The sequence below is a fragment of the Scyliorhinus torazame genome, chromosome 12, assembly GCF_047496885.1.
Source record: "Scyliorhinus torazame isolate Kashiwa2021f chromosome 12, sScyTor2.1, whole genome shotgun sequence".
In the NCBI taxonomy this organism is placed as follows: Eukaryota; Metazoa; Chordata; class Chondrichthyes; order Carcharhiniformes; family Scyliorhinidae; genus Scyliorhinus; species Scyliorhinus torazame.
This window is the reverse complement of record NC_092718.1, coordinates 180,865,606-181,009,784: the sequence shown is the minus strand read 5'-3', so window position 1 is coordinate 181,009,784 and position 144,179 is coordinate 180,865,606.

Below are 144,179 nucleotides of genomic sequence, written 5' to 3'. Positions count from 1 at the left end.
CACTAGAAGCCAGTCCTCCTGGTCATGTTTCCCGAGCTGATGGCCACTACCACTTCATGCCAGGCGGCACTGGCTGCACTGTGGCTCACACTCCGGGACACTCGAGGAAACAGGAAATCCCTCCTGGCCTCGACCAGTCCAAGTGAATCGGCTGGTGAGCCTTCATTTGCGGCGTAAGCCCGTGAGGCCTCATTAAGTAGACCAATTAACGTATTGCGTTGCCGATCTCACCGGGCTGAGTGCCGGAAAGCTCGCAGCAGTTCCCACTCGCTACCACACTTAGACATCTTTCCAGAGAATCGTACCCCCCCCCCCCCCCAGTCTAGGAGCAGGAGGCCATTCTGCCCCTTGAGACTACTCCACCATTCAGTAAGATCATGGCTGATCTGATTGTGGCTACGACTCTACATTCTGCCTACTCCTGATAACCTTTGACTCCCTTGTTAGTCAAGAATTTGTTGACCTCTGCCTTAAAAATAATTAATAATCTGGCCTCTGCCACTCTCTGGAGGAGTGAGTTCCACAGACTCACGACCCTGAGAGAGAAAACATTTCCCCTCATTTCCATATTAAATGTGAGACCCCCTTATTTTTAAACGGTGTTCCCTCGTTCCAGTCTCTCCCACAAAGGGAGACATCCTATCAGCATTCACCCTGTCAAGCCTCCTCAGTATTTCTTTATTTCAATAAGATCACCTCTCATTAATTTAAACTCCTGCGGAAAGAGGCCCAATCTGTCCAAACTTTCTTCATCAGGTAATCCCCCCCAACCCTCCATCCATGATTCAAAGCGAGCGAACCTTCGCTAAACTGCTTTTAATGCAATTATGTCCATTCTTAAATTAGGAAACTGTACAGATTACTCTAGATGTCGGGTGGGATTTTCCCAGAAATCGGTAACGCTCTAACGCCGTCAACAGCAATAGTGGCCTCCTCCGCCGTATAGTGCAGCACATTGAACAAAATCAAGGATGTATCGTTGGCGAGACAGCCTCTGATTCGCCAGCCCCACCAGCAGCTTAGTCTCTTGAGGATTGGGTTGCCTTTTTTTAAAGGCAGAAAAGTGAAAAGGTGCTCACCCTGGAACCCCCCTCCCCACTGTATGCACCCTCCTGCGCTGCCCTCTCTGCCCCCAGGCACTGCTGAGTGCCAGGGGGCAGTGCAGGGCTTCCTCCTGAGCGATGCACTCACTTGAGCTCGCCCGGGAGAACAGCTCACCAAATGCACGCCTTGGAAGACCATTCGGGTTTCACATCGATCTGCTGTCGTGCCTGCAGTGATATCGTAGTTGTGTTGTAATTCACCGACTGACCACTAGGAGTCTCATTAGTATATAAGTGGATGTTAGAGTCAGCTGATCTCAGACTGACTGGAGAGCTGGAAGCGAGAGATTGCTTGTGCATGTTCATACTGTTATTCATCTGTTTTGTGACTCCAGATCCACTGATAAACCTACACCTCAGGGACTGCAGTGGTTCAAGAAGGCAGCTCACCACCACCTTCTGAAGGGCAACTATGGATGGGCAATAAATGCTGGCCTAACCAGTGACGCCCACATCCCATAAATTATTTTGAAAAAACTCTTGCTCCTATTTCTTATGCCCTTTATGCTTTACTAGGGGATCCTAACTTCTCCACCAACATGCCCCTGGGAAAAGCGACTGGGAGCAGGAGAAATATTGTAAGAGAGAGAAATTCTCAGAACAAGTGTTCGGAAGTTGCAACGCTCAAAGTGCAAATTAATTTCTAGTTAATTGTGCATGATCTGAGAATTTCCTAACTCCTTCGCAACCCAATCAAAAGAATTAATGGGGTAATAAAGGATAAAGTCATTGGCATTCGAAGCAGAAAAGATCCCCTCAGTCATATTGACTCATTGGAGATTTGTGTTTGATTAAGAGTAAGCAAACAGGCTAAAGCTGCTGAGCTGTAATGAGACATTCCAAATCCATGCAAACAGGGTGAATAAGATGTAAAATTGCCTCATTCCTCAAATGAGTGAGAGCAAAGGAAGGAAAGGAACCTGAATCTGGATCAAGGTTGCTGCAAGCACCAGTATTATGATTGAATTTAAAGGAGAAATGGGCAGTAAGTTTGGAGAGGTGGTGGGTTGACCTATGTTTCCAGAGCAATATTCATTCAATGAAACATCCAAGCTGACTTTGCAGAGGCAGCATGACACAAGTGTGACATCAAGCCATGTAAGGAGATATTAGGTCAGATGACCAAAAGCTTGGTCAAAGGGATAAGTTTGAAGAGGTGTACCCAATGATGAAAGCAAGATAAAGAAGCGGAAAGATGGAGGGAGGGAATCCCAGAACTTGGGGCCTAGCCAACAAAAGACACGGACAGCAATGGTGGACCTAAAGTCCTGCAACAGTCAAACTCTCAACAAGCAGAATCTGTCCTTGCGGAAGCACTTGTTGAGTCACGCATCATTTCATTCCACCAGAACTCTGTTTCTACAGCCTTTTATTGAAAAAGCCTCGGTGAATGAGATTGCCAATGTTGTGAAGATAAGAGCAGTTTTTGGCACACACCAGGAAATTGCCACAACTTAAATTTGTTACATAAAGTACCTTCAGAGAATCCGACCTGCATTTCAACCCAATACGTTAATGGGCAGCGTGCTCACCAGAGCAAATTCTGGTTATCGGGCTATCTTTAAGACAGAGACAGATGTGTTCTTGATTAACAAGGGGATCAGGGGTTACGGGGAAAAAGGCAGGAAAATGGGAATGAGAAACATATCAGCCATGATTTGAATGACGGGGCAGACTCGATGGGCCGAATGGCCTAATTCTGCTCCAATGTCTTATGGTCTTATGAAATACTTTTGTACTGCATTCCACTGCGACTAAACGTAGTCTGTTGCAGCAAAAAACGGCAAACAAATTCTTTTTGTTGCCATTTTTCAAGGCGACAATGTTCATTGTTATTTTATCGTCTATTTATGCTTAAAAGCTCAATTTCTTTCCAACATCATGTCGAAAGATGTGACGCCATGTCAAACTCGAGCAACTATGAATCCTCTTATAGTCGATGTACACCGACACTTTGCTTTCATTTCAGTCCTGCTGACGCTCCTTCTTAATAAATAATAAAATCTCCTTAAAATGGGAACTGCAACCGTGGCTCTCCTGAAGAATTGGCTGTTTGTTTGGCAAAAGTTCTGGTGCCCTTGTCAGGGGGCATGGGGGGGGGGGGGGGGGGTACTTTGAAGCTGCTGCCTGAAACGGGCACAAAATTGGTGGAGTGTGCCGCCTGGATGCAGCGAGAGTCAAAAAGCCTGAACTCCTTTGACGGCTGCTGGTGAGCTGTGGATACCAAGGGGATGCCTCGCTGCTCATTAATTTGGTGTTTCTGGCACAGAGGTAAAGGGTGTTTGCATCTTTTACAATGCTTAATTTTCTGTGCCTTAGAGCAAACTGATATGCTAATTGTGCATCTTGAGTTCATAATTTTGTGCATTGTTGTTAATTGAAGCATTAAACCTTGCCCTTGCAAGCAAAGATTGCTGCCGTGCGGAAGCAGAAGGAAACTCATTAATCATGTGACTATCATTGACGATTCTCACTCCTCTCCAACACCAGCAAAGTCTTCGCCAGAATCCACCTCTTTAGCATGTCTTTCTCCACTGTGCTCTCTAGTGCCTTCCATATTGGTGATCCTGGCATCAAAATCAGACATCGCATGAATTGGAAGCTGCTCAACCAGAGACAAGTCTGGGCAAAGACAAGGACATTCTTTGTAATTTCTTGTTTGCCAATGGCAATGCACTATCTGCCAGGTTAGAGCTGGATATGAGACAGACTTATTACTGCAACATCTCGATCAGGATCTGCTGCTACAAAGTCAGCACGGTTTCAGAAAAATTCAAAGAACCATGGATGTGGTATTTGCAGATAGGCAGCTCCGGGAGAAATGCCAAGAACAAAACATAGATTAACATGGAATTTACAATGCAGAAGGAGGCCATTCGGCCCATCGAGACTGCACCGGCTCTTGGAAAGAGTACCCTACCCAAGGTCAACACCTCCACCCGATCCCCATAACCCAGTAACCCCACCCAACACTAAGGGCAATTTTGGACACTAAGGGCAATTTATCATGGCCAATCCACTTAACCTGCACATCTTTTGACTGTGGGAGGAAACCGGAGCACCCGGAGGAAACCCACGCAGACACGGGGAGGATGTGCAGACTAGACATGGACATCGGCACCACATTTGCTGACCTGACCATGACCTTTGACACAGTCAGCCGTGAGGACCTTTGAAAGGCCGTGGAGAAATTCAGCAGCTCTGAGAAATTCATCAAAATGGTCCCGCAGTGCTATGACGGCATGCTCACATGTGTCTGAGATGAAGGGGGGCCTTCTGACCCATTTCCCGCCACTAATGGAGTTCAACAGGCCTGTGTGCTAGCGTCAACCCTCTTCAGCATGTGTTCCTCCACCATGCTCTCCAAGGTGCCTTCCACAGCTTCCGGATCGGAGCTGGATATGAAATGGACTTATTCTGCAATGCATACAAGAAGTTCAGCCTTATGATCAGCAACAAAGAAAACTGAAGTAATAGAACAGCATACTCCAGGAAAACCCCATCTCGAACTCAAGTTTTAGATGACCTTGAGCGGGACCAGTCAGTAGTGTGTAAGTTCTCGTATCTCAGCATCACATTCTCTCTCGCTGCATTTTGAGGAAGATCTCACTTGATTATTTTAAAATAAGTCAAATCATCACCAGCCACAATTTCTTCCTGCTTCTCTGTGTTTCATACAAATTTCTATCTCACACATGCAAGTAATTCATATGCCTTCCTATGTGAGAACTTCTTCAAAGTTCAGTTGTTTCCTTGAAACTAAATTTACAGCTTGTTAGCAAGGATGCACTTCTAACTCTCTCTTTCAAGGTGGACATGGTTTCAAAATTTATGGAAGACAAAATGGTGCTATAACAGATGTGCAATCAACAAATGTTTCCTCATTTACTCTCTTTTTTTAAATTTAGAGGAGCCAATTATTTTTCTTTTCCAATTTTCTTTTCCAATTAAGGGGCAATTTAGCGTGGCCAATCAACCTAAAACATAGGACATAGAACATAGAGTGCAGAAGGAGGCCATTCGGCCCATTGAGTCTGCACCGACCCACTTAAGCCCTCACTTCCACCCTATCCCCGTAACCCAATAACCCCTTCTAACCTTTTTAGTCACGAAGGGCAATTTATCATGGCCAATCTACTTAACCTGCACATCTTTGGACTGTGGGAGGAAACCGGAGCACCTGGAGGAAACCCACGCAGACACGGGGAGAACTTGCAGGCTCCGCACAGACAGTGACCCAGCGGAGAATCGAACCTAGGACCCTGGCGCTGTGAAGCCACAGTGCTATCCACTTGTGCTACCGTGCTGCCCTCAACCTAGCCAGCTCATCTTTGGGGCATGGGGGTGAAACCCATGCAGACATGGGGAGAATGTGGAAACTCCACACGGACAGTGACTCTGGGCTGGGATTCGAACCCGGGACCTCAGCGCCGCAGTCCCAGTGCTAAGCACTGCGCCACATGCCACCCTCTCTCGTTAAGCTGGCCAAATCAATATTAAAAAGACTTTGCTTGAACTCCTCTGTTAATGACAATGCATCAGCTGCTGCCACTTTTAAAACAATGCACCTGAAAAATATACTGATGCACAGCAATGATCTGGGCACCAAATGTCATTCCTACTGACCCCCACCCACCGCCAGCCCGCCCCCACCCCTCCAAGACATACACCTTCCATGATGAAATTCACTCACTTTAAATAAGATCATCTCTGTCATGCTGGGCGCGATCTAACTTTTTTTAAAAAGAGTCCGTTCTGGGCGGGATTAGTGGTGTCGTTCTGGTGCTTGTAGTGCCGGGAATGACCACGCTATCTAAGCAGCACTCTGTTCGTTGTTAGTACCCCTGTAGGGAAGTATCCCCAAGGTGGCATTTGCCATTATTTCCTGCACTGAGCAGCTCCAATGAGTGGAGCTCCTCTGTGTAGGAAGAGATCGAGATGCCATTTTAAAATGGCATCCCGATTTCTAGACCTTCCGACGCAAACGCTGGATTCCCCAACGCCCCAACTCACCTATTGGCCGGTCATTGAGCACCCTCCCCACCCCACCTCACATGGGCAGGGCACCCCCAGGCCCGAACCTGGCATGGACAAAATGCCAGTCTGGTACCTTGGCACTGCTAGTGTGGCACTCTGGCTGTGCCAGGGTGGCATCCAGGTGGCACTGCCAGGGTACCAGGTGACACTGCCAGTATGCCAAGGTGCCTGGGTGTCACAAGCAGTGCCAGGGTGCACCCTACTTGGAGGCCAACCATCCGGACGCCTCCGATGATCTGGGAGACTCCCGTCCCAGGTACCGTTCAACCTGGTCCCCGCTTATTGGGACCAGTACTGAACGGTGCTTGGCTTGGGCCGATAGATGCCGGGTGGTCATTAGATCAAGCACGAGCACAGCTAAGTGGGTTCCAAAACTCACTCAGCCGTGCGAGGCTGGGTCTCGCCCACAGTGGGTTAAAGCTCGCGAGGTGTAACAGCCATTGGGATACCTCTCCCAGGATCTGCCGGCCGCATTGCGTCCCGGTTCTGGCCGGACTCGGCTAATAGCTCGCGCCCGCTATCTATCTCTTTGAAATAATATTGACGAGAAACAAGCCATTTGCACACATCTCACAGGTTTATTAATACGATCTCACTGGGAAAAGGAAAATAAATTGTTTTTTTCTGTGTGAGCGAACCGGTTAAATTTACAAAATATGGCCTGCAATGAAAGTGAGGAATTGGACAAGAGTGCCATTGCAAATGAATTGACGTGATTTATTCCAGATGGTGCTTTTGGTTAAGTCTTGAATTCTGAAGTGAATCACAGTGGTAACCACCACAGCTGGCTTTATGTTCTCAAATCTCCTGTGCAAATCAATTTGATTACCATAACAGTAGCTAATGATCTTCCTACATAAATGAGGGGGCCTTGCCTGTCATTCTGTGACAGGTCTGCCAGTCACAAAGGGTTTCAATGCAGCCGATGGTAACTCCTCTCGACAGCATAAATGCTTCCTTCTGACCTTCTCAGGTCCTCTTCCCCCTTGTGGTTTTGATTCACTTGAAAAGAGAAACATTTCAAAGGAAACTTCAAGGCTCCAGATATAGACTCAGACCGAAGGCAGGAAGCTGATCTTATTTACAACACAGGCACACAGACAGAAAATGTAAGCAGATTAGACTAATGGAAAATATCTATTATTTAATAATACAAACAAGCAAAGTATCGCTGTGATTTTCACAATTGGTGAATTGATGGGTGGCACGATGGCAGAGTGGTTGGCACTGCTGCCTCACAGCGCCAGGGACCCGGGTTCAATTCCGGCCTTGGGTGACTGTCTCTGCGGGGTTTGCACTCTCTCCCCGTGTCTGTGTGGGTTTCCCCCAGGTGCTCCAAAGAAGCACAGGTTAGGTGGGGTTACGGGGATAGGGTGAGGGAATGGGACTGGGTAGGGTGTTCTTTTTGAGGGCTGGCACAACGTCGATGGGCCAAATGGACTCCTTCTGCACCGTAGGGACTCTATGGTTCTGACAGCATTTATTTGATAAATTAAAACACTATCCTGCAGTTCTACTGTGTTTAATCTTCAGGTCCACAATGCTGTGACAGAGTACCTGTATCACGCTGTGGGAAGTAACAGATTTTATTTAGGAACAATTCTAAACAAAATTTATACAATGATACTCAGTGATTAATGGAACTTTTAGCCTCGTAAGCCAACATATTGGGCATCCTTCTTTGGCAGGCCACGTACCTAAGCTTGTTCTGACCCATGACAGAAACAGCAGGCAAATTCGTGACAGGATGGGTCGGGTTCATTTTTCAATCATTTCACCTGCCAAAACCAATGGGAACTCTTCAGTTTGTTCAACAGATTGTGCTGAGGAGTCAGGCAGAACAGGTGTTGCAGAAATGCCTGTTCCGCGACTGGATCCTTCTGTATTGAACTCGAAGTGTGGAACTTGTTCTTAGACATACTGTAGACATACTCTACTATCTGCTTAACACTTGTTCATTAGTACTACTCCTAAACAGGTCACACAGTAGGCACTCAGCATTATTCCAGCTTCTGTCTTGAAGTCTAACACATGATTGACGAGTGACTGTGGTACATCTTCATCAATGTCTTACTCTAACACCGCCAGGGGAGTTGTGTTGTGCTGGGAATTTTGTGCAGGGTGTCTAAGCACACTTTAACATGGGGGTTCAGGTAAGCAGCAAGATGACTGTATATTTATTGTCACAAAGTCTGTTTAAAATAATAAAGGTGCTTCATAATAATAAGGAATTAAACAAAACCTATCCCTTTTGAGAGCTATCTTTGCATTTATTATCTTCCCTATATATTTAGCCGAATAGCTAAGCCATTCGCCGGTGTAATCAAACCAAAACAGAAAGAGAGTCTCGTGTTCAGAAAGTTGAGGTCCTACCAGGGTCGGGTTCTCAGCCAGTCCCAGTTTGTATTCCAATTTCAGGTCACACACCAGCCAAAGTCTAAAGCCTGGTAGTCAAATACATTTTCCCTCCAGTTACTCACCAGCCACCCAACACATCTGTTTATCTTTGCAGGCATTCAGACAAGCCCACACTATTCAAGCCCCCCCTTTTTTTTAATACCCGCCTCTGGGTGGCGCAGTAGTTAGCAGTACTGCCTCACAGCGCCAGGGACCCGGGTTCGATTGCAGCCTTGGGTGATTGTCTGTGAGGTTTTGTTCATTCACCCTGTGTCTGCGTGGGTTTCCTCCGGATGCTCCGGTTTCCTTCCACAATCCAAAAAATGTGCAGATTGGGTGGATTGGCTCTGCTAAATTGCCCCTCCGTGTCCAAATATGTGCAAGTTAGGTGGGGTGGCCATGATCAATGCGCGGAGTTAGGGGGGTAGGGCGGGGGTGTGAGCCTGGGTAGGGTGCTCTTTCGGAGGATTGGTGTAGACGTGATGGGCCAAATGGCCTCGTTCTGCACTGTAGTGATTCTATAGATTCTGCTCGCCTGTGCATGTTCCTGTTTCAGTGTGATGCTTTCAGGGAAATGTGGTGCATGTAACCTGCTGTGTAGTTCTGGCCCAGAGGAAATGAAACATCTGTGCTGAGAGGTAACACCCCTCCACAACTCTGCCCAATGCAGCACATCCCATCTGTTAATGCTTTATACTACATCCCCCCCCCCGTAAGTACGTATTCCTACTTTTTAACAACAGCATGGAACTATGTCTTTAACTATTTACATTGGATTCCTGTACATCCCTGTTTTACAACTACAGACTCTACTTAACTCCAACTCCCACTCTTCCCCTCCCTAAATCACACTGCTGGAGGATTTAATTTCCCTCAGTATTCACAGCCCTTAGAGAAGACAGCTTGAAGATATGAGAACTTTCGTCTGCATTTGGCAGGGCATCATCATTGGCAGAATAGGACAACGCTTTATCGTCATTGCTGTCAGCATAGCCGGGAAACTGAGTTTAGTCTTCAGAATGACTGAACTGAAAGGAGAATGAAGACTTTACAACGAAAGACTGATTCAAAGGAGGAGACTGAAGAGAATCAATCTTTGGACCCCCTTGAACTAGAAGAGAAGAACTCGGGACACTCTGAGGAACTAGGTGCTCCCTCGAAGAATGCAGGGAAGAAACTTCAGAAGAGGAATGAACTTCAACTCCAGGGAAGACTGTCACAGCCGTATCATCAACAATTCTGTCAGAGACTGAAAAAATATTGAAGATCCGAGATTTCAATTAACGTGGGATTTCAGTTAACAAGATAAAAAACAACCGACTTTCCTGTAAGACTGTCAGGAAAAGAAGAAGAGTTGATTTCCTGATGATTTTTCAGGAGGACTGTGGACTTGCTGCAGTGATAAGCGAGCCACACTATTCCCTGTGTGAGATTTCTCCAATGGGAAGAACTGATGAGAATATGAATACAGGACAGCCTCATTTCTGTAATCAGAAGAATTCCTTGGAAACAATCACCTCTGCGGTATAGTTTTCAATTTTTTTTGTTCATGGGACATGGGTGTTGCTGGCTGGGCCAGCATTTATTCCCCATCCTAATCCCCTCTTGAGGCAGCAGTTAAGAGTCAACCGCATTGCGTGGATCTGGATGTCGGCCAGACCAGGTAAGGATGGCAGATTTCCTTTGCATTAGTGAGTCAGCTGGGTTTTTACAACAATCAACAATGGTCATCATTGGACTTTTAATTTCAGATTTTTATTGAGTTTAAATTCCACCACCTGTCTTGGTGGGTATCGAACCTGGGTCCACAGAGCATTACCCTGGTGTTGTGTTGGGTGTTCCGATACACAAACGAACCAACACGGTTGTCGATGGTACAACTCTGTTTTATTATTCTGTACTATAACAACTGTTAACTTCTGGCTGTGGTTCGTACTTCACCAGTTAACCTGTGGACCCAGCCCTAGCACTATCTTAGAGAGGCACTCAGCACATTGTGTATGTCCGAGTGGCACGCTGTGAGCTCTGTGCTCTGAGCTATCTCCTGGTAGAATGAACGGGAACTGTGGTGTTCCCTGTTTTATAGTGCGTGTGCTCTCACTGGTGATTGTCTGTGATGTTCTGTGTGTGTTGATTGGTCCGTCTACCTGTCCATCAGTGTGTGTGTGATTGCACCATGATATGTTAATATGGATTCCATGGCATCCCCCCTTTTCACAAGGATATGTGCCTGCATGGTAATAAATATTTGTGTGTACTGAGTGCGGCTGAGTATGTGTGTGCAATATTTACAACATGTACATGAGGCTAAACTATATACATAGGAAGGTATCAGGTGCAGAGCAACGAGGTTGTACCACAAACAAAACAAGTGCAATCATCAAATACCGAAAGAGAACTCCTGGAACGACAAGAAAGAAACACGTTACTGAATTGTTGTGCAACAATGTTGAGTCCAATGTGCAAACAGGCTCATAAGTCCAGTCTGGTAGGTGGGCGACGAATTCGGGTTGACCGCCTCAAGGGTGGGTCAGGATCCACCGGCTGAGGAATGGGCCTGGCCACGGGCGATAGAGGAATAGGCAGAGTGGCAGGAAGCTCCACGAAGTCGACATCAGGGACAAAAGGAGGGTGTGGCACCGGTGCATGATCACGTAGTGAGCACGGAAGCAGCCGAAGGGCCCGCCGATTACGCCGGCAAATGGAGCCATCAGGCATGCGAACCAGGAACGAGCGGGGAGCCACGCGGCGGACAACCTCGGCAGTTGTCGACCAGCCACCCTCTGGTAGGTGTATGCGGACGTTGTCTTCAGGCGCCAGAGCAGGAAGATCAGTTGCCCGAGTGTCATGTGCCACCTTCTGCTGAGCACGCTGCTGTCGCATCCTTTGCAGTACTGGAGCATGGTCGGGTTTAGGAACATGAATGGACGGCACAGTGGTCCTGAGGGTGCGACCCATCAACAGCTGGGCTGGTGAGAGGCTTGTGGACAGTGGGGCCGAGCGATAGGCCAGCAGGGCTAAACAAAAGTCAGATCCAGCATCAGGAGCCTTGCAGAAGAGCCGCTTCACGATATGGAAGCCCTTTTCCGCCTTGCCATTCGACTGGGGATGCAAAGGGCTGGACGTCATGTGTGTGAAGTCGTACGAAGCGGCAAAAGAAGACCATTCTTGGCTCACAAAACAGGGCCCATTGTCCGACATGACGGTGAGCGGAATCCCATGGCGAGCGAAGGTTTCTTTACATGCTCTGATTACAGCTGATGATGTCAAGTCGTGCAGGCGTATGACCTCCGGATAATTGGAAAAATAGCCAATTGTAATGACGTAGTCCCTGCCGAGCGCATGAAAAAGGTCCACACCCACCTTTACCCAGGGGGACGTCACCAACTCATGGGGCTGAAGCGTCTCAGGGGGTTGCGCCGGCTGAAACCTTTGGCAGGTGGGGCAGTTGAGCACCATGTTGGCAATGTCGTCGCTGATGCCCGGCCAGTACACAGCTTCTCGGGCCCTCCGCCTGCAATTTTCAACCCTGAGATGGCCTTCGTGCAATTGTTGTAGGACAAGCCGGTGCATGCTGTGTGGGATCACAATCCGGTACAACTTTAGGAGGACACCATCAATGATGGCCAAGTCGTCCCGGACATTGTAGAATTGTGGGCACTACCCCTTGAGCCACCCTTCCGTCATGTGGCGCATCACACGTTGTAGAAGGGGGTCAGCCGCAGTCTCACGGCGAATGTGGGCCAGACTTGCATCAGTAGCCGGCAGATTGGCCGATGTGAAGGCTACTTGTGCGTCGACCTGACAAACCAACCCCCCCCCCCGATTCGGGCGGTGTGCTCACTGCTCCTGACAGGGCATCCGTGATGATGAGGTCCTTTCCCAGGGTGTAGACAAGTTGGAAGTCGTACCTCCGGAGCTTGAGCAGAATGCGCTGGAGGCGAAGGGTCATCTCATTGAGGTCCTTTTGTATGATGCTGACCAGGGGGTGATGGTCGGTCTTCACGGTGAACTGCGGAAGACCATACACATAATCTGCGCATAGCGCTGTTCTGTGGGGGTCATGGCCCGCGAGGCATAGGTGACCGGGGCCCATGATGCAGTGTCGTCCCGTTGCAGGAGTACCGCCCCAATGCCGGACTGGCTGACATCAACCGAGATCTTTGTGTCTCGAGTAGTGTCGAAGAACGCCAATACCGGGGCAGTGGTGAGCTTGATCTTGAGCTCCTCCCTTTCCTTCTGGTGTGCGGGCAGCCACTGGAACTCCGTAGTCTTCTTTACCAGGTGCCGAAGAGCCGTTGTGTGGGAGGCAAGGTTGGGAATAAACTTGCCCAGGAAGTTGACCATCCCGAGAAAGCGTAGCACTGCCTTCTTGTCTGCCGGCTGCGGCATGGCTGCAATAGCTGCCACTTTGTCAGCATCTGGATGCATCCCTGACCGGGATATGTGGTCCTCCACATATTTGGCCAAAATAACACTTGGCTCGGTTGAGGCGCAGGCCGTGCTCTCGTATCCGAGTAAAGCCACGCTGGAGACGACTGATGTGCTCCTGTGGTGTGGTGGACCAGATGATGACGTCGTCAACATAGACGCGCACCCCTTCGATGCCCTCCATCATCTGTTCCATGATTCGATGAAACACCTCGGATGCCGAGATGATGCCAAATGGCATCCTATTGTAGCAGTATCTGCCAAAGGGAGTGTTGAAAGTACACAGCTTCCTGCTGGACTGATCCAGCTGAATCTGCCAAAAACCCTTTGAGGCATCAAGCTTGGTAAAAACTTTTGCCTGGGCCATTTCGCTCGTGATTTCTTCCCGTTTGGGTATGGGGTAGTGTTCCCTCATGATGTTATTGTTCAGGTCTCTCGGATCGATGCAGATCCGGAGCTCGCCAGAGGGCTTTTTTACGCACACCATGAAGCTGACCCATGGCATAGGCTCCATGACCCGGGAAAGCACTCCTTGGTCCTGCAGATCCTGCAGCTGATGCTTGAGGCGGTCCTCGAGTGGGGCTGGGACTCTACGAGGTGCGTGAATGACCGGGGTGGCGTCCGGTTTGAGCTGTATTCTGTAAGTGTGGGGCAGTGTGCCCATGCCCCCGAAAACCTCCTGGTTGTGGGTGAGGAGCGAGTGGAGCTGCGCCCTAAAGTCTGCATCCGGGAAATCGGACGTGCCTTCTGGAGACAGAGTGTGTACCCGCTGAACGAGGTGGAGGATCTTGGACACCTGTGCGCCTAGCAGAGAGTCCTTCGAGGATCCAACTATCTCAAAAGACAGGGTGGCTGTGTATGAATTGTGTGCAACCTCGAGCTGGCAGGACCCCATGGCCGGGATAACATTACCATTGTAATCGACCAACTGACAGTGGGCTGGCCAAATCAGTATTTGACCTTCAACGTGTGGAAGGCTGACCATGCAATGAGATTGGCGGAGGCACCAGTGTCTAAGCGGAATGTGATTGGTGATCGGTTGACCGTTAGGGTGGCACACCATTCATCGCCCGGATTAACGCTGTACACTGGCATCGGCTGGTGGGTCCTACTTGGGGACATCCGATTTCTGTCTATTACCGCAACGGGGAAGGGTTCCCAGTCGTCGGTATCACCGGTCTGTACGTCGTCAGGGTACGACTCGGTGTATGGAGGCTGAATGGCCCGCACGTCCCTGCGAGGCTGGAGGAATTGCGGAGCATTGGTAGGTTGAGCTGCTCGACAGCAGGCAGCGTAGTGGCCCATATTGCCACAGCGGAGGCATTGTCGAGTTTTGGCTGGATATTGCCGCTTTAAGTGTGCGGATCTACAGTTGCCGCACGTCGTGACGTCATGACGTTCGTTGCGCCACCGCACATGCGTGGTGCGGTCCTGCGTAGAGCGCGCCTGAGCATCACGTCCCTCTGCGTCGACGTCCCCTCTTTTGGCGCGTACAAGCGCGGGAGGCCTCGGAAAGCGCGCGAAATGGCCGCCTTCGTCTGGGCCGCGGGCCGGGAGGAAGCCGATCGACTGGACCCGTTCAGCCTCGTAGGACCCCTGCCATGCCGATTCGGCCGCCTGGAATTGGGAGTACCGGCTAGTCGCGTTTTCGTGGAGGACGCAGGTTTTGATGGCGGTGGCTAGGGTGAGGCGCTTTATTCTGAGGAGCTGCTGGCGTAGGGTGTCCGAGGTGACCCCAAAAACTATCTGATCCCGAATCATGGAATCGGAGGTGGCCTCATAGCCGCAGGACTGCGCGAGGATGCGGAGGTGTATAAAAAAAGATTGAAAAGGCTCATTCTTACCCTGCTGGCGCTGCTGGAAGAGGTACCTCTCGAAGCTCTCATTCACTTTGACGCTGAAGTGTTGCTCAAGTTTTAGAAGGACCATCTTGTACTTCGTCTTGTCCTCGCCTTCCGCGAATGGCAGGTAGTTGTAGATGTGGATGGCGTGCTGCCCCGCCGTGGAGAGGAGGAGGGCGATCTTCCTGGTGCCCAATGCATTCTCCCTGTCTGTGGCTTCTTGGAAGAGCTGGAAGCGCTGTTTAAACAGCTTCCAGTTGACGCCGAGATTTCCAGCGATCCGGAGCGGCTGCGGCGGGCTGATGGTGTCCATGGCGCAGGATGGCGGATCTCTGAAGAGGTGCAGGTAGGTCTCACAGTCGCTGGCGAGTTTCCAATCCTGGTATCATGTCTTGTTGGGTGTTCCGATACACAAACGAACCAACACGGTTGTATATGGTACAACTCTGTTTTATTATTCTGTACAATAACAACTGTTAACTTCTGGCTGTGGCTCGTACTTCACCAGTTAACCTGTGGACCCAGCGCTAGCACTATCTTAGAGAGGCACTCAGCATATGGTGTATGTCTAAGTGGCACGCTGTGAGCTTTGTGCTCTGAGCTATCTCCTGGTAGAATGAGCGGGAACTGTGGTGTTCCCTGTTTTATAGTGCGTGTGCTCTCACTGGTGATTGGCTGTGATGTTGTGTGTGTTGATTGGTCCGTCTACCTGTCCATCAGTGTGTGTGTGTGATTGCACCATGATATGTTAAAATGGACATCATGACACCTGGGTCTCTGGATTACTAGTCCAGTGACAATACCACTACGTCACAGCCAGCTGCAGGACCAGCTCTCTAATGGTGTGATCCTCCATGGACTCCAACTTGAACACAGGCAAAACATTCTCTGTGAACGACTCTTCATGGAAAACAGGACATAAAGTAGACAATACATTCGTAGATTCAGTGGAACTAAGATCAGATATCTGCTCAGCCACAGTTGATTCTTCTAAAAAGACAACAAAGATGTCATCAGGTGCATCCAACAAAAGGAAATAAAATAATTAATTCCCCAGTACCTCAACCTCCCAGAGGTCACTCAGTATTGCAAGTGATTTTTCTTCATCACTCTCTGGGAAGAGACAGTTGAGGTCCAGCAGATCTTCATGGGTTGGTGACTGTCTACTGCAGTGCCTTCTGTACCCACCACCCCTGGCCTTATTTTGTGAAGAACTGAGAGATTCAGACCTTCCGTGTCTGCCCTGGATCGAGGGGAAAGTGTTTCTATGAAAGAAAGGAGTTTACTGCTGAGCAAATACACTTCCTCAACTTCTGAAGGCTGAACTTCCATTGATTTTAAATTAAAGGTTGAAGGCTCTTACCTGAAAGGCAGTGAATGAGGCGGCACGGTGGCACAGTGGTTAGCCCTATTGTCTCACAGAGTGAGAGACCCGGGTTCGATTCCGACCTCGGTCTGTGTGGAGTTTGCATGTTCTCCCCCCTGTCTGCATGGGTTTCCTCCGGGTGCTCCGGTTTCTTCCTACAGTTCAAAGATGTGCAGGTTAGGTCGTTTGGCCACGCTAAATTGCCACTCAGTGTCCAACGGTTAGGTGGAGTTACGGGGATAGGGCCTGGGTGAGGTGCTCTTTCGGAGGGTCGGTGCAGACTCGATGAGCCGAATGGCCTCCTTCTGTACTGTAGAGATTCTCTGATTCTGTGAGTCACTCAGATGATAAGCATCATCTGTTTTTGCTAAGATTCCTAAAGAATGTCAACATCAACACTCAACCAGGTTGAGAGCGTTGTTAAGAAGGCGTACGGTGTGTCAGCTATTATTGGTAGAGGGATTGAGTTTCGGAGCCATGAGGTCATGTTGCAGCTGTACAAAACGCTAGTGCGGCCGCATTTGGAGTATTGCGTGCAATTCTGGTTGCCGCATTATAGGAAGGATGTGGAAGCATTGGAAAGGGTGCAGAGGAGATTTACCAGAATGTTGCCTGGTATGGAGGGAAGATCTTGGGCGTGATTCTCCCCTACCCGGCGGGGTGGGGGGGTCCCAGTGTAATGGAGTGGCGGGAACCACTCCGGCTATGGGCCGCCCCAAAGGTGCCGAAGTCTCCGCACCTTTAGGGGCCAAGCCCTCACCTTGAGGGGCTAGTCCTGCGCCGGAGCGGTTTCCACTCCGCCGGCTGGCGGGAAAGGTCTTTGGAGCCATGCCAGCCGGCGCCGAAAGGTCTTCACCGGGCGACGCATGCGCGGGAGCGTCAGCGGCTGCTGACGTCATCCCCGCACATGCGCAGGGGAGGGGGTCTCTTCCGCCTCCACCATAGTGAAGACCATGGCGAAGGCGGAAGAAAAAGAGTGCCCCCACGGCACAGGCCCGCCCGCGGATCGGTGGGCCCCCCCCCAGGACCCCGGAGCCTGCCCGCGCCGCCTTGTCCCGGCGTTCAAAAGGTTGTTTAATCCACGCCGGCGGGAGAGGGTTGACAGCGTCGGGACTTCGGCCCATCGCAGGCCGGAGAATCGCCAGGCGCAGCGTGATTCCCGCCCCTGCTGACCAGCACGGCGTGATTCCCGTCCCCGCTGAATCTCTGGTGGCGGAGAATTCGGGACACGGCGGGGGCGGGATTCACGCCAGCCCCCGGCGATTCTCCGACCCGGTAGGGGGTCGGAGAATTACGCCCCTTCTGAGGGAAGGCTGAGGGACTTGAGGCTGTTTTCATTAGAGAGAAGAAGGTTAAGAGGTGGCTTAATTGAGGCATACAAGATGATCAGAGGATTAGATCGGATGGACAGTGAGAGCCTTTTTCCTCGGATGGTGATGTCTAGCACGAGGGGACATAGCTATAAATTGAGGGGAGATAGATATAGGGACAGATGTCAGAGGTAGGTTCTTTACTCAGAGAGTAGTAAGGGCGTGGAATGCCCTGCCTGCAACAGTAGTGGACTCGCCAACACTAAGGGCATTCAAATGGTCATTGGATAGACATATGGATGATAAGGGGATAGTGTAGATGGGCTTTAGAGTGGTTTCACAGGTCGGCGCAACATCGAGGGCCGAAGGGCCTGTACTGCGCTGTAATGTTCTATGAGGATGTGCGTTGATTATGAAAACATAGAGAGTCAGCAATCTGTCCACCCCCCCCCCCCCCCCCCCCCCCCCCACCCACCCCCCCTGTAGCTTGGAGGAGCAATAATCCTGCCTTAAATTGGAACATCAATGCCTCCTGGTCCTTGTTACTTCCTGTCTGATGGATATCGAGACATTGGCTGAAGCCAGTCAGGATCATCTGCTAATATATTAACAGCTGCTCCAGTATAAATTTTTAAATAAGTATCAAAGCTTTGAACTTTGACATTAACTGACCAGTATTCTGGATTCAGACTATCTACTTCCCCTCCTAACTCCGTGGGGTTGTCATTTTCTGGAATTTCCATTTCATGGAAGGAATGTGATTGATAAATATTCCCTGGCCTGCAACTTCAAATAAAATTGCTGGATTTACAGAAACGTTTAAAATGTCCAACTTTTCCACAATGGAAACATTCTGCATCTCAAAATGGCAGCCGCCATTGAGTTTCCTGCCCTCTGGTTTGTTTTGTGGGTTTTCAAATGGGTGCAGCTGTTACCTGTGGGCCTACCCAGTCTACAGAGTCCTGTGAAGCCTTTAAATTTAATTATCTTTATTGTCACAAGTAGGCTTACATTAACACTGCAATGATGTTACTGTGAAAATTCCCTAGTCGCCACACTCCGGTGCCTGTTCGGGTACACAGAGGGAGAATTCAGAATGTCCAAATTACCTAACAGCACGTCTTTCTGGACTTACGGGAGAAAGCAGGAGCACCCGGAGGAAACCCATGGGCAGACATGGGAAGAACGTGCAGACTCCGCACAGACAGTGACCCAAGCCGGGAATCGAACCTTGGACCCTGGCGCGAGGAAGCAACAGTGCTAACCATTGTGCTACCGTGCCACCTTGGTGTCACCACTCATTATAGCCCAATTAAATGCTCTAAGATCAGCCTGCTTTGCATACGGGACCACTTGATGCAATGTAAGATCACCTTTGGTCTGCAGAAAGTCAGAGTTTGCCATCCCCAACACCCATGGCCATGCAATCACAAATTAACTGATCATTCAGGGTCCTGAATCTGCAAAAGCTAGCTATAGGCAATATGGGGAGAGTACGAATAATTCAATCCATTCTCAGGTCGGTGCGAGCGTTGGTTAAAACATGCTCTTTCAATTACTAAATTTTGCTTCCAACTAAAATAAATGTCAAAGGCTTTAATAATGGAGTCAACACCCGCAGTGAACTCCTACACCTTTTGCCTGAGGAGAATGTTGTCTGCTCCTGAATCTGCTGGAAAAAGAAAGGAACTACTTGAAATTTTGGCTCCTTTTCATGAAGACAAGATGTTGTCTTGTACTGGAGAAAATTATGTTTCCATATCTCCCATTAATGGCCGCTCTGTGGGCTTTTGAGGTGATCAAATGGGAAGCGACAGCTCTCTAGATTCGTTCATTGCTGCCTCTCTCCAGCGTGCCTCCATCAACTGCTGAAATTTTTCAAGTTGCTTTACAGTTTTCTACACTCTATGCTTCCTTCAATAACACTGATGCGCCTTTTACATCGACGTCTCCACCATGTTCTGAGATTGGGCTCTGCTGCCTTAGACTCTAAGCTTGGGACTTGGTTCTTAATCAGACTGTAGACATTCTCTGGTATCTGCTTAAACATATTTTTCGTTGTACCTCTTCTAAACAGGTTAGAGTAGGAAAGTAGCTCTTAGGCATGATTCCAACCTAGCTCCTAATAGTAATGCATGACTAACTAGTGTCAGTGCTAAGTCATCATCTACCTCATACATTAGTATATCCCATCTTTAGACTCTTTAGATGTCAATGCCTTGCTGTATGGCGATTTTAAATTAGGCGATTTTCTTGCCTATGTAGTTACAAATCATGTAGCCAGGCATAGGAGGCCCAGGACCAGGAACTATGTTTGGCTTAGGAAAAAGGGAAAGGGATGCTTAGGATTTGGGTGTAGTTGCCTGCTTTCTGTTAATCCTTTAGGATGGTATCCATGGGAGAAGATGAGCTGCCTTTTTTGCAGAGTTTTCCACCTCTCTTGGGGTGCTTCCCACCAGAAAATAGCGCAGAGCTCCAAGACCTCAGGACCAAGCAGCAATCATGATCACATCATCACTGGAAGACACAGAAACAACTTCTACTGCTGAACAGAATAATTATCGAGTATTGTGCTACCATGGTGAGCAGTGGTGTCGCTTCACGTTGATTCAAAATGTTCTCAAATGCACATGGGACCAATATTCCAAACCTAAGTATTACAATAAAGCAAAGCTATTCATACCCAGTCCTGCATATGAACATACCAATTAGGAACAGGAGTCTGCTCTGCCATTCAATTAGATCATGGCTGATCTGATTGGAACCACAACCCCACAGTCCTGCCGAACTTCAATCACCTTTACGCCCTTGCTGATCAAGACTCTGTCGACCTCTGCTTTAGCAGACTGGTTTCTGGGGCACAATCTGATGAGCACCACTCAGTTGGTGATGCACACCAGGTGGAGGCAGGAACATCCAAGGGAGTCAGCAGTCAGAAGTCCGCTGGAACCCAGGACGCAGCTGGGTCCCAGCCAGATGTCGAGCCCCTGGACAAGGTTCTTCCAGAGCTGATGCAGATGATTAGCCAGAACCGTGACATGAAGGGCGGGTGTCAGTGACATTCCAGCAACTGTATTGCCGATTGGAGGAGATCCAAAGCCTGCAGGTGAAAGAGATGGTGGCAACAATGTGCATAGAACATACAGTGCAGAAGGAGGCCATTCAGCCCATCGACTCTGCACCGACTACTTGAGCCCTCACTTCCACCCTATCCCCGTAACCTAATAACACCTCCTATCCTTTTTTGGACATCAAGGGCAATTTTTAGCATGTCCAATTAAACTAACCTGCATGTCTTTGGAGTGTGGGAGGAAACCGGAGCACCTGGAGGAAACCCACGCAGACACGGGGAGAACATGCAGACTCCGCATAGACAGTGACCCAGCGGTGAATCAAAACATGGGACCCAGGCGCTGTGAAGCCACAGTGCTAGCCACTTGTGCTACTGTGCTGCCACCAAGGCCAACACTGTTGGGATGGCGACCTCAGTAGAAACCCTGAGGCACGACATCTATGTCTTGAGTGGTGGCATCAAAGGCATGGCTCAGTCTGCGATGACCATGGCTGAGGGCCTCGACATCATGTCATTATCACTGAGGGACATGCCGCAGTCGCAGCTGGACATTGCCGAGGCACTGCAGATCATGTCCCAGTCACTGAGGAGCATCGCTGAGGGCGTTCACACCATGGCACAGACAATGGGGAGCCTCCAGGACTGGCAGAGCCAGAGGACGCAGAAGCCTCTGGAGCTCACTCTAGCTTCCCCTCCGCCCCATGGAGTCACCCAGGGCCCTCAGGGCGCCGTCAGAGAAGAGGAAGCGCTGGAGGCCAATCCGTGGCCTGCCTTCAAAGAGATAAAGTTCTTCCGAAACTCCCCCTCATTACATTGGCGCATCTCAGGGGCAGCGGGCAGAACAGGGTGGCACGGCAACGCCTGTGACACCAGTAGGTCGGCTGGGGCCATTCAACTCCCGGACGTCCACCAAGGGCATCGAAGTCCACATGGCACGGAAAGCAGCAGCTTGTAATAATAATAATAATCTTCATTGTCACAAGCAGGCTTACATTAACACTGCAATGAAGTTAGTGTGAAAAACCCAAGCCGCCACACTCTGGCGCCTGCTCAGTTACACAGAGGGAGAATTCTAATGTCCAAATTACCTAACAGCACGTCTTTCGGGACTTGTGGGAGGAAACCGGAGCACCCGGAGGAAACCCACGCAGAAACAGGGAGAATGTGCAGATTCCGCACAGACAGTGATCCAAGCTGGGAGTCGAACCTGGGACTGTGGCGCTGTGAAGCAACAGTGCTAACCACTGTGCTCCTGGGGACACACATAGACATAACATTAGACCATGAAAGATCAAGAAGAGTGATGAGCACTGAGTGGGCACTGGTTAGGTCACTATCCATAGCTAGGGAGAATGGAAACGTCAAATGTTCACTATTAAAAACATGTTACACCTGATGTAAGTGAAGCCTCTGTCACGTTAGTCTTCACAGCGGGCCGGCCTGGACCCCCACCCCCCCCGTCGCACTCCACGCCCCCCAACCCATGCTCACCCCGAGCACTATGGTCGAAGATCGAATACCACCGATACAGACCCCATTCAGAGAATGGGTGTGAGCGCGCTCCCTACAGAATGACAAGAGTCAGACTTTTGCGGAACCTGAGGTGCACCACAGCTTTCCTCACAGCGACTGATTATCACTCTTCTGGCTTGCATGGTGACCCACTGACAGTGCCAACACCGACCCATTGGGCGAGGGAGAAAATTGCAGGGGGTTGAGCTGACCGACACATCCTTGTCTTCTGAGAACCTGGTGTAGATGAGGACCTCCTTGGTCCTCTGGTGTTGTCGGACCCTTGCCGCCACCTGTCCTCCATCCTGCGGCTCCCCCCGGGGCTCATCCTCCAACCCCTCCTGGTCCGCCTCCTCCTCCTCAGACCGTTTGTCCCTCCTCCTCCTCCTCTAGCATGTCGACCCGCTGCTGTTCCAGGTTGTGGGGGGCATAGCAGAGCACCACAAAGCGGGAGACTCTCTGAGGGCTGTAATGTAGGGCACCACCAGAGCTTTCCAAGCATTGGAACTGCATTTTGAGCAGACCGATTCGCCATTGAATGACAGCACGGGTGGCAACATGGGCCTCTTAATAACTGGTCTCCGAATCTGTCTCAAGCTTCCGCACTGGCATCATCAGCCAGGAGCTCACCGAGTATCCCTTGTTTCCCCAAGAGCCAATGCATGGGGTCTCCGAGTGCCCCGGGATTTAGCTGTCATGTGCGCTCCCTGTGTAGCGTGCACACACGTGAAAGATACAACGGTAGTGGTCGTACACAATCTGAGCATTCAGGGAGTGGAATCGTTTCCTGATAAGAACAGGCATTCCATGCTGTCCATAATCCCATTGAAAGATGAACGATGGCTGTTCAGCTTGGGTCATCGCTGGCTTCCCCTCCGGGTTCCTCCTCAGCCTTTTGGGCAGCCAGGCCTTCAGGATGCATCGTCGCTGCTGCCTTCTTCAGCAGCACGAGAAAGCCGCTGCAGGGCTGACACCAACAACCATTTTGGTATGTGTAAAGAATTGGAGAAGCAGATGGAATCATAGAATTTACAGTGCAGAAGGAAGCCATTCAGCCCATCGAGAATGCAGCGGCTCTTGGAAAGAACACCCCACTTAAGCCCACCCTATCCCCATTAACCAGTAACCCCACCTAACCTATGGGCAATTTAGCATGGCCAATCCACCTAACCTGCACATCTTTGGGCTGTGGGAGGAAACCGGAGCACCCGGAGGAAACCCACGCAGACACGGGGAGAACGTGCAGACTCCGCACAGACAGTGACCCAAGCCGGGAATCGAACCTGGAGCAACTGGGGTAACCATAGATGGACAATCAGTCAGGGCTTCCGTCCCGGGTCCCTCAAATCCCACAAGCCTCCCCCACCCTTATGTGTCCCACCTTCTGTCAGAGTGCCATCTAGACAGTTGTGCTGGCAAGCCTTGCTCTACACACACACCACCGCCACACCAGGAGCCCCTAGACCCCAGACCCAAGACCTCTGCTGAAAATATTAGAGCGACTGTGCTCAGGTGGTCTCCCCTGATGCACACATTTACCGTTTGGCCTCGAGAATATCCCCAATGCCAAAGCCCTGCTCTTTAATGTTTGGTTGTTGGCAGCTGTCTCTATGGTGCTGACACTTCTAGAGTTCAGGCACACTGTTCAGGCATCAAAGGTTGCTTGAAATGCAATGCACTAATCACCCTCTGAGTCATGGCAAGTGTGCCCTCGAGGGCGCGCACGGGAATATTTTGTTTATTAAATGGTCAACAGTAACAAAGATTTGAATATCAACTACGTAACATTCCACATGTCACACTGATCATTAAACAAGGAATCGTCACCGTTTAATATTGGTACCAATACAGAGCCATATCAGTTCATTTTCAGAAAACAGATCAAACACACTATCGCTCCTCGCAGGTTCCACAACAGAAATGGAGGATAAGCCTGAGTATGTGTTATCATGTCCAGAACGTTTGTTGTAGAAATGATACATCCATCCAGGATACTGTTCCATGTATCAGTGCCATTCTCCAAGCAGGAGCTGCAGCTGTGCAGCCCCACCCACATGGCCCAATCTCACCAGAACCAAACCCTGGCATCCACATATTCCACTGGCGCTCAAGGTGAAGTTGAACATCCTTGACTTTCAGCATGTGTAACCCGCGGTGACATGCCAGTTAAATGCAGTGCTCACCACACCAGCAACAAAAGCATCAGAAATCTGCGAAAGCATTTCTTCAACGGCATCATCAGGTGGCCCATTTGGATCAATGTCGCACACCAGGCCCCGCAACGTCTTCTTGCTTCAAACCGGATTGTCTTCTGAACTCATACATCCTCCTGAACCCGGCGTTCCAGGTCCCAGGTATCGGAGAAAAATTGTCCTTCGTCCCAGCTGCAAAAGAAGGAAATAGCAACAGCAGCCTCCAGGTATTTGCAGCCACAAGCAGCAGCAAGCAGCAAACACAACCAGCAGCTGTGTGATGCTCTCACAACTAACAAGGTTAATTCTTCACTTTCAATATCCTTCAGCTGTGAATACAGAGAGTGCTCACAGTCAAGGGGAGTGAAATTAACTTTCAGCATTGAAGCCACAGCAGGGCTCTATCCTGCAATAGTTTGTTGGGACAGGCAGGCTGCAGCTGTGGGTGCCCCTGTTATGGGTCTGTACAATTTTTAAAGATGGTTTCAAAGTATTTTTTCAAAAAAGAGGAAAAAAAGAAGGCTTTAAGGCCTCACAGACACAAAGTCCCTCATCACCACCCCACCCTCCCCGACCCCGGGCGGCCCCTGCCTGGAACACTTCAGTCCCCTGACAAAACCCAACCCCCTGAGGCGTTCCCCACAACCCCCCAGCACTGAGACAGCAGCTCTGGTACTCTTGTGCTGTATGCCGGAAATGGGAAATGGCTGCTCACCTCCTCATCTCCCCTCAGTAACCATCCATTGCGGTAGCTTCAACTTTTTGAAAAGGAGCACGAAAAGACACCCTCGTGACTTTGGGCAACACGGTAGCACAAGTGGATAGCACTGTGGCTTCACAGCGCCCGGGTCCCAGGTTCGATTCCCTGCTGGGTCACTGGCTGTGCGGAATCTGCACGTTTTCCCCATGTCTGTGTGGGTTTCCTCCAGGTGCTCCGGTTTCCTCCCACAGACCAAAGACGTGCAGGTTAGGTGGATTGGCCATGATAAATTGCCCCTTAGTGACAAAAAAGTTTAGGAGGGGTTACGGGGATAGGGTGGAGGTGAGGGTTTAGTGGGTTGGGGCAGACTCGATGGGCCGAATGGCCTCCTTCTGCACTGTATGTTCTATGTTCCCATTGGGGAGAAGGGTAATTCCCAGGAATGAATGCAAATGAGGATTATGATGTGCTTGCCATTTTGGGTGAGATCCAGAACTCATCATAGGGAACGGGACAGGTGTATTGTAAACTGGTTTGCGCCTGGCGCGAATCTCGATTTTGGCCTTCCCCGCTATTTATCCGGTCTGCCCAGATCCGCGCCAGGCACAATGCGGTGGTTAAAACACACCCAATACTCCAGATGTGGGCCTGGATTCTCTTTTCCAGAGACTAAGTGCTTCCCCAGGGGAAAATCGAGACTGGTCTCCGCTGGTGCCAGGATTGGCATCCAGGTGCAAGTCTCTCTCCTTAATCATGAAAATATTTGCATGCGGGAGAGCCCACCGATTCCATAAAAATCCTGCTATTGGGCAGCTATTTTGAGCATGCATCCCATTCCTGAGGTCTACCTGCAGGTCCCCCTCACCCCCACAGGGCTAATCCTGCCCTGCCCCACTGACAAGGAACAGCATCCTCTCCCCCACCACAGGAAAAATGGGTCACCCCCACCCAGCATGCACCATGAGGGTGACCTGACCCCACCCCTTCACACTTGAATACATCTCAATTATCCTGATCTTATGCTAACCGCAAAGTTTATAAACCTTCTTGCTATGATTGACATCTCCTCACCACATCAAAAGTAGCTAAATTCGTTCTGCTGTGAGCACAAGATCTCGTATAATCTGCTCTGTGTTGGCTCCAGAATGTACTATTCTAAGAAACGATCCTGAAACATTTTATGTACTCATCTGCGCTACCTTTGTTCATCTGAGTTTTCCATTCTATATGTAAATTAAAATCCCCCGTGAGTATTGCGTTACCTTTCTGGCAACTCCCATTATCACGCTGGCCCTGTGGTTGGCACAGCTGCCTCACAGTGCCAGGGATCGGTGTTCAATTCCAACCTTGGGCGACTGTGTGGTGTTTGCACTTTGTCCCCGTGTCACGTGGATTTCCTCCAGGTGCTCTGGTTTCCTCCCACAGTCCAAAGTTGTGCAGGTTAGGTGGATTGGCCATGCTAAATTGCCCCTTAGTGTCCAAAAGATAGGTTGGGTTATGGGGTTACAGGGATAGAGAGGGGGTGTAGGCCTAGTGAGAGTGCTCTTTCTGCGGGTCAACGCAGACTCGATGGGCTGAATGGCCTCCTTCTGCACTGTAGTGATCCTATGACTTCTATCTCTTCTATTATACTCTGTCCTAACATGTAGTTACAATTTGGGGGGCCTGTACACCACTTCCGCAAGTGACGTTTTGACTTTATCATTACTCATCTCAACCCAAACGGCTTCTACATTCTGGTTTCCTGAACTTAGGTCATCCCTCTCTAATGTGCTAACGCCATCATTAATTAACAGAGCCACCCCTCCACCTATTCTCAACCTCCTGTCCTTCCTAAATGTCACGTACCCTTCAGTATTAAGTCCCAGTGTCATCCTATAGTCATGTCTCTGTCATGGCTATCAGATCATACTTATGAATTTCTAGTTGTGTTAAGCTATGCTTCTTAATATATTTCTTTTACTGTTACCAAGGAGTTTGGCTAAGTCAAATTTATACTCTTATTAGTTGTTCAAAAGGCAAATTCACCAAAATTTTAATTAAATTGAAGATATAAAATTTAGTGAAGATAAACCAAGTGCCATTGATTTTTCAATTAATGTTATTCATTTAGAACTTGGTTCAGTAATTTACATTTGACTCTATTAATGGTTGCCGGGTTTTTATTATGACAAAAAGAAAATATTTGCATTCCTGCGATCAATGTTATAATGAATGGAGACCCTGGGGTGTTCTTTCCAATCATAAATTTGGATGACAATTCAGAGTCCATTCAAAACTAGAGTTGTAAAATTTCAGCCGACCGACCTCTCGTTCACATCTGTTGTCACATAAGCAGCATGATTTTCTGTGCAATGATCTTTTATCAAGTTTGACTTCTTTTGCTGATGTTTCTGTTATTTTCTTTCATCTTTTTCTTGTATTCAATGAACTTCTCATGATCTTCTTCTACAGACGGGGCATGGCATCTAAGGTTTCAGATTTGCAGGCAGCTTAATGAGTATTGTCAATGCTACTCTGTGAGCATCCAGCATGAGGCATTCCCACAATATGGTGAGGAATGCTACTAGTCAATGTGGATGTAGTTGAAGATTTTTATCACAGGTTGTGGGATTTGGTGGGACTGTAGGATCTCCCAAATGGATTTGAATTTCTGGAACTGGGTTTTCAATCCCCAATGTCATGGAATGAAGGCCTCTCTTTGTTCCCTGTACTTCGTGAAGTGGATTTGATGATCTCCATCCACCTCCAGGTGATCATTGACCAGACTGCCCCAATTTGGCAATCTCATTTCGAGAGAGCATCCGGAACATTGCACGTTGGTACAATATCAGGTTTTAGGGCTAAGGTAAACTACTGAGGTAGAATTGAGGATCTTTGCTTACGTAGCCCTTGTCTTGGAATGTTTGAAACAGTTGCAATTTTTTTTTTGAAGGAGCGTTTCCACTTCCCAATGGTTACGTCCTGCGATCAATTAATTTAAAATTCACATAAAATTATTTTTTAGCACATTTTGCAGTAGATCGACTGATATTACTTTCTAAAGGTGTTTATGAATTTATTAGGATTAATATCCATCCAATTGGTATGGTTAAATGCTTTTATGGGATGTGTGGCGCTGTCAGACCCAGTTGTCTATTAGCCTAGTTAAAGATGTGGAGGCTAAGTAACGTGCTGACAGCTAAGCTGAGAAAAACATAATGGACGTTCCACGTTCTGAAAGCTGTGACTGGATCTATGAAAGTTCATGCAAGCAGAACTCTACAAATCCAATTAAACCTCAATTATCATTCCTCAGCAATCTGCAGTCAATAGCTCCCCATGGGGCACCAAGCTTTTGCTGAAGCTTCATTCCAGAATTTAAAGGGTCAATTAACATTTTCATCTAGCATATCAATATATTAAAACAGAATTTTATGTATAGAATATAAATGTGTATGTATGTATATATATATTAAATATATATTTGTTATATTATATTTATATAATATTATTATATTTCTATATGTTTATATATAAATATATATTTAATTTCACCTATTTTGGGTTGCATGATATATGATTAAGTTTCCACAGTATTCATAAAAGTGATAAAACTGCCTGGAAAAACATTCTGGAGGGGAAATAGTCCTGTATCCATTTTGTCATGCAAGTGGCATGATCGTTTAGTTCAATACATTTCTCAGGATTGGAGATTAATGGAAAAAGGTTTGGTTAATAATTTTTCATGAAGCCCGTGGCCCTTCAATGAGGCAATGGAAAATAGTGACAAGGAATAGTTGACCAAATACAGTGAACCTAGTGAATGTTAACTCTTTAAGTTCACAATGTTATATACAAAGCCATCGAAGGCTATGATTGTGTCTGAATAAAAGGCTCAGTAATGCATCACTTTGTGAGAAAATTAAAGCCGAACTAAAGGAAGAATATATTTGAAAAGAGGGCTCATTGACTCATTTGCCGGACAAGTACAGTACAAAAATAGGCTTTTCAGCCCATTGAATGCTACAATTCAACTGGGGTCATTCAGTTCAATCCACTGAAATTAATGGGCGAACATCATGTGAACTCTGTGAAAAGTTGTGTGTTGGAGTGTTTAATCATCACATTTATTTCAACATTTAAACATAACTCGACATTTGGTACCTCAAGCACATCCTTCCTTTGGCTAGTCCTAAAATCGATACTCTGTGACTGTCAAAGCTGCTGATTAGCCAGAGTGTTTGATATTGGTACCAATTTAAATTGTAAAAATCCATGACTGGATTTTTCTCTGGGCAGTTTCACCACAGACTAGGACATGATATTAGACTGCGGCCCATTTCCTGGAGTAGACCTCATTCTAGATGCTGGATGCGCTCCCAGTTCTATTGCTACTCTAAAGGTGAAGCCTGCTACTGCCGGCAAGGCAGGTGCAATAATACTGAATCGTAACACTTGCTGAAGCATCTGAAGAGGAAGATAATGAAATTCGACAAATTCTCTTTGACAAACAGTCACCCAGACTCGAAACATTAGCTGCCTACTCTCTCCACAGATGCTGAGATTGTCCAGTATTTTCTATTTCTGAATAAAATTAGAACTGGCTGAAGTTATTTGAAGACATGCAGATAAATTTTAACATTGGGCTCAGAATGAGCCAAGATTTGGATTTTCTTCTGGGTTGGTTTTGCCAACGCAGGTTGTCATTACAGGACATGCGTCTACCTTGCTACCATCGTGACCCGACCCATTTACGAGTTAAACCTGAGGGAGTCAGTCATTGACAGATTGTAACGTTCAGGTGACTTCCTAACTCTTGCCAAATGTCTCAACCTGGCCACTGGTTTTTCCAGACTAGAGGCATCTGAGACCACAGCAAAGGCATGCAAATCAGTAGAGTCCGAAGTGGGGGCAGTACTGACCACCTCTTCAACTCCTTCTGTGGCCCTGATGGTTTCCACTGAGAAGATCTCGGTTCTAACACCACTGACTCGGCAAGTTGTATACTGGTAGCTGGGACTGGGTCTAACAGCCCCTTTACAGGTATAACAGTTTCTCTCCTTTAGCATCACTTTCGCTGATTCTGGCATAGATAGAGCGTGCCAGTATTCTGTTCCTTTCAATATGGTACACTTGATGAAGCTGATGGCACATCATACATCCCAGAGCTTAGTGCAGTGTAGCAGAGGAAAATTCAGGCTAACATCGAGTTAAGGGTTTGGAAGTAATTGTAACATGCTGGGTATAATGTTGGTGGTGGAACTTGCAATAAACTGCAGAGGGCTGCATGCACAAAATGAATAACCCTGCAAAGGTGTAGGTTACATGTTGTGAAAACACTACCTGATTATAATCGCAAGTCATCATGTGAGTACAAAAGCCCTCTGATCCTTCTTCCCTTACAAGTTTAACAGTGTCAACGTTTTCAATTTTGTTCAGCATATTCTGGGATAATGAATACCTCAGAGTAATTAATTACCAGAAAGTAAAATTGAGGGATACAGAGAATGCCATAAATTGTGAGAACTAAGCATGAGTAATTTATAATTGTCTTCATGTTAGAATAATATCGTCAAATTGCTTCAGAGTATTTTTGTTACAATGGATACCATCCACTTTAAGAGGTTTCCCTGAGGTATGCAATTCAATCACATGGAAACGATTAGGCAACCAAGAAAAAAAAAATCACGCTGCTCATAATACATCTCTTAAACAGCTTTCGCTGGTTGACAATGGCTAAAAATAAAGGGGTGAAATTTGAACTTTTCCCAAATGGCAGGAACCTGGGGCGTCATTCTCCGACCCCCCCACCGGGTCGAAGAATCGCCGGGGGCTGCCGTGAATCCCGCCCCTGCCGGTTGCCGAAGTCTCCGGCACCGGATATTCGGCATGGGCGGGCTCCGGGGTCCTGGGGGGGGCACGGGGCGATCTGGCCCCGGGGGTGCCCTCACGGTGGCCTGGCCCGCGATCGGGGCCCACCGATCCGCGGGCGGGCCTGTGCCGTGGGGGTACTCTTTCCCTTCCGCCTCCGCCACGGTCTCCATCATGGCGGAGGCGGAAGAGACTCCCTCCACTGTGCATGTGTGGGAAACGGTCAGCGGCCGCTGACGCTCCCGCGCATGCGCCGCCCGGGGATGTCATTTCCGCGCCAGCTGGTGGGGCAACAAAGACCGTTTCCGCCAGCTGGCGGGGCGGAAATTTCTCCGGCGTCGGCCTAGCCCCTCAATGTTGGGGCTCGGCCCCCAAAGATGCGGAGCATTCCGCACCTTTGGGGCGGCGCGATGCCCGTCTGATTGGCGCCGTTTTGTGCGCCAGTCGGCGGACATCACGCCGTTTCGGGAGAATTTCGCACCAGACTTTGGACAGTTACAAGAGAACATATGGGCATCCAGCAGGAATGCCATTAATAAATGCTGATCAGGATCCTACGATGTGCATATTTTATTATCGCTTATTGCCACAAGTAGGCTTCAAATGAAGTTACTGTGAAAAGCCCCTAGTCGCCACATTCCGGCGTCTGTGCATCATTGGTCCTTTAATCCTCTTCTAGATAACCCTGCTATGTAGCTCTCTGTCTCTTTCTTTCTCTCACTCTCTCTCTCTTTCTTTTTCTTTCTCTCTCTTTCTCGCTCTCTTTTTCCACCCTCCTAGACCACTTATCCCAACTCCTAAGCATTCTGCTTCTGCATCCCCACTCCAGTAGTCACATTGACATCACTCCAGTGTGGGGCCTGGTTTGGCAGTCAGTGACTCACTGGGGCAGCACGGTAGCACAAGTGGCTAGCACTGTGGCTTCACAGCGCCAGGGTCCCAAGTTCGATTCCCCGCTGGGACACTGTGCGGAGTCTGCACGTTCTCCCCGTTTCTGCTTTGGTTTCCTCCGGGTGCTCCGGTTTCCTCCCACAGTCCAAAGACGTGCAGGTTAGGTGGATTGGCCATGCTAAATTGCCCTTGGTGTCCAAAAAAGTTAGGAGGGGTTATTGGGTTACGGGGATAGGGAGGAAGTGAGAGCTTAAGTGGGTCGGTGCAGACTCGATGGGGTGAATGGCCTCCTTCGGCACTGTATGTTCTGTGTTGACACCCGAGGAGAGACACTTTTGAGTGTCACTGTTGTCAACGTGTCACCCTGTTTTGCCCGCTGTCCCTGAGATGTACCGGCATCAGGAAAAGGAGACTGTTAGAGTCTCCTGGGTGGAAGGCCGTGGGATGGGCTCCAGCGCTTCCTCCTCCTTCGGGGTGCTGGTGTCCCTGGGTTACTCCATGGGATGTGGGGCAGTTGGAGTCAGCTCCAGAAGCCTCTGCTTCATCTTACACTACCAGCCCTGGAGACTTGCCATTTCCTGCACCACAGTGTCGAAGCCGTTGGCAATGGTCCTCTACATCTGGACCATGCTCTCGAAGCCCTGAGCTAAGGTTCTCCACTGCCTTGGACTCGGCGACTCATGCCTCGAAGGTCCTGCTCCAGGCTTTCCACGGCGGTCGCCACACTTGCAGTATTGGCCTGGGTGTCATGCAATGCCAGCACCTTCCCCTGCACCTGAACACTTTGGGACTTCTGCAATTGGCCTTGCAGTTGCTGGAATGTCACTGATACCCCCTCCTGGATTTCCAGACTCTGCCTTTGCATCTCCAGCAGCTCAGAGAGAACCTTTTCCAGGAGCACAGCATCTGGTTGGGGGCCACTGTATCCTGGGTTCCTGCAGACTTTTGACTGTCCGATCCCTTGGATGTTCCTGCCTCCACCTGATGTGCATCAGCAGCTGTGCGATGCTCACCAGGTAGTGACCCACAAACCGGTCTGCTAATATCACCCACCGAGGTGTGTGTCTCTGAGCTGGTGAATGGTGCGGGTGATTGCCTGTGACACCTGATTGATATTTTCCTCAGGGCTTTCCACCGGAGTGCTCCCAGGGATCAGAGGGGGCCAGTGATGCCAGATAGCCTGCCCTCATTAGATATCGATCCTGCAAGACAAGAAACGTGGTTCAGTGAAAGGGGGGGAAACAATGGCTCAGGCAGCTTAGAACTCACTTGGAACAGGTCATATGGATGAAAGTCCTGTGGATAAAAGTTCCTGTGGCACAGGCCAACCTCGCAGTCACTCATAGCTCTCTCCTGTGCCTCCCCTGCCATCTCAATCGTTCTACCTTCATGGGGGGTTAGGAAATGCAACTCGGGCGTTTCCCCACCCGTCTTCTCCCTAGAATCATAGAATTTACAGTGCAGAAGGAGGCCATTCGGCCCATCAAGTCTGCACCGACTCTTGGAAAGAGCACCCTACCTAGGCCAAACTTTCCACCCTATCCCCGTAACCCAATAACCCTACCCAACCTTTTTTGGACACTAAGGGCAATTTAGCATAGCCAATCCACCTAACCTGCACATCTTTGGACTGTGGGAGGAAACCGGAGCACCCGGAGGAAACCCACGCAGACACGGGGAGAACGTGCAGACTCCGCACAGACAGTAATTGAAGCCGGGAATCGAACCTGGGACCCTGGAGCAATGAAGCAACTGTGCTAACCTCTGTGCTACTGTGCTGCCCCTCTCCCTATTAGTATGGGCTGTTGTCTCCTGTTCTGTCTTGTGATAGTTTGGTAGAACAAACTGGTTGCTGCTGTGATTGGTCCTGTTATGGGGCTACACAATGATTCTCCCCTACCCGGCAGGGCGGAGGGGTCCTGGAGGGATGGCGTGGCGTGTACCACTCTGGCGTAGGCCCGCCGCAAAGGTGCAGAATCCTCCTCACCTTCATGGGCTAGGCCCGCCCTGGAGTGGTTTGCACCCTGCCGGCCAGCGGAAAAGGGGCTTGGCATCACGCCAACCTGCACCGAAGGGCCTCCGCCAGCCGGCGCAAGTTGGCACATGCGTAGTGCCAGCGCGTGCTGGCGTCATCCCCGCGCATGCACAGAGCTTTGCTTCCGCACTGGGGATGGCGGATCGGTACAGCCTCCGGTGCGGAAGGATAGAGTGCCCCCACGGAACAGACCCACCCACGGATCGGTGGGCCCTGATCTCGGGCCAGGCCCCAGAGGCCACAAGGTCCCGCCAGTAAGGGATCTACTCCAATTTACGCTGGCAGGACTGGCAAAAGATGGGCGGGACTTTGGCCCATCGTGGGCCGGAGAATTCGGGCAGCCCCGGGGCCCATTGAGTTGCGCCAGACCCCGCCATTCTCCGAGGCGAGCGGTGCAACTCACCCAATCAATGATTCTCCCCTACCCAGCAGGGCGGGGCGGGGGTCCTGGAGGGATGGACCGATTTTTGAGGGCCCGGAGAATTTGGAGGACGGCGGGGGCGGGATTCACGCCGACCCCCGGTGATTCTCTGACCCGGTGATTCTCTGAGGAGGTCGGTGCAGGAGTCGGGGCTCAGAAGACAAACATGGGACACAACCGACAGAAGACCCTTCGTCGTCCAGACTTCCCCGGAGCGGAGAAACTACAACATCTTCTTCACAGCCTTCAATGCGTCATTGATGAAGATGAACATCTTGGCAAGGTCATCCCCACACCCCCACTACTTGCCTTCAAACATCCGCGCAACCTCAAACAAACCATTGTTTGCAGCAAACTACCCAGCCTTCAGAACAGTGACCACAACACCACACAACCCTGCCATGGCAATCTCTGCAAGACGTGCCAGATTATCGACATGGATACCACCATTTCACGTGAGAACACCACCCACCAGGTATGCGGTACATACTCGTGCAACTCGGCCAACGTTGTCTACCTCATACGCTGCAGGAAAGGATGTCCCGAAGCGTGGTACATTGGCGAGACCATTCAGACGCTGTGACAACGAATGAACAGACATCGCGCGACAATCACCAGGCAGGAATATTCCCTTCCAGTCAGGGAACACTTCAGCAGTAAAGGGCATTCAGCCTCTGATCTCCGGGTAAGTGTTCTCCAAGGCGGCCTTCAGGACGCGCGACAACGCAGAATCGCCAAGCAGAAACTTATAGCCAGGTGTGCGGCCTCAACCGGGACCTGGGATTCATGTTGCATTACATTCATTCCCCACCATCTGGCCTGCGAAATCCTACCAACTGTCCTGGCTTGGCACAATTCACACCTCTTTAACCTGGGGTTACCCCATCTCTGGATCTGTAAAGATTTAATCACCTGCTAATGGTCACGTTCCAAGCATTTCTGGCAACTTTGAATCTGTCTATGTATATGTTTCTGGAACATACCTCTTCACTCACCTGAGGAAGGAGCAGCGCTCTGAAAGCTAGTGACATCGAAACAAACCTGTTGGACTTTAACTTGGTGTTGTAAGACTTCTTGCTGTGCTCACCCCAGTCCAACGCCGGCATCTCCACATCATCACATAAGCCGAATATACCGACTCATGATTGACCAGGTGTATTCAATAGTTACCATCACTTCTGACTTAAATGACTAGAGGGTTATGCTGATTGGTGTAGATGAAAAGAGGGGAGAGATAGTTTGTGTGAAGCATAAACAATAACATTGACCATTTGGAACAAATTGCCTATTTCAGTGCTGCATATTCCATATAACAGGCCAGGGCTTTAATGACCTGATTGCTACTATTCGATTTGCCATCAAGATAACTCACAATGAGGCATTGCACAGAAGCAGGACAACTGCTGGAATAGCTGTGGATGATGGTGCTGCCTCTCATGGGCCAGGATTTTATAGCCCCGTATCTCCCTCCAGCGGATGCAGCCAGCGATTTAAATCTCCATCTCCACCGTAATATCCTGCATGGCCACAAGATTTCCAACACATTTGAACGCATCGCCAGTCCTGACCGACACCATACGGATACAGAACTAGGCTGTATGGAGAATAAAAGAACTGGTGGAGTCCATACAAATAGCATTTCAGGTTGCATCAAGGGCCACATCTCAGGAGGCTCTTATTGATGTAACAGACAGCTGCACCCTGCTGAAGTAGGTGACACAGAAGATTAGTCACCCTTTCATCAAGAGAAAATAAGCTGGGAGCAAGCACTCACACGCACTGGGTGCATTTGGTATTAAAAATCTAATTGGATCACATGCTTTCCTCCAATCACCTGAAACACTCGTGAGACAAACCAATTGTAAACCCACCGACTGGTACATTCTATTTGTAATAAACGAGTGAACAGAGCACAGTTTTCAGTAACATAAATTGATTTAATCACACACCTCGTACTGTGGAAAATAAAAATGAATGGCACTTCATTCCTGTTAATAGGCTAATCTGATTTTATAAGCTTTCGATCCTTAAACTAATCATTCACTCGTATTTGCTAACCGCTCATACATCTTCATATCTCGACAAACAGCTTCAAATAAATGTCCATGGGAAGAGCAAAACCTTTTTACCCCCTTCCTGCTCCAGCAACTGTTCCCTGCCTCTCAGCCTAATTGGCAGGGAAGAGGTGAATTATGCAGTTCCTGCAGCTGCCCTCATTAAGGAATGTCAACTTGTTGCTTGGGTCCATTCAATGTGAAAGGAAGCAAAGAGTCTTCACAATGTCCACAAAGATGCATGAAGGTTGCAATAGCCGAGCGAGTGAATGCATTTCTGAGTGAAGGATTGACCTCTGCGCCTCAGGAAATAACACTAAAGCAGCGGAAACCTTCCTCCTATAGGTTATACATGAGATATCACCGTGCATTACTTCCATTATTGATACGAGCAAGAATGACCTCTTTATCCCATCAGTAAAGCAAAATCACCAAGATTACTTGTGTACTTTATTTGTCAGTGCTTTAAAAGGGAAAAAATGTTCTTTTATGGGAAAAATATAACTTTAGAATGTAGTAGTTTATGAACCTACCCATCTATCTGTACTTTGCTTTAAAACAAGATATATAGATATAATATTCCTGGTTTGTGTTGAGATGATTTAAGAGAACTCTGTTTTCACCTGGCAGTTCCTGAATTTTTATGAAATTTGCGATGTCAGTTCTGATCTTAAATACAGAATCCCGAAGCAGTGATAGTTTGTAAATCATTGTGCGCAGCAGCAGCGATAAATCCAGCAGAAAGGTTTCTCTAAAGAGTAAAACAAATTTCTGCCAGACAGCTCTTCTATCAGCCTGAGGCTTCTGGGAATCTGAGCATGGAGTCGGTTCACCACATAAAACCAGATTTCAGTTATTTGGTATAATAATTGCCAGGAAAGTCTGAGGCGATATAAATGGCCACTTATTAAAGATTGTTATTCTGTTCCCCTCCTTTCCCCTGGAAACAGATCAGGCATTTACTTAACCCAACAAAATGGAAGTGAGCAGAGTAAGTGTTTCTATTTATGTTGCTACTTGACTACCTCTTCTTCACTGTATATCTGAAACTTTGATCTCCTTTTTAGGCCCATTGTACCCTTGTGCATGCAAGCGTTCATATATTGTGTATACATGAATCACCAATTCAGAATAACCAGCTAGGTATCGTTACCCTGAAATATTCAAAATTTGCTCATGCCATTGTCATGATATTCAGATAAACATCATGGTGCAAACATACATACACACTGATGGATAGATCAACGACTCAATCAATACACACACAACATCACAGCCAATCACAGGCAAGGGCATACACACTATAAAACGGGGAACACGACACTTCCCGCTCATTCCAGCAGGAGACATCTCAGGGCACAGAGCTCACAGCAAGCCACTCAGACATTCGCCATGTGCTGAGTGCTTCTCCAAGATAGTGTTAGGGCTAGGTCCACAGGTTAGAGGGTAATGAACGAACCACAGTAACCAGTTTACAGATGTTGTTATTGTTAGTAATAAAACTGAGTTGTACCACCCGCAACCGTGTTGGTTCGTCTATGTAGCAGAGCACCCAACACGACATAGTACCAGGTTTGGAACCCAGTAACTGTGAGACCTACCTACGCGTCTTAAGGAATCCGCCATCCTGCGCCATGGACATCATCAGCCCGCCGCAGCCGCTCCAAATCGCTGGAAACCTCGGCGTCAACTGGAAGCTGTTTAAACAGCGCTTCCAGTTCTTCCTAGAAGCCACAGAAAGGGACAATGCTTCGGACACCAGGAAAATTGCCATCCTCCTCTCCACGGCAGGGCAACACGCCATCCACATCTACAACTCCCTGGTGTTCGCGGAAGGTGAGGACAAGACGAAGTACAAGACGGTCCTTCTCAAACTCGAGCAACACTTCAGCGTCGAGGTAAATGAGGGTTTCGACAGGTACCTCTTCCAGCAGCGCCTGCAGGGTAAGGATGAGCCTTTTCAATCTTTCCTGACACACCGCCGTATCCTCGCGCAGTCCTGCGGTTAGGAGGCCACCTCCGATTCCGTGATTCGGGACCAGATTGTTTTTGGGGTCACCACGGGCACCATACGCCAGCAGCTCCTCAAAATTAAAAGCCTCATCCTAGCCACCGCCATTGAAGCCTGCGTCCTCCATGAAAACGCGACCAGCCGCTACTCCCAATTCCAGGCGGCCGAATCGGCACGGCATGGGTCCTATGCGGCCGAATCGGCAAGGCAGGGGTCCTACGAGGCCGAGCGGGTCCAGGCGATCGAGTTCCTCCCGGCCCGCGGCCCGGACGAGGGTGGCCATTTCGCGCGCTTTCCGCGGCCTCCCGCGCTTGTACGCGCCAAAAGAGACGTTGACGCAGAGGGACGTGATGCTCAGGCGTGCTCTACGCAGGACCGAACTGCGCATGCGCAATGGCGCAACAAACGCCATGACGTCACGACGTGCGGCAACTGTGGATCCGCACATTTAAAGCAGCAATGTCCGGCAAAGAACCAACAATGCCTCTGCTGTGGCAAGATGGGACACTACGTGCCTGCTGTCGAGCAGCTCAACCTGCCAACGCTGCCCAATTCTGACAGCCTCGCAGGGACGTGCGGACCATTCAGCCTCCGTACTCCGAGTCATACCCAGACGATATACAAACCGGTGATACAGACGACCGGGAAGCCTTCCGTGTTTCGGTCATTGACAGGAACCGGATGTCTCCAAGCAGGACCCACCAGCCGATGCCAGTGAACAGTGTCAATCCGGGTGATGAATGGTGTGCCACCCTAACGGTCAACCCAAATTCGTCGCCCACCTACTAGGCTGGACGTATGAGCCTGTTTGAACATTGAACTCACTGACGTATTATGCCACAATGTTAATATGTTTCTCTTTTTGTCATTACAGGAGTTTGTTTTGATGCTTAATGTTTACACGTGTTTTGTTTATGGTACAACCTCGTTGCTATGTTGCACCTGACACCTGCCTATGTATATAGTTTAGCCGCATGTACATGTTGTAGATATTGCACACACACATTCAGCTGCACTCAGTACACATCTATATTTATTACCACATAGGCACATATTCTTGTAAGAAATGGGGGATGTCATGATATTCAGATAACCATCATGGTGCAAACATACATACACACTGATGGTCAGATCAACGGACCAATCAATACACACACATCACAGCCAATCAAAGGCAAGGGCATACACGCTATAAAACGGGGAACACGACACTTCCCGCTCATTCTAGCAGGAGACAGCTCAGGGCACAGAGCTCACAGCAAGCCACTCAGACATTCACCATGTGCTGAGTGCTTCTCCAAGATAGTGTTAGGGCTAGGTCCACAGGTTAGAGGTTAATGAACAAATCACAATAACCAGTTTACAGATGTTGTTATTGTTAGTAATAAAACTGAGTTGTACCATCCGCAACCGTGTTGGTTCGTCTATGTAGCAGAGCACGCAACACGACAGCCATGAATAAAAATAATTAGAATCAATAATTAGACCCCATGTTCTAGTTCATAGCCAGGTGGTGCATTGTTCCTTTGTGAGAACTTCACCGTCGATGAGAGAGCAATTTGAAGGGAGGGCGGGAGGGGGGGTTGCGATTACATTGTACCCACCTCACTTGCGCAAGATTTGAATATTTGAGTCTTTCCGGATACAAGCATTCCCTCAGGATTGGGGAAATCCTGGAAATGTTCTGGCAAAGAGGGAGGCGCCACAGGATCATGGGTCTTTCACCCTTTTCCATCTGTTTTCCCTCCAGGAGCAGAGTGTTTCCTGGACACATGCGGCCATCTGCAATTTCAGTTTTGTTTGATACGGACAATGCATTCAACCCACATATATTTTGCTTCAAAAAGAAATCCTGTTTTCCTTCCTCTACCCTGAGGGTGATAATTCACATGGGCATAGTTCATCCTGCAGCAATCCTCCAGCACCTTGCTTGAGTGCCATTCTTCAAGTGACGGGTTGCACTGTGAATACCGCCATGCTTCTTGACAAAGAGGAGCATTAGAATCAAGCCTGAAGTTACTCACACTTTCATGCATGCAAAGGTATTTTCCAGCAGTAGCCACCAAATAATAATTTCCCCTCCTCCCGAGCCTAAGGTACTGCAGCCAATAATGGAAACCTTCTGCAACCCTGACCTAGATCAGCTGATTAAAGACTGGAAATTGTTCCTCAGACTCTTTAGTTCTGTCTAAACATTAACGCCGCATTATTACTTGCTCAGCATACCCTCTTTTGCAATTAGCTTGAAGGGTGTGGGTATCACTGGCAAGGCCAGCATTTGTTGCTCATCCAAAATTAACTTTGTGAGCTGTTAAGAGCCAACCACATTGCGGAGGGTCTGGATTCACATGTAGGCCAGACCAGGTAAGGATGACAGATTTCCTTCCCGAAAGAATATTAGTGAACCAGCTGGGGTTTCGTTAATGATAATCAATGATAGTTTCATGGCTGACATTACTGAGACTAGCTTTCAATTCCAGGTTTTCTAAATTAATTGAATTTAAATTCATCAGTTGCCATGGTGGGATTTGAACCCATGCCCCCCGGCCATCCTGGGAAGCCACATCCCCAAGGTCTCCCGTTCCCGCAGAAGGTTACCCCACCCGTGTGGCGGGTTCCCCGATGGCGGGACAGGTGAGCCACGCAAAATGTTGTAGATGTCGGCGGGACTGGAAGATCCCGACTGCAGCCAATGGTAAGCCACCTCTGTCACCAGAAAACACGCTGCGGTGGGCCCGAAGTTCACATTGAATCTTGTTTTCAATGAATGGGAATGAAGTAGCGAGATGCTGGGCGGGATTCTCTGGTCCGCCCGCCGTGTGTTTCTTGGCTGCACGCTGTTCACTGGTGGTGGGTTTCTACCTTCCCACCGCTTGCCAATGGGGTTTCCCATTGAAACCTCCCCACGCCACCGTGTAACCCGCTAATGGAGTACGCTGCTAGCGGGAAAATTGAATAGCAACGATGGGGGAATTCTGGCCGCTGTTTATGGCCATACAGACTGTATTAACATCATTAAACCCAGGCTCTCTGTTCTGCTACCCATCAGCCAACACAGAACCTGGCTACATAAATCCACCAGATTGGTTTTCCTTGGGCGAAATTCTCCGGTATCGGCGCGATGTCCGCCGACTGGCGCCCAAAACGGCGCAAATCAGTCGGACATCGCGCCGCCCCAAAGGTGCGGAATGCTCCGCATCTTTGGGGCCGAGCACCAACCTTAAGGGGCTAGGCCCGCGCCGGACGAATTTCCGCCCCGCCAGCTGGCGGAAAAGGCCTTTGGTGCCCCGCCAGCTGGCACGGAGATGACATCTCCGGGCGGCGCATGCGCGGGAGCGTTAGTGGCCGCTGACGGCATTCCCGCGCATGCGCAGTGGGGATGGTCTCTTCCGCCTCCGCCATGGTGGAGACCGTGGCGAAGGCGGAAGGAAAAGAGTGCCCCCACGGCACAGGCCCGCCCGCGGATCGGTGGGCCCCGATCGCGGGCCAGGCCACTGTGGGGGCACCCCCCGGGGCCAGATCGCCCCGCACCCCCCCCCCCCCCAGGACCCCGGAGCCCGCCCGCGCCGCCTTGTCCCGCCGGTAAGAGAGGTCGTTTAATCCACGCCGGCGGGACAGGCATTTTAGCGGCGGGACTTCGGACCATCCGGGCCGGAGAATCGCGGGGAGGGGCCCGCCAACCGGCGCAGCGCGATTCCCGCCCCCGCCGAATATCCGGGCCGGAGAATCGCGCGGGAAGGCCCGCCAACCGGTGCGGCGCGTTTCCCGCCCCCACCGAATATCCGGTGGCGGAGAATTCGGCAACGGGCGGGGGCGGGATTCACGCCAGCCCCCGGCGATTCTCCGACCCGGCGGGGGGTCGGAGAATCTCGCCCCTTATGTACCAAGAAAGGAGACCACAGCTGACAAAAGAACAAACCAGCAAATGCACATTTTCTCAGTCATGTCCTTGTGGCTGCTGAGACCCACCAAATATGTGAGAAAATTGCTGGCAGATGTTAAACCCAGTGTGCGGCATATGCAAGTTGTCAACTCATTTCTTTATAATTGAGCTTGTTGTTTCCTTACAGAGAATGCACAGAGGAATTGTTTCCTGCAATGAAAAACTGGTCAGATGCCCTAATGCACATGCTTGGCAGTGCTTTCTTCTGGAGACAGGCTTATCTGAATCTTTATAATCCATTAAGGTACTTTGGACCAAATTAGACCACCAACGACTCGATGTTCATTAGATAAAACCTTGACAGAAACATTGAATGAAAATGTATCATTACGGTTTTGCCCTGAATTGCTTGACTAAATCAATCACAATGTACACGGAATGATTTTGATCCAGCTAAGTATCAGTTATGTGAAAGTAATTTTGTGTTGTCTATATTCTGTGGCAGATGGTTGTTAGAGAGCCACTGAGAGATTTTAACTGTGTCGTCTATTAATCTTTACAGATCTGTGTGTATGGCATTGAACTGTTATCATTGTATATATATGTCTCTAGTGAGTACAGACCTTTGGTAGGCCATTAATGTAAAACAGAGACAGTAACGGTCCGAGTTCAGAGCCCTGAGGGACACCATACTCTTATTTATTAAGCATTGTTAGCCAGGGAAAACTCCTTGGAGTTTTATAGCATCTGTACATGGAAACCCTGGAGTGTATGTCACTTAAGATTTATCACATTAGGAAAGATTGTGCATGCATGTATAAAGTATATAATAGGTTAGACTGATATATGCAATATTACACTGGGTTAAAAGATAAAATGAGCTTCCGGATATTAAACTTCATTACTGAGACTGGACACAGCTTTCCATCTCAGATCCAAATCCTGGAATCTTCCTAATCTCAATCGCTTTTCTGTCAGTCACTGATCAATGAAAGGAGACCCTTTCGGGCCACGTTTGCAAAGTACGACTGGAACTATTTTATTTTGTTAAACTCTTCCTTGAGTCTGACAGCACTGTTTTAGCGTGGTCTAATTAAAAATTCAGCAATCTTTGCAGGTGGCTGTTCAATCAATTTTAAAAATGAAGGAGGCTCCTAAATTAGAGAGTAAAATTGGGCAGGGTGTAATCATTACCTATCATACATACACCGATTCTAATCAGAATTTTTTCCTTAAGGCAGTACAATAATTTATGCTTAAATCTAATTGGTCTTGAACCAATTTGGCATTGTTTACCCTGCGTAACGTTAGAGATATACCCTAGCTTGAAACGTGTCTTTTGTTCTGACTTCCCATTGAAAATGCAGTGTAGAGTTTTATATTGAAATCAGCAAATCTTTTACAGGCTAAGCTGTCCAATTATACCTGATCGGAAAACACATTACCACTTTTGTTTCAGCTGAAAGTGGATGGAAACCCGAGCTTATCCAGTAGAGCAGGGCTCAGTTGGCAACATGAGAAGAAATATCTATTTGAATCAAGATGGAGTGGTGGAGGGGTGGTGGTTTTCATATTTCTTGTTCAACAGGGAAAACAGAGATGAGTGGTTAAAATGAACCCGTTCTATTTGCTGCTCCAAACCCTCGATTTCCAATTTTAACACGGTCGGTTTTGCTGGTGTGCTTGGCAGACTCAGACATGTTTCTTGTGTATAAATAACCATTAAGGTCTTATGATGACAATGGGGACCCCAAGTGATATTTTAATCCAACCCTGAGCGGGGCAACCGTTTTGGCCCACATACTCTCCAAAATAATTGAAATACTTTCCTCAGGGGCGGGGGGTTGGAGAGGGAAGCTGAAGTTCTCTTCTTCTGGTCCTCACAAGGCAAGTCGGTGCCTCTGCTGCGCTGGTCTCCCTTCCCCAATTTCCCCCTCTCGGGATTCTCCCGAAACCCAGCCTTTACAATGTCAACCTCCAGGCATTGCCCGCATGTCAGTCTTCCCTTTGTGATGCTGGGTGACCTCACATGGTGACCTCACTGGGTGACCTCACAACCTCACTTCTACCTCGCCCTGCCAGCCAAATGCCGCCACGTTTGGAGCAGGCAGCTTTAAAGGGCCCGCATTTAAAATACCCAAGATTTGAATTTATGCCAAGGACTATGTTCCACCCTTTCATCCCATGACTGTCTGAAACATGCTCTCGGTTATAATGTACCATAAGGTACTTGGGTCATACCTACAATGCTTATTAAAAAACTGCTAATTATGTTTTTTTTAAAGTCCAGACTGAAGGAAGTAAGAAGCTTCAAAGGAAAGAATGAGAGGGTGCAATGAATGGGGGTTTCAACACATTGAGAGTACTGGGAGGAGGAAAAGCTTGAAATACAACATATGAATGGGGCAATTTGTAAACCGCTGTCCAGGTATAAAATTGGCATCACCCTAGATGTCTGTTTAAAACCTGTTTTAGTTTCATTGAAGTGATTGGAAAATGAGAATCCGATATTGGTGCAACCTTAGTTCAGATTCTTGTTCGACAAGTTCAAAATCTCCCCCAATATCTTTTCTTTCTACTTTTTCTTTGTTATGATTTTCGTTTGTGGAGCAATTCTAATGCAATTTTGAATTCTAATATTTATGACGTCCTCCAGCATTTATTACAAATCCCTAATTTCCCTTGAGATGCAATCGAGTAACCTCCTAGGTCAATTCAGTGGGCAATTAAGAGTCAACCACATTGCTGGGGGTTTGAGGTCACGTGTAGGCAAAACCACTTCCGCGCAATGGATTTGCTAGTACAAGGCAAAGGTCCAGGTAGATTTTTGCAACAATCCCGTAGTTTTAATGGATACCATTACGGACACAAGCTTTATATTCCAGGACTTATTTAATAAACTGAAATTAAACTCCCCAGGCGATAGCAGATTTGAATTTATGATTATTAGTCCGAATTTCTAGATTATTTAGTCCAGTCACATAATCACTACACAGGATCTCAAATATCAAAGGAAGACCGAACAAGGGTATTTGAGAATTCAAACATTCTCAGTTCTAATTAGTACAGCTGGGAGAAATTGGATTCAAGTATTACATTGGTAAGAATCCATTTTAATTTCCTGACATCTGCACTCATGCCAAACTGTAACCAAAGTACTCAGCAAGCCTTGAACTACAATATTATTTGGCAACCATTACATACACAAAGCAGTTTCCACCAACAGGATGCCACGTTGCACCATTGAATTCTTAATGGCTTCAATGGCTAAATATTATTCTTAGCCTTGCCTACCTGGAGGCTTGAGAAATCTAGGGTGGGATTCTCCAATCCCGCGGCAGAGTGTCCACGCCGTTGTAAACGCCATCGCATTTTACGATGGCGTGAAAGGGCAGCTCCCACGACTAGTTCTGGCCCCTACAGGGGGCCAGCACGGCACTGGAGCGGTTTGCGCTGCTCCAGCTGCAGATCCCGGCGCGAACTGTGCGCTGCGGGATCCGCGCATGCGCAGTTGCGCCGGCGCCAACGAGGACATGAGCAGTGACACCGGCGCCAACGCGTGCATGCGCAGTGGCCTCCTTCAACGCGTCCGCCCTGACGCAACATGGCGCAGGATTACAGGGGCCGGCGCGTAAGAAAGGAGGCCCCCAGCCACAGAGGCCGGCCCGCTGATCGGTGGGCCCTGATCGCGGGCCAGGCCACATCAGGGGCCTCCCCCCCCCCTCCCCCCCCCCCCCCGGGGTCAGACCCACCCTCCCCCCCTAAAGGCCGCCACCCGACCCTTACACGCCGAGGTCCCGCCGGCCCAGAGCAGGTTAGAATGGTGCCGGCGGGACTCGGCTCTTTTCTTATGGCCGCTCGGCCCATCCGGGCCAGAGAATCACGTGTCGGCATTGAGGCGGCGTGGCCCGTTCGCGGGGATTTTCCGGCCCGGCACAGGGCTGGGAGAATCCCGCCCCTATTACGTTCCATAAGAATGCATGGCACCATTAATTTCCTTTTAGATGTGGAAATGTCGCTGCAAAATGGCTGTGTTTCTGGTTCCTCGTGAAACATGCTCATATTTTGTATTTCTGAGCAGGGACATTTTATATTGAATTTAAATCTATCCTTTATTTGTTCAGTTCTAATCTACTATTAGCTATGGTATTTAATCTTGTGTGTCACACTACACTGATCTAGGAACAAATTTAGGAATTGAGAAGAGGGTAATTAACTTCTGGATGTATGAATTGTAATGCAAATTAAAGTGATTCAGATAAGTGCTCATAAAAATAGCTTATTATTGCAGATGTATGCCCTAATCTACCATCTGCTTAAAATTATAATTTTATAATGATAGACTTCTGTTGCAGAACTGTTGAGACTCTTCCTTGCAGTGACTGCAGCACAAGCCAACGTGTGAATATATCTTTATTTTCGAAGATAGTTTCTGAGCCATTGCCGAAAGAATCACCAACAATGATAACCTGCCTTTCCTTTCACACAGGGCGCGATTAAACCGCCAGTTTGCACCCGGTGTGGATTTGGGCACACCGGTTAAATAGTGGGATAGGCCAAAATCGAGATTCGCGCCGGCCACGAATCAGTTTGAGAATCAGTCTAACCGGCCTTCTCCCGATGGCGAGTTCCAGATCTCATCCAAATATGACAAGCATATCATTCTCCCCAATTTGCATGAATTTCCATCTCACTCGCAAGATTGAAGTCGAATGTAATGGCCTCCTGAGAATTAGCCGGCTCCCCAGCGAGAAATCACATGGGCACCGTTTAGTACTCCTTTTTAAAAATGTGAAGCGGGTGCAATGGCTGCTGAGGGGGTCTGAGGAGGTGAATAGCCATTTTGATTTTTTGCCATACAGCGCAAGTGCACTGGGGCTGCCACCTCAGAGCCTGGGGGCGTGGGGAGTGTGGGGGGGGGGGGATGTGGAGGACCCCTGGGGTTGAAGCTTTTTTGTCAGGGTGGGGAACCCCTGTAGTTGAGGGGATTTTCGTCAGTGAGGCCTTCAAGCCCTCTTTAAATATTGTGGATACCTATTATGGGGGCAACTGCAGCTGCTGCCTGTCTGTCCTACCAAACACTACCAGGATAGAGCCCTGTTCTTGCTTATATGCTGAAGGTCACTTTTACCCCTTTAACTGTGAGCAACCTCTGCCTTCACAACTGAAAGCTATTGCTAATAAGGAAGTGGCCTTGTTGGTTGTAACGGGCGCGATTCTCCGCTCCCGCGCTGGTTGGGAGAATCGCCAGGGTCGCCAAATTTTCCCGCGACGCCGGTCTGACGCCCTCCCGCGATTCTCCCAAGTGGCGAGAACGGCCCCGTCAAGTTCCGCGCGGCGCAGGCCGGAGTATCGCCCGAGATACCCAAAATGGCGATTCTCTGGCACCCCTGCTATTCTCAGGCCCGGATGGGCCGAGCGGCCAGCCCAAAACAGCGGGTTCCCCCTGGCGCCGTCCACATCTGGTCGCTGCCGGCGGGAACAGCGGGGGAACGCTGGGGGGGGGGGGCGGCCTGCGGGGGTGGAGGGGTATCCTGCACCGGGGGGGGGGCCTCAAATGGGGTGTGGCCCGCGATCGGTGCCCACCGATCGTCGGGCAGTCCTCTCTGAAGGAGGACCTCCTTTCTTCCGTAGCCCCGCAAAATCCATTGACATCTTCTTGCGGGGCGGACTCGGAGATGACGGCAACCGCGCATGCGCGGGTTGGCGCCGGCCAGCCCGCGCATGCACGGGTGACGCCAGTTATGCGGCGCCGGCCACGCCATGTATGCGGCGCTGCCTTTACGCGGCACCAAGGCCTGGCGCGTGTAAATGACGCGGCGCCGCTCCTAACCCATTACCGGGCCCTGAATCGGTTGGGGTAGGGGCCGTTTCGCGCCGTCGTGAACCTCGACGGCGTTCACGACGGCGCGAACACTCTGCCTCCATTTCGGAGAATCCCGCCCCACACCTCTCAAGTGAATAGCAATATAGTAGTTAGTAGCTCTTGATAGTTTTCTTATTGTTATCTGACCCAAATTATTGCTCAACAATAAACATTCAAATAGTCATGAACTAGACATTCTGTAGTGCACTAATTCCGTCTGGCCACACACCAGATGTAGTTTTCTTTGCCGGGAGAAGGCAGGAGAATGGGGATGAGAAACATAACAGCCATGATCGAATGGCGGAGGAGACTCAATGGGCCGAATGGCCTATCTCTGCTCCGATATTTTACAGACTTGGTCTTTTGGAGGAATTAATGGAGGCTGCTCCAAGAATAGCTTCCAGTAGAGCGTTCCATCTTCTAACCACCCTCTGTGCTAAGAGTTTTTTTCTTACCTCTTTATTCAATATTCTCGTGAATATTTTGAATCTGTACTTTGCAACTGACCAGTGCACACAATCTATCACTGCTTACTTTATCAGGACCCTTAGTGGCCTTTACAAATTCACCGCTTAATCTTTTCAGCTCTGGGAAGAAGAGCTCCAATGTCCCAAGCCACCTTACATAACTGTTACATCGTGGTGAATGCATTTTAAAATATATTTCCAAGAATGAGATGCATAAAACTGTTCACAATACTCACATTTCAGGTAGATATATTTTACAAGTTAAACATATCTCCTTCCTTTTACATTCTATGCCTCCAGATACAATATTAAGGATTTCTCTACTTTTTATGGCCTTACTTGTGTTACCACATTTAATGATCTTTATTTCTCCACACCGAGATTCCTCTGTTCCTCTCTGCCTCTTAAAATCTGGACCTAAAAGATATATTTACTGTCATAACCTGCGGTTAAGCAGGTTATGGGACACTAATGAAACGTTAAGCAGGTCAGGGAACACTTATGAGACTGGAGGATTGATATTCCCAAAGGAAATGCACACTCCCCCACTGAGGGGTGGAGCACCCCTTCTACATCATAAAACTGGAGGGCCGTGAGCTGGCTCCTGTAGTAGCAGTAACTGTTCTGTTGCATTAAACCTTTTTCCTTTTACTCAACCTGTTCAGCTTGGTGTGGACTCCTTTCCGTACCTTGTAATATTTATCTTTCTATTCGTACTTGCAAAGCTTCATGGCCTGCATTTTTCATCTGTCGTGAGTGTTATGTTCTTGTACAGAGACAATTACTGAGTCCATAAGACCATAAGACCATAAGACATAGGAGCGGAAGTAAGGCCATTCGGCCCATCGAGTCCACACCACCATTCAATCATGGCTGATTTCAACTCCATTTACCCGCTCTCTCTCCATAGCCCATAATTCCTCGAGAAATCAAGAATTTATCAACTTCTGTCTTAAAGACACTCAACGTCCCGGCCTCCACCGCCCTCTGTGGCAATGAATTCCACAGACCCACCACTCTCTGGTTGAAGAAATTTCTCCTCATCTCTGTTCTAAAGTGACTCCCTTTTATTCTAAGGCTGTGCCCCCGGGTCCTAGTCTCCCCTGCTAATGGAAACAACTTCCCTACATCCACCCTATCTAAGCCATTCATTATCTTGTAAGTTTCTATTAGATCTCCCCTCAACCTCCTAAACTCCAATGAATATAATCCCAGGATCCTCAGACGTTCATCGTATGTTAGGCCGACCATTCCTGGGATCGGCGTACTGAAGAACATCTCGTTCAAGACTCGTCAATTTTATTATAGTATAATAAACTGTGGGTAGAAAACTAATGCTATCAAACTGGAGCTAATACAACACGACTGACCACGATGATTTCTCCTCCAGTCTCCCACCAGGCGACAGTGTCACGTGCTATTACTTTCCTGACACCTACTGGTCGGAGGCTATACATATTTACACATACACTTGCTATGCGTATCATTACAGTGGGTGCCCACACTGGGCGATCCTGGAAGTGAGCGTGAAACGGGTTCCCGGCTGCTTTCCACCCCAGAGCGCAATATCATGTTGAACAAACCAATTAACAGGCAACCAGCATGAAATGCGCTTTACAAAAGGCTGTGCACTGCCAGGGATGACTGGAATGTGGCAGGCACCGAGAAAAGGGGTGGTGCGGCCTGCCGTTTCCAATGAGCTCCCTCCGGGGGACAGCCACTGCGGAGCTGTCTCAGAGAACTGCTGACCCGCGAAAAATAGATCACGGCCGAAACTATGCAAAGAGTGCCCAGTCTGCACATTCAAACACAAACCTCAGGCCCCAGGCACATTTTTAAAATTTCATTTCAGTCAGACAGTTCATCCCGCCCTGGATCGAGGCTGAAGATAGAACATAAAGGCCACCCGGCCAATCGGCCCATCCGCCAAGCAGAAAAGCAGACAGGCCAAGTAAAATTGCATTGGATTGGCCCCTAATGCTCAAAATTGCCTGCTTGATTGTTGGCGGGCGCACTTTCGACTCTTGCGCCTGCCCACGCACCAAAATATTGCGCGGGTGCGTGATACGGCACGGCATGCCACCAATGCATATTTGCACGATTTCACCCACGTCCGGTTCAGGCACGTGCCCACTCGAGCAACATAAAATTATGGCCCATATTTTCTCGACTGAACTGCATCTGCCAGTTGTACTATGTGTGTCTCTTCTAATCTTTTACAATCACTGTTGTCAAATATCCCATCAGTAAACTCTGATATTCACTGCTTTTTCTTTAAGCATTTTTTGTCATTGTCTTTCAAAAAATTTGGTAATTGAATGACCTGATCTATAATTTCCTGACTTCTACAGTGAGGGGTGAGACATTGCCACCCTTAAATCCTCTGGCACAACTTTTCTTCTCACATAAATTTGGGAACCTTAGGGCCAGAACTTCCATGGAGTGGCAAATATAATCGGATTGGCACTCTGCTCCTTTTGACTTACTTTAGTGCATCTTCTGGGTTACCAGCCAGAGATCAGAATATCTGAGCCTATATATGTTTTGCAACGCCTTCCACCCACTATTTACTTTTCCACAAATCCCACTCCCATAGCCTTCTGTTCCAATTGTACCTAGGATGGGAGTCAAGTAAGCAACTAACTCTTAGCAGGTTGCTAATGCATCACTGCTACAAGCTCGAGGAGATGAATCATAGAATCATAGAATCCCTACAGTACCGAAAGAGGCCATTCGGCCCATCAAATCTGGGCTGACCCTTTGAAAGACCACCCTACCTAGGCCCAATCCCCCACCATGTAATCTCACTTTAAGGGGCAATTTAGCATGGCCAATCAACCTAACCTGCACAGCTTTGGACTGTGGGAGGATACCCATGCAGACACGAGGAGAAAGTGCAAACTCCACACACACAGTCTCCCTAGGTGGGAATCGAACCCGGGTCTCTGGCACTGTGAAGCAACAGTGCTAACCACTGCACCACCATGCCGCCCAATCTTCCTCCTTGACCAGGAACATGCCATGTGAATGAGTAACCAAAAAGAAAATGCTGGAAAATCTCAGCACGTGTGGCAGCATCTGTAGGGAGAGAAAAGGGCTAACGTTTTGAGTCCAGATGACTCTTTGTCAAAGCTGAATGAGTGAATGAGTGTTGTGCCTCTGATATTGTACTTCGCTGTGTCCACCGATGTTTTTTATTGAACACATGTGCTGAATCATTATCATCAATAACACGGAAATAATGTTGATTGTATTGTTTCCGATTGTAGAAAAGGAAATGTGCAGCCAATATTGTAACGTTTGTTCTGCTGAGTTCCTCTTCCAGCATGGCAAAGGTCTGTTTTATTGTGCATTCCAAAGCTTTGCATGTAAAATAGCACAGAGAATACCAGATGAGTCCCGAGCCTCATTTAATCTAGGATGCAAGTTCTTTGGCCCAGGAGACATTTCTTCCTTCTTAAGCTCCGCACTACTCCTCTCTGCTCACTGACTGTGAATATATCAAGGATGACTAAATACCACAGCCACACAACTTGATTATAGACACTTCATTTAACATCTACCCAACCAATTATGGACACTCACACAGATTCTTCTCCTGGGAGCACGTTCAAGTGGAGTAGTTAGATTTACTAAAAATAAATATCTAAAGCAAAAAACAAATTTCCAAATCTTCGGGTGACAGTTTATGATGTTTATATTTGAACAAGCACAAAAAAAAGCCAGGTGTGTTTCTTTGCCTGTCTGTTAAATTTGCTCTTCTATTAAAGTTAATATAACCAATTTTCTGAGGAGAAAATTAATGTCTTGCCTCATACCATTGCTTCTCTGGATGCCCAGAACTCACTGCCTCATGTCACTCAGGTACAAATGATGGGAAATACAAGTGACATATTCCTGTCACAAATAAGCTCTCTCAATGCAACTGCACATACTTGGGCCGATGTATTCTATTTCATTCATCGTTTTCCTGGGAGGTCTTAGGACATGGAGCAAGAGAGCTGTCAAAGCTGTCCCTGGATTCATTTTCCAGCACTTTCTTCTGCAGTTACACCAGCGGAAAATCCTGTCTGCCCCGGGGGAAAGGTTATCTGCATTTCCTGACAGCAAAACCACTTCAAAAAAGAAATGTGGCAGTGAAAGTCCAGCAGAAATATTGATCTTAAACCTGGAAACCTGGGCAGGCAGACAGTTAAAATGGCCATAGTGGCTTAATCTCACCCACAGATTATAAATTTAACACATTCTTTCCAGCTGGCATGGTGGGCATTCTGCAAAAGGCACGGGTCCTTCTTTAAATATGTTGATCTGGCTCTAAACGGGGCTCAACTGCAATGTCACTTGAGGCCTAAATGGGAGGCTCTTGTGATTTCCTTGCTAACCTTTCCTTGCAAGAGGATGTAGGGCAAAAAGGTACTGACAGGTGAGTTAATCCTTTGTCTTTTTTATGGAGCCGAAGTGACTTTATTGCCCTCTAAAGGCCCTCCCGCCAAATCTAGTGGTGGATGATTCCTTCCAGCCTGTAACCTCGTGCCACTCAAAATGCCCATCACTGAGGCCTTGGTGCCAGGTTTGAACGAGAAACCAATATGACCTACCCAAATGAGGCGTGAGAGTAAGAGCAAAAAGAAAGGGTGGATTTTTCTAGTCCTACCAGAGGCAAGAAACACGGCCACCAGGAACACAGCATTCAGATTGCGCATAAAAGTCAGCTTTCCGCCGGTGGGAAATCAAGTTGGAATTCTTCCCTCAGTACCCTCCATGATGGCTTAATGGTGGGTCCACAATGTTTACAATGGGATCCCGGGTTAATGTGTGAGGCTGGAGAATTCCCCTGCGAGCTTTACCTGCACGTGATGGGGTTCCAGGATAATCAGAGGGATGGGAATGCTACAGGAGGAGGGTTGAAGATGGTCTTGAACCAGGGGCAAAATTCTCTGGTATCAGCGCGATGTCCGCCGACCGGCGGCAAAAGCGGTGCAAATCAGTCAGGCATCGCGCCGCCCCAAAGGTGCGGAATCCTCCGCATCTTGGGGGGCCCAGCCCCAACCTTGAGGGGCTAGGCCCGCGCCGGACTAATTTCCGCCCTGCCAGCTGGCGGAAAAGGCCTTTGGTGCCCCGCCAGCTGGCGCGGAAATGACATCTCCGGGCGGTGCATGCGCGGGAGCGTTGCGGCCACTCACGGCATGCCCGCGCATGCGCAGTGGAGGGAGTCTCTTCCGCCTCCGCCATGGTGGAGACCGTGGCGAAGGCGGAAGGAAAAGAGTGCCCCCACGGCACAGGGCCGCCAGCGAATCGGTGGGCCCCGACCGTGGGCCAGGCCACCGTGGGGGCACCCCCCGTGGCCAGATCGTCCCGTAAGAGAGGTGGTTAAATCCACGCCGGCGGGACAGGCATCCTAGCAGTGGGACTTTGGCCCATCCGGGCCGGAGAATCGCGGGGCGGGGGCCCGCCAACCGGCGTGGCGCGATTCCCGCTCCCGCCGAATCTCCGGTGCAGGAGAATTCGGCAACCGGCGGGGGCGGGATTCACGCCAGCCCCCGGCGATTCTCCGACCCGGCGTGGTGGGGGGGGTCGGAGAATCTCGCCCCAGAAGTGCAACCCCAGCACTTTGACACCCTGAATCAACGACGTGGTTTAAAAATGAAACTGCAGCAAAATCTCCCTGGGAGGGGTCTGAGGCAATGTGGGAGGAGTCCTTGGATGGAACCCGGGGCCCTATCAGGGGATGCCCTCATGCTCATTGGATTTACAACATGGAAATGAAGGATCCGCTGATAGAACTCATGAGAACCTTACTGAGAACTTAGAGTTGGCACCATTAACCAATGCTGTGCTTTGACATGGGACAGCAGAAGTCAAAAGGGTCACATTAGTGGTGGTCTCACTGAACATTCAAAGGAATGTGAGAAGGGAAGAGGCAGACAGCCAGTAGGGGAGCACAGCTGCTGGATATCTGCAAGATGTTCATTCAAACCCCATAAAGTGCATCATCCAATTGACATGGGTCACAGGGCACAAGGCACCCAATCATTCCAAAAGTGCCAGGCAGCAGTAATCTCTAATCCTAATCAGGCAGCTTATGAGCGTCTTTACTGAGGTTCAACTTTTCATGGCAGTGTTGAAACCTTGTCCACCTTCTGTGGGATTGAGATGTCATTTTGTTGGGTTGGCTAATTAGGCAACTATTATCTGTAAGGGAGGGCCTCTGCTAAAAGACTGGAACAGGGAAAGTGCAAACACAGTCAAAGGGCATGCCAACTGCTTTCTGGCTGTGAGTGGGAAGTCTGCAGTAGTTATTCAAGCTACATTCATCTGTTAGATTGATCTGACCGGAAGAAGAAGGAGGATTTCAGAATGGAGATTGTGCACAGTTCTGCCGACTTGTGGGCAGTGCTCAGATTGACGAGGAGAAGAAGGTCCGGGCATCATCTAACACAGGCTGCAGAGGAAACCTGGCTTATGGTCCGAGGTCCAGGAGAGTCCCAACAAGAACCAGAGGCTAAAGAGTTCATACCCATCCGACGGAGACAACTAACAATTGGGATTGGCTGGACGCACTGGGAGTCACATGGACGAATGACCTCAGGGTGTCCAGCCAATCGTTTTCCTGCTTTAGGTACCCGGGGACCACTGCCTGACTCCTTGAGGAGAAGTAGCTCCTGGAGTGAGGTTCAATGGCCCTGTCCCCCTCTCTCCGAGCCATTATCAGTATTATTATTATTAATGGATGCTATCTATGCTTTGAACGTTGGAGTGAAAGTCCAAGTGCATGTTTGGCAGAATCAGGTGGACCAAGGTCTCCATGGTGGCTGTCCCTATTCCCATGAAGACCTTGGAGCCATAACATCAGACATAACATGGACTGACCCCTGCACCCTTCGATCTAGTCTGCTGATTGCCGCTTGCAACTCTACGTGATTTTCTGCCGCCTGTCTTTGCATTTCCAGAGGCTCATAATCTGACTCAGACTCAGTGGGTGCCTGATCTGAGTGCCAGAGACCTAGGCTGTCACTATATCTGACTGAAGAGGAGACGTGTCAGTGACGTGTCCCCCAGAGTAAGGCACTGAGCCTAATGTAGATCCATGAGCCACCAGGGTTTGTGTCTCTGCTCTGGTGGAGGTCCATGTTTGTCTTCATCAAATGCATGCTCAGCATCCTCCTCTGATGTGACCTGGGGGCTGGGGATTACGGTATCTCTGGTGGTCTGCTTGTGCCGATTGCTTGTAAGAGAGAAAAGATAGATTTAGTTCATAAGCAGACAGAATACAACTTTGTCTATCATTCACTAATTATCAGGCTATGATAAATCATGGAGGGCTCATTCAATCAGGTTTGCTGGGAGAGGCCAATCTCACCATTGTCACAGGAGCAGTCCCTGCCGTCCCCATTCAATGTGGCGAACTTACTTAGCTGCTGAATATCAGCCATCCCTCCTCCGATCTGGGATTTCTCCTTCCTGTTGTGGGCAAGCTTGGCATGCATGAATGTGCTGAGAAGATGAGAAGGGAGAGAGCAAAGTTTGTGGAGCATGCTTGCTTCCTATGTGTGCTGAAGATGTTACTTATGTCGGGTGATAGAAGGGATGCCGGTGACGTTGATGTGTCCTTTAGGCATTCGGTGCTGATGTATCCACTCTAATATTGTGTGAGGTCCTTGAGGGGTGTAACTCTCTGAGTGTATGATGTGTGAGATTGGAGTATGCAGAAGATTACTGGCGGAGTGAATGAGATCATTTAACTTCTTCCTGCACTTGCTGGTGGGTGCCTGATGCACAGACCACCTCTGTGACCACCTTCCAGTCTGGTGAGATGAGGTTGGTGAACCTCCTGGAACAGTCAGGAAAAGGACTTCCCGGTATTGGCAGGCACATCGGATCAGAACCTCAAGGACATTGTGGCTGAATCTCGGGGTTACCCACTTCTTTTGCCTGGGGGTAATCTGAGCGTCGCTCAAGAACACAGCTGGGCTTGAAAGACTTAATCTGTGTTTCCGGATGGAGTTTAAATACGGCTCCAGAACCTTTGATCCCATTAGCTAATGGCAAGGCAGATGATTTGGAGAACTGCTCGCTGATGCATAACTAATTAGTCTCTATGTATAAAATCTGCTGCAATATCCGTTCCGTTGCCCAGCTGGAAATGCGGTGTTTATCCCACCTGCCACTCTAATTAGTCCCCAGAACCAGAGGATTCTGCCCAAAGACTTGCATTTTTCAAAACGTTATTTCCAAATAAGGGGCAATTTAGCGTGGCCAATCCACGTATCCTGCATACCTTTGGGTTGTGTGGTTGAGACCCACAGAGACACGGGTAAAATGTACAAACTCCACACGAACAGTGACCCAGGGCCAGGATCGAATCTGGGTCCTCGGCGCCGTGAGGCAGCAATACTAACCACTGCGCCACCCTAAAGACTTGCATTTGAAGAGTCTTTACAGAGAGTCTTTCATGACTGACTATCTCAAAGTGCCTTCCAGCCAATAAATGCTTTTGAAGTGTAGTCACTGTTGCAATGTATTCCAAAAGCCAATTTGTGCACAGCAAGCTCTTACAAACACCAATGCAATCATGTCCAGTCTGTTATTTGCAACGTTGATTGCCAGAGAAAAAGACCGACCAGGGATAACACCCTTGCTCTTCTTCACAATAGTTCCAGAGGGTCTCCCACATCCAGATTGCAAACAGGCCCTCAGTTTAACATCTCATTCAACAATGCTGCACTCCTCCGAGACTGCACTGGAGTGTCAGCCTTGGTTTTTGTGTTCAATTGTACTGATAAAGAGGCGGAACCACAGCTGGCATCCAGGACTCACGCAAGAGATGTTCCAAAAGTCTGCCATCCTCCTCAGACCAGCTAGCGAGGTTAAAATCACCACAAAATTACATTTTACTGTTCTGGATAGAAAAGACTGATTCATTAATTTTCAAATTCTTGATAATCGATCGTAGGCTTTATCCTGGAAAACTGGATGATGTTACGTATCAAGCTGGTCAATAAGAGGGAGCATTCTAAATGTGGCTATTCAAACATGAATACGGTCTTGATTGTCGGCCTGCTCGGCAACTTAAGTTCCCTGTATCAACCAAGCCTTGTTGCTACCTAAATCGCCACGGCGAAAAAAAAACTTACGCTCGACCTTCAAAAGTTGAAAGGATTTAATTACTGAGCGATATGACTTTCTCTCAGTGAGATGAGAGGGAGCTCCCAGCTCTTTATAGATCTGACTGGATTTCAAATGAGTTTACAGTTCATGACTGATGAAAAGCATCCAGCATCCAGGCATTGATGAGCCTGATTCATCTCCTTCAGGAACAGAACTACATGACAGCGGCTAAATCACTTCCTGATAACGAGCTTGTTCATTTACCCAGCATGCCGCCAGACTTAAAGGTCATCGCTAAGATTAGACGGCCAGAATTTTATCCAGGGTTAACCATCTGCTTGTGTTCCTTGTCATTATTCTCCTGTGCGTTAAATTGAGGGGCTCACCGAGTGGCGGCAGTGTTATAAATGAAATGCAGTAATCATCTACAATATTAGCTTGATTAATTAGATAGTAATTCCTGGTACCTTTTCTGTGCTCCATCTATGACATGATGAAATTATTGGTTATCATCACATTTAAATTAACAAGGATCTGTTCCAGTTGAATTTGAGTGGTGGCATTCACACTTTACAGGTATAGCAGCCGGAATCTTCTGATCTGGGGTCTACGTTGGTGTTACGACCACCGCCCTAGGGGCCAAACCCTACACAGTATATGGTTCCCCTCCTACACCTTGGAGTACATGCTCCCCAGGTAATCGGTGGGGTGGGCGGGCAGAGCCTCCCCCAGATTGGAGGAACCCCACAGGATATAAACCCCGATCTGGGAGCAGGTCAGGAAGGGTGACCCTGTGGGGAGAGGAGTAGTGGAATTATTTTATTGTAAGTAGTAAATACTCCAAGTTGTATCCTGCCTACCTGACCTCAAGTCCTTGCCTTCGGTCTTAACAGTCTGGAGGTGGGTTCGGAAGTGGGAATGATTCTTGCTGTGGGGTAGGGTATGGCTGACCAAGTGCGATCATGCGCTGTTGAGGTTATTACACATACGTCCGTGAGGAACTCACCAAATGTCACAGCGGGGGGAGGTCGCCATCCCTGCATGACTTCATGGGGGTCAGAAGACCCATATTCGAAGCGCACCCGGACAGCCTGCCGTATTCCCTTCCACCTCTGCCCAGCCACTGTTCCACCCTTCCCCACTAAACCTTTGTGGGCCCTCCTCCATGTAACTTGCACTGCCACCACCCAGTCTCAAGCATAGGCTTGCATCAACAGACACTCCCCAAAGAGGACAATGTAGTGTAACTCACCAGAAATCATGGAAGACGTCCACTTCTCCTTGTGCAGTTGTGAATGTGAATGTCTAATTTCTTGCTGTTAGGGAGCTTAACTTAGAGGGAGCACTTAAGTCTGACAAGGTGGGTGTGGTGACTCAAGGCAATACTGTGGGGGCTTCTTATATGACGAAAAGGGGTTTATTGGGAACAATGAAAAGGGTAACTATATACACACATGGAGGGATCTGAAACAGGGCTTTCGCGCTACAACTCCCATAAGACCATAACACATAGGAGCAGAATTAGACCATTTGTCCTATTGAGTCTGCTCAATGATGTCCTTGGAAATCTTAAAGTCCACATCCATTCAATTCCCCTCTCCCACCTGCCTTCACATCATTCCAATAGGGTTCGCGAAAGAGTCAGTCTGGAGATATTGGAATGAGACCTGGGGCAGGCCTTTGACTGTCCACACTTGTTTCACAAACCTGTATAAAATTGGCACTGTAGGTAAGGCAGTTAAACAGCTCCCATGGTTCTAGCTATGATGATCTTGAGCACAACATTTGTAAATGTTCAGGTTGACTTACCATTTAAATGTTAATTTCTCTCTGTGTTTCAGGGAACAGAAAGTGGGGAGGGGGCAGTGCTGGTCTCAATCCCACCATTAGCAGAACCAGAGCAATGAGATCAAGGTCACTGCGCAACACTCACTGGCTCACTCCGACAACCATTTGGCCCGTTCTAGCTTTGAAGCGGGCTGGGAAATTACCATCCAGTAGCCTGACCTGACAAAAGATGGCAGTGCCATTAACCTGTGCCAATCAGGCTTCTTCTCATGTACATGGAACCCCGATGCAATTTTAGGGTTTCAAAGTCCAGCAAACGAGTCGTGCAAGTGCTGCCCAGTGCAACTCAACAATCAGCCTTCTAATAGTTCTATAATTTTTATGGAGCTGGGAGGATGATTAAATAGTGCCAGCTTGGCTATGTGAGCGAGCTGCCAGATTTCATGCACTTCACCGTCACCACGCCATTCATCATCACAGCAGCCCTGCCCCACCAACCCCCCGGTCACTCCACCCTGACTAAGACGCTGCCTGTCAGCACTCCAAATATGGGAGCTGTTTCCAAAAAAAACTCTTCAGCAAAAGATTGAGACCTCACTAGGTGAGGTATGAGAGTAATAAGAAAGTGCTGTAGTAGCCATGATTTTGAAACAAATTTTGAACTCAGATCCCGTCTGCTTTCCCAGGTACACATAAAGGAATCTGCAACACTATTCGAAGAAGATCAGAGGAGTTCTCCTATTATGGCTACAAGAGCAGGTCAGACACTTCCTGACTCCCCAAAGCCTGTCCACTATCTCGAAGGCACAAGTCAGGAGTGTGATGGAATACTCTCCAGTTGCCTGGATGAGTGCAGCTCCAAAAACACTGTAAGCAGTCTGTTCGATTGGTAGCCCATCCACCATCTTCAACGCCCACTCCCTGCATCATTGAACACAGTGGCAGCAGTGTGTACCATCTACAAGATGCACTGCAGCAACTTGCCAAGGCTCCTCAGACAGTACTTTCCAAACCCGCAACCTCTGCCACCTAGAAGGATGAGTGCAGCAGACACAGGGGAACATCATCACCTGCAAGTTCCCCTCCGAGCCTCTCATCATCCTCACTTGGAAGCATATTGTCATTCCTTCACTGTCGCTGGGGCAAAATCATGGAGCTCTGTGGGTGTACCTACACCACATGGCCTGCAGAGGTTCAAAAAGGTAGTTTATTGCATCACCTTCTCATGATGATATGCCAAAGGCTCTTGACAACAAATTGAGACCTCAGCAGGTGAGGTTTGGTACATAGGTACATCAGAATTAGGAGCAGAAGTAGGCCATTAAGCCCTTCGAGCCTGCTCCACCATTCAATCAGATCATGGCTGATCTCTTCCTGGTCTCAAATCCACCTCCCTACCTGTTCCCGATATCCCTTTAGCCAGTTTTTAAAAACAGAAATATATCTATCTCCTTCTCGAAACCATCTAATGACTCAGATTCCACCTTACTATGGGGCAGCGAGTTCCACAACTTCACCACCCTCTGCGAGTGTTAGTTCCTCCTTACCTTAGTTTTAAATCTACCACCTCTCAATCTATACCTGTGACCTCTCATTCTATATTGTCCCACAAATAGAAACGTTTGGTCTACTTTCACTGTATCAATCCCACTTAGTATTTTATATACCTCGATCAGATCCCCTCTCATTCTTCTAAACACCAGCGAGGATAAGCCCAAACTGTTCAATCTCTCCTCATACATCAACCCTTTCATCCCTGGAATCAATCTGGTGAACCTCCTCTGAACTGCCTCCAATGCCACCACATCCTTCCTCAAATAAGGAGACCAAAACTGGGCCCAATACTCCAATGTGGTCTCACCAACACCTTATACAATTGCAACAATACTGTTTGTCAGTTACTAAAAACATCAAAGGCTTAATTGGTTAACATCAGAGCTATCAAGAAGAGCACAATGCAATTTAAACAACTTTAAATGTTGAGGCTTCCTCAAGAGATCATGTGGTTATTCATCTTCCTCTAAATAAGCCAGTTTCTAGGACACACCCATACATTTAGGAAGTATAGAGGTGGGGGAACTATCTTACTGAGCAGAGAGATAATCTTGATGCTGAACTTGCCTTGCAATCGTTAATATATCACGTCCCACAGGTTGATTGGGTTAATAGTGTGATATCGAGCCATACGGAGGATATCAATTTATTCAAGACACAGCTAAAATTCATTGTAACTGAGGCATTGTAATTCAAATGTCAATTCTGATAGCTCCTACATTTCAAAATGGCTGCTGAAGGTATTAAGTAAAACAAAGACACCGCCAAACAGGTCTGAATTCAGTCTAATGGTTAGCACTGCGGCTTCACAGCGCCAGGGTCCCAGGTTCGATTCCTGGCTGGGTCACTGTCTGTGCGGAGTCTGCACGTTCTCCCATGTGTGCGTGGGTTTCCTCCGGGTGCTCCGGTTTCCTCCCACAGTCCAACGATGTGCAGGTTCGGTAGACTGGCCATGCTAAATTGCCCTCAGTGTCCAGAAAGATTAGGTTGGGTTACTAGGTTGCAGGGATAGGGTGGAGGCGTGGGCTTGGGTAGGGTGCTCTTTCCAAGGGCCGGTGCAGACTTGATGGGCCAAATGGCCTCCTTCAGCTCTGTAAATTCTATGAAATTTACTATGAATTTTCAAATCTCAGCCTCTGTGGATTCTCTCTCCTTCTAAGCTTAGTACAAGGGAGGTGGTGATGCATTTGTAATGTAATTTGGCTCATAATCTGGAGGACCGGACTAATTCTTTGGGAGTAGGCGTTCGAATCCACCTAGGCAGCTGGTGGAATTTCAAGCAGCTCAGTAAATCTGGATTTGAAAGCTGGTCCCACTATGAAACTGTCACCGATTGTCACCTATGAAGGAATAAAGGAAAAAAATGAGTGTTTCTTATCAGACAGTAAATCAAACCATGCTAATGTATACTTACCAATGCAGCAAAAACATTTTAAAAATCAATTTGCCAAAGATTAAAGTGGAGGCACCTTTAAAGTCCTTTAATGGACCTCGGAGCTCAACACCAGGAAGTAGCAGTGCCAGATTTTAATGAGGATTTTCTGTTCCTGAACTGAGCCCGGTGGAAATGGCACAAATGTGATCACAAACCCAGGTAATGTCATTGGGTGTCATTCTGCATGAACACTAAATAGGCAAACGCGGGGCAGCACGGTGGTGCAGTGGTTAGCACTGCTGCCTCACGCCGCCAAGGTCCCAGGTTCGATCCCGGCTCTGGGTCACTGCCCGTGTGGAGTTTGCACATTCTCCCCGTGTTTGCGAGGGTTTCACCCCCACAACCCAAAGATGTGCAGGCTAGGTGGATTGGCCACACTAAATTGCCCCTTATTTGGAAAAAAATGAATTGAGTACTCTAAATTTATTTTAAACATATTAAATAGCCAAATGCTGTACCAGCCCAGGGTGGTGCACACACAGGAGAAATTATGTGTGAGGACAATGTTAATCGGACACAGAATGGTGTCAAAGGATTAGCTACCACCTTGCAGCTAATTTGGCCACCATTTTGGGAGCATGGCCGATGAAACTCGTGCCAGAATCCTCTCTTTACTCTCTCCTTGTTTGACTACAGCAGGTTTTTGTTTTAAAAGCATGTACTTGTCAATTCCATGAGTGTATAACCATTTACGTGCTCTAAAGGACATGATCAGATTGGTTTTCTTGAGTTTATAAAAAGGAAAGATCATAGTTTTAAATTGTACTTAACTCTGTCTAAGTAAAACAATTAGAAAAAACACACAAAGTTCACACACACGCACAAATAAATTTCAGGATCGATTAAGCAATTTCCAGTTACAAAATTAAAGGGGTATACAGCCCTTGAAGGTTGCTGACTTGGTTGGCTTCAGGCTGACCTCCTCAGTGATCCTGTTGCTTTCACTCTGTGCTCATGCTGTTTTCAGTGTTGAGGCAGTTTAAACATTTAGACAGACGATTTATCTGTTCCTCTGGAGACAGCTGAATTGGGCCAAGTTATTTCTAAAATCCCTGTCTGTGGCACCGGGTTAGTTTAAGTCAGCAGACAGGGTACAAAGCCAGCAAGCTGGATGGAGAGGAAGGAACCCATTCATGGTCTTATTCCTTCAGCGTCTCCATTGCTTGCCTGATTCTGCAAAGAAAACAGATGCTTTAACTGACACACAAAGGATTGGCTTGCCACATAACCCTTTTGCCAACTGGCAGTGACCCAAATATGATCATAGCTAGTGCATTCATGAAGGGGAGGCAGTAGCGTAGTGGTATTATCGCTGGACTAGTAATCCAGAGACCCAGAGTAATGCTCTGGACATCTGGGTTCGAATCCCACCATGGCAGATGGTGAAGTTTGAATTCAATAGAAAATTTGGAATTTAAAGTTCTCATGACGACCATGAAATCATTGCCGATTGTTGCAAAAACCCATATGGCTCACTAATGTCCTATCGGGAAGGAAACCTGGTGTCCTTACCTGGTCTGAACTACCTGTGACTCCAGATGAACAGCAATGTGGTTGACTCTTAATTGCCCTCAGCTGGAATAAATGCTGGCCCAGCCAGTGCTGCCACATCCCAGGGATGAATTAAACAAAAGCTTGATTAGATCATAGCTGGGAATTCCTCTCTCAACTAGGGTCCCATTGCTCAGATGACTATATCTAATGTATTGTTTCTACCTAGTTGATTGTCCGGAAACTTTCCTAGTGGGATAAGTGATTGCCCCCATTCATACTCTTCATGACCTTTGCTGTCGAGACATCTTTGCTGACAGGTTGTCTCTATTTCAATGGTATTGTTATGTCGAGGGTACAGGAATGCAAATATGCAGCCATCTTTGACTGTGAGCCCAAGTCACTGATTTTAATCCTTGTTTTTTAAAAAATCGGTTCAGGGAACCAGCCACTAAATTCAAATATTATTTTTTGATATAAAGCATGGTTCCACAGCAATATGTTGGAAGTGCCTAGATGTAGGAGATGAGATATCTTCTGCCAGAAGTTATAAAAGGTATAGTTGTTGGTACTGTGCGGTGTGTGTGCTCTTGAACATAGTCTGACATTTCATCCAGTAGCTCTTGTCACCTGGGAACCAAAATGTGAGGCGCCAGAATTAGGTGCCATGTGCTTCTGGTGATCATACTAAATCATTTCAACAATGCCTTCCATTACATAACCTTCGTCTGCATCATACATGCATGTCATACTTACAGCACAATTAACAAATGTTCTTGGCAACATATGCTAACTGTGCCGCAAGTATAGCTTACGTGCGTAATGGTTAATTGTTCCACAGTAAACTTCAGCCCAGCAGCTAACAGGTACTGTTAGAAACAGAATTTTCCAAAAGTACTAACTATCCACTGGCAGATTACCATGACATTAGAATCTGAAAATAAAATCGCTTTTGCAACATACTGTCAGGAACCCGTTGTTCCTCACAATGTCTGCAATTTTCAGTCCTTTTTTTAGTTTGAAAAGCCACACTGGATTAAGCTGTGTGGGTGTTGTGTCATTCACCTTCTGTTCTCCTGGTCCTGTGAAAGCGATATCTGCTTAGCCCACTGTTTTACACAATTCTTGATTAAGAGCAAGAGTACCTATTTATTTATAGATTTCTCCCAACTCTCCATCTGAATTTCCTGTGACTACACTCTATCAGCAACCAGGATGGAGTTAAGGTGAGGAGATTTCCGGTGTCTACTGGCACTATTCTGGGAAGTGCAGAACTGCATTCAGTGAGTTGCTGCTTTTGACTTTCCTTAAAATGCAGTATCAGCTCAGAGCCCTTTTGCACATTGTAATTCTGGATTATTAAGGGGCACCTCAGATCCTTCCAATTCAGAAGGATTCAGACTAACTATTACGTTGTGTGCTTTACTCAGGGAGTGCTGATGTGTCATTATTACTATTTTCAATTTGGCTGCAGTTGTGCATTTTCACATTGGTTTGCATTTTGGATGCTGCGCAGATTGAACAAAAAAGCAAAATAAGAAGTTATTCCACATTCTGCGTGTAATTATTGCTCGCTGACACAAACTGCCACAACCACACAAGATACAACACCACCATGTTCCCCTCCATATCATCCTGACTTGGAACTGCATCCATCATTCATTTGCGAGGAAGCTGTGCTATCTTAGATGACTGAAATATCTCCGAACAACACAGGTTCATTGACAGAACTATAAAACATTTCAGAACTTACAGGATCCAATATACATAAGTTGCTCTCTTTGGTGTTGTCTCTTAATTTGGCTCTGTTTAATTACGTTTGCTCAAGAGTAGCCAGGTATCTTTCGACACCGCCACAAGGTTCAAACCAAATACTGATCAAAGACTCGATACACCAGATTGTAAGTTCAAAAGCAATGCTCATTTATTTACACACAGACAAATCTACTCATGCATAAAACTCTACAACCTCAACTATCACAATTACTAAAAGCCTATACTTAGCTTCGGGTGCCCACTCAGTCAGAGGAACAATGGCCGTTGCTCGGTTCTGAGGCTGCTGGGTTGAGCTGTTTACAAGATAGCAACTAGGAGCGTTTATCACGTAGCGTGCGTTGACTTGGAACTTACTTGGTCTGGTGTAGCTGCCCGGCTGGTCTCTCTTCGCTGAGAGCCAAGGCCAACGAAGAAAGATTCTCTCTTGGGGAATACCTTTTATACCTAAAAGGGCTTTGCGTGCTTTTGGACGGGACTTGAACTTGGCCTCAATTAATTGGACCTTTCCCAATCATCTTACGTACTCCCACCACCCGCCCTGCCAAAATCACGCCCGGCAGGGATACTAAAATGCAACCCCTTGTTTTGAATTAAATCATTTCTTACAGTTCAACTTTTCTTTTCAAGAAGTAGTCTTTAAAGAATGAAAGCCCCTCCAATCTGCGATTAGATAAACAATGTTTTTGTTGTGGTTCTGTGTGATCAATTGATCAGGCAGATGATCAAAATCACTGATTGGAAAAGGTAGTGTATCCTCATTATCACTGTAATCAAAAGATCCTGTTCTGTTTGCTATCAAGCATTTCACATTCTACATCCTGTTGACATCCACCAGATAAGCATTGGCACTGGGCAACCATTTGATCTGCATTGGACCTGATATGGATGATGAAGGTTTGTGACAGCAATTTGGCCGTTTGCTTCAAACCCAATCTCCGACCTCGAATCGTGGCTCGCTTGCATTTGTTTATTTGTCAAAATATACACTGACATTCTCATTAACTACTAGTTACGGCTGGAAAATGGTCAGTGTCATGTGAAAGTTATGTTCGGATGGTGTCTTTCCAGTCCGAAAGTGTGGGATGGATCAATATGTGAATGGGTTGTTCAAACATTATCCCCTCTGGCATACTGGTTCTCAGACTGTCCTTTGAAAATGAATGAAAATCGCTTATTGTCACAAGTAGGCTTCAAATGAAGTTACTGTGAAAAGCCCCTCGTCGCCACATTCCGGCGCCTGTTCAGGGAGGCTGGTACGGGAATTGAACCGTGCTGCTGGCCTGCCTTGGTCTGCTTTCAAAGCCAGCGATTTAGCCCTGTGCTAAACCAGCCCCAGCCCCTTTATCACCTTGCTGAATTGCTCACCATTTGATTACAGGTTGTGAAGTGATGTCAGATGGTGGTGAATTCTGTAGCTTGCTAAGAACTCCGTGAACTGACAGGAAACAAACTGCAGTCTATTGTCTGTAATGACAGTCGCCGGCAAACCCCACTTTGTAAATAACTTGTCTAGAATGCCAATGACTGAAGTGGTGGTTATAAAATGTTTTGCAGCAATTTCCAGCCATTAACCATAGAGATGAACCACAAGCAGAAAACGCTACTTGCACTTTTCCAGAAATAACTACTTGGGAGTTGTTGCCATGGTTTTATTGGCCAAAGGGTCAGCTGTAGAAGTGTGGGACATGGGTTAGCAGATCTTCCACTGAATGTACAAGCTACATAGTTTCTAATGAACTCTTCAGTACTGTGATCTATAACTCGGCCACCAGACGGCTTCAAGTGATCATTGTTTCAGCTGAACAACACTTGTTTCCACATGTGGATTGAAATTCATGGGGACCAGCAGGGATACTTTCTTTACCGTTAATGTTTAAAACACTGTTTGCTCTGTGATTGATCATTCCCATCATGCAATTTTGTACAGTAGCTGCTGAGGACAATCCTCAATCTCTGGACACTCAGGCACCAATTTGCGATAAAAGTTGGTGGTACCAAGGGACCTGCCAACGTTTTCAAGTTAGACAGTGTTGGAAGTGCATGAATGGCTTTGACGTTGTCATGCGTAGGCTTTACTCCAGATGCTGTCCTGCAGTACACTAGAAAGTCAATCTCTGAGGCCATGAATGCGCATTTGTACTTTGTGCTTTTCTCTCAGCAGGAAGCACTGACCTGCTTTTGATGTAATCAAGAGCAATCGTGGCTAGACGTTTATAAGCATTACAGTTAGCTTCACAGCAGGGTACTTGAGATCCATTCAAGCGTGAGGGGAAATTAAATTAAACTATCCAGACGTCTAGCTGTCTGGAAGCTGTCAATCACAGTCTAGTGAAAGCTATTTCTCATTGCTGTAGATAAAATCTTTGCAGATCAAAGTCTTTGGGGGTTTTAACCCTGGAGATGTGGTTTCAGCTTTCTAGGAATTTACAGCTGCTGCTTTCTCTGCCCGAGGAAGCAGGTATAAGGGAAGGCGAGTTTTAATGCAGTGATTTTTTTTTCTCTGTTTCTGTCTGGTCTGCTCTCTGGCTTCCATGCAGGGGTCTTGTTTATGGAGGTTCTCTGTTATGGAGGGTCTCTGGTGGGGGTATCTCTGGTGGAGGTCTCTGATGGGGGTCTCAGTTATGGGCTCTGTGTTATGGAGGTCTCTGGTGAGGGTCTCTGGTGGAGGTCTCTGGCAGAGAGACTTTTGGGGGACTGGTGGGATGGGGTGGGTAGGATTTGCATTGTGGGGGGGAGGCACCCACCTTAAAGACCTACCTGCTTAATCCACCACGAGGTTCACCACGCCAGGGTCATGCTGACAAACACCACGCACAGATGAATCTCAGCCCAGAGGCTCAGACAATAACAGAAGCATGGAACATTCAATCTCCAGCCTGTAATAGGTTGCAAAAGAGTCTGCGCACAGGTCAACCTTGCTGTCGGTGACTGCTCTCTCCCCGGTCAACCCCGCGATCTCCAGGGCCCGCTCCTCATAGAGGGTGAGGCTCTAATCTCTGGTACTCTACCGCTCATCTTGGCCCTTTCATGCCTAGTGTGGGACAACTTATCCAGCGGGGACAGAGAGAGGGCATTGTGAGCCACAGGTTTGATGGATCGTTGGGTATATGGCAGGTGCATGTTTTGGCACATGGAACTGATGCCAGGAGAGAGGTAGTAACTTACCCTACCCGTGGAGCTTATTGGAGGACGTTGCTTTTCTTCAGACATTGGACGCTGGTCCCCCTGGTCATGCTGCCGTCAATGACACCCGCTGCCCATGCCCCTGCCTCCCAGGCAGTTTTGGTGGCCATGCTGCTGGCCCTCCAACCCCCCCTGGGAGAAGAGGATGTCCCGTCTCGCATCGACTGCGTCCAGAAGCCTGGCTCGGTCGGCATCCTCAAAGCGAGGGGAAGGTCTGCATCCTACCACGCTGTGTGTTGACTGGGAGTGGCGATCTGCTGAGGCATGGGTTTGGTGAATCAGTCGGCAAGACAGCCAATAATGATGAGAAGTCCATGGCGGCTCATTTTCGGTACTAAGTGCCTTTAAATATGGACCATTGTCTCTCCAATGCGGCCATCGGGGATAAACCCTGCCAATCGAGTCCGAAATTCCTGGAACTCCCTTCCGAACAGCATTGTAGGTATATCATCACCAGATGGACTGCAACAATTTAAGAAGGAATTTCACCACCACCTTCTCAATGACAATTAGGGGTAAATATTGACCTCACCGGCAATGCTAGCATTGCACGAAAGCATTTTAAAATCATGTCCAGCAGAATTCTGAAAGCATGTAAATATGCGTGTACCTACACCACACAATGCAGCAATTTCAGAAAACAGCTCAGCCCACCACCTGCTCAAGGGCAATTTAGAATGGGCAAAAAATATTGGCCTTGTCAGCAACACACATCCCAAGGAAGAATGGAAAAAAACTCTTCTGATTTCAAGAGTACAAGCACTTGAAACACTTCATCGCGTTGTGAAGCAGTGCGTTGTGTCGAGCCTTTTAATGTGCTTTATCGTTGGTAAGTTGCTTGCTTTACGCACAGAAGTAGCTGGAAATACTCCAGTAATGCATTTGAGGTAAATGTTTGGCCAAGCAGCAACTTGGGTGAAACAAATGGAAGTCAAGTCATACAGTGGGCACATGGGAAATATCCTCATTCCAGCGGAAGATAACTACTTACAAAGGAAAGAGTCTGGAGACTGTGCAAACCACTAGACTCATAAATCACTGTTAACTCCTTCACTGGCTTTATGCATTTAGACTAAAGCTTAGGTTTCACTGCAAATTCCTGATGTTCTCTATTTTAATATTATTTTGTTGTTAAGAAGGTAGTTATAAGTTGGATGCAATTTAACTAAAAATACAGATTCCGTTCTGGATGGGATTAGCGGGATTGTTCCCGGCGCTTGTATCTAATGGCAGTTTGGGTTTTTATCGAGCCTCAGTGAGAAGCGTCCCACTAAGACTGCACTTATTTGCATATCCAGCAGGGAAGAGCTCCAACAGGCGGAGCTCCTCAGTGCAGAAAGAGATCATCTCCCGACCCCTCAATGTGACCCCCGCACCCCTCCCAATTCCCAAACTCACCTGTAAGGGGATCCTCAGTCACCCGTGCTCACCACCTCATATGTGCCGAGCACCCCCCGGGCCTGATCCCCAATGTGGGCAAAATGTCAGATTGGCACCTTGGCACTGCTGCCCTGACACCTTGGCAGTGCCACTGCCAGCCCAGCAATGCCACCCTTGCACCCTGCCAGTGCCAGGGTGGCACTCAGGTGGCACTGCCAGGGTGCCCAGGTAGCACGACCAGGGAGCTAAACTGGCAGGGCCAAAGTGCCTGTGAGCCTCCGATCGCCCGGGAGACCGCCCCCCCCCTTCCCCAAGTGCCATTCCGCCTGGTCCCAGTTTGTGGTGATGAGTGCTAAACGGCACTCAGCTGGGGTCTCCTCAGCAAGGCCGATAGATGCCAGGTCACCGTTCAAACCAAAGTAGATATAGTTAAATGGGCTTTTAAGTTCACCTAACTCTGTGAGACTGGGCCCTGCCCATTGTAGGCAGGATTCGGGTCGCAACATCACGCGAGATCCGGTTGGTTCTTGCGAGGCGTAATGGCTGGCAGGATTCTGGCAGGACGTGGCCGGTAAACCGCGCCTAAGATCTATGCATTTTGTCGTATTGCTCTCTCTGCTGCCCTCTGTGTTGGGGAGGTATGAATATTGTTGTTCAATAATAGCTACCTGCTGTGAGTCCAGGTGTTAATCTTTTCTCAGTGTACACCACAGGAGTCAAATTATTCTCATCCTGATGGTGTTGAGCAGCCCGGTGGCACAGTGGTTAGCACTGCTGCATCAGAACTCCAGGGTCCCGGGTTCAATTCCGGCTTCAGGTGACTGTGTGGAGTTTTCACTTTCTCCCCGTGTCTGCATGGGTTTCCTCCGGGTGCTCCGGTTTCCTCCCACAGTCCACAGATGTGCAGGTTAGGTGGATTGGCCATGATAAATTGCCCCTTAGTGTCCAAAAGGTTAGGTGAGGTTATTGGGTTACGGACTTAGGGTGGAGGCTTGGGCTCTCTCCAAAGGCCGCGAAGACTTGAAGGGCCGAATGGCCTCCTTCTGCACTGTAAATTCTATGATTGGTATTTTCTCTCTGTCTCTCGAATGTTTGCTCTGGTTGTCCAAAGCACAGTATATTCCCGAGGTAGTTATAGCAGAGTAAAGCTCTCTCAACTTTATTCCAACTATTACTACTAGCCTACAATGACAACTCTCTTCTCTAAGTCTCACCCTTGCTATCCTGCACTTTGTGACAGTTCAATTTGCAACACTGTACATTCAATGTTTCCAATGAAACAAGCAATTTATTGCCAATTTGTCGTGAATGGTGACGTGTTTTCTGCTATGAACCCATGCCTGTGGGCAATTGGAGTGAGGCAGCCCAAACTCATTTCATTTAAGACAGGGCAATTGGAAAAGGACTGAGATTTGCATCGTATCAGTTCATGCTGAATGAAGCTCCAACCCCAGAGATTTAAAGGAGTGTGCAACGGATTTTTGTTTGATTTTTTTTTAAACTAGTCTTAAAAAATGTTACTGGCTGAGTGGAAGGTTTCTAATTCAGTGGAGGTGGACTGGGAAATTTTCGGAAAACACCGTCAGTCTGGTATCCCCACGTCCTCCAGTCTCTTGAGGATTTCGGGTGTGCGTTGTCCATGACGTCGGAAACTCCAGTGGATGAAACGCTCAACCAGCTAAGGCAATTAAACTGTCAATAAAGAGCTAATTAACCACTGCAATTGCTCTTTCTAAAGGTTGCATGGGTCGTGTGAGAAACACCGCTCACTTAATAATAATTTACACTTAGCCAAATTCTGAAGAAGTATTTTATTCAATCGATCTTGCAAGAACGGGTGCAGCCTGTCAACCTTGGCAGACACACAGAATTATCACAGCATTCTTTCTTATATACAATCTCTGTGAAACACAGCTCACTCTCTGCCTTGATGGCAGCTTCCTTATCAGTGATTCCTTATTTGGACGTGTTATGTTAGGCCCCCAGTCTGCACCTGCATCCTGTTCTTGTACATCCTGTTCATTCCCGAAGGTCAGTCTCACAGTTACAACAACTTGGGCACTGCAGCTTACAAAAAATTCCACTTGCCATCTTATTTCCCATCAAGCCCTATTGTTGACATCTTATTTGTGAACCAGAGTTATTCATGTAAAAACAACATGTAAAAACAACATAAATTGCTCATTTCTCATAATTCCCCCTTTTTTTCTTTTTACTCTTGTTGCGTTTTTTTACACTATGTCGTCTAGCCTTTCCCAAAATTGTCCAACATCCTCTCAACCTCTCTTTCTATGGGGTGGTCCTCTCCTTCAGTCTTCCCTCTTTCTAATAGGCAAATTGTTTCCTGGCCTCCCTTACCCAGGGGTAATGGCATCTGCTTGGTCAAGGCTGTTTCGATGAGCCTCTGCACCAAGCCCCTTACGCACGGGATGATGCAACAGCCTATTGCCGCCAATGCTCCTATTACTACGATGATGGAGGTGAGGATGGATACAATTAACCCTTTCCATTTCCCAAACATTCATCAAATGAGGTGGGTATGCTTCATTTAGATCCTTTCCCTTTAACACTCCCCTTCTCCTTTTGTCTTTCATAGGCTATACTGAACGGTATGGCTAGCTGAACTAATGCACATGTCCCTTTCCATTGGGGGGGGGGGGGGGGGGGGGGGTAGAGTGGGTCTTAGGATCTTTCCTCCGCAATACCACCATATATCTGCACGTGGCATTTTTAGTGATGAGTAATTGCCCTGGGTGGTCACGTTCTTAGTCTCAAGACAAGTCTTGAGTTCTCCCATATCTTTACTTAGTCCCGTATCAGAACGACTTATACACGATTTATGATGCGTCCCAGTAACCAAGACGGAGGGAGGGTTTGCTGATTGTTTCTGCTTAACAGGAGGGAACATCAGAGATAGGGCAGTGCAGGTCTTGTTGCCCCAGGCGTTCTCATCTTGGTACAAGGCCATCATGCATTCCATGTTCCCTCTATTTTCTTTCCACCCCATTGGAAAGGGCTCCAGATGGGCCTGTGGTCTACCTGATGCGCAAGCATAACAATTTCTTTCTTCAGCGTCTGGGCCGAATACCTCTCCCACTCAATCCATGCATTCTGTCCCTCATAGCCGGTTTCTATCTCAAAGGCTTTCTCTAAATCTTTTACTTCAATTATTTTGACTCCCTGTCCTACCTCCTGCTTTTCGTTCCTAGTTCCATTAGTGGGAGCTGCCCCCTGGTCTATTGAGATACGGAAGCAGCATTTAGTCTTGCTATTTCTCATTTTTACCCTGAATAACTCATTTCTTAGTGAACAATGCTTCCCCCCCTCGGTAATCAAGAGCCTCCACCCTAAATTCCTTTCCATTCCCCGCTGACTCGCAGTCTATGAGGGTGCATAGATTAGTTTTGTCATATTATTGAATAGTTCAGGATTCAGTGTCTTTTCAACCTTATCTTTAATGGTTCCTCAGTGGCCTCCACATGCCATTGTTCCTGTTCAGGTAGTGATTTCACGGGACCCTTCGTTCTGCTGTAATGAGTCCAACCTTTTTCCGCGGTTCGTATGGCAGTCTCTGTGGTTAACAAAACCAGGAACGGTCTGTCCCAAGTGGGTTGAAGCTTGGTTTCCTTCCACGATTTCACCAGTACCCAATCTCCTGGTTTAAATTTGTGGACTGCGAATTCATGGGGGGTGTCTGCGCTAGCAGTCCTTGTCTCCTGAGGAATGATAATGAAGAAGACAGTGCCAGTATATATTTCTTTACATAGATATCTTTACATTATGCAATGGGCAATTCTCCCAATGTTCCAAGGTATGGCAATCCGAACAACATTTCGTATGGGGACAACCCCAAATCTTTTCTTGGAGCCTTTCGGATCCTTAGAAGGGCTATCGGTAAGCATTTTGTCCAGGGGAGCCTAGTTTCTAATATTATTTTTGACAAATGATTTTTACGGGTTTGATTCATCCTTTCCACCCGTCCCGATGAGGGGGGGTGCCAAGGAGTGTAGAAGTCCTAATTTATCTCCAAACTTCTCATGGTTTCTTGTAAGACCTTAGAGGTAAAGTGACTTCCCCTGTCCGAGTCTATATTTTCTACCAACCCGTATCGGGGAATTATTTGCTCCAGAATGATTTTAGAGGCTCCGCCTGCAGTGGCGGTGGTTGTAGGGTAAGCTTATTTCAGCCTTCCCACAGGTGGTAGTTCAGTATTTGCAGCCTTCTCTGTAACAAACTGTTTCTCTCTCTCTCTGTCTCTCTCACTCTCTGTCTCTTTCTGTATTGAAACACTAACTCCAGGCATGTAGCAGCCTTCTCTGTAACAAACTGTCTGTCTCTCTCTCTCTCTCTCTGTATTGAAACAGTGACTCCAGGCATGTTGCAGCCTTCTCTGTAACAAACTGTCTCTCTCTCTCTGTCTCACTCTGTCTCTCTGTATCTCTCTGTCTCTGTCTCTCTCTCTGTCTCTCTCTGTCTCTGTCTCTCTCTGTCTCTCTCTCTCTCTCTCTCTGTCTCTCTCCCTCTCTGTCTCTCTCTCTCTGTTCTCTCTCTCTCTCTGCCTGTTTCTCTCTCTCTGTATCTCTCTCTCTGTCTCTGTCTCTCTGTCTCTCTCCCTCTCTCTGTCTCTCTGTCTCTGTTCTCTCACTCTCTGCTCTCTCTCTCTGTCTCTTTATCTCTCTCTCTCTGTCTCTCTCTCTCTGCCTGTCTCTCTCTCTCTGCCTGTCTCTCTCTGTCTCTGTCTCTCTCTGTCTCTCTCTCTCTGTCTCTCTCTCTGTTCTCTCTCTCTCTGCCTGTCTCTCTCTCTCTGTATCTCTCTCTCTGTCTCTGTCTCTGTCTCTCTCTGTCTCTCTCTCTCTCTCTGTTCTCTCTCTCTGCTCTCTCTCTCGGTCTCTTTATCTCTCTCTCTCTCTCTGTCTCTCTCTCTCTCTGCCTGTCTCTCTCTCTCCGTATCTCTCTCTCTGTCTCTGTCTCTGTCTCTCTCTGTCTCTCTCTCTCTCTCTCTCTGTTCTCTCTCTCTGCTCTCTCTCTCGGTCTCTTTATCTCTCTCTCTCTCTCTGTCTCTCTCTCTCTCTGCCTGTCTCTCTCTCTCCGTATCTCTCTCTCTGTCTCTGTCTCTCTCTGTCTCTCTGTCTCTCTCTCTCTCTGTTCTCTCTCTCTCTGCTCTCTCTCTCTGTCTCTTTATCTCTCTCTCTCTCTGTCTCTCTCTCTCTGCCTGCCTCCCTCTCTCTGTATCTCTCTCTCTGTCTCTGTCTCTCTCTGTCTCTCTCTCTCTCTCTCTCTGTTCTCTCTCTCTCTGCTCTCTCTCTCTGTCTCTTTATCTCTCTCTCTCTCTGTCTCTCTCTCTCTGCCTGCCTCCCTCTCTCTGTATCTCTCTCTCTCTGTCTTGGTTCGCTTCCCCCTGGCGGGTGTTTATTCTCCCACAGTCGCATGTCTGCTCTTCTAATCATACCCCTTTCTTCCCCTGTGAATAGGATACTCATAATGGACATTAATTCGGTCCATGTGTATATATTAGGACCTAAGAACTGATCAAATTGTTCCGCCAGTCCTAAGGGGTCTTCCATTAACGTCTTCATTTCTTTTTTGAATGCTCTGACTTCTCCTGAATTTAAAGGAGAATTTACAAATCCTACTTCTCCCTCTCCAATAGGGACTTCCCGAAGGGGGTTCAGTTTTGCTGTTTCTGGCTCCTCTCTCTGCCCTTTCACGGATCTTAATTGCATTTTATTCTCTCCTTCTTTTTCAGGGACTTTCTCTGATTTGCCTTTATTCATTTGTTGGTCATTTGGCGAGTCATCGTCGTTTGACTTATTCTTATAAGGGGGTGGCAAATTATCTAGGACGTCCCATTGTTTAAGAGGGGCGGTGGGAACGTCTTCGCCCTGTGGGATTAATGGATATATTCGGGTGGCGTTCCTGCTGAGAAGCCAACAACTCGCGTAACTTACTTCTTTATCGGAACAGGGTCTTTTATCATTGACGTATATATTCAAAATTTGGCACACCCAATCTTCGTCTGAACCGTATTTCGGCCAAAAGACTGAGGGTTTACGGATTGCTTCTTTTATCCATATGAAGCAACAAAATTTTATCATTGTTTTCCTGTCCTTATTTTTTGTACAACTCTCAAAATCCCAATTCACTAACATCCGACCCAATGGACTTTCTGGTGGGATATTCTTAGGGATTTTTTATCAGCGCCGTCTCCTTGTTTCGAGTTTTTACTTCCCATTGTAATGTAATCAACTTTCACTTATTTCTAAGTAAAGTGTCTAGTTATGACTGGTCCGTCAAAACAATCACAGTTTTGAAAGTACTTCTATCATCAATCCGCCCATACACTTATACGGATGTCTAGATATAAACTCCAGAGTCCTTGTATCATCAATCCGCCCATACACTTATACGGATATCTAGATATAAACTCCAGAGTCCTTGTATCATCAATCCGCCCATACACTTATACGGATGTCTAGATATGAACCCAAGTCAACAAGGTAGTACTTAAAAGTCGTTTTTCTTACCTTGCTCCGTGCACAGAGTTGCCTGACTTTCACTTTCACGGCGTGCCTGCCACTATAATCCGTTATTTGCTTCTTCAGAATGACTACCCTAGGAACGTGTTCAGTTGACCGTGGATGACTACTCAAGACGAAGTACGAGACCGTTTAAATAACGGGACGCGTCTTCTCGGTTCTTCTTGAGCCGCCCCCCTCGATCAATGAAGACTATCCCGGAACGAGCCCCCAATTGTGAGAAACACCGCTCACTTAATAATAATTTACACTTAGCCAAATTCTGAAGAAGTATTTTATTCAATCGATCTTGCAAGAACGGGTGCAGCCTGTCAACCTTGGCAGACACACAGAATTATCACAGCATTCTTTCTTATATACAATCTCTGTGAAACACAGCTCACTCTCTGCCTTGATGGCAGCTTCCTTATCAGTGATTCCTTATTTGGACTTGTTATGTTAGGCCCCCAGTCTGCACCTGCATCCTGTTCTTGTACATCCTGTTCATTCCCGAAGGTCAGTCTCACAGTTACAAAAACTTGGGCACTGCAGCTTACAAAAAACTCCACTTGACATCTTATTTCCCATCAAGCCCTATTGTTGACATCTTATTTGTGAACCAGAGTTATTCATGTAAAAACAACATGTAAAAACAACATAAATTGCTCATTTCTCATAGTCACAGTCATTGGGACGTAAAGCTGACATGAAATCACCAGTATATAGTGAGAAAGCGACAAGCAATAGGAGCACAGCTGCAGCATTCGATACAGAAACATGCATCTGGATACAGGCAGATGCCCCTTCCCCTTCTGCCATTTATTATCCTTCTACCACAAATGAGCAATCCACCACACATATTGTTGCCAGTATTATTGCTGCCAGTGTCCCTTTAGACACCTAGCTCTCATTTGGGCTCCTCGCTCTTCACCCACCCATACCACATAATTGGACTCCAATCCCTGAGGCATTCTGTTAATTGGCTGACCCTCATAAAAATCAATCATAGGGCCTGCTACCTGGTTGGTGACCAAAAATGGTCCCGTCATGTCGCAAGGGACTAAGTCCACAAGATTCCATCCACTGTTGCTGCTTTTATCTTTTATTTGTGTTTGTTCATAACAGAAAATGAAATGTAAATGGTGCCAAGGCCTGAGTTTCCTAATACTGTTGGTAAAATGGAGGGATGGACCACCTCCATGTATGGATCGATCGACAGCTGAACATATATTCCGAGGGACGGTCTGCTTTAACAGGCAGAGCAGTATTTCAGAAGAAACCCCATGCCCAGTCAGCCCTCAACCACTGGAAGGAAGAGAAGCCAGCATAGTCTGCAGCAAACAAAAGACTGAATTAGCAGGGAATGAAGGGGAGAGGCACAACTGAGGCAATTTTATCCTAACCCGCTCATCAGGAAACAACGGGATGGGGTTCAACGCTGCTTTTAAATCCTGTTCAATTTTGCTCTCCATTAAAGTCAACTAAGAGGAAGGTCGGGGGCAGGAGGAGAAGGAAAACCCAAGTTCTTATACACCCAACCCTGCAAATGTTTCTCCCAGCGAGTTAGTCTCAAAGTTACTCGCACAAAATGAGTTGGAGCTGCAACTGAACATTGAAAAGTGGCGTCAGAAAGACGAGTACCATCTGGGGGACTCTTCAATGACAAGGCCCAGATTCTCAGAAGCTAGGATGGAGGCATTGTCGACAGAAATAAAGGGCAGAAGACAAAGCATAAAGCTTAATTGATGTTGCCACCGACTCACTGGGGTGAATCAAATCACCAGAAGTCGCCTGGAAGAGACTGTGCAATGAAATGTCAGTGAAGACAAAATTCACTTTGAAGAATAGTGTAAGGTGAACTATAGTGATTGGTCATCCATTATACATCCAGCCTGATTATTTTAATGGAAAAGAGACTTGCAATTGCAGTATAATAGGCGGTTAATTCAATATCACCCAACGGTTCTGGCGAAAACAACCCCCTGTCTGTGGAATGCACTATCATGTCTTTGCCAGCGAATTAAAGTAGATTTAAACAGAATTGCGCATTACCGTTGATGAATAGTACCTACCCAGCAGTGCTCTCAGATCTACATTCATAAGAAAGTTATTTATATTATTCGTACACCAAAAATAGTTCATCAGGATCACTAATCACCCTGGGCAAAGAAGAAGCCAAATGAACTACTGAATCTTTATCTGTTTACGTTTATTACTTGAATAATGAGAGTGTCCTGTCTGTTAACAGAAGCTGTGACCATTTTGCCTCTAAGGGCTTTCTTGCTGATACTGCAGTGTCCCAGAAACTCTCTGGTTGTTACGAAGAGCAGGTTGGAGGCTGAAATCCTTGTATCATCTCATCTTTTCGCAGCTTGGAGAAATGGTTTTACTTATTTCATGCCGTGGATTACTGACCTCCAGTTAGAATTCAAGACAATCGATCAGAAATGCTTGTTCTCTTTGCGGAGTTGGGGGTGGGGAGAGAGTTAAACCTAGCCGGTGTGAGCCTGAAACCGACAGGGGTTTGTTGGTGTTGGGTGACACCTCAGTTCCTGTAACACTCAACTCTCTTGGGGTGAGGGCAGGAGGCTGAAGTGTAACACTCTTCAACAGGATGCGGCTGCCTTTTAGGGTGAAAGTTGTTCAATCAGTTCTGTTACTGTGAATCCCCAAAGAGAAGGCAAGAAAATCTATGGATGGTGAAGTGTTGGGTGCTCTGACGTACAGACGAACCAACACGGTTGCGATTGGTACAACGCAGTTTTATTCCATTAAACTATTTATACATCAGACTTGGAACTCAGCACGTTGTGACTGTGTGAGTGTCTTGCTATGAGGTCCTGGCCCTGTGCCGTCTCCAGATGGACTGCCCAGGAAGTGTCGTGTTTCTTGTTTTATACTGTGTCTGCTCTTGTCTGTCATTGGCTGACGTGTTATGCATGCTAATTGGTCCGTTGGTCTGTGCATCATTATGTATGTGTTATGATGTATGTTTGAATATCATGACATCCCTCCTTTTTTACAAGATTATGTGCCTACGTGGTTATAAATATAAATGTGTCCTGAGTGCAGCTAAAGGTGTGTGTGTGCGTAATATTTACATCATGTACATGGGGCTTAACTATATACAAGGGGGCGATGTCAGGTGTGACATGCTAATGAGGTTGGACCATAACAAAAGAACAACGTGGAAATTTGGAACGATCAAACGAAGCCTGTTACGATAAAACAGTGACATGTTATAAAACAGTGGTTGCAAAAGTTTGACGTGTGAACGGTCTCATAAGTCCAGTCTAGTAGGTGGGCGACGAATTCGGGTTGACCGCCTCAAGGCTGGGTCGAGAACCACTGGCTGAGGTTCGAGCCTGGCCATGGGCGGCGACAGAAGGGGCATGGTATATGGCAGCTCCACGAAGTCACTATCAGGAACCAGTGGAGGACACGGCGTCTGTGTAGGGTCCCGTTGCGAGCGTGGAAGTAAGCGAAGGGCTCGGCGATTGCGCCTACGCACGGATCCATCCGGCATGCGTACCAGGAACGAGCGGGGAGCCACGCGTCAGAGAACTTCGGCAGGTGCTGACCAGCCACCGTCTGGTAGGTGGATGCGGACGTTGTCTCCAGGGGCCAGGGAGGGAAGATCAGTTGCCCGTATGTCGTACGATCTTTTCTGGCGACCGCGCTGCAGTTGCATCCTATACAGTACCGGAGCATGGTCTATTGTTGGTGCCAGGATGGAAGGCACAGTGGTTCTGAGGGCGTGACCCATCAGCAGCTGTGCTGGTGAGAGACCAGTGGCCAGTGGGGCCGAGCGATAGGCCAGCAGGGCGAGGCAGAAGTCCGACCCGGCAGCAGCAGCCTTGCAGAGGAGCCGCTTGGCAATGTGAACGCCCTTCTCCGCCTTTCCATTTGACTGGGGATGCAGAGGGCTCGACGTCACGTGTGTGAAGCCATACGAAGCAGCAAAGGACGACCATTCATGGCTGGCAAAACAGGGCCCATTGTCCGACATGATAGTCATCGGAATGCCGTGGCGAGGAAAGGTGTCTTTGCAGGCCCTGATGACAGCAGACGACGTCAAATCGTGCAGGCGTATGACTTCAGGGTAGTTTGAGAAGTAGTCAACTATGATGACATAGTCCCTGCCGAGCGCGTGAAACAGGTCGACACCCACCTTCGCCCAGGGGGATGTCACCAGCTCATGGGGCAGAAGTGTCTCAGGAGGTTGCGCCGGCTGAAACCTTTGGCAGGTTGGGCAGTTGAGCACCATGTTGGCAATATCGTCACTGATGCCCGGCCAGTATACCGCCCCTCGGGTCCACCGTCTGCACTTCTCGACCCCCAAGTGGCCTTCGTGTAGTTGGTCGAGAACCAGCTGGCGCATACTGTGCGGAATCACAATCCGGTCCAACTTCAGAAGGACACCATCAATGATGGCTAGGTCGTCTCGTACATTGTAGAACTGCGGGCACTGCCCATCCTCCCGTCATGTGGCGCATCACTCGCTGCAGAAGGGGGTCGGCCGCAGTCTCTCGGCGGATACGGGCCAGACTGGAGTCGTCAGCCGGCAGATTTGCCGCTGTGAAAGCCACCTGTGCCTCGACTTGACATACGAACCCCTCCGCATATGGCGGCGTGCTCACTGCTCTGGATAGGGCATCCGCCACGATGAGATCCTTCCCTGGAGTGTAGACCAGTTGGAAGTTGTACCTCCTGAGTTTAAGTAGGATGCGCTGGAGGCGAGGGGTCATCTCATTCAGGTCCTTGTTTATTATGCTGACCAGGGGGCGGTGGTCAGTTTCGACTGTGAACCGTGGAAGACCATATACGTAATCGTGGAACTTGTCTAAACCGGTTAGCAAGCCCAGGCATTCTTTTTCGATTTGCGCGTAGCGCTGCTCTGTGGGGGTCATGGCCCACGATGCATAGGCCACTGGGGCCCATGATGCCGTATCATCCCTCTGCAGGAGCACTGCTCCACTGCCGGATTGGCTGGCATCAGTTGAGATTTTGGTGGCACGAGACGTGTCAAAAAACGCCAACACTGGTGCCGCAGTGAGTTTGCGTTTGAGCTCCTCCCATTCCAGCTGGTGTGTGTGTTGCCACTGGAACTCTGTGGATTTTCTGACGAGGTGGCACAGAGTCGTCGTGTGGGAGGCAAGGTTGGGAATGAACTTCCCCAGGAAGTTGACCATGCCAAGGAAGCGTAGGACAGCTTTCTTGTCGGCCGGCTGTGGCATGGCTGTGATGGCGCTCACCTTGTCTGCCTCCGGACGGACCCCTGACCGGGAGATATGGTCCCCCAGGAACTTCAACTCGGTCTGGCCAAAGGAGCACTTGGCTCGGTTGAGGCGCAGGCCGTTTTCCCGTATGCGGGCAAAAACGCGTTGGAGACGATATATGTGCTCCTGCGGTGTGGTGGACCAGATGATGACATCGTCCACATATACGCGCACCCCTTCGATGCCTTCCATCATCTGCTCCATGATTCTATGGAAGACCTCGGATGTCGCGATGATGCCAAATGGCATCCGGTTGTAGCAGAACCTGCCGAAAGGGGTGTTGACGGTACATAGCTTTCGGCTGGACGGGTCCAGTTGGATCTGCCAAAATCCTTTAGAAGCATCCAGTTTCGTGAATATCTTCGCCTGGGCCATTTCACTGGTGATCTCCTCCCGTTTGGGTATGGGATAATGTTCCCTCATAATATTATTATTGAGGTCTTTGGGGTCAATACAGATGCGGAGCTCGCTGGAGGGCTTCATGACACACACCATGGAGCTGACCCAGCGTGGGCTCCGTGACCCTGGATAGGACCCCTTGGTCCTGGAGATCCTGCAGCTGCTGCTTGAGGCGGTCTTTGAGTGGCGCTGGGACCCTTCGAGGTGCGTGAACGACCGGGATGGCGTCCGGTTTGAGGCGAATTCGGTAGGTGTATGGCAGTGTTCCCATGCCTTCGAATGCCTCCTGGTTGCGGGCGCGGAGCGATTGGAGCTGTGCTCTGAACTCTGCATCCGGGAAGTCAGACGTGCCGTCTGGAGAGAGAGAGGATTCGTTGCACAAGGTGGAGAGCCTTGCATGCCTGTGCGCCCAGCAAGGAGTCCTTCGATGAGCCGACTATCTCAAACGAGAGTGTGGCCGTGTGTGTGTTGTGTGTCACCTGGAGCTGGCAGGGTCCCATGGTCGGGATAACGTTCCCGTTGTAGTCGACCATCTTGCGCTGGATTGGTGTCTGACCTTCATGGCGTAGAAGGCTGACCATGCTATGAGCTTGGCGGAGGCGCCAGTGTCCAGGCGGAAAGTGATCGGCGATCGGTTGACCGTTAGGGTGGCACTCCATTCACCGCCCGGATTGATGGTGTTGAACGGTTCGCATCAACGACCGCAATCCGGAAGGCGTCTTGGTCATCTGTGTCGTCGGTTTGGATGTCGTGATGTGGAGGCTGAATGGTCCGCACGTTCCTGCGAGGTTGTCGGAGATGTGGAAGATCAACAGGTTGAGCCGCTCGACAGTAGGCAGCGTAGTGGCCCATCTTGCCACAGCGTAGGCATTGTCGGGTTTTTGCAGGACATTGCCCTTTTAAATGTGCAGCTCCACAGTTGCCGCACGTCATGATGTCATGGCGTTCGTTACGCCACTGCACATGCGCAGTTCGGTCCTGCGTCAGGCGCGCCTGCACAGCAGTGTTGCCGTAGGTTTTGGCGCGCACAAACGCGGGAGGCCTTAAAAAGCGCGCGAAGCGGCCGCCCTCGTCCGGGCCGCGGGCCGGGAGAAACTCGATTGCCTGGACACGTTCGGCCTCGTGGGCGGCCTGGCTTGCCGATTCGATCGCGTGGGACCCCCTCCATGCTGATTCGGTTGCCTGAAATTGGGCATAGCGGCTCGTCGCATTCTCATGCAGGACACGGGCTTCAACTGCAGATGCTAAGGTCAGGCCTTTAATTTTTAGAAGCTGCTGGCGTAGGCCACTGGAGGCAACGCCAAAAACGATCTGGTCCCGGATCATGGACTCTGAGGTGGTGTCGTAACCGCAGGACTGCGTGAGTATGCGGAGGTGCGTCAGCAAGGACTGAAAGAGCTCATCCTTACCTTGCAGGCGCTGCTGAAAGACATACCTCTCAAAGCTTTCGTTGACCTCAACGTTGAAGTGCTTGTCGAGCTTGAGGAGGACCGTGTCATACTTAGCTTTGTTCTCGCCTTCCGCGAACACCAAAGAGTTGTATACATCGATGGCGTGCTGACCTGCGGTAGTGAGGAGCATGGCAATCTTTGTTTCGTCCGAGGCGCCCTGTTTTTCATTGGCTTGCATGAAGAGTTCGAAGCGCTGCTTGAAGAGTTTCCAATTTGTGCCCAGGTTCCCAGCGACTTGCAGCGGCTGTGGTTTGTTGCGGGGGGCCAATGCTCAGGATGGCAGATTTGCCGGTAGGTATCGATTCACTCCTAGTATTGGGTGCTCTGAGGTACAGACAAACCAACACGGTTGCGATTGGTACAACGCAGTTTTATTCCATTAAACTATTTATACATCAGACTTGGTACTCAGCAAGTTGTGACTCTGTGAGTGTCTTGCTATGAGGTCCTGGCCCTGTGCCGTCTCCAGATGGACTGCCCAGGAACAAAGAACAAAGAACAAAGAAATGTACAGCACAGGAACAGGCCTTTCGGCCCTCCAAGCCCGTGCCGATCATGCTGCCCGACTAAACTACAATCTTCTACACTTCCTGGGTCCGTATCCCTCTATTCCCATCCTATTCATGTATTTGTCAAGATGCCCCTTAAATGTCACTATCGTCCCTGCTTCCACCACCTCCTCCGGTAGCGAGTTCCAGGCACCCACTACCCTCTGCATAAAAAACTTGCCTCGTACATCTACTCTAAACCTTGCCCCTCTCACCTTAAACCTATGCCCCCTAGTAATTGACCCCTCTACCTCGGAGAAAAGCCTCTGACTATCCACTCTGTCTATGCCCCTCATAATTTTGTATACCTCTATCAGGTCGCCCCTCAACCTCCTTCATTCCAGTGAGAACAAACCGAGTTTATTCAACCGCTCCTCATAGCTAATGCCCTCCGTACCAGGCAACATTCTGGTAAATCTCTTCTGCACCCTCTCTAAAGCCTCCACATCCTTCTGGTAGTGTGGCGACCAGAATTGAACGCTATACTCCAAGTGTGGCCTAACTAAGGTTCTATACAGCTGCAACATGACTTGCCAATTCTTATACTTAATGCCCCGGCCAATGAAGGCAAGCATGCTGTCTGCCTTCTTGACTACCTTCTCCACCTGTGTTGCCCCTTTCAGTGACCTGTGGACCTGTACTCCTAGATCTCTTTGGCTTTCAATACTCTTGAGGGTTCTACCATTCACAATATATTCCCTACCTGCATTAGACCTTCCAAAATGCATTACCTCACATTTGTCCGGATTAAACTCCATCTGCCATCTCTCCGCCAAAGTCTCCAAACAATCTAAATCCTACTGTATCCTCTGACAGTCCTCATCGCTATCCGCAATTCCACCAACACTTTGTGTCGTCTGCAAACTTACTAATCAGACCAGTTACATTTTCCTCCAAATTATTTATATATACTACAAACAGCAAAGGTCCCAGCACTGATCCCTGTGGAACACCACTCGTCACAGCCCTCCAATTAGAAAAGCATCCTTCCATTGCTACTCTCTGCCTTCTATGACCTAGCCAGTTCTGTATCCACCTTGCCAGCTCACCCCTGATCCCGTGTGACTTCACCTTTTGTACTAGTCTACCATGAGGGACCTTGTCAAAGGCCTTACTAAAGTCCATATAGACAACATCCACTGTCCTACCTGCATCAATCATCTTAGTGACCTCCTCGAAAAACTCTATCAAGTTAGTGAGACACGACCTCCCCTTCACAAAACCATGCTGCCTCTCACTAATACGTCCATTTGCTTCCAAATGGGAGTAGATCCTGTCTCTAAGAATTCTCTCCAGTAATTTCCCTACCACTGAAGTAAGGCTCACCGGCCTGTAGTTCCCTGGATTATCCTTCCCTTCTTAAACAGAGGAACAACATTGGCTATTCTCCAGTCCTCTGGGACATCACCTGAAGACAGTGAGGATCCAAAGGTTTCTGTCAAGGCCTCAGCAATTTCCTCTCCGGCTTCCTTCAGTATTGTGGGGTAGATCCCATCAGGCCCTGGGGACTTATCTACCTTAATATTTTTTAAGACACCCAACACCTCGTCTTTTTGGATCTCAATGTGACCCAGGCTATCTACACACCCTTCTCCAGACTCAACATCTACCAATTTCTTCTCTTTGGTGAATACTGATGCAAAGTATTCATTTAGTACCTCGCCCATTTCCTCTGGCTCCACACATAGATTCCCTTGCCTATCCTTCAGTGGGCCAACCCTTTCCCTGGCTACCCTCTTGCTTTTTATGTACGTGTAAAAAGCCTTGGGATTTTCCTTAACCCTATTTACCAATGACTTTTCGTGACCCCTTCTAGCCCTCCTGACTCCTTGCTTAAGTTCCTTCCTACTTTCCTTATATTCCACACAGGCTTCGTCCATTCCCAGCCTTTTAGCCCTGACAAATGCCTCCTTTTTCTTTTTGACGAGGCCTACAATATCTCTCGTTATCCAAGGTTCCCGAAAATTGCCGTATTTATCCTTCTTCCTCACAGGAACATGCCGGTCCTGAATTCCTTTCAACTGACACTTGAAAGCCTCCCACATGTCAGATGTTGATTTGCCCTCAAACATCCGCCCCCAATCTATGTTCTTCAGTTCCCGCCTAATATTGTTATAATTAGCCTTCCCCCAATTTAGCACATTCATCCTAGGACCACTCTTATCCTTGTCCACCAGCACTTTAAAACTTACTGAATTGTGGTCACTGTTCCCGAAATGCTCCCCTAGAAACATCTACCATCTGGCCGGGCTCATTCCCCAATACCAGGTCCAGTACCGCCCCTTCCCTAGTTGGACTGTCTACATATTGTTTTAAGAAGCCCTCCTGGATGCTCCTTACAAACTCCACCCAGTCTAATCCCCTGGCACTAAGTGAGTCCCAGTCAATATTGGGGAAGTTGAAGTCTCCCATCACCACAACCCTGTTGTTTTTACTGTTTTCCAAAATCTGTCTACCTATCTGCTCCTCTATCTCCCGCTGGCTGTTGGGAGGCCTGTAGTAAACCCCCAACATTGTGACTGCACCCATCTTATTCCTGATCTCTACCCATATAACCTCACTGCCCTCTGAGGTGCCCTCCCGCAGTACAGCTGTGATATTCTCCCTAACCAGTAGCGCAACTCCGCCACCCCTTTTACATCCCCCTCTATCCCGCCTGAAACATCTAAATCCTGGAACGTTTAGCTGCCAATCCTGCCCTTCCCTCAACCAGGTCTCTGTAATGGCAACAACATTATAGTTCCAAGTACTAATCCAAGCTCTAAGTTCATCTGCCTTACCCGTAATACTTCTTGCATTAAAACATATGCACTTCAGGCCATCAGACCCGCTATGTTCAGCAACTTCTCCCTGCCTGCTCTGCCTCAGAGCCCCACTGTCCCTATTCCCTAGTTCTCCCTCAATTCTCTCACCTTCTGACCTATTGCTCCCGTGCCCACCCCCGTCATACTAGTTTAAACCCTCCCGTGTGACACTAGCAAACCTCGCGGCCAGGATATTTATGCCTCTCCAGTTTAGATGCAACCCGTCCTTCTTATATAGGTTACACCTGCCCCGGAAGAGCTCCCAGTGGTCCAGATAACGGAAACCCTCCCTCCTCCACCAGCTGTTTAGCCACGTGTTTAGCTGCTCTATCTTCCTATTTCTAGCCTCACTGGCACGTGGCACAGGGAGTAATCCCGAGATTACAACCCTAGAGGTCCTGTCTTTTAACTTTCTGCCTAGCTCCCTGAACTCCTGCTGCAGGACCTCATGCCCCTTCCTGCCTATGTCGTTAGTACCAATATGTACAACAACCTCTGCCTGTTTGCCCTCCCCCTTCAGGATGCCCTCTACCCGTTCGGAGACATCCTGGACCCTGGCACTAGGGAGGCAACATACCATCCTGGAGTCTCTTTCACGTCCACAGAAGCGCCTATCTGTGCCCCTGACTATAGAGTCCCCTATTACTATTGCTCATCTGCGCTTTGACCCTCCCTTCTGAACATCAGAGCCAGCCGTGGTGCCACTGCTCTGGCTGCTGCTGTTTTCCCCTGATAGGCTATCCCCCCCGACAGTATCCAAAGGGGTATACCTGTTCGAGAGGGGGACCACCTTTCTGGTGGTCACCCATTTCTCTGCCTGCACCTTGGGTGTGACCACATTTATATAACTGCGATCTATGACGCTTTCTGCCACCTGCATGCTCCTAAGTGCATCCAATTGCTGCTCCAACCAAACCACGCGGTCTGTGAGGAGCTCCGGTTGGGTGCACTTTCTGCAGATGAAGCCATCCGGGACGCTGGAAGCCTCCCGGACCTGACACATCTCACAGTCAGAGCACTGCACCCCACTAACTGACATTGCGTCAATTAATTAAAATTAAAAGTTTTTTTAAAAAAATTATATATATATTTTTTTAAAAAGTTAGTTAACTATTTGTTTTCTAGCACTAGATTTCTAATATAAATGCGAAAGCTAAATATAGTAATCTCCGATCTCTGGCTTAGATACCCCTCTGAATTATAATTAAGTAATTATGTTTAATTAGTTACCAATGCTTAATTTTTTTAATTTTTAATAAATTTAGTGTAGATTCCCAACCAGCCACTCAGGTCACAGCTTTTCTGTGATGTCACTTCAGTTTCCCCCCGACACACACAATTTGAACAAGGTATAAAAGTAAAAATGAGTAAAAATCACTTACTCACCTTCTTACCTTCTGAGTGTCTTAGATGTTCTCAGGTTCTCTCCCTGACAGAGACTGCTCCTCCTCCTCCGAACGGCTCCCGAAACTAGGCCGCGATCTTTTTAAATCTCCTCCTGTGTCGTGTTTCTTGTTTTATACTGTGTCTGCTCTTGTCTGTGATTGGCTGTCGTGTTATGCGTGCTAATTGGTCCGTTGGTCTGTCCATCATTATGTGTGTGTTATGATGTATGTTTGAATATCATGACAGATGGATCTCTAAGGCATACTCTTCTCTATTCAGAAGCTGATTCAAAAACACAGTTGTGAATTGGAGCTGGCTACCTATCTGCAGTTTCACACCTTAAACCAACTCAGTCCCCTTTTAAATTCAACTGTGCAGTGCCTATTTTTCAAGTTCCAACTGGCTGACTAGTCCCTCAATATGGCAGGTAGCATGTACATATTTACCAGTGGATTTGCATCATCTTCTCTATCAGCAAAGGAGAAAATAGGTGCTCTTTATCTATGACTGAGGCAGGTGTTTAGACCTGGAGCTCCCAATCTGGACAAACAATTGGGTTCACCTCTGTGGCAGCAATGGTGATCATGGAGTGGAGACTCAGATGAGACATTCCTGCGATTGGCTCCGAGATCCCTTGGCCTGCGCCCATAATTTTCTCTTGCCTTGGTCTGGTGAGCATGGCCTAATCAAACCATCCATGAGGCCCAATTGCTGCCTCCAACAGAGTCTGCAAAACAGCAGGTGAAAAAAACATTGCGGTCTATTCTCCAGCTCGCCCCCCTCTCCCCACAATCCCCCTCTCTCAGAACTCTACTTTCCCCACATCCCAGATCACAGTGGGAGAACGTTTGCGAAGCACTGCTTGAGATCTTCAACATGGGTGCACATAGGGTGATAACCTTATTGCAGTGCAGTATATATAACCAATATTTTCCATTCTCCCCTTTTCAAAATGCCCACAAACAAAATCTCAAGCACATAGCCCCTTAGTTGGCAAGGCAAACAATTAAATAAAAATACTTATAAACTCTAAAATTGGTACTTATGTAAAGTAAAAGCAACTTCAACATTCTGTGGAGTTTCCTTTTACAAATCATGTAGGAAGCTGATCAATTTTACAGCAGTAATTAAAAAATATTTCCAAGCTTTTTAGATTAATGGAAATAAGCTCATGTTTGGTTATGGGTGTGAGATAATGTATTGTTGGAAAATGTCATGTTCATTCGGTGTGAAGAGCCACAGAAGTTGGGACTTTGGAAGGTCTAAGGTGCAGACTGTCTCAATCCAAGCTTTGAATGTAGCAAGTTCTCTCCTATTGACTCCACAAAATAATTTATTGGGTACATGATGCACTAACAATTATGACGAGATGAGAGCACAGTGTAATCGAGGCTTTATTAAGCAGAGATGTGTAGCCTCCTGCAGCTGCTGTCGAAATGGCTGCAGCTCGGTGTGCATAGACATTTATACTCTGCCTACTGGGCGGAGCCAGCAGGCAGGGATCTATCCCCTTACCTGTAGTACAGGAGCCTTACCGCATTACATCTTGTATGTGATATATATAACAGTGGTGATTTCCACATTCACCCCCTGTTAAAAAAGAGTCCAGCGGGGGTGGTAGAAAACTATTTGCATGCATTTTAAGGTTAACATTTTGGGGAAAGTTCACAAATTCAGCCGATCGGGTGCCTTGATCCTCCGTTGTGAGCGCTGCAGCCCCAGGTGTCGATGCAGGCGTCGGCTCGGTCGCCGGTGACTCCGGGAGCGTGTAGACCTAATCTTCATCCCTGGGTGGGACCAAGGAGAGGACGGATCGTCCTGGAGCGGGGGCTGGGGGGAGGAAGGGTGGCACCAGGGCAGAGTGGGGGGGGGGGGGGGGGGGGGGGGGGGGGAGGGACCCAGCTGGTGCCAGGTCCTTGAGGGAGACTGTGTCTTGGCGGCCATTGGGTAAGCCACATAGGCGTACTGCGGGTTCGCATGGAATAGCTGTACCCTCTCGACCAACGGGTCTGCCTTGTGGAGCCGCACGTGCTTGCGGAGGAGAATGGGTCCTGGAGCTGCCAGCCACATTGGGAGCGAAACCCAGGTGGTGGACTTCCTGGGGAAGGCAAGGAGACGTTCATGGGGCGTTGCATTAATCACCGTGCACAGGAGTGACCGATTGGAGTGAAGTGCTTCGGGGTGGACCTCCTGCCAGCGGTAGGCCGGGAGATCTTTGGACCATAGGGCCAGCTGGACGGCCTTCCAGACCGTCCCATTCTCCCGCTCCACCTGCCCGTTTCCCCGGGGGTTGTAGCTGGTCGTCCTGCTCGAGGTGATGCCCTTGCTGAGCAGGTACTGATGCAGCTCATCACTCATAAAGGAGGATTCCCGGTCGCTGTGGATGGAGGCAAGGAAACCAAACAGGGCGAAGACGGTGTTGAGTGCTTTGATGACGGTCGCAGACGTCATATCGGGGCATGGGACGACGAAGGGGAATCTGGAGGATTCGTTGACCACATTAAGGAAGTACGTGTTTCGGTCGGTGGAGGGGAGGGGCCCTTTGAAATTCACGCTGAGGCGTTCAAAGGGGCGGGAGGCCTTCACTAGATGTGCGCGGTCTGGCCGGTAGAAGTGCGGTTTGCACTCCGCGCAGACCTGGCAGTCTCTGGTGATAGCCCTGACCTCCTCAATGGAGTAGGGCAGATTGCAGGCCTTTATGAAGTGAAGGAACCGGGAGACCGCTGGGTGACAGAGAGCGTTGTGTCGGGTCCGGAGTCGGTCCACTTGTGCGCTGGCACATGTACCTCGGGATAGGGCATCGGGGGGCTCGATGAGCTTACCGGGGCGATACAAAATCTCATAATTGTCGGTGGAGAGCTCGATCCTCCACCTCAAGATTTTATCATTTTTGATCTTGCCCCGCTGTGTGTTATTGAACATGAAGGCAACCAACCGTTGGTCAGTGAGGAGAGCGAATCTCCTGCCGGCCAGGTAATGCCTCCAATGCCGCACAGCTTCTACGATGGCTTGGGTCTCCTTCTCGACGGAGGAGTGCCGTATTTCGGAGGCATGGAGGGTGCGTGAAAAGAATGCCACGGGCCTGCCTGCCTGGTTGAGGGTGGTAGCCAGAGCGACGTCTGATGCATCGCTCTCGACTTGGAAGGGGAGCGTCTCGTCGACCGCATGCATCGCGGCCTTGGCGATGTCGGCCTTGATAAAGTTGAAGGCCTGGTGAGCCTCGGCCGGCAGGGGGAAAACGGTGGTGTGAATGAGTGGGCGGGCCTTGTCCGCATAGTTAGGGACCCACTGGGTGTTGTATGAGAAGAACCCCAGGCATCGTTTGAAGGCCTTGGGGCAGTGGGAGAGGGGGAGTTACATGAGGGGGTGCATGCGATCGGGGTCAGGCCCTAGAACTCCATTTTGCACCGCATAGCCGAGGATGGCTAAGCGGTTGGTGCTGAACACGCACTTCTCCTTGTTGTACGTTAGGTTGGCGGTGTGGAGAAATTTGGAAAGGTTAGCGTCGTGGCCGCAGATGGTGATGTTATCCAGGTACGGGAAGGTGGCCCGCAGTCCGTACTGGTCAACCATTCGGTCCATCTCCCGTTGGAAGACCGAGACATCATTAGTGACGCCGTAGGGAACCCTAAGGACGTGGTAAAGGCAGCCGTCCGCTTCAAACGCGGTGTAGGGCGGTCCGCCTTGCGAATGGGGAGCTGGTGGTAGGCAGATTTCAGGTCCACTGTCGAGAAGACCCGGTACTGTGCAATCTGATTGACCATATCAGATATGCGTGGGATGGGGTACGTGTCGAGCTGCGTGCACCGATTGATGGTCTGACTGTAGTCCACAACCATCCTGTTTTTCTCCCCAGTTTTCACAACTACCACTTGGGCTCTCCAGGGGCTGTTGCTGGCCTCGATAATTTCCTCCCGCAGCAGCCGCTGGACCTCGGACCTGATGAAGGTCCTGTCCTGGGCGCTGTACCGTCTGCTCCTAGTGGCGCCAGGTTTGCAATCCGGGGTGAGGTTTGCAAACAGAGAAGGCGGGTCGACCTTAAGGGTCGTGAGGCCGCATACAGTAAGGGGTGCTAGGGGCCCGCCGAATTTCAGGGTTAGACTTGAGGTTGCACTGGAAGTCCAGGCCAAGTAGCAAGGCAGCGCAGAGGTTGGGGAGGACGTAGAGCCGGAAGTCGCTGAACTCTACGCCCTGGATGGTGAGGGTGATGGTGCAGTACCCCCGGATCTCCACAGAGTGGGAGCCGGAGGCCAGGGAGATTCTCTGGTTAATGGGGTGTACCACGAGGGAGCAGCACCTTACCGTATCGGGGTGGATGAAGCACTCTGTGCTCCCGGAGTCAAGAAGGCATGATTTCTTGTGCCCATCGACCTTTACCGTCGTCGACGCGGTTGCGAGGTTATGCGGCCGGGACTGGTCGATGTGATGGAGGCGAGCTGTAGCTGGTGTTGGAAGGCCTCTGGCTGGCCGGCAGGCGATGAGCGGTCCGATGAGATGCCCGATGAGCAGGGATCCTGAGGCGGGGAAGATGGCAGCACCCACGGGGCGCACGCGGCGGGCGGCATTAAAGATGTCGGCGCCCACGGGCCGCACGAGGCCTGATGGAGGGGAAGATGTCGGCGTCCACAGGCCGCACGAGGCCTGATAGGGGGTGAAGATGTCGGCGCCCACGGGCCACACGAGGCCTGATGGGGGGGAAGATGGCGGCGCCCACGGGCCGCACGTGTCCTGAGGCAAGCAAGATGGCGGCGCCCACGGGCCACACGTGGTCTGAGGCGAGGAAGATGGCGGCGCCCACAGGTTGCACATAGGGGTGCAGGAACAATGGGCCTGGGCACAGCGGCGATCGAGCGGGCCTGGAACACAGTAGCGAAATGTCCTTTCTTCCCGCAGGCCTTGCAGAGTGCGCTCCGCGCCGGGCAGCGCTGCCGGGGGTGCTTTTGCTGTCCGCAGAAGTAGCACTTGGGCCCCCCGGAGTTGGCTGGCTGCCGCACGGCACACGCTTGGGGTTGGCTGGGGGCGGTCTCTGGTGGGCTCCACAGTGGGGTGTTCGCTGGTAGGTTCCACGATGTCCAGGAGGGGGCGTACGCTTGTGCATTACGGGAGGCAACCGTTCGTGAGATTGCGAGTTTCTTGGTCGCCGCGAGGTCGAGGGTAGCCCCTTCTAAGAGGCGCTGGCGGATGTACGCCGACCCTATGCCCGTAACGAAAGCGTCTCTAATTAGGAGGTCGGAATGTTCAACGGCCGAAACGGCCTGAAAATCGCAGTCCCTCGCCAGGGCGTGCAGGGAATGCCAGAAATCTTCCACAGACTCATCGGGGAGTTGATGCCGTGCGGACAGGAGGTGCCTGGCGTGGAGCTTGTTGGTCTGCTGAGTGTAGTTTTCTTTCAGTAGCTCCATGGCCTCAGCATAGGTAGGCGCGTTCCGGATGAGGGGAAAGATATCGGAGCTCAGCCGCGTATACAGGATCTGGAGCTTCTGTGCCTCCGAGGGTGGTTCTGTCGCAGATCCAATGTAGGCTTCAAAGCAAGCTAGCCAGCGTGCGAAGGCCGACTTGGCGTTGTCCGCTTGAGGGTGCAGCTGCAGGCGATCCGGCTTGATGCGGAGGTCCATCGTTGTAAAATCTCTGCTTAATAAATTGATGCACTATCAATTACGACGAGACGAGAGTAGAGTGTAATCGAGACTTTATTAAGCAGAGATGTGTAGCCTCCTGCAGCTGCTGCCAAAATGGCTGCAGCTTGGTTAGCACAAACATTTATACTCTGCCTATTGGGCGGAGCCAGCAGGCAGGGATCTACCCCCGTACCTGTAGTACAGGAGCCTTACCGTATTACATCTTGTATGTGATATATACAACAGTGGTGTCTACCACAGTGCAACCACAGAATGTTAGTACACAGAATGAAAATAAAGAAACATATAAAGAAAGGAAACTTGCATTAATATATCCTACATTCTCAACAGATCCTGTTGAATGTCTATGAATAGCAGAACTCAGATGCATGGATGCTGCTAGACAATTATGGGTGGGGAAGTGCGACCCAACAAGGGGTTTGAATGTGAATGCCCTGACAGACTGATCGTGCGTCAGATAACTGAATAAGCCCACATTGGAATACTGACTTTTCTCATTACACTTGAATTATCTCAATTTGGACGCTCTCAGGTAATCACTTTAGATTAGATCTTCATCTCTGGAACTGTATGATGAAGTTCACCTACCATGTACCAGGCCATTGACTACCACCACAGTGTGCAAATCATCACTGACTATAAATAAGATCTCTGTTTCTCTTTGATTTGCTACTTATCTTTTGGCCTGTATCAAGTGTACACAGCTGAGTCCAGCTTACTTCAACGGATCCCTGACAAAGTAATTGTAAATCAATGATTTCAAGGGATCAATGTCATTGTCATTTCACGGTGAAGGCTTCATTTGATGCTGCTTCTCGATGGATAATACAGCCAACGTATACCCTATGGTAGGTCAGTCCCATGGAAAATACATTCTGTTCCACATGGGAGCTCCAGGATATTTCTCAACTTCCTGGACGGGAAGTATTGTCAACCGGAGGAGTTTGAGCTCTGGGTTTCAGAACGTGGGCAGCAGGTGGCATCATTGTGTTGCTTCGGCAGGACTGAGAGCAATATTCCTAGAAGTGCCCACCTTGCAGTTGAAGGCTGTGCAGGCAGAGAGGAAATGGGTATCTGCCAGGCAGTCCAGGAAGACCAGGCATGTTGTGTATGCGTTCCTCCGAGTGCATCTCACTCCCCAACCGGTATTGGGTTCCGAATACCAGTGAGAGTAATGGTTCATCGGGAGAGTGCCAGGTCCACGGCATCAGAGCTGGCAACTGGCTCGGCTGTATTGCAGGGAGGTGAGGCATGTGTTGTGACAAGAGGAAGATTGGTAAAGCAATATTAATAGATAATTGTAAAGGACGGAATCTTGAATTGAAGTCAGAAGTGAAGAAACAATGGAGGTACAATTACATTACTGGGTGTATTCCATAGGCAACAACTAGTGGGAAAGACATAGGAGAGCAGATTTGCAGGAAATTGACTGCGTTGATCAAAACTATATAGTAGTGATAATGGGGTACTTGAATGATCTTGGATAGCAATACTGCAAAGGATAGATAGGGCAAGAGTTTCTGAAGGGTGTTCAGGAGAATTATCTTGATCAATATGTTTCTGGGAGGAAGGTGGCATTGCTGGATTTGGTTGGAGAATAAGGAAAGGGAAATGTGATAAAGGGTGCTGTGCACGAAAAGCAGCCACATTGCACCGCTCCCGGGATCTACCCAGCTCACAATGCCTCATGAGATCTAATGTGATCTCGCGAGACATTGCGATGTAATTCTCGCCCATTGCAGACAGGATCGTTTTTTGGCCGAACTGCATATTAGAGCAAGACAACTACCCTCACTGTGATATGCAGGTTTCCAAGGCAACCGAGGCAGATGGACCTATCCCCTTCACCTCGGAGACCTCGGGCAAGCATCGTTCAGTACTGTCCTCCATAAATGGGGACAAGACGGAATGGCAGTCGCGGGGGTCTGCCAGGGAATCGGAGATCCTCAGGTGCATACCCTGTGGGCAGACTGGCACCCTAGCACTGCTGGTGCTAACTGGGCACCTGGCACTGTGAGGCTGGCACCCTGAAGTCCAGCCTGGCACGCTGGCAGTCACCTGGATGCAGGGCAGGTGCCCCACCCCCCCCCCCACATAGTTAATTGGGGATTGTGGGTGGTCGGGGGCTACAGAGATCAGGACGCCATTTAAAAATTACATCCCAATCTCTCGCTAACCGAGGAGTTCTGGTGATCAGAACACCTCAGTGCAGAAAACAGGGCAATGTACGGCCTCGGTCACGCGTTCCCCGCTGAGGGACCCTATCTAACAGGAGTGCTGCTCGATATCATTGTGTTTCTCGGCTGTGAGCGCTGGGAAACACGCAGCTAACTGTACTCACTATGGGACTTCATTCCCATTTAGTTGAATCGCGTCCAAAATGTCACTCAGAGAACATTTAGGGCACACAAGAGTGGCACACATGGAGCTTGAGTCAGCTCAGCAAAGGGAGCAATCCAGAGTAAAAATAACTAATTGGATAAAGAAGCAAAAATTGAGTTTCATAGATTTATTTTTTTTAGTTGCGGCTCTTTTCAGACACCCAATTACAGTACACATACCTAACATAAGACGCCAACCAACTGTACTGATTGGTTAATGAAGGCCTCTCAATCATTGCTCTCTATGTTTAATGCAAAAGGTGTTGGACCATAGATCACTGTCCCGCACTTCCAAACTAATGGATGAACACAACTAATAGGTATGTTTAAAACAGAAGTCTTGTCATTAAATAGGAAATAGCACACACTCAAGGATGAATTATGGGTTATATTCTTCAACTCGGTTCCAGCAACTGCTATAGCGGCCAGCCAGTGTACAATTCTCGTAAAGACTCTCATTGCGGCAAGAGGCTGTCCAATGTCATTGGCATCAGCTTCAGGCTGGGCCCTGTGGGCACGGAGTTGGTACACTGACGACAAATCCCCCGTCACCCCACCTGGTGCCATCAAGGATGTCAATTTCTACCACAATTACATCTGCGCTTTCCTCTTAACCATGAGACGACCCAGCCGCTCGAAGCAATGTTGGATTGTTGGGATTTTTGGGGGAAATGATTTATATTGCATTTTTAACATAGAATCATCATAGAAGTTTACAGCATGGAAACAGGCCCTTCGGCCCAACCAGTCCATGCCGCCCAGTTTTTTACCATTAAGCTAGTCCCAGTTGCCCGCACTTGGCCCATAACCCTCTATACCCATCTTACCCATGTAACCATCTAAATGCTTTTTGAAAGACACAATTGTACCCGCTTCTACTACTACCTCTGGCAGCCCATTCCAGACACTCACTACCCTCTGAGTGAAGAAATTGCCCCTCTGGGCCCTTCTGAATCTCTCCCCTCTCACCTTAAACCTATGTCCTCTAGTTTTAGACTCCCCTACCTTTGGGAAAAGATGTTGACTATCTACCTTATCTATGCCCCTCATTATTTTATAGACCTCTATAAGATCACCCCTAAGCCTCCTACGCTCCAGGGAAAAAAGTCCCAGTCTATCCAGCCTCTCCTTATAACTCAAACCATCAAGTCCCGGCAACATCCTAGTAAATCTTTTCTGCACTCTTTCTAGTTTAATAATATCCTTTCTATAATAGGGTGACCAGAACTGCACACAGTATTCCAAGTGTGGCCGTACCAATGTCTTGTACAACTTCAACAAGACGTCCCAACTCCTATATTCAATGTTCTGACCAATGAAACCAAGCATGCCGAATGCCTTCTTCACCACCCTGTCCACCTGCGACTCCACCTTCAAGGAGCTATGAACCTGTACTCCTAGATCTCTTTGTTCTATAACTCTCCCCAACGCCATACCATTAACTGAGTAGGTCCTGGCCTGATTCGATCTGCCAAAATGCATCACCTCACATTTATCTAAATTAAACTCCATCTGCCATTCGTCGGCCCACTGGCCTAATTGATCAAGATCCCGTTGCAATCCTAGATAACCTTCTTCACTATCCACTATGCCACCAATCTTGGTGTCATCTGCAAACTTACTAACCATGCCTCCTAAATTCTCATCCAAATCATTAATATAAATCACAAATAACAGTGGACCCAGCACCGATCCCTGAGGCACACCACTGGTCACAGGCCTCCAGTTTGAAAATCAACCCTCTACAACCACCCTCTGCCTTCTGTCGTCCAGCCAATTTTGAATCCAATTGGCAACCTCACCCTGGATCCCGTGAGCTTTAACCTTCTGCAACAACCTACCATGCGGTACCTTGTCAAAGGCTTTGCTAAAGTCCATGTAGACAACGTCTACTGCACTACCCTCATCTACCTTCTTGGTCACTCCCTCAAAAAACTCAATCAAATTTGTGAGACATGATTTTCCACGCACAAAGCCGTGCTGACTGCCCCGAATCAGTCCTTGCCTCTCTAAATGCTTGTAGATCCTGTCTCTCAGAATACCTTCTAGCAACTTACCTACTACAGACGTTAGGCTCACCGGTCTGTAGTTCCCAGGCTTTTCCCTGCTGCCCTTCTTAAACAAGGGCACAACATTCGCCACTCTCCAATCTTCAGGCACCTCACCTGTGGCTGCCGATGATTCAAATATCTCGGTTAGGGGACCCGCAATTTCCTCCCTAGCCTCCCACAACATCCTGGGATACATTTCATCAGGTCCCGGGGATTTATCTACCTTGATGCGCTTTAAGACTTCCAGCACCTCCTCCTCTGTAATATGCACACTTCTCAAGACATCACTATTTATTTCCCTTAGTTTCCTAACATCCATGCCTTTCTCCACCGTGAATACCGATGAGAAATATTCATTCAGGATCTCACCCAACTCTTGTGGCTCTGCACATAAATGCCCTTGTTGATCCTTAAGAGGCCCTACTCTGTCCCTAGTTACTCTTTTCCCCTTTATGTATCTGTAGAATCTCTTTGGATTCTCCCTTGCATTATTTGCCAAAGCAATTTCATGTCCCCTTTTTGCCCTCCTGATTTCCCTCTTAACTCTATTTCGACAATCTCTATACTCTTCAAGGGATCTACTTGATCCCAGTTGCTTATGTACGTCATATGCCTCCTTCTTCTTTTTGACCAGAGTCTCAATATCTCGAGTCATCCAGGGTTCCCTACTTCTACCAGCCTTGCCCTTCACTCTAAAGGGAATGTGCTTACCCTGCACCCTGGTTAACATATTTTTAAAAGCCTCCCATTTACCAGCCGTCCCTTTGTCTGCCAATAGTCTCCCCCAATCTACCTCTGCAAGTTCCTGTCTGATACCATCAAAATTGGCCTTGCCCCAATTAAGAATTTTAACTCTTGGGCCAGACCTATCATTCTCCATAGCTATCTTAAAACTAATGGAATTATGGTCACTTGTCCCAAAGTGATCCCTCACTAGCACTTCTATCACTTGCCCTTCCTTATTTCCCAAGACGAGGTCAAGTTTTGCCCCCTCTCTAGTCGGTCCATCCACATACTGAATGAGAAATTCCTCCTGAATACACTCAACAAATTTCCCTCCATCCAAGCCCCTAATGCTATGACTGTCCCAGTCAATGTTGGGAAAGTTAAAGTCCCCTACTACTACCACCCTATTATTCTTGCAGCTATCTGTAATCTCCTTACATATTTGCTCCTCAATTTCCCGCTGACTATTTGGGGGCCTGTAGTACAGTCCTACCAAGGTGATCTCTCCCTTCTTATTTTTCAGTTCCACCCATATAGACTCAGTGGGCGAACCCTCGGATATATCCCCTCTAAGTACTGCCGTGATGTTCTCCCTAATCAAAAACGCCACTCCCCCTCCTCTCTTACCTCCTGTTCTATCCTTTCTATAGCATCTGTAGCCCGGAACATTGAGCTGCCAGTCCTGCCCCTCCCTTAGCCATGTTTCAGTCATAGCTATAATATCCCAGTCCCATGTGCCCGTCCATGCCCTGAGTTCATCCGCTTTGCCCGTCAGGCCCCTTGCATTGAAATAAATGCAGTTTAATGTAGACCTTCCTTGCTCTCTGCCCTGCTTTCTCTGGTCATGCTTTACACACTCTCCCTTCCTGCCTTTTGTTTCTGTCCCCACTGACTTCCTACATCGGTTCCCATCCCCCTGGCACATTAGTTTAAACCCTCCCCAACTGCACTAGCAAACACCCCCCCGAGAACATTGGTTCCGGTCCCACCCAGATGCAGACCGTCCGATTTGTACAGGTCCCACCTCCCCCAGAATCGGTCCCAATGTCCCAGGAATTTGAAACCCTCCCTCTTGCACCATCTCTCAAGCCACGTATTCATCCTAGCTATCCTGTCATTCCTACTCTGACTATCACGTGGCACTGGTAGCAATCCTGAGATTACTACCTTTGAGGTCCTACTTTTTAGTTTAACTCCTAACTCCCTAAATTCAGCTTGTAGGACCTCATCCCGTTTTTTACCTATATCGTTGGTGCCTATATGCACCACGACAGCTGGCTGTTCACCCTCCCCCTCCAGAATGCCCTGCAGCCGCTCCGAGACATCCTTGACCCTTGCACCAGGGAGGCAACATACCAACCTGGATTCTCGTTTGCGTCCGCAGAAACGCCTGTCTATTCCCCTTACGATTGAATCCCCTATCACTATAGCTCTGCCACTCTTTTTCCCACCCTTCTGTGCAGCAGAGCCAGCCACGGTGCCATGAACCTGGCTGCTGCCACCTTCCCCTGGTGAGCCATCTCCCCCAACAGTTTCCAAAACGGTAAATCTGTTTTGGAGGGAGATGACCGCAGGGGATCCCTGCACTGCCTTCCTACTCTTCCTCTGTCTGTTGGTCACCCTTTCCCTGTGCTTTCCACAACTTCCTCAGCATCGCGGATGCTCCAAAGTGAGTCCATCCGCAGCTCCAGAGCCGTCAAGCGGTCTAACAGGAGCTGCAGTTGGACACACTTCTTGCAGATGAAGGAGTCAGGGACACCAGAAGGGTCCCTGACTTGCCACATCTCACAAGAGGAGCATGACACGGGTCTGAGCTCACCTGCCATGACTTAAACCTGAAGTTAAATTTGAACTACACTACACAGCTAGGAGAAAGTCAAAGAGAGAGAAATCACTTATCAGTTACAAGCCAAACACTTACCTGCTGGCTGTGATGTAGTTGCTCCAGAGACTCCCTCACAGGTCTGCTTCTCTGCACCTCCTTCAGGTGAGCACCAAATTCCCTTAACTAGTTAATTACTTTACTTAATTAACTTGATTTTTTTTTTTTTTTTGTCACTCCCCTCTTACCCGAACTCAGCCTTACCCAAACTCAGGTACACTCTGTTTGCCTTCAGCACTCTGTTTCTAAAGGCACTTCAGCCACACCCTTTGTATCCTTCCTGATTTACAGTCAGCCAATAGGCCTGCTCCCAAAACTGATCTCTCTCCCGAACAGCTGACCTGCAAGGTAAGGAAGTGGTTATGCAGTACTTACCTCACCCACAGCGCGCCCTTTTAAACTGTCCCCTCTGCCTCGCAGCTCCCGCGCTTTTTGAAACTCCCGCGCTGTTTCCAAGGTCCTGGCTCCCTCTCTCTCCCGAACAGCTGACCTGCAAGGTAAGGAAGTGGTTATGCAGTGCTAAGGATGACAAAAGGCATAATCAAACATTTATTTACAAATACACACCCTCGCCTCCCCCAGTTCCTCCCCCACCCAACCTACCACCCCCCACCAACAACAAATAAACCTCCATCCCCCCCAACAACTAGCAGTGACCATTTTTTTAAAGTATATTATAAACGGTCACCACCTATGATAATACCCCTCAATCGACCCCCTTACGCTGTATTAGACCCCCTTACGCTGTATTAGACCCCCTTACGCTGTATTAGACCTTGTCGAGGTGCAAGAACTCCATCAAATCATCTATCTGTATGAAGCCTTCGGTGGTACTGCCAGCCTCCAGCCCAACAGGATGCACCTCCGTGCTATCAGTGAAGTGCAATCTGTGGGTGGCATGGTGGCACAGTGTTAACACTGTTGCTTCACAGCGCCAGGGACCCAGGTTAGAATCCAACCTCTGGTGACTGTCTGTGTGGAGTTTGCACATTCTCTCCATGTCTGCTTGGGTTTCCTTCAGTGCTCCGGTTTCTTCCCACAGCCCAAAGATATGCAGGTTAGGTGTATTGGCCGTGCTAAATTGTCCCTTCATGTCCAAAGGTTAGGTGGGGTTACGGGAATAGGGTGGGGGAAAGGACCCCTCACATCACTCCCGTTAACTAGCCTAACTCTTAGTGCTAGCAAGGTGACTGCCCCCCCCACCCTCACAAGGTTCAATCCCCAAACACCACTAAACCCAAGGCCTATGATCCCCGTTCCCACCCATATCCCTCGTCCTACCATCCCCCATAGACCTAGTCTCCTATAGCAAAAAGAGAAAGCAGAGAATCCCCCTCATCAACAAGCAAATGACAAGGCCACAAAGAGCACGCCAAACATAACCCACAATGTTACAATATTTCCAATTACCACAGCTCAGCTTATACAAAAAGAAAAAGTCTCGAACATGACCCCCAATATTACAGTATCGAAAGTTGCCCCAGCCCCATTTGTACAAAGATAGAAGAACGAAAACAACCAAACCTTCCTCAAACCACTCCTGTCCTTGTTCCTTGATGAAGACCTCAGCTTGCTCCAGCGAGTCAAAATAATTATCCTTCGAATTCAACATGACCCTCAGCATCGCTGGATACACCACTCTGAACCGCACAACCGTTTTGTACAGCACCGCCTTCACCCGGTTGAAGGCTGCCATTCTTCTTGCCAACTCAGTACCAATGTCCTGATATGTGCGCACTATGTTGCCATCCAGTAGATATTGAAGTCGTTGGCCCACTCCAGGACATGCTCCTTTGGTAAATATGAAACTGAACGAGCATTCCACGTGGTGGTTCGTTTGGCATCAGCTTCTGTCGCAAGGCCTGGTGTGTCATATCTGTTATATTACGTGATTGTAATACGTTGTTGCTCTTTTGCTTACTTCCAGAATGGTCTGATGGTTGTAGTTCACTAAAACTTGATGGCCGCCCATCCAAAACATGCTTCTTTATTGATTGCGACACCATTTTTACACACTCAACCTCGCGGTGGATTTTCACGCCTTTTTCACGGGTATAATATTCATCATATTGATTCTTGCTCTGCTCATGTGCTAGGCATTTTTAAAATGCTAATTGTAATGTTAGGTCTTGCTGTCTTAAAAGCCTTTCTCTTAGATGTTCATCATTTATGCCAAATACAATTTGATCATTGATTAATGAGTCATGCAGTTCTGCAAAGTTGCAAGATTGAGCTAGAAGTTTTAAGTCTGTCACAAAGCTAGTAAATGATTTCCCTGATTTCTGCAATCTTTTGTTCAATATGAAACGTTCAAATGTTTCATTCATTTGTATCTTGCAGTGGTCATCAAATTTACTTAATATTACTTCAAATTTGGCTTTTTCCTGAGAGAACTTTAAAATGAATTATATATTTCGATTGCATGCTGTCCTGCCATTGATAGAAGCAATGCAATTTTTCTAGCATCAGTTGCGGTAGTTACATCAGTAGCTTCTAAGTATATTTGAAATCTATTAAAACAGTCGGAGTTTTGCAATTTGCCAACCAATAGTCGATCATATTTCTCCCTATTCATATTGCAGTAAAACCACCACAGACATTATTTCCTTTGTTTTATTATTTTTGGTGATTGTTATATTTGTGTCCTATGATATTAAATGTATCAGTGTACGGCAGAACATCTAGTTCAAGACCAGTTTATTTAATATTGAGTAAACTGTGGGTAAACTAAACGATTGCGTACAAAACTGTGGATCTTTTTACCATGCTTCTAACAGCTTCTGAAACTCTGACCAAGACTGGCTGTATCCGGTTCCAGTGACCTGTTTCACTTGCATGACACCGAGTGGTTGGAGGCTATATACACTTGTTTTTTACACTGTTCCTGCATAGTATTACAGTGATGTGGTTCATTATGCTGTTCCATTTTGTTTTATTAATCTTCTGTAAAAAACAAATTATTCTACTTCTGAGGCTCCCAGCTTCATTTGGAAGTTTTCATCAAGATTTGTTTTGTTGCCCTAAAATATGCAGATAGGTTGGCATGTCCTTATTGGGATTCCCCTCTTTATGATATAGATGATGTGGGAGGTAGAGGAAAGAACAACAGAGAACCCGGGAGGCCAGGACATTAAAACAGAATGGCTAAAGATCTCCTCAACTCCCTCAGACTGCATAAACCCAGAATATCTTATTTGAATCTTTCTCTGTAATTATGTGTATGTCGGTTCACTTCAGAAGTTCAGGAAGAGCCATCATCCTAAAAAAGGTTCTACCCCAATTCCCTCGTGATCTACCCCCAATTCCCTCAAGAAACGTACTGTGAAATGTTGCTCAGAAAGTCACTATGTAATTTCTTGACCAGTGGTTTATTCCTCGAGGCTGCAGTTCACATCATCCAGCACAGCTATTTTACTGTTCATTTTAGCTGTAAAGGAAACCATTAATAATCATTCATGCCATGTTTTCTAAGACAGGGCATTCCATTCCAGTTAACAGAGGGGCAAGACAATTGAATTAGCAGTGCTTTAATATTCATGGTATTACTGATTTTCCCAAGTGCTTGAAGCTATAGCTTGCACTCGTGACAATACAAGACTGTGCTGTCCACCCACACCTTAAATAGTATCCTTAACAGATCTAAACACCACCACAAAGTGCTTTACTGAAGTGTAATTAGAAATAAATAGACAATCAGCTAAATAAGGAGATATTGGGAGAGATTTGGTAAAAGCGTTGGAATTTAAGAAGTGTTTTTAAAGGGCGGCATGGTGGTACAGTGGTTAGCATTACTGTTTCACGGTGCCGAGGACCCAGGTTCGATCCCAGTCCCGGGTCATTGTTCGTGTGGATTTTGCACATTCTCCCCGTGTCTGCATGGGTTTCACCCCCACAACACAAAGATGTGCAGGGTAGCTGGATTGACCATGCTAAATTGCCCCTTAATTGGGAAAAAAAGAATTGGGCACATTAAATGTATTTAGAAAAAGAAGGGTTTTTAGAGGAGTAGGAAGGCTAAGGCATTTATGGAAAGAATTCTGGACCATAGGGCCTAGGTGCAGGCATGAAGAGATTGGAATGTTTGCCAATTGCAGTGTGAAAATACCCTGGCAGCTTTCAGTACATCGGAGTAAAGATCTGCACACCCTTTCCTTGTGGTCACACACCAGCTGAGTTTTTAAAATAAATTTAATGTGCCCAAGTTAGTTTTTCCAATTAAGGGGCAATTTAGTGTGGCCAATCGACCTAGTCTGCACATCTTTGGGTTGTGGGGGCGAAACCCACACAAACACGGGGGAATGTGCAAACTCCGCAAGGACAGTGACCCAGAGCCAGGATCGAACCTGGGACCTCAGTGCCATGAGGCAGCAGGGCTAACCCACTGCGCCAACATACTGCCCCACCAGCTGACCTTTGTTGGAATGAAATCCCTTGCAGTCGGGAAGTACGGCTGGTTGATTTGGTAAAGTTTTCTTTTGTCACATTTTGCAATAGATGGCACTCTACACTCTTTGGAAACCAACCATCGATATGAATCTGAGTGCTCACCTCTTTCTGGTTATTTTCGGCACAGGGGAAGAACTACCTACCTCCCAAGTTTGATAAGTAATCCATCTGTCACCTGCATATGTATTTGTATGCAACCGACTGCAAGACCCTTGATATGACTGCAGTAGCATCCTGTGAACAAGCAGAAACAAAAAAGATTAATGCAAGAGGTGATTTTCCCAGCCATTGGTAATGCATGACCACCAGATGCAGCAGATAGCAAGTCTTCTTGGAAGGGGCAGATGCTCATAACCAATTAACATGTCAATTTGAACCTTGGGGTGGATAGCATGGTGGTGAAGTGGTTAGCACTGCTGCCTCACAGCGCCGAGGTCCCAGGTTCGATCCCGGCTCTGGGTCACTGTCCGTGTGGAGTTTGCACATTCCCCCGTGTTTGTGTGGGTTTCGCCCCCACAACCCAAAAATGTGCAGGCTAGGTGGATTGGCCATGCTAAATTGCCTCTCAATTGGAAAACATTTATTGGGTACTCTAAATTTTAAAAAAAAAATTCAACCTTGGGAAACACAGCTCTTTGGAGAGGTCAAGGAAGCAGAGGCTCTCCCTGCCAACCCTTTCAAGTGGTTTGTGTCTCCTGTGAGCTCAACCCTTCTATTGCTTCCCTCTCTGTTGAGCTCCTGTACAACCCACTCGATGCTGACAATGATGACTGTCCACCTTATCTGAAGTCCAATCAATAGTAATAAAAAAATAAGAACTCTCTCACCAGGTTCTTGAAGGCAACTGGGAAAGCAGCTGTGAGTACTGAACCTTTATGTACATTGGAACTCCTGACCTTTGGTCTTCCACATGGAGTGCCACTTGACCTCATCAATGTATCAATGATGAATTTCCTGAATTTTGCAAAAGCCATGCAGGAGTTGTTAATTTCAACAAATTGGCAAATCGCATGAATAGCCCGTCATTGAAATATCATAGCGATGAACCCACCTCTCTAGAGTGAGTTATCTTGACCACAAAACCCAACATGATGAGAACCAAAATGTTTATTGGTTATACCGTACTTAAGAGTGTGGAGTAACCGCTTGGGACCCTTTCACTGCTGAAAACATTATCCTCCTTGAGAAAGATCAAAGCTTAGCAGCTCGTTTCATTGCAAACAATTACTTGTGAGATTCTCGTGTCTCCCAGTTGGTCACATTGCTACATAAAACATATCACATACAGTGCAGACGGAGGCCATTCAGCCCATCAAGTCTGCACCAACCCACTTAAGCCCTCACTTCCTCCCTATACCCATAACCCAATAACCCCTCCTAACCTTTTTGGACACTAAGGGTAATTTAGCATGGCCAATCCACCTAACCTGCACATCTTTGGACTGTGGGAGGAAACCGGAGCACCCGGAGGAAACCCACGCACACACGGGGAGGACGTGCAGACTCCGCACAGACAGTGTCCCAGCAGTGAATCGAACCTGGGACCCTGGCACTGTGAAGCCACAGTGCTAGCCACTTGTGCTACCATGCTGCCCTTGCTACGCTGGCATAGCCTCCAGAACCAAAGAAAAGCCCACAGGTCGACTTGTTTTCTATAACATTTTGAATGAACAACCAAATGTGTCTGAGCAGTAAATTAAGTCTAGAAGTACTGGAGCTCAAAAAGTTCCTAACCAACAACTCGAGCTGTACTTTCTAAAAATTAATTTACAGGATGAGGAATCGCTGCTCAGGGCAGCATTTATTGAGCATCCCTAGTTGCCCTTCAGAAAGTGGTGGTGAGCTGTCTTCTTGAACAACGGCAGTCCCTGAGCCCTGAGGAGTAGGTATACCCACAGTGCTGTTAGGGACAGAGTTCCAGGATTTTGCCCCTGCGACAGTGAAGGAACGGCGGTATTTAAGTCGGAGGGTGAGTGACTTGGAGGGGAACCTCCAGGTGGTGGTGTTCCTCGGTATCTGCTGCATATGTCCTCCTAGATGGTAGCGGTTGTGGGTTTGGAAGGTGTAATAATCCACAGGAGGCAGGGGTACCGTCACTACACCAGTATTTATTTGCAATAGCTATATCCAAGAGCAGCTCCAAACAGTGCTGCTAGCATTCCAGTCAACTTAAGACTGGTTCACAAAGCCTACACAGGTGCTTATATGGGCCCCTCAATGAGCTATCATTGAGGGAGCTCATACTCCAATTGGCCAACCAATAATGCCAATTGGAGGTCATTACACCCCTCTCCCCCAAGGTCCGAGGAATTCCTGCCAGCTGGCATTCCTCTGAGCTTCTTCCTGCTCCTCGTGTCCGGGTCTGTCACTTTTGTGTCGTCCGCCGGGTCGTTCTCCGACGTGGGTGGGTGTATCTTATAGGTGCCCGTCTTTTCCTTGACGACCTCCTTGGAAGTTGTTCTTCATCCTCCTTGGGGAGAGGTGTCGCGGCGGCCTCGTCGAACGTATCCATCTCCGACTCTGACGACTGGATGACGGGGTCTGGAGAAATTGCTCGGTGCTGGGGTGTGGGTATCTTTTCCATCTGGTCTATCCCAGCTTGAGGCGGTCCTGCTTCGCCTGTCTCCAGGTATGGTTCCGCTGCCCTTATTTGGTCTAGGTGTTTTTTCAGCGCCTTACTCCTATCGAAACTTCATAGGATATGGGCCCTGTTTGGGACTCTACAGTGCCTTTGACCCACGTTGGTCCATTCCCATAATTCTTGACCCAAACCGGTGCCCCCACCTGGAAGTGTCTCTGCTGCCGACTCTTATCATGCCCCCAGCATTGGACCTCCTGTTGTTTCTCCACTTTCCCCATTAAATTTGGGAAAAGGAGACTCAGCCTCGTTCGCAGCTGCCTTCCCATTAAGAGTTCAGCTGGCGGTATGCCCGTTGTGGAATGCGGTGTGGTCCTGCAATCAAACAGCCAGCGGGAGAGCTTTGTGTCCATTGACGCTGCCGGCTGCTTCTTGAGTCCCGCTTTTAGTGTCTGGACCGCTCTCTCTGCCAGGCCGTTGGATGGTAAGGGGCCGTTTTGATGTGGCGGACTCCATTTCCATTTAGGAATTTTCCAAATTCCCCACTTGTGAATGCCGTTCCGTTGTCTGACATCAATACCTCCGGAAGTCCATGTGTTGCAAACGAGGCCCTGAGCTTTTCAATTGTCAATGCTGTGCTTGCCGCGTTTACCCGGTGGACGTCCAACCATTTGGAGTGGGCGTCCACTATCACCAAAAACATTGAGCCCATGAAAGGGCCGGCGTGGTCAATATGCAGGCAGGTCCATGGTCTGCCTGGCCATTCCCACGGGTGCAATGGCGCAGCTGGTGGCATTCTTTGCCCCTGTTGGCACTCCTGGCACCGACGTACCAAGGCTGCTATGTCTGTGTCCAATCCTGGCCACCAAACGTAGCTTCGAGCTAGCATCTTCATTTTAGACACCCCTGGGTGTCCGTGATGTAACTCGGTTCAGATTGCCCGACGGCCCGGAGCTGGGACTATTACCCGGGCTCACCATAATAGGATACCATCTTTTACGGTTATTTGGTCCCTTCTGCTCCAGTATGGGTGCATCTGGGGCTCCACTGGTCTCTCCAGTTCCCCTGTTAGCAGTAAATGCTTCACCTTGGCTAAAATTGGGTCTTTTTGCGTCCACAACCGAATATGTTGTGCGTCCACTGGTAGGGTGTCCAAAAGATTTAGAGTCATTACTGTCTCCTCGACTTTCGGTATTAGCGGCGGGGTGTCTGGGAGGGGAAGTCTGCTCAAAGCATCTGCATTTGCTACTCACATTCCCGGTCTGTGCTCCAGAACGTATCTATACGCCGCCTGTAGCAACGCCCAGCGTTGGATTCTAGCTGATGCAATCGGGAGTATTGACTTGTCTTCTTTTAATAACCCTAATAACGGCTTATGGTCCGTCACTCTGGTGAATTTCCGCCCGTACAGATACTAGTGAAATTTTTTTACTGCAAATATCACCGCCAGTCCTTCCTTCTCGATTTTGGCGTATTTTCTCTCAGCCATCGCCAAGGTCCTCGAAGCATAGGCTATTGGCCGTTCTTCCCCATTCCTTCCTCTATGGGCTAAGGCGGCTCCTACCCCGTAAGGTGATGCGTCACACGTGACCACCAACTCCTTCCTTGGGTCATAATGCTCTAGGACATTTTCGGATGACAGCTGTTCCTTAATGTCCCTAAATGCTCGGTTTTGGCGGGCGGACCATTTCCATTCTTGTCCCTTTTTTAGTAGCTGGTGGAGGGGTTCTAGGATGGACGCCCTATTTTCAATAAATTTGCCATAATATGTTACCAATCCTAGAAATGATCGTAGCTCCTGGACCGTGGTGGGAGCTGGGGCTTCTTTTATTGCCCTTACTCTGTCTTCCAATGGGTGTAAGCCCGAGTCGTCTACTTTATATCCCAGGTACATCACTTGAGGGGCCAGAAAAACACATTTTTCTCTTTTCAGCCGTACGCCTGCCTTTGCGAAACGCCTGAGCACTTCCTCCAGGTTCCTTAAGTGTTCCCTGTTTGTCCTACCCGTGATTAAGACATCGTCCAAATAGATCGCCACCTGCGGTAGTCCCTGCAGAATATTTTCCATCGTGTCATGATATCCATATTACCATATCATGGTGCAATCACACACACACACTGATGGACAGGTAGATGGACCAATCAACACACATGCAACATCACAGCCAATCACCAGTGAGAGCACACGCACTATAAAACAGGGAACACCACAGTTCCTGCTCATTCTAACAGGAGATAGCTCAGAGCACAGAGCTCACAGCGTGACACTCAGACATACACCATGTGCTGAGTGCCTCTCTAAGATAGTGCTAGAGCTGGGTCCACAGGTTATCTGGTGAAGTACGAACCACAGCCAGAAGTTAACAGTTGTTATTGTACAGAATAATAAAACAGAGTTGTACCATCTACAACCCTGTTGGTTCATTTGTGTATCGGAACACCCAACACGACACATCGTACGCTGGAATATAGCGCAGGCTGATGACACTCCGAAAGGTAGCCTAGCATAACGAAAAAGCCCCTTCAGGGTGTTGATCGTAGCGAGCTTCTGGGAGTCTTTGTCCAGTTTTAACTGCAGGTAGGCGTGGCTCATGTCCAGTTTCGTGAACAAAAGCCCACCTGCCAATTTGGCATATAGGTCGTCTATTTTCGGGATCGGGTATTTGTCCAGCAGTGCGTATTTATTTACCGTCTGTTTGAAATCTCCACAGAGACGTATCGAGCCGTCTGGTTTCAAAATCTGTACCACCGCCGCTGCCCATTCCGAGAACTGTTCTGGTCTGATAATGCCGTCACGCCGTAACCTTTCTATTTCGACATCTACTTTCTTCCTTAATGCAAAAGGCCTGGCGTTACAAAATTTCGGAAGGGCTTCTGGGTTCACATGCAAAGTTGCTTTGGCACCTATAATTTCCCCAAAACCTTCTTGGAAGACCTCCGGGTATTTTTGGAGTACTCCACTCAATTGCCCGCTTCCACTCTGGAAAATTTTCATCCAATCTAATTTTAGGCCTTTCAGCCAGTTCCGTCCTATTAAGTTTGGTCCAGAGCCCTCTACTATTCTCAACGGTAATCTGAACAATTGTTTGTCATATTCCACGGGTACCTGAGTCGTGCCTCGAATTTCCAGGGGTTCCCCCGTGTAGGTTTTAAGTTTTGTCGACGTTTTTGCTAGGGTTAGTGGCTGGAGTCCATCTTTGATTTGTTAAAATGCTGCCACTCCCATTACTGATACGGCCACACCAGTGTCTATTTCCATTATTGTCGGCCGACTGTTCACCCGTGGGGTAAACTTAATAGGTTCTGTTTTCTTCGTCGCAATATTATATAACTGTTCCCCTTCGGAGGAGGATGGGGCGTCTAGGTTGTACACTTCCCTGCGTCCCCAGCTGCTATTCCTCTTTTGCCACCTCCTTCTAGGGTTTCTGTCGCTGTTACCCCACTCTGTCTGGTGCCAGACACAGTCCTTCTCTGTTGGGGGAGCCTCAGCCGGTAGTTCCCTCTGGCTCCAGTTAGTCTGAGCAGACTTGGGGGCAGTTCTGGGGTTTTCCTTTGGCCCTCTATTCCTCAGGGTTTTCCTGAGGGCGGCTATCTGGAGGCTGGAACCATTGTATTAGCCCCTCTCACAAGTATCTATCTCCATTGGCGTGCCCTGTAGTTCCTGCGCCCCACTTGCTGCCTTTTCTCGGGGCAGTGCGAGCTGTAACGCCCGCCTGCAGTCTAGCTGCGTTTCCGCCAACAGGCGCTTCTGCATTGTGAGGTCATTTATGCCACACACTAACCGGTCCCAAAGCATTTCATTTAGCGTCGGGCCGAACTCACATTTTTCCGCCAGCCTTCTCAGGCGGGTCAAGAAATTCGTGACTGACTCTCTGTCTCCCCGCTTCGTTGTGTAGAATCTGTACCTACGCAAAATGAGGGGTGGTTTTGGGTCATAGTGCTCTTCCACCAATTCTGTTAATTCTTGGAAAGGTATCGTGTCCGGCGTATCGGGATAAGTTAGACTACGTATAATGGCGAAGGCTGAGGGTCCGCACGCCGACAGCAGGATAACCGGTTTCCTTTCGTCCTTCATTATCTCATTGGTCTGGAAGAAGTAACACATTCTCTCCACATACTGGGACCAGTCCTCAATAGTCAGGTCGAATGCATCTAACTTCCTCAAAAACGGCATTTTTGAAATAGCAAGGCTTACCCTCCGAGTGCGGCAGCTGGTCTCCGCAAGGTTCTTTGTTTACCTCGTCGCCACTGTAATAATCCACAGGAGGCAGGGGTACCGTCACTACACCAGTATTTATTTGCAATAGCTATATCCAAGAGCAGCTCCAAACAGTGCTGCTAGCATTCCAGTCAACTTAAGACTGCCTCACAAAACCTACGCAGGTGCTTATATGGGCCCCCTCAATGAGCTATCATTGAGGGAGCTCATACTCCAATTGGCCAATCAATAATGCCAATTGGAGGTCATTACAGAAGGTGTTGTTTCAGGAACCTTGGCGAGTTACTACAGTGCATTGTGTAGATGGCTGCCAGTGTACTTAGGTGGGGGAGTGTTTGAGTGTTTTTGGAAGGGTGAACAATCAAGAGGGCTGCTTTGTCCTGGATGGTGTTGAGCTTCTTGAATGTTGTTGGAGCTGCACTCATCCAGGCAAGTGGAGAGTATACCATTACACTCCTGACTTGTGCTTTTTAGATGGTGGACAGGCTTTGCGAGGTCAGGAGGTGAGATACTCGTCATAGGATCCCTAGCCTTTGACCTGCCCTGGTAGCCACAGTTAGCTAGTTTAGTCCAGTTTCTGATCAATGGTACCCCTGGTCCAAGATTTTGATTGTGGGGGAAAGTGGTGGTGAGGCATGGGGGGACGGAGTCCAGATGCCGTGTTGGGGGGTGGGGAGACCACTGATCTCTTCCTGCACACAATACGGGACTCTGTTTCATTCCCATTAAATCGCGACCACTATTTATTAGTGCTGGCAATGGCAGCCACAGAAATGCAAGGACTTGAAACACAATCCACAGTACTTTCCTAACTTGTCACAACTGTTACGGATATATAATGATGCTGCACCCAATTTAAATCGCAGCACAATAGATTTTCAGTTCCAATGCAAAGATTTTAAAATCCCACGACACTGCTTTTACAATGTCAGGAAAATATTTCCCCCCCCCCCCCCCAAGTACGAATGAAACTTCAGGAAGCTGAAAAAAACATCATACAGATTAACTATCTCCCACATGCCACATTTCAGTTTCTTGTTGAAATCAATACACAAGGATTTTTCTTCTTTCTAACTTTGACATCAAAGTTGCAAGAATCCTTCCTGTTTATTTACTTTGTTCCCATTTCTTTTATTTTATTGTTTTGGTCCATGGACCCATAATTACGATGTGCCTTTAAGCAGAGCCGGCTTGCCAGGACACAGTATTCCCAAGTTTCATGTTTGGGAGAGGAGACGGCAGACTGTTTGGCTCGGAATGGATCTCAGGAACCGGTTCCGGAAATAGTCGGTTCAGTTGCTTAATTGTCAACCAGTGGGTTGGCTAGGGACAGTGTTCTACCTTATAACGGTCAGTGATGGGGGCGGCACGGTGATGCAGTGGTTAGCACTGCTGCCTTACTGTGCTCAGGACACAGGTTCGATCCCGGCTCCCGATCCCTGTCCGCATGGAGTTTGCACATTCTCCCCGTGTCTGCGTGGGTCTCACCCCCACAACCCAAAGATGTGCAGGTTAGGTGGATTGGCCATGCTAAATTGCCCCTTAATTGGAAAATGAAAGAATTGGGTGCTCTAAAAAAAAATTTTAAATAACAGTCAGTGATTGGTTCTTGCATGAGGCTTTCCTGAGAGTACTGAGCAGAAGTGTTTAGACCTTGGAAATGAAGAAACATGCTCTCTCTCCAGTTTGCTGAAGTGAAAGAACTGCTCTATTGTTCTAAAAGCAATGAGTGCCTGGCACATCCTTTGTTGTAAACCTGAAATGATCCTGAGTCTGCAGTGAAAGTAGACAAACTTGCAGAGAAAACTATGTCAAGCCTAGAATGACCAAACTATGTCAAGCCTGGTACAAAAACGAAAGCCTGAACTTCAGAAAGACATTGACTAGACGTTATCATCAAAGGTCCTTATCATTTTATTTTCATGAATATTTTATTTTCCTTTCCACCACCCTTTCCCCTGTGTTGTTTGTCTGTCTGTGTGTGTGTGTATATGTAGAGAGTGTGGCGAGTTGAGACGGTGGGCTTTTGAAAGGCGTAGTAGATCGTAAGTTACATTTTCTGTCCGTGTAATTATAATACGGTACATCGTAAAATGTTACCTCTGTGTTAAAGTTACAAATCTGGTGACAGTAGTTTATTGGACTCAACCAAGGACCTCAAGTATTTTAAATCAAATCTAATTTCACCTGTGTTGCGACTCCGAGTCAAGTGGGCCTGGAATCACACACTAGCCCAGGGTGTCGTAACACAGTAAAGCACAACTTTGATACAACTTGGCAGTGAGGCACGCCTGCAATGAAATCTTTTGCACTCAGGAAACTGTGTAGTCGGGGTTGCAGGGGGCGGTGGGGGGGGTGCTGCTGGCACGGTGGGCTTGCAAGTGAAAATTGCTTTACAGAGAAAGGGTTAAATAGCCAACTGCTTTAACAGAGCAATTCTGGTTAGGTCTGGAGAGTGTGGCAGCAATAAATCATTCGTTGTGATGGAATTGCATTTCTTTTGAAGAGATTAGGAGTGAGTTTATACAGAGAAAAATTAGTTTCTGGAATTGAGCATCTGATTTTTCCATCAATCTGATTCAATCTATTGCACACCTTTGGTGGCTGAAATCCCAAACTTTCAAACATCAAATGTGCACCATACATCCCCACTTCAAAGCTATGCACTGCAAAACTCTCTTTGTAGCCATAAAGGCAGACTGAATGCTTTACAATTTAATGGAGAATGCATGTAGGGAGTGTGTGATAGGAGAATAAAAGGCTCATTAGGATAAAGACTGTTGGATTAACAGAAGAGCTCAAGGCTGAAGGGTACCAGCAGGAGAGGATATCAGAAATCAATGGACATTTAGTAATTTGATTTTGTTAATTACAGGAATCAAACAGAAGAGAAAAGATTGGCAAAGCAAGCATGTTACAAAGACTAATGTCTACCAGGGCCCCCAAACAGCTGCAAATACTTTTAAAACATGACTTTACAAGAAACATGTCTTTTAAAGTGTAAATTAGGTCAATTTAAACTTCTCCCTTTGGTAAGTCTACTGAGATTTAATGTTAAAAGAAACGAGAAGAAGAAAGGACTCTCCTGTGACAAAGATTACAGCTTGAAATGCTGCTTCAGTTGCTGATATATTCCACTGTGACTTGCACACATTACATTGCAGGATTGCTATTAAAATTAATAAAGTGTAAATGAAGTGCAGGCTGCCCAGCACATACCATACTGTCACTTTTGGCACCAAGCTCCAACAGGGTCTGAGGTGCAAAGCCCAGTGCGGGATTCTCCGTTTCTGAGACGATAGGCTGGATTCTCCCATTTCCAGGTTATGTCTGGATGATCCGTGGCATTTTCTGTCACCAAAATCGGTGCCACCCCTGTACAGATTCTCCGGCCAGTGAGGGGCTAGCAGCCACCCTACGCAAAACGCCCGGCCTTCACGACAAAAATGGTCGGAGAATTGCCAGGTCCGTGGCCGCGCATGACACGGCGACGACCTGCAGTGGTCACGCGCCGTCCAGATAGTGCCCCCCTGGACAGCCCCACTCCACCTGCCACGCAACCTCCCACCTGTCCCCCCGACCCTCGCCGAAGCCCCCCTGGTCAGCAGCACGGCTCCCGTCTGCCCGTGGCGGCGCTGGACACAGTAGGCAGCCGCCACGCTGGGATCCCGACCGCTAAGACCACACGTCCCCCACGCGGTCGGGAACTCAGCCCATCGGGGGCGGAGCATCGGTGGAGGGCCTCAGGTGACGTCCTGAGGCTGTCCCTACAGCGTGCGACGCTCTCCTCGATGATGCCGTTTTGGAGGCGGGGGGAGCATCCAAAAACAGGCCCTGCCCCCGATTCCACCAGAAAAAGGAATTCTCCTCTCGATCACCCGATTACCAAATTGTCGTCGGGGAATGGAAAATCCCGCCCTATGCGTTGACGCCAACGCAGAATTCGTGAACTTTCACAACAGAAAACCTGCCATCGCCCCTGGACCGATTCCGCTACTGTTTAGGGGCTAGCACTGGTGCCACATGGAACACAATTGATTTTAATGCGAAACGGTGCTGGATTCACCGGTTTCGCGATTGACACTCAGGAGGCTGACAAGCTGCAGCCACATATACACACTTCACTCCCCATACACACCATCCCTGCCAACAAGTTGGCAGCGAGGAGAGCAGACCCAAGGTTTACCAATGCCGAAATGGAGACCCACTTGGGCGCAGTGGAGGAGAAGCGGATGACCCCCTACCCTGACCTGGGAAGGAGGCAGCTAGCTGCCTCCGTTCGCCACGCCTGGGCATAGGTGGCAGAGGTGGTCAGGGACACCAGCAACACCGTCCGGACCGGCCAGCAGTGCCGGAAGAAACTGCACAACCTCCTCAGGGCGGCCAGATGAGTAGACAGCACCATCCCATTGGCAGTAACCAGTGTCTCACACACGGGTAACCCTACCACCCCAGGGTGGCCGAATCGCCAACCTGCACCCATACCAGATGCCATGGATGGGTGCCCTGGCCACTGACGTCACTAGCTACCCACCCACTGGGCTACATGAGTCAACATTTTCTGTTTGCCCCCCCCACGCAAGAGAAGACCGTGCACCACCGCCGGGAGTGGTAGAAGACAAGAGGGAGGCCGCCGGACCTGTGGCCCCTCACCTTGGTCAAGCAGAGGGCCGTGAACATGGTCGGCGGTCCGGAGGAACGGGCGGTCGCTGAGGTGGAACTCAGCTGCAGGCGAGGAAGTGAGACACTTCGGAGTTGCGGTTCCCTGTTGCACATGTGCCAACACCGCCCAATACCCAGGCCCACAGGAGGGTATCCTACCCTATAGCCCCGCAGTGCCAGGTGAGCTATCATCTGGCAGATATGTTGCATTGTCTCTCTGCTCAGCCGGAGTCTTCAACGACACGCCCGGTCTGCCAGGTCCTCGAATGACAGGCGATGTCGGTGCTGGTGTAGCTCAGCGGGCTAGACAGCTGGTTTGTGATGCAGAACAAGGCCAGCAGCGCGTGCCAGCTGAGAATTCTGAATTCTCCCTCTATGCTACCGAACAGGTGCCAGAATGTGGCGACTAGGGGCTTTTCACTGTAACTTCATCGCAGTGTTAATGTAAGCCTACTTGTGAAAATAAAGGTTATTTTATTTATTTATTTGTTTACACACAAGGCCTCATGTGGTGCCTCCCTTGCACCTCCTCCTCCTCGGCCTGTTGGCCGGCCAGCTCTCCAACGTGGGCAGCTGCTACCTGTCCTTCTGTGGCATGTGATGTGTTGGGTGCTCTGGATCCGTGGAACACATACAGGCCACCAACACTTAAAATAGTGCAACACTATTTTATTAAGTTAGAAACTGTTGAACATACTTTCACTGTGGGTTAACACGATGTTAGATTAAACTAAAGACCAATGCCTGTCCGAACCAGTCTATGCACTCAGCACATGGTAAGGACCTGTGCTGGAAGCTGGAAGCTCTGTCCTTGTAGGAGGCTGCATCCCGAATGAGCGGGAACTCTGATGCCCCCTGTCTTTATAGTGAGTGTGCTCTAACTGGTGATTGGCTGCGGTGTTGTGTGTGTTGATTGGTCCCGCTGTGTGTCCATCAGTGTGTGTGTATCTGCACCATTATATACTGGTGTATATCATGACATCCCCCCTTTTATAAAAGAATGTATGCGTGTGGCAATAGATAATGTATGGTGAGAATGTTCCGAACTACGTGTGGGGTGCAAAGACATATTTACAGGACTACGTACATGAGAACTAAGCTATTTACATGGGAAGGTGCCTGGTGCAGAGAAGCAGTCTGCAACAAGAATAACGAGATCAACACAATATACAAACCAGGGAAACGATCAAACAAAGCAACAAAACAATTCAGAGAGTCTATAAGTCCGCAAAGTTCATAAATTAAGTCTCTGAGGTGGGCGGCGAATTCTGGTTGACCGTAAGGGTGGCACACCACTCATCGTCTGGATCGATGCTGTATACCGATAGAGGCTGGATTCTTTGCTTCGGGGACACCCTGTTTTTTGTTACGATACCGATTCGAAAAGGTGTCTTCGGGTCCTCGGTGTCAATATCGGGAAGTAGGTCCGCATTGGACTCGGTGACCGTGGGTTGAATGGCCCGGACATTCCTGCGAGTCTGGCCGGAGCGATACGAATTGACAGGCCGAGCTGATCTGCATAAAGCAGCATTGTGTCCAAGTTTGCCACATCTCAGGCATTGTCGGGATTTGGCAGGGCATTGCCGCTTTATGTGGGCAGAGCCGCAGTTGCCGCACGTTGTAGCGTCAGTACGTTCGCTGCACCACCGCGCATGCGCGGTGCGGCCGTACGTGGTGCACGCCTGCGTAGTACGTTCGTCGATGTCGACGTCCCCTCGTTCAGTGCGCAAAAGCGCGGGAGTCTGCGAAAAGCACGCAAAATGGCCGCCCTCATCCAGGCTGAGGCCCTGGAGTTGCTCGATTGCTTGGACCCATTCTGCCTCGTGGTGACCTTGCCTCACCGTTTCAGCCGCTTGGATGTGGGAATACCGACTAGTGGCATGTTCGTGTAGCACGCAGGTCTCGATGGCGGTCGCTCGGGTGAGCTGCTTTACCGTGAGGAGCTGCTGGCGTAGGAGGTCCAACTGAACACCGAAAACGATCTGGTCGCATATCATGGAGTCGGAGTTGGGCCTGTAATTACAGGACTGCGCAAGGATGCGGAGGTGGGTGAGAAAGGACTGGAAAGGTTCATCCTTACCCTGTAAACGCTGTTGGAATACATAGCGCTCGAAACTTTCATTCACCTCTATGTTGCAGTGAGTGTCAAACTTGAGGAGGACCGTCTTGAATTTTGATTTATCTTCATCATCAGCAAATGTGAGAGAATTGAAAATGTGGATGGCATGTTCCCTGGCCGTGGATAGGAAGAGAGCGATCTTCCTGGTGTCTGAGGCATCTTCCCGGTCTGTGGCTTCCAGGTAGAACTGGAAGCGTTGTTTGAATATCTTCCAGTTGGCCCCCAGGTTACCGGTGATGCGGAGAGGCGGCGGCGGGCGGACGCTGTCCATTTTGCAGGATGACTGGATGCTGGTGGAAGGAAGATCACTTGCAGGTAGGTCTAAGAAGTTCTAATATCCCTGAACGCCTGGTATCATGATGTGTTGGGTGCTCTGGATCCGTGGAACACTTACAGGCCACCAACACTTAAAATAGTGCAACACTATTTTATTAAGCTAGAAACTGTTGAACATACTTTCATTGTGGGTTAACACGATGTTAGATTAAACTAAAGACCAATGCCTGTCCGAACGAGTCTATGCACTCAGCACATGGTGAGGACCTGTGCTGTAAGCTATAAGCTCTGTCCTTGTAGGAGGCTGCATCCCGAATGAGCGGGAACTCTGATGCCCCTTGTCTTTATAGTGAGTGTGCTCTAACTGGTGATTGGCTGCAGTGTTGTGTGTGTTGATTGGTCTTGCTGTGTGTCCATCAGTGTGTGTGTATCTGCACCATGATATACTGGTGTATATCATGACAGCATGCTCTGTGGTTTCCCGCTCCGCTGCTGCCCGTTCTGCTGCTGCACGGTCCGCTGCTGCAGCTTCCTCCTCTTCGAGCAACGCCCACTCGTACAGCCTCAGGAAGGCCCCCATGTTCGTTGATTTCCAATATCCATTGTCTGCAGGGGTGAAAGACCGAATGTTAGCATGGTGCGTACAATTATGCCCAACCAGGTCTAACAGGCTACATGGTGGCCCCAGTTGGCACCGTGGACACTGCCCCCAAATGCCCCTCACCCTCCCCTCATCCCCACATCCCTGGCACCATGTCGATGGCCAGCACTACAGGGGCCTCTGGTCCTGGTGCCCAGCCCTGAAGCCAAGGGTACCGATGGCTGGCACTGCCCTCACAAGGGTTATGCACCGCAGCCCCTGTAGGGGCTATTTGGGTGTTACCTTGGGTGGACCACCAGTGGGGGACTGTGTGGCGGGGGGTTGGCGGAGGGTGGGGTGCGGGGGTGGCAGCGTCCAAATGGCTGGTGTCACTCTGCAGAACCAGGGGTCCAAAGTGGATGGTCAGTGGGTGCGCAGCAAGATGGCCGTGGTAATGGCGGTCCGTGCCAGGGCACCACCCTAATCCTGTGAGGTGTCACACCGGCCACCCGGCCTGTTCCCGCATCCCCCATCCTTCCTTCGGCCCAGGCAGGGGTTCCCAACCCCAGACAGCCTGGCCAATGTCCAGCCCGGCAGCCTGCCGTCTCTCCTCTCCAGTATCATACCTCCTCTCTCTCTCCCTCAGCAGCCACCACGCCAGTTTCACAATTTTTGAAACCACAAATGAACCGTGTCATCGGGAACTCTGCCCATCAGACGAGGAGAATCGTGGAGGGCCTGAAGAATACCGGGTCGGGCCCGCTAATGATATGCAAACGGTATTTACTGTACGTGCATTCCAGTACGCATTGACGCCACTGTCGAGCTGACTGAGAATTACGATTTGTTGTCAAATCAGCGCCGACCTCGATTTTGGCATTGGAATCTATTCTCCGCCCCATTGCGTTTCGCGATTTCGCATCGGCAAATGGAGAATTGTGCCCCAGGTCTTTTCTGACATCGAATCAGTCTAGATTCTGCTTTTGTTCCTACCTAAGAAAATAAAATAAAGATGACTGTGTAGTCACTTCTAAGCCATCAGGAACTAGAAGCACATAATAGCACCACACCTACAGGGAAATATAAATACACTTAATTGTTTGTAATTTTGGAAACTGTAAAAGACCAGTCCATAATAAAGTTATGTGGCCTTTAACTGAAGATAGCAACCACTAAACCACCATTGAAATAAATCTAGTAAGGGATTTATGTATATAGGGACAAGGTGAACAACCACTTTTACGGTCAATCAAATTTAGGCTGGAATTGGGTTATGCAGGGTATGATAAAAAATAGAGTGATTTCCACATTTTATGGTAAAGGTCAGAATTAAAATGGAAGCTCTCCTCCCAGGCCCAATTTAAAAATGAAGGTCTGGAGATGAGTTGCGTACTGAGCTCCTCTGAAAATTAAGTAATTTACAGATGCACCACAGAAAGCATCCTATCAGGCTGCATCACAGCCTGTTATGGCAACTGCTCGGCCCAGGACTGCAAGAAACTTCAGAGAGTCGTGAACACCGCCCAGTCCATCACACAAACCTGCCTCCCATCCATTGACTCCATCTACACCTCCCACTGCCTGGGGAAAGCAGGCAGCATAATTAAAGATCCCTCCCACCCGGCTTACTCACTCTTCCAACTTCTTCCATCGGGCAGGAGATACAGAAGTCTGAGAACACGCACGAACAGACTCAAAAACAGCTTCTTCCCCACTGTCACCAGACTCCTAAATGACCCTCTTATGGACTGACCTCATTAACACTACACCCTGTATGCTTCATCCGATGCCAGTGCTTATGTTGTTACATTGTATATGTTGTATTGCCCTATTATGTATTTTCTTTTATTCCCTTTTCTTCTCATGTACTTAATGATCTGTTGAGCTGCTCGCAGAAAAATACTTTTCACTGTACCTCGGTACACGTGACAATAAACAAATCCAATCCAATTAGATGGAGAAGTTGTTTCGGTATAAAATAATATTGTGTAGAATCACTCCAGGAATAAAAAAGACAAATGCTGCTAGATTCCTGGCACAAGCCAACAGCTCCCCCAACAAATATGTGGTCAAAGACATTTGTAAGATAGTAGACAGCTAAAGCACATCATGGGTGGACCATGCAAAGAGCGATGAAACAGTCAAAGATACAGGGCCTTCCTTTCAACCTGGTCACTCACAGTTGGTATTATCCTGGTCTGCTTATTGAGAAGATCATGCCTAGCATTCTGATCTTCACTATCAAAGAGCTGCCATTACCTTGGCCTATTGTAACCCCACTCCCATGGCTAGCAGTGCCCCGGAATAAGAATAACTCTAGCCCTATCACCATGAAGCCTTCATCCTAATGTATCAAACTACAGCACAATACTTATATGGATTTGGAGGTATTATGGAAGTTGTAATGTAGCAGGTACTTTGTATTTAACAATGCCCTGAGAAAGCTTGGAAATCTTTGGTTCAGCTGAAATGTAACTATAAAATGCAGTTGTATATGCACATAATATTAATAGGCAATTCATGTTCATTACCATTCTGTGCAATAGTTTCTACTGTTATGCCTTTAATCATGGATGATTGAGAGCTTTGAGTTCGGAAGACTCAAAACTGCAAATATTGGAACATCTCCAATTATCCTCATTTCTGGCATAAAATCCATACTCTGTGGTTACCCTGGACTCTCACGGTCCACACACGATCGTTTCTGGAAGGAATACCAGCTGAGCTGTGTTCACTTCCCTGGCCCTGTAACAAAAGCACACTTTTGAAAGTGTAGTTTAACTTCTTATGGAGTAGCTCCAAACTTGCCCCTAGTTAAAAACAGAAACCTGCTGGGAACACACAGCAGGTCAGGCAGCATTTGTGGAAAGAGAGCTAACAGGGGAGATTCTAGGGCCTCCTCGGCGCATGTTTCTCGCGAGATCTTCCTGTCCCTCCGCTATCAATGGAATTTCTCATTGAATCAACGCCACACCGCCGGGAAACTCGCGGCAGAGAAGCGTTGTCGGCAGGACTAGAAGATCCCGCCAGAGTGAACGGCCGCACGATTTTGCTCAACATTTCATGTCATGGTCTTACATCAGAACATAACTTTCTGTCTCAACTGTGCAATAATAAGCGTTTGGTTCCAAGTATTACATTAATGCAGTGGCATGTTGTATCATTTGGGTTCTGTATATTAATTAGTCTGTAAATATATCTTTACATGTAATTTTATAATAATATATACATTTCTTTGTTAGCCAAGCATTTTTCTGCATTTCAAAACATATGGAGAATTGATGGTAATCCCAGTTCCGATGCATTATACACTGCAGTTAGAGCAATTGTGCGGAGTCTGCACGTTCTTCCCGTGTTTACATGGGTTTCCTCCTAGTGCTCCGGTACCTCCCACAAGTCCTGAAAGACGTGCTTGTTAGGTGAATTGGACATGCTGAATTCTCCCTCAGTGTACCCGAACAGGTGCTGGAGTGTGGCGACTAGGGGCTTTTCACAGTAAATTCATTGCTGTATTAATGTAAGCCTACTTGTGACACTAATAAAAATAATAATTATTATTATCTGGGCCGTCTAAGTCATACATGGCACCTAAAAGGGCTCAGGTTACAGATCATTAGAGATTCAATCTGCTCGTGGAAGATATATTTTTGCCACTCGTGCAGGAATGCTGGGTAAAGTCCAGACTGCAACTTGGGTTTTTAATATTTATCTGGGCATTCTTCTGTAAACAAAATGATACAAGGGACTACCGACTGCTCAAAAAACATTGTGCGGGTATCCCGATGAATTAATCATTGAACATTTTGATGTGAGCCACTCAGTCAAGTCCGCAGTCTCCTCGAACTAGACAGAGAGGACAGCAAGAGTCGTCCATCGCTCAACAATCCTTATCAGCACTTGCTCTGTTCTTGGAGTAGATACTTATGCAGTAATAGCTGCTTCATGCATCAACTGGGAACCTATGAAAACTCATGGGTACTTGAAGTTACTGAGCCATTCTGTGCTTCCGCTCCATTAGAGTTTACTTTCCATCAAATGATACCCCCTTCTTTCTCTCGATGGTGTTCTCAGTTCCCTCCTTTCCCTACCCTCCTCCATGGAGAAGCTTTACCAACCTCCAATCCTCACTCCATAAGGTTCCTCCAATTACATGCAAAAGAAAATAAAGGGCGCAATTTCCAAGTGTGGTAGCGAGCGTGAATTGCCGAGAGATCCCGGCGCTTGGCTAAGCAAGGCCGGCAACGCAATTCAACGTTAATTGGTCCACTTAATGACGCCTCACGGACTTCTCGTCGCAAATGAAGGCTCGCCACCTGATTTGTTGGGACCTCGCTCGCCAGCTCCCCGCTAACAAGGTCGAGCAGCACGAAAGCTGCATTGCTCAGCCAACTCGCAACAATGGCGCCCAGGTGACCTGACCCAAGATTCAGAGATGCTGACCTGGAGTGGCTCCTAGATGCAGTGGAGGTCAGGAGGGACGTCCTGTTCCCCTGAGGGTCCCGGGGAGTCACCACAAGGCAGCCAGTGCTGCCTGGGATGAGGTGGTGGCAGCTGTCAGCTCGGGGAATATGACCAGGAGGACTGGTCTTCAGTGCCGAAAGAAGATCACCGACCTACACCGGGCAGCACGAGTGAGTAGACACCAACAACCACCCCCCCTCCCCAAGGGAGCATCCACCCCAATTCCCCATGCAACTCCCAGCCCTCCATCCACCACCCCTCAACCTCCCCAACCCCTCCTTCGCACCCCCCCCTCCCACCACTGCATTCGGCTAACGATGCCCTCTCTGTGTCTCCTCAGGAAAAGCTCTCCTATAATCGTCGGGAGAGGGCCCAGACTGGCGGAGAGGCGTCGGACAAAAGAATCCTCACCTCCTTTGAGGTGCATGCCCTGGATGTGACTGGGATGGCCGAGGACAAATCGGTCAGCTACGCGGAGGCTGGCGGATGTCGCAGAGGTGAGGAACCACCGGGCTCCACCCGGTGGACCTGTCAATCGTGATTGTTATTGCCTTACTGACTGACCCATCCCTCCCATTGACCACATGCCCATTCCCCCCCGGCTCATCCCGGGCGGCACCCTCTCCTGATTCTGAGGAGAACACCTCGGAAGAGAGCTCCGAGGCTGCAACCATAGTCACGCCCCAGCTGTCATCCCCATCGTCCACCAGGCAGATGCACGGACCTTGGTGGGACATGTCAGGTGGAGACGGGAACCTCCAGGCGAGACAGCAGTCGGAGGTCTGCTGGATCACACAACCCAGCTGGGTCCCAAACTGATGCTGAGCCTGTGGCAGTGAGGACCCGGAGATCATGGAGGTGATAGGGGCCAACCTAGGCGTTCAGAGGGAAATGTCAGTATCACTCCAGCAGATCCATAGCCGGTTGGAGGAGTCCCAGAGGTTACAGGCGCAGGAGATGTCACTGGCAATGCGTGGCCATTTTCATTTCATTTTCTAACACTGCTAGGGTGGCGACCACAGTGGAGAGCCTGGTGCGTGCCGCGGCACCATTAGTGATGGTGCCCAAGTCATCGCGCAGTCGGTGACTGCCATGGCTGAGGGTCTCGGCAGAATGTCCGATTCGCTGGGGGATCTGACCCAGTACCAAGCTGACCTTCATGGTGTTCTGCGGGAGATGTCACACTCTCAGATGGGAATGGCTAAAGCACTGCAGAGCATTGCCCTGTCACTGAGGAGCTTCGCCAAGGGCATCGACACCATGGTGCAGACATTGGGGAGCTGCCAGGGCTGGCAGAGCCAGATGATGCAGGGGCTCGAACCAGCTGCTCCTCCATCCCAAGGTGAACCCCAGGGCCCGATGGGCACCAACCAAGAGGAGGGGGTGCTGGGTGCCAATCCGGACCCATCCCATGGAGTAGAGACGGTGGCCACCAGCACTCCTGAGTTAAACCCCTCTGATGAGGCTGCGTCTGGATGTCAGCACACAGTACAGGGTGGCACTGCTGTGCATGTGCCGTTGACAAGCTTGCCAGTGACCTCCAGCCCCAGAGTCCCCAGAGGACATGGCATCAAAGACCTCGGGGTGAGGTAAGGAGCCGCCTGTCTCCACCTCAGAGTGAATCCTGGGGAGACACCTCAACATATTGTTGGAGTTAGGAAGGTCAAGCATATTGAGGTTCACTGAGGGCACCAGGGGAGGGGGAAGAGGGTAGTGAGGGAGGTAGGGGGTGAGGGGAGGTGAGGGGTTGGTGTGAGAGTGGGGCGGCACCATTGGGAGGGGAAATTGTATGACACCTGTGACACATTAAAAACAGTTGAACACAACCAGTATGATGCCTCTCTCACAATCATCCGCAATGCGGGCCAACCTCCGAACCCTTGGCCCATCTCTCCAGATATCTCCCCCTCTCCGTAGCACTCACCCATTCTCCAGCCATGGACATGTCCTCGGAGCTGTGCGCCATCCCCTGTGTGTTCGGATGTTGGCTGCTGCATAAGTAGTGTTGCCTTCTGCAGTGCTCAAGTACAGTTACCATGCATCAGGGTGTGATTGGGATGCTAAACAATGACTCCCACAAGACATATGACCCACCCACCCTGGGGAATCGACTTGTGTTGTGTGAAGTGCTCACTTAACCACAATTCCCTATTGTAGTCGCCTTCAGCCGAATTGCCAGAGGCCTCGGCTGTCCATGGGTGTTATGGTGTTCCGTGAGGCAGATGGAAAGGGCTAGGGTTGCCGCCAGAATGGGTATGCACAATCCAGGGGTTGGCACATTGGGGCCATGTGCGGCTGCGCCCCTCAGCGCCCCCCCATCCCTTCCCCCATCCCATGGCGGCCCACCCCTCTGGAGGGTCCCCCCCCCCCAGCCGAGGGTCCCCCACACCTCGCCGAGCACATGGGCAGCAAGTCCAGAGCCCCCGGGCTCTTTGCCTTTGAGTGAAGATGGCTACTCACTTCCTTGTCTTGCCACAAAAGCCCTTCCACCTGGTTCACGTTTTTCAAAAGGAGTACTAATCGGCGCCAGCGTGATGACATGTTGGGGAGGCCGATGAATGATGGGAGGCCGTTGGATATGGGGTCGCTCTCATTAATTGTATGGAAATAGGGCATAAATGGTGGTAATTGGTTGCTCGTCACGCTACGGCAAAATCCCGATTTTGCCTATGGGAGCGGGCCGGTTACATCGCAAACTGTTTGGCGCGTTACTCGTTTTTGGCCTCTCCCGCTATTCACCGGCCTCGTTTCGCTCGACCGAGAGCGCAACGAGGCCAAAGAATCGCGGCCTATGAATATGCTTGATATTAATGCTTCAAATGATTTTACTGTGCCATAAAATCACAATTATGTTGACGCATTATAGTCATAGGATTTGCTGCATCTCTTTGAAATCATTGATTGGATGGATGTTTTAACGGCCCTTTATTAATCAATAAAAGAGCAGGCACTGCCTCACACAAACATAGAGTATACTCATGGCGCGGGATTCTGCGACCCCCCGCAGGGTCGGAGAATCATCGGTGGGCGGTGTGAATCCCGCCCCGACGCCCCGGCGCCAGCTGCCATATTCTCCGGCGCTGGGGTTTTGGCGGGGGCGGGAATCGCGCCGTGCCAGTCACTGGCTGTTGGCAACCGCCCCCCTCCCCCCGGCGATTCTCCGCCCCGCGATGGGCCGAGCGGCCGCCCGTTTTCGGCCAGTCTCGCAGGCGTAAATCAAACCAGGTCCGTACCGGCGGGACCTGGCTCTGCGGGCGGCCTGCAGAGTCCTCAGGGGTTGCCCCCAAGGTGGCCTGTCCCGCGATCGGGGCCCACCGATCCACGGGCGGGCCTGTGCAGTGGGGACACTCTTTCCCTCCGTGCCGGCTGCTGTCAGCCTCCGCCATGGCCAGCATGGAGAAGAAAGCCCCTGCGCATGCGCTGGGATGACGCCAGCACATGCTGGCACTCCCGCGCATGCGCCAACTCGTGCCGGCCGGCGGAGGCCCTTCCGCGTCGGCTGGCGCGGCGCCAACCCCGCCGGCGCCGGCCTAGCCCCTGAAGGTGCGGAGGATTCCGCACCTTCCGGGCAGCCCAACACCAGAGTGGTTCACGCCACTCCTCAGTGCCGGTACGGCCCACCCCACCGGGTAGAGGATAATTCCACCCATTGTGTTTCTGTGGTACTTGGTACTGAAGAAGAAAAATGTTGAATGCATATTGCATTGCAGATTGGACTAAATCTCAACTCTCGACATTTCTATCACCTTTAATGTTCTCAGGAGGTTTTCTGAAGGCGAGAAGTTACTTTACTATGAGTGCTGGCTAGACAGGCATGTCAGGTCTTTGTCCATTTCTAAAATAAAATAATTTTATGAATTAGTCAGGATGACATATATAAATATTCCTTCCTGACCTTAGGCAGGACAAATCTAATAATTAAAACATCCTCTTGGGTAGTGAGCAGTGGCAGTGGTTTAGCACAGGGCTAAGGAGCAGTCTTTTAAAGCAGACCAGGCAGGCCAGCAGCACGGTTCAATTCCCGTACCAGCCTCCCCGAACAGGCGCCAGAATGTGGCGACTAGGGGCTTTTCACAGTAACTTCGTTTGAAGCCTACTTGTGACAATAAGCGATTTTCATTTCATTTCATTTTTTTTCACATTGAAAAATGCTTCACAACCAATGCTTTGCTTTTGAAATGCAGCATGAATTGCGGGGGGCGGGGGGGGGGCGGGGGGATATGTCAGAGAAATTACATTTTAATTTAGTATTAACTTCCTCTGCATGTCACTTCACCTTGCCAAAAAGCTCTTACAAAGTATCTCACCTTGCATAGGTTTACAAGCAGGATAGATCCATCTTCCCAGTACACCCCTCACATTCATTCCCTTGTGCGTGATATCAGTTCGTAACATTTGCTTGGCGCAACAGCTGGGAGACAAACTCTACGGACTAAACTATCTGTGGCTGATGACACATTTTCACTGCAAGCTTTCAATGGTAGCAAAATTGTGAATTTGCATGGCGCCAATGCTGTTGGCATGGTTGTTGTCAAAGCAGTTGCATGAAAGAGCACAGCAAAATGTTCCCGCGATCCCGAACTATGATAGATTTTTTTTGTTAATTCACGCAAAATGTTTTCTGCTAATTCATTGAAATCAGATTAGGGGAATAACATGATGTCATAATGGCTTCTCTAATGAGATCGCAGCTTCCTGATAATAAAACCTAACTGCCTAATGTGTGTACATAATGGATACCTGGGAGTGATTACAAGGCAGTAATCTAATTGTAACTATCATCAGAACCCAGAGATTTGATTAGCCTTAAAATTACTCCAGGGTATCTACTATATTTATAATCTATATATAGCGGATTTCGTGGAGTAGCTTTCCACAGTTCCCTATGTGCTGACGGAGCTGTCAGTGTGCTACGTGACATGCAGACTGCAGACAAGCAAATGTATAATCAATATTGAGAAATAACTTGCAGTCGACTTCTGGGAAATTGTGCAGCCAATGTAGATTCTAAACAAACTGTGTAATGTGATGGCTTCATTAAAAATAATATTGCGGTTACAAATCCTGGTAGGAGATTATAAATAATCCTACAGGCTGAATGCAAACAGGCTGATAGCATTAAATCTCTAAATATGATTAGAGCCATTCTTTAATTATATTGGTTCATAATCAGAAACTATACTAAAATCAATCATCAGGCAGCTTAGCAACAGAAGTGATACAGAGAACTTATGCTGGTTGATCTACCCTGATGTATGTGGTTTAACCTTGATACAGACGTCATTTTTGATAAATTGAAAATCAAAATTTAAATTTTTACCATGAAGAGAATGGGAAAGTTATACCTATTTAAAGATAGAACTTGCATAAATAAAATATCCAATCACAAGCCCGAAGTGCTTTCCAGGCAATTGATTAATTTTAAAATCCAGTCAGGGTTGTGCTGCAGGAAGATTCAGCAGACAATTTGACGCTGCCAAGCCCCAACACGCATAAAACGGTGGAATGACCAGGCAATTTGCTTTTGTTGGTGTCTGCTGTGGAATAACGTCCTGCTGGTCTTCAAACACTGCAATATATCTACCCAACCAGGCAGGCAATTAAACATCTCAGGCAGATCCTCTGATACTGAAGCAGTCCGTGCCCATACAACTATTGTCCATCATAATAGAAGCAAAATTCTGCGGATGCTGGAATCTGAAACAAAAAACAGGAAATGCTGGAAAAACTCGGCCATTCTGGCAGCATCTGCAGGGAGAGAGAAAAAACAGTGAATCTTTAGCGCCCGTATGGCTCAGAAATATTGTCCATGCGTGAATAACAGTCGGGTTTGAGCCAAGTAACATCTGTGCCTCACAATTGCCAGGCAATGACCTTCTCCAACAAGTGAAACTAACCATCCTCCCTTGACATTCAATGGCATTTCCATCACGTCCCCCATAATCAATATCCGGGGGAGGTCATCATTGTCCAGAAACTTAGCTGGGGGTGGGGGGGGAGGGGGAGGGGTGTTAAATGCTAGATAGTTAAATATAAATGCTAGCTTAGGTGCTGTCCCCTCATAGATTGTAAACAATAAACAATATGTTCGACTTCCCAGTAAAAAGCAAGTTTTAAAAATGTATTCACAGGATGTGGGCGGTGCTGGCTAGGCCTGCATTTATTGCCCATCCCTAACTGCCTTTGAGAAGGTGATGGTGGTAGTGAACCTCCTTCTTGCACCACTGAAATCCCTGTAGTGTAGCTACACCCCCCGTGTGGTTCAGAAGGGAGTTCCAGAATTTGGACCCAATAATACTGAAGGAACGACGATATATTTCCAAGTCAGATTGGTTCGTGGCTTTCGGGGAAATGCCAGATGGTAATGTTTCCTTGGGTCTGTTGTTTGGAAGGTGTAAGAAAGTGTCAGCCAGTAACTTCATTGCAGCGTTAATGTAAGTCCACTTGTGACACTAATAAAGATTATTATTAGTAGTAGTACCCCCACCAGCTCACGCCCTCCTGAACACAGTCCTCCAACCCACGGGCTGGGATACGCCAGTTTAATTGGCTCTGGGAAAATCCCAGACTCATATTGGTCTCCAGGGCCATGGCTCCCTGGGGCTGGGGACTGCCTGTGACATTGCTGCAACTCTTGGTGTCTGGGGCAAGAGAGCTAGTTGATTGGCTGGCAGCTCTCAGAGGTGTGTCCTCCTGCCAAGTGGGAGCTAATTAACGGCCGAACAGCCATTAAGTTATTGCGTGGCGATCTGGCCACGCGGCCCTGGGCTCACCACTTACTTTTCAGCTGGGGACAGGGTCTCCTCCTTGGAATGAAAGCCTGGCCATTGAATTTTACAATCGAGAAGGGGGCCATTTAGTCCTGGATCTCTCAAACTGAGCTTCAATTTTTCCATTGCCTGAAGCTTTTCAAATGCCTTTCAACATTTTTATGCTTCAAAGTTTTTGCACTTTTCTTTGAAATAGCTTTGATTCTGGTAGGGGATTCCATCTCCTAACAACCCAGTCAGAAATTCCAAGTTGATACTGAATATCACCTTATTATGATTTAATTTAATCTTTCTCTGTATAACATAAAAATATATAAAATATACCATGCCATCCCAGTTTGTGCACTAATAAATATTTTCTTCTGGCCATCAAGTCCTCTGAACCTGTCTGATCTACCTTGGGGAGAATAAACTTTGCCTATTGCTCTCCCCACCACATGCGCATCCCAATCTTTGTTCCGATATGGACAGGGAGCCAGCACCTTGTTTTGTGACTTTCTTGGGCGATGGACCAGCGGGGTTGTAACTTTTCTCTCACTCTACCCTTCCGCATCGTGACTGTGCCTAGATCAGACTTTTGTCACTTTCTGTAGCTAATTATTCCTGGAAGAAGTCTGTCGCCAGGGGCTTAATGTTTGGGGGACATTGCACCACATCATCAAGCATAGCCACACTCGCAATCACACACAGGCAAACAATTTAACATAGCCAATCCACGTTCCCTGCACGTTTTTAGATTGTGGGAGGAAACCAAAGCACCCAGTGAAAACCCCGCAGACACAGAGGGAATGTGTATACGCCACACAGACAGACCCCCAGGCTGGAATTAAACCCGAGTCCTTGGCGCTGTGAGACAGCAGTGCGCCACTGCGCCACCCAGGATTGTAACTTAAACCAATGAAATTCATCCCCACACATCCACCAGGCTTGGGTGTCTTGAAACTAACTCCTCCTAAACTCAAATGATTAAACCTTGGGAACATAACAACAGTGGGTCATCCAACCACTGCGCCAACATGGTGGTGCAGTGGTTAGCATTGCTGCCTCACAGCATCGAAGTGCGAGGTTCGATCCAGGCTCTGGGTCACTGTCTGTGTGGAGTTTGCACATTCTCCCCGTGTTTGCGTGGGTTTCGCCCCCACAACCCATAGATGTGCAGGCTAGGTGGATTGGTCGCGCTAAAATGGCCCCTTAATTGGAAAAAATGAATTCGGTACTCTAATTTTATTTTTAAAAATAGTGGGTCATCCAAGGGAAAGTTTATACAACCTCAAATGCCTGTAGCTGAAATGCTGTGTAAGAAGTGCAATTTCACATCCTAAAACATGTTTGTACCAATTAAAACAGAAAATGCTGGAGGCTCAGCAGGTCAGACAGCATTTGTGGAGAGAAAAACACTTCAGATCAGCATATTTAAACTCTTGAAAGTTACACCTAACTTAGCAGCCTATTGTAAAATAGTCAAATATTGAGCAACTTGTTGTCAGAAAAATATTTCTCCTCACCTCTTCCTCTGCCTGTTCGTTTGATTATTTTAAATTTATGCTACCTAGTTATCGAGTCACAGAACAGTGGAGATGGTTTTTCTTCATATACTTTATTAAAACAACTCAATTTTCAATATCTCTTCTATATCTCTTATCAATCTTCTTTCTTCTAATAAAGAGCCCCAACCTCTCCAGTTTCATAACTGAAGCCTCTGTATATTAAAAGCTACGATGGGGAATGCCACTGTTGATATTTCTTTAGTTCTACGCAGCATCTTACTGCTGATCTTTTAAAAGTCCCTGCACAGAACACTCACTGTATTTCTTTTATATGTGCAATTAATTGTTTTCTTCAGGAATCTTTCTAAAACCTGATTTGCTTTTTAGAAATCATGGATGGAAGTTCTTCCGAGGAGAATCTCAAGCGCCACTTTGATTGAAACAATCATCAGTGAGAATGACCATGATCGATATTATGATTGGATCGCAGAGGGCAGTGAAGTTCCGCGCCTCCTCCTGGAGAATCTTTGGTTCGTTAGGCAAGATTGTGTGTCCAGCCTGCAGTCACGAGATGCCAATATACACACATTTTAATGGCGAAATGTGCTGCATCTGAAACATATTATCTGCCTATGAGAGTTCAAACCCCCATTTGCCAGTTGTCTCGTGATCAACTAGTAACTATTCTCCTTGGTATGGGTGAAGATGCCTTTGTGATTAAGGTAATTCCATGACATCACTTGTTCCAAGCCAAGTAAACCTACTGTGACACTTTCTACCTTTCAATACCTGAGCTGTGTAGATCCAGTCTGGACAATGTTGATGATTGACCAGCCATCTTGGCTCCTTTATTGGAACACAGAAGGGTAGATCAGTCATTATCCATCCTGTGAGATGTGCTTGATTACTATATAATGTGTTCTGACCCACAGGGGTCTTATAGGGTAGGGATGATTAACTACTCCATGGATCTCACTTAATACAAGTTCCCCCGATAAGGGGATGGGAGACCTTCACCAACGCTTGCTATGTATGAATAGAGTCGGCCTGTAAGGTGAAGACCCAGGGCGCGATTCTCCGACCCCCCACCGGGTCGATGAATCGCCGGCGTCTGGCCGTGTCCCGAATTCTCCGCCACCAGAGATTCGGCGGGGGTGACAATCGCGCCGCGCCAGTCGGCAGGAATCGCGCCGGTCGGCGGGCCCACCCCCAGCGATTCTCCGACCCGCGATGAGCCGAAGTCCCGCCACTGTCAACCCTCGCCAGCGAGCGTGGATTAGACCTCTTTTTGAACGGCGGGACAAGGCGGCGCGGGCAGGCTCCGGGGTCCTGGGGGGGGGCGCAGGGTGATCTGGCCCCGGGGGGTGCCCCCACGGTGGCCTGGCCCGCGATCGGGGCCCACCGATCCGCGGGCAGGCCTGTGCCGTGGGGGCACTCTTTTTCTTCCGCCTTCACCATGGTCTTCACTATGGCGGAGGCGGAAAAGACCCCCTCCCTTGCGCATGCGCGGGGATGCCATGAGCGGCTGCTGACGATCCCGCGCATGCGTCGCCCGGCGAAGTCCTTTCGGCGCCGGCTGGCGTGGCGCCAAAGGCCTTTCCCGCCAGCCGGCGGAGCGGAAACTGCTCTGGCGCGGGCCTAGCCCCTCAAGGTGAGGGCTTGGGCCCTAAAGGTGCGGAGAATTCCAACGCCGGACTGATCCAGGTCATTTTTGGCGCCGGGTAGAGGACATCGCGCCGTTTGCGGGGAATCCCGCCCCATGTAGGGATCTACTGGAACTGTATATAATAGTTGTTGTAAAATAAAGTAAGTTTTTCATTTCAACAACTTGGTGTGGACTCTTTGTGGCCCTTACAAAACAGGGCAAGCACTGGAAAAGTTCAGGTAGATAGAGAAATAATTAATGTTTCGAGTCTAATTACTCTTTTTCGGAATTCCTCTCGTCAAGCCTGCTGAATTAAATTTTAATTTATTCTTCTTTTGTTTTATGTGTGTTGTAACGTGTCATATTATGTATTATATTTTGTCCCTACGATCAAGCCGGCATCATGGAAAGAATTGTGTGGCCTTTAGTTTGATGAGCCACGGCAGAAAACAAAAGGAGTTGACTCCGGCACCTCAATGAGAGGGGAAGAAGGGATGCACTGAAGATAAAAGGCAATAGAACAACAGCATAAATATAACACAGAACATTCATGCACTCCTGCCAACTTCACTAGTGAGAAGTGGTAGTGACTGTATTCCTCGATGATACTAGAAGGTGCTCACAGTTTTGTACTGACAGGCTGTTTGGTTTCAGCAGTCGACCTACACAACTGACACTAAGTCCAAAGACATGCAGGTTAGGTGGATTGGTGATGATAAATTGCCCTTAGTGACCAAAAAGGATTGGATTGGATTTGTTTATTGTCACGTGTACCGAGGTACAGTGAAAAGTATTTTTCTGCGAGCAGCTCAACAGATCATTAAATACATGGGAAGAAAAGGGAATAAAAGAAAATACATAATAGGGCAACACAACGTATACAATGTAACTACATAAGCACTGGCATCGGATGAAGCATACAGGGTGTAGTGTTAATGAGGTCAGTCCATAAGAGGGTCATTTAGGAGTCTGGTGAAAGTGGGGAAGAAGCTGTTTTTCAGTCTGTTCGTGCGTGTTCTCAGACTTCTGTATCTCCTGCCCGATGGATAGAAGTTGGAAGAGTGAGTAAGCCGGGTGGGAGGGATCTTTGATTATGCTGCCCGTTGTTGCCAGGCAGTGGGAGGTGTAGATGGAGTCAATGGATGGGAGGCAGGTTTGTGTGATGGACTGGGCGGTGTTCACGACTCTCTGAAGTTTCTTGCGGTCCTGGGCCAAGCAGTTGCCATACCAGGCTGTGATGCAGCCAGATAGGATGCTTTCTGTGGTTGTAAAAGTTGGTAAGGGTTAATGTGGACATGCCGAATTTCCTTAGTTTCAGAGGAAGTATAGGCACTGTTGTGCTTTCTTGGTGGTAGCGTCGACGTGGGTGGACCAGGACAGATTTTTGGAGATGTGCACCCCTAGGAATTTGAAACTACTAACCATCTCCACCTCGGCCCTGTTGATGCTGACAGGGGTGTGTACAGTACTTTGCTTCCTGAAGTCAATGACCAGCTCTTTAGTTTTGCTGGCATTGAGGGAGAGATTGTTGTCGCTACACCACTCCACTATTTTCTCTATCTCCCGCATGTATTCTGACTCGTCATTATTCGAGATCTGGCCCACTATGGTCGTATCGTCAGCAAACTTGTAGATGGAGTTGGGACCAAGTTTTGCCACGCAGTCGTGTGTGTACAGGGAGTAGAGTAGGGGACTAAGTACGCAGCCTTGCGGGGCCCCAGTGTTGAGGACTATTGTGGAAGAGATGTTGTTGTTCATTCTTACTGATTATGGTCTGTTGGTCAGAAAATCGAGGATCCAGTTGCAGAGTGGGGAGCCAAGTCCTAGGTTTTGGAGCTTTGATATGAACTTGGCTGGGATTATGGCGTTGAAGGCGGAGCTGTAGTCAATAAATAGGAGTCTGATGTAGGAGTCCTTGTTTTCGAGATGCTCTAGGGATGAGTGGAGAGCCAGGGAAATGGCGTCTGATGTGGACCGGTTGCAGCAGTTTGCGAATTGCAGTGGATCAAGGCGTTCTGGGAGTATGGAGGTGATGAGCTTCATGATCAACCTCTCGAAGCACTTCATTACGACTGAAGTCAGGGCCACTGGACGGTAGTCATTGAGGCACGTTGCCTGGTTAGGAGGGGTTAGGAGGGTTATTGGTTTACGGGGATAGGGGGGAAGTGAGGGCTTAAGTGGGTCGGTGCAGGCTCGATGGGCCAAATGGCCTCCTTCTGCACTGTATGTTCTATGTTCTAAGGTTCCTGAAGTGTGCCTCTATGGGGAGATTTTGCATTGAATATAAGACAAACAAAACTCAAGCTGAGTATTTTCATCTCCAGCTTGAATTGGAAATACATAAGCAAGATGATGGGTGGCTAGCCAAAAAAACTCACAAAATATCTATTGCATAGAATAAATCTTTAAAATCTATTTAATGGGGCAGCACGGTGGTGCAGTGGAGAGCACTGCTGCCTCACGGCGCTGAGGTCCCAGGTTCGATCCCGGCTCTGGGTCACTGTCTGTGTGGAGTTTGCACATTCTCCCCGTGTTTGCATGGGTTTCGCCCCCACAACCCAAAGATGTGCAGGGTTGGTGGATTGGCCACGCTAAATTGCCCCTTAATTGGAAAAATTGAATTGGGTACTCTAAATTTATTTTAAAAAAATCTTTTTAATGCCATTTTGTGAATATTCAAAGCAGATTTTTAAGAAATCCTCGAATCTTACTAAAATTTAAATAATTTTGCAGAATTGTGTGACATTTCTCTGTTAAAGTTCCTTAAGTTGTGTGCAAAAGCAGATGACATCTTTCATTGAGAGTCTTTCATTGAGAGAGCTGCATGAAAATATTTTCAGTGGAACCTTGCTGAGGATTCTCCAGCAATCTTTCCCAAGTGGTACCAAATAAAATAAAATACGAGCAGATGTTTGCACTTTTGGACTGTGATCAAAAAACAATTATTCAAAGTCCCAAGCGAAGCTATAAGATGGCTGCAAAAACATTTGAGATCACAGGCATATTGCTTTTATACGAATAATCACCTCGGAGACTAGATTTGCATGCGTTCAAGGCCACAGCCTCTTTGCTTTTCACAAGTACTTATTGATTTGCCGAATACAAGCTGGCAGGTGAACTGAAGTGTGGCTTCTAAACTATGTGTTGCAGCAAGTGACTTGTAGTGAATGGTTACGTTACATGCAAGGAAGATAAAGTTTGAGGGATAATGGGATTATTAATTTGGTTAAAAGTTCAAGGAAAAGCCCTGCTTACTTGCTGTGGTAGTCACCACTAGTTGTATTACATGTATTACGACACTGCCCGTATAGTAGAGGTACATGGGTAAATCCCTGCCTGCTGGCTCCGCCCAGTAGGCGGCGTATAAATGTGTGTGCTCGCCGGTGCTGCTGCCATTCTGGTTCCAGCTACAGGAGGCACAGCATCTTTGCTCAATAAAGGCTTGATTATTCCACCACTCTCGTCATTGTGGTAATTGATAGTGCATCAATTTATTGAGCAAAGATTTTTAAAACGATGGATCTCCGCATCAAGCCTGATTGCCTGCAGCTGAGCCCTCAAGCAGCCAATGCTACGTCCGCCTTTGACCACTGGCTAGCCTGCTTCGAAAGCTACCTCCGAACATCCGCTGAGGAACCCTCGGACTCGTAGAAGCTCCAAGTCCTGTATTCACGGGTGAGCCCTGACAATTTTCCTCTCATCCGGGATGCGCCCACTTACTCCGAAGCGATGGAGCTCCTGAAGGAACATTACGTTCGACCAGTCAATCAAGTATACGCCAGGCACCTCCTGGCCACGAGACAGCAACTCCCCGGGGAGTCTCAGGACGATTTCTGGTGTGACCTGCACATCCTAGGTAGGAACTGTGGCTGCCAGGCAGTTTCGGCAGTCCAATACACCAAACTTTTAATTTGAGACGCTTACGTTACGGGCATGAAGTCTGCGTACGTCTGCCAGCGGCTATTGGAAGGGGGTACTCTTGATCTTGCGGGAACTAGGCAGCTCGCTAATTCGTAAAAAGTGGCTACCCATAACATCCAGTCCTACACACCCGACCGTGGCACCCTCATGGGCATTGTGAGCCCCACCAGCTGCCGATTCCAGCTCACCGCAAGCTTGCGCCGCACGGCAGCCGGCCAGCTATTTTTGCGGAGCGCGACCTGCAACGGCTGTGGAAAGAAGGGTCACTTTGTTTCTGTTTGCCAGGCCCGGTCAGTCGCCGCTGTTTCCAGGCCCGGCGTCCCTACACCCCCCACGTGCGACCCATGGGTCCCGCCATTTTCCCCTTCGCAAGCCACGTGCGGCCTGTGGGCACTGCCATCTTCTTCACCGCAAGCCACGTACGGCCTGTGGGTGCTGCCATCTTTGATATCGCCCGCCAAGTGCGCCCCTGCCTTTTTGACTCCGGGAGCACAGAGAGCTTCATCCACCCCATTACAGTAAGGCGCTGCTCCCTCCCGGTACACTCCGTCACCCAGAAAATCTCCCTGGCCTTCGGATCCCATTCCATGGAAATCCGGGGGTACAGCATCGCGACCCTTACTGTCCAGAGTGTAGAGTTCAGCAACTTCCGGCTCTACGTCCTCCCCCACCTCTGCGTTGCTCTGTTACTCGGCCTGGACTTTCAGTGCCATCTCCAAAGCCTAACCTTAAAATTCAGCGGACCCCTACCCCACCTCACCGTATGCGGCCTCACGACCCTTAAGGCCGATCCTCCTTCCATGTTTGCGAACCTCACTCTGGATTGTAAACCCGTCACCACGAGACGGAGCAGACAGTACAGTGCCCAGCACAGGACCTTCATCAGGTCGGAGGTGCAACGGCTTCTGCGGGATGGGTTCATTGAGGCCAGCAACAGCCCCTGGAGAGCTCAAGTGGTAGTAGTAATGACTGGGGAGAAGCACAGGATGGTCATTGACTATAGTCAGACCATCAATGGTACATGCAGCTTGACGCGTACCCCCTCCCACGCATATCTGACATGGTCAATCAGATTGCGCAGTATCGAGTCTTTTCCACAATGGACCTGAAGTCCGCCTACCACCAGCTCCCCATCCGCCTGGAGGACCACCAATACACTGCGTTCGAAGCAGATGGCCGCCTCTATCACTTCCTTAGGGTTCCCTTCGGCGTCACGAATGGGGTCTCGGTCTTCCAGCGAGAGATGGACCGAATTGTTGACTGGTACGGACTGTGGGCCACCTTCCCGTACCTAGATAACGTCACCACCTGCGGCCACGATCAGCAGGACCATGGCGCAAACCTCCAAAATTTTTTCCAGACCATCAAACTCCTGAAGCTCACATACAATAAGGAGAAATGCGTGTTCCGCACCAACCGCTTAGCCATCCTTAGCTATGTCGTGGAAATGGAGTCCTAGGGCCCGACCCCGACCGCATGCGCCCCCTCATGGAACTCCCACTCCCCCACTGCCCCAAGGCCCTGAAACGATGCCTGGGGTTTTTCTCCTACTATGCCCAGTGGGTCACTAATTATGCGGACAAGGCCCGCCCACTCATTCAGTCCACAGTTTTTCCCCTGACGGCTGAGGCCTGCCAGGCCTTCAACCATATCAAGGCAGATATCGGCAAGGCCACGATGCACACGGTCGACGAGTCCCTCCCATTCCACGTGGAGAGCGATGCATCGGACTTAGCTCTGGCCGCTACCCACAACCAGGCGGGCAGACCCGTGGCCTTCTTTTCCCGCACCCTCCACGCCTCTGAAATTTGGCACTCCTCTGTCGAAAAGGAGGCCCAAGCCATTGTGGAAGCTGTGCGACATTGGAGGCATTACCTGGCCGGCAGGAGATTCATCTCCTCGCTGACCAACATTATTATGTTTAATAATACACAGCGGGGCAAGATCCAAAATGACAAAATCTTGAGGTGGAGGATCGAGCTCTCCACCTATATCTATGAGATGTTGTATCGCCCGGGAAAGCTCAATGAGCCCCCGGATGCCCTATCCCGCGGTACATGTGCCAGCGCACAAGTGGACCGACTCCGGGCTCTCCACTATGACCTCTGCCATCCGGGGGTCACCCGGTTCTTCCATTTCATCAAGGCCCGCAACCTGCCCTACTCCATTGAGGAGGTCAGGACCGTCACCAGAGACTGCCAGGTCTGTGCAGAGTGCAAGCCGCACTTCTACTGCCCAGATCGAGCACATCTGGTGAAGGCCTCCCACCCCTTTGAGTGCCTCAGCATGGACTTCAAAGGGCCCCTCCCCTCCACCGACCACAACACGTACTTTCTGAACATGATTTATGAGTACTCCTGGTTCGCTTTCGCCATCCCCTGCCTCGAGATGACTTCTGCCACGGTAATTAAAGCCCTCCACAGCATCTTCACTCTGTTCGGTTTCCCCACCTACATCCACAGCGATCAGGGATCCTCTTTTATGAGTGATGAGCTGCGTCAGTTCCTGCTCAGCAAGGGCATTGCCTCGAGCAGGATGACCTGCCGGGGAACCCCCGGGGAAACGGGCAGGTAGAGAGGGAGAACGTGACGGTCTGGAAGGCCGTCCTGCTGGCCCTGCGGTCTAAAAATCTCCCGGTCTCCCGCTGGCAAGAGGTCCTCCCCGACGCGCTCCACTCCATCCGAACACTCCTCTGCACCGCGATTAACGAGACCCCTCATGAACAGGTGTTTGCCTTCCCCAGGAGGTCCAACTCCAGGGTCTCGCTCCCAACATGGCTGACAGTTCCTGGGCCCATCCTCCTTCGGAAGCATGTGCGGACCCATAAGTCAGACCCTTTGGTCAAAAAAGTCCACCTCCTCCATGCGAACCCGCAGTACGCCTTCATGGCACACCCCGACGGGTGCCAGGATACAGTCTCTCTCCAGGATCTGGCACCCACTGGAATCCCACCCACGACCCACGACCTGATACCCCCCCCCCCGGTTGCCTCATTCACCCCTGCGCCACTCATCCTCCCTCCAGCGAACCTCACCACAGCCCCCGCCCCAGGAGGATCCGTCATCCCACTGGTTCCACTCAGGGGTGATGAAGACGAGGACAACACGCTCCCGGAGTCACAGGTGACCAAGTCGGCGCCCACATCACCACCAGGACTGAGGTGATCGCAGAGGAGGGTCAAGGCCCCCGACAGACTTAACTTGTAACGTTTACCACCACCCCCGCCGGACACTTTTTTTAACAGGGGGTGAATGTGGTAGTCACCACTAGTTGTATTATACGTATTCCGGCACTGCCCGTATAGTAGAGGTACATGGGTAAATCCCTGCCTGCTGGCTCTGCCCAGTAGGCGGGGTATAAATGTGTATGCTCGCCGGTGCTGCAGCCATTCTGGTTCCAGCTACAGGAGGCACAACATCTTTGCTCAATAAAACCTCGATTATTCCACTACTCTCGTTTTTGTGGTAATTGATAGTGCATCACTTGCACTATACATATTCACACAGCCTTGATTTCAAACAACTCGGTTGATCAATGAAGAATTCTAATTCCCCATGATGAGAAGGAGAAGGCTTCGGGGAAGATTGAAATTGTTCGAAATCTGAAGCCCAACCCTGAATTGCGTCGAACACACCAATTTCTGCTTTTGAAGGATATGGGTTGGGCATGTGAGTGGGTGACTAAACTGCTCTTGAGAAACGGGTCAGTTATTTCAATATGCTAATGAGACTTTATGCCTAAAAGTTGAACAGACTTTTAGAGTTAACAGTTGTTAACAGGTTTCCCAGGTTTCAGGAAATATGGCAGCTAAAACAAGGTGAGAATGGCTGGACCCAACAGATAAATGCTTTTCCAGCATTGCTGTCTGGGCCAAGAGGAAGAGGAGGACGGTAGCACAGTGGTTAGCACAATTGCTTCAAGCTCCAGGGTCCCAGGTTCGATTCCCATCTTGGGTCACTGTCTGTGCGGAGTCTACACGTTCTCCCTGTGTCTGCGTGGGTTTCCTCCGGGTGCTCCGGTTTCCTCCCACAGTCCAAAGATGTGCAGGTTAGGTGGATTAGTCATGATAAATTGCCCTTAGTGTCCAAACAAAAGTTAGGCGGGATTACTGGGTTACACGGATAGGGTGGAGGCGTGGGTTTAAGAAGGATGCTCTTTCCAAGGGCCAGTGCAGATTCGATGGGCCGCATGGCCGCCTTCTGTAAATTATATGACTCTATGAGGAGTGCTTCCTTCCATAAGCCCAAATAAATCGCTTCCCTCCCTGCGATCGGCCAATGCTTACACACGGTCATCACGTCCAACCCATGGTCTCTTCGACACTCCCAATTTACATGATCACCACCACCATTTGCAGTGTTGTATTTTTTATTTGTTCATGGGACTGAGGCATCACTGGCTGGATCAGCATTCCATCCCATTAATTGCCCTTGAAGAGGCATTTAAGAATCAAACACATTGCTGTGACTCTGGAGTCACATGTAGGTCGGACCAGGTGAGGAGGGCAGAATCCCTTCCCTAAAGGCCAAAGATGGGCTCTTACGACAATCAACAATGGTTTGATCACTAGACTTTTAGTTCCAGATTTTTATTCAATTCAAATTTCACCATCTGCCATGGTGGGATTTGAACTTGGATCCCCAGAGGATTATCCTGAGTCTCCGGATCACGAGCTCAGTGACAATACCATGATAACATATATGGTCCTCTTACACAGATAAGAAGTACAATAAATGGTAAAACAATCTTTTTTATATTCCTTCGTGAGATCATAGACTCATGGAATCATGAGATCATGTGGGTTTCTGTGGAAAAGCCAGCATGTAAAGCCCAACTCTAATTGCCCTTGAGAACTGGTGGTGAGCGAACATGTCAAGAATCTTAGAAAATCAGACTTCCAGTGGCGGCCATGCGCGGGTAGGTCGCGAAATCGGCAGCTCCCGCCGCAAACTGACTAACGGGCCCTTTTGAGGAGTTTTAGCGGCTCCTCCTTGGCGAAATACGGCAGGCAAACAATGCTGGAAGGCTCCCCGCATCAGTTTAAGGAGGGGACAAGGAGTAAGACAGCGAAACAAGCGAATACCAAGAAGCCGGGTGGAACGGGTGCGGGAACACAAAATGGCGGCTGGCTCGGATCAGGCAGTGTGGGCCCAGTGGTCGCGGGAACAGCAGGAGTTCCTTAGAAGTTGTTTTGCTGACCTGAAAACGGAGATGCTGGCCCTGATGCTAGGCCTCAATGGAGAAGATGGTTGAGACTCAGAAGATGCAGGAGAAGGCGATCAAGGAGATCGAGAAAAAAGTCTCGGATAACGAAGACGAGATACTTGGTCTGGCCGTCAGGGTGGAGGCACATGATGCCTTGCATAAGAGATGGCAGGAGAGATTGGAAGACCTTGAAAAGAGGTCCAGGAGGCAAAACCTGCGAATCCTAGGCCTCCCTGAGGGTGCGGAGGGGTCGGATGCAAGTGCAGTTGTGACCACTGTCGTGTTGGGTGTTCCGATACACAAACAAACCAACACGGTTGTAGATGGTACAACTCTGTTTTATTATTCTGTACAATAATAACTATTAACGTCTGGCTATGGTTCGTACTTTACCAGCTAGTCTGTGACCCAGCCCAAACACTATCTTAGTGAGGCACTCAGCACATGGTGTATGTCTGAGTGTCACGCTGTGGGCTCTGTGCTCTGAGCTATCTCCTGGTAGAATGAGCGGGAACTGTGGTGTTCCCTGTTTTATAGTGCGTGTGCTCTCACTGGTGATTGGCTGCGATGTTGTGTGTGTTGGTTGGTCCA